The following is a 144,179-nucleotide window of genomic DNA, read 5'->3' as shown; positions in this document are numbered from 1 at the left end:
TCTGAATAAATTGACAGCGAGTCTATTTTGAAGCAGGAGACAGAACTAAGGTGTCACTGTAACCATCTGTCATACATGCTCTGACAAAGAAGAGAAATTTGCAAGGTACATCCACATCCTACTGGTAATGGAAAATCTCTGTATGTTGTATGGAGCCCCTACATACCAGTAGGAGTATGTTGGACCAAACACTGCTCTCTATATGTTTACCAAATCTCTTGGTTTATATCAAGTAGATACTTAAAAGGAGATCTACTGTTTTACTGAAATTCAGTAGAAACTATATTTGCACGTAGCTCTTCAACCTCTAAAATAAAATCAACAGCTCTTGCCAGATACTTCTTGGCTGCATTTCACAATATAGTGTTTTAATTTAGGATTAAAATTAGCAATCAAATATGATTACGAAGTGAATGGTGATTGGGAAGCACTTAATCACCTAACTAAGATAAAACATTAGGATTGGCAAATCAGAAAATGCTTCTGAAAGAAAAAATGGAAGAGGTTGCAAATGTAGTCAAAAGAGAAGCTAAATGGCAGGGAAGTCATTAGCAAAATAATACTTGATAAGCCTGATTGCCTCCTACTTATTTTTGCCCAACCATTTAAAAATTATCCCTTCCCACAGTCCTTTCTACTTTTCTCCCTCTTTCTTCCTTCCCCTGGCTAGTCCTTTTGGCAGAACAAAAACTAGCTGTTTTTCTACTCCTACTCAAAAGAAATCAGTCTTTCACTTACTAATGGATTCCAAACCTGCATTACTGCAGAACCAACTATGGGATACATACAAACAAGTGTGCCACATCTACAAATAACAAAACCACACAAGAATCATAACAAAGTAATCCATTACATCCTACAGGTATATGGACTTGGTTAGCTCTTCTGCTATATTCATACAATACCATAGAGCATTTAGGAGTTTCACCACTTACTGATCTTTGCCCAAGGTTTCATCATTATATTGTCTCTATAACCAATATTTTTAAAAAATGAACAAGTAAAAACGTATGGGGAGTTCATAGTTTCCAAAAGGAGAGCAAAAATATTCTGCCCCTTGGTACCTAATAAATAAACTATAATCAGTTTACTGATTGTAACATTTCACACCATAAATAAGCCAAATACTTACATTGCATCATTCAAACACCAACTTCCTTGATCAGATTTGCAATATTTTATCTCACTACTCTGCATAGAAATAAACATGAGTTTGAAAGTGGTCAAGACTCATAACTGGACAGGCAATTGTAAGGAATGCCAACTTACAAAAATGGTCCTGAACAAAAGACAGGAGTTTGACTAATCTCTGACACAATCATCTTAATTACTCTACATAAGTTTTGTCATGTTTTCATAATGCAACACTCTATCACTGGATTCTTTATTTTCCATCCCTGATAAATCTTTTTGAGCACGGCAAAACGCCCACAATGGATTCAGAGGCTGCTCTGAGCACTTCTTTTCAGTTGCCAGTGCGTCGGCGGAAAGCCCTTCCCTCCCCTGCGGGGGCCCTGCGTGGGCAGCGCGGGGCGGCGGCGCCCCCGGGCCGCGGCCAGCGCGGTGCCGCAGCGCCCCCTGGTGCCCGGCCGGCGCTGCTCCTGCCGGGCAGGGTCTGGCCGGGGCCGTAACGCGGAATTGCGAGGCCCAGCAAGAGCTGTCCTCCTCTACCCTTGCTGGGTGAGCTCCTCGCGGTATAGTTTAGACATCGACGGTATGAGGCTAGACCTGAGCAGAACCATCCATTCTGCAAAGAGGAGTTAAAGCAAAGAACTTCAGGAAAGAATCCTGTATTGTGTATTAGGGATACAAGAGATACTCAACAGTATATTGTGTTTTAAACTAGAAGAAAACCGTTGAGTAAAGTGACCTTAGTTTTTCAAATAAACCAGGAGTTTACCATAATAAGGGCAGCATTTTTATGCTACTACAAGTAATCAGTTCACCATTCACTTTGGAAAATACAGAAGATATATTCCCTAAAAAGGAAGGGAATCATGCCATTGACTAGGATTTGTTCTGAAGACATTCAAGTATGAAAGAAGAAAAAGCACAGCTGAAACAACAAGCATGAGTAATAGAAATTAATACTGTAACACCTAATTTAATCCTTTGAAAATAAAAGCACATAAGCAGTTATCAAAGAAACTTGGTTTACTTCTGGATAGGATCTGTTAAGGCACTGGAAAAATACTGTAGTGAAAGCTCTAGGATTGCTTCATGGCTTCACATTCCCAGTGAATCAGTAACACCCAGCAGAATAGCAGCACATGCAATATTAGCATGTTCTGCTACAGATCAGAAACAGAGCCGAATCAATTAAGCTAACAAATGGGTAAGACAGTGCCATTACACTCAGCGTAAATCAATACCATGCAAGAGGCAAAGAAACTACGAATACTTCACAAAAACAGCTCTAAATGTAACGTAAATGTAAATATAAATATAAGCCTGCCAAACATGTGTCTGTGGCCTTACCTTTTGTTCTCTGAACACGGAATGCCTTCAGGCAAGCTGATGGCAAGTTATCAATCACTTGTGCCTTACTTACTTGCCTCTAGTTCTACTACTTCTCTTTAGATCCTTTAATCTAAAATCTTTCACAGCAATACTTCAAGCAAATCCCAATTTTAGTAGCTTCCTCCTCACTCAAATTCTAGCTCATACCCAGTAAACAATCAAGGAAACACAACTGACTCCTGTTCAACCTCTTTTCTCCCCCAAGAAGTGTAGTCCAGCAGGTAAAAATGTGGTAACCTTTAATCCTAGACCCTTAGTTACACACAAGCTCAGCTGCTTAGCTGCTAACCCACAGGCTGTCACAGCACTCACCTTCGAGTAATTGGAATATTAATTCCAATTAATTAATTAATTAATATTCCAATTCTCCTAATTTCTTAATTTTCTTAATTTCTTTTTCAATTATAGTAAAGAAACAACAGTAGAGCTGCTGTGATTCGAAAGTAGACAAGGAAAAAACTTCCAAGCTTCTAGAAAGATGAAAGAAACTTCTAGGTAAGAAAATAACTAGTTCTCTTTGGACTCATACACTTTAGCTTTAGAGGGTGTAACACAGCAAGGCAGTTCCCAGTTCAGAATCATGAGTTCTTAGTATGGTTCTCCAACAGCAGTGTGCCTACTCTCTAGGTTTCATTGTGGCTATTTTGAACTAGAAGAATTTCAGTTTTGATTTTCCCAGCTACAGATCACATAAGTTAATGAGTCAGAGAGACAAACAGTGAGTTTACATTTCAAATTTGCAATAAGAAAAATTCATATGTAAAGCTTCAATTTCTCCTAGTTGGTTTTATGTGAGACTTAAATTAAATAAACAGGATAAACTAGTAAAGGCATAACCAGTTGGAATTCAAGATTTTTCCTTCCATGTGCTTCCTTTGACAATAACAGTACAGGACAGGAGGCAGCAAATGCTATCACATAAGACTGAAGCCTCAGGATCCACAATGAGAACCATCAACAAAAGGTTACCAACACCGCATACACAAGACTTATTAATAATAAGCTTAAAGACTCTGTTTCTCCAAAAGAGATTATGGTACCTTCAACTTGCAGGAGAGGAAAATCTGTACTGATAACTCCAGGTCAGTTATTTAGCTTTTGTCTACTAACTTCACAAATACTACAGGTTCTTATGAAGACCGGCTTAGAAATTTTAGAATATAAACTTAAAAGGAGTTTAAGAGAGAGTTTGTTGCTCTAAAAGGAGTTTCCTCAAACCATAATTCTTTTGAGTAGGTTCTGTAAGGCTCTATACACCCTTACAGGAGACCAGGTGCCTGGTATATATGAAGCTCATCAGTTAAGCAACACAGGCAGACTGCCTACAGCTGTCATATTGGAGGTTGCATACCCCTGCAGTCCTGACTGTCCTTGCAGGAGGCACAACATAGCTGGACAGTTTCCACTCATTGCTCTCATGCACCACCAAGCATTTCTCAACAAAATCTTTTTTAAAAACAGTCCATAATCTCTTTCTTGCAGACTGTAATGTATCTCACAACTAAATTAATTTGATGTTGAAAACATTAGTCCTTTTTTAATATGTTTGCCTCAAACACAAAGACACTACTATAAAGTAAAAGGTTACTGACCTTTTTACAAAGGACTAAAGAATCTGACATTAAAGTGTCATGTGATTATAACAATCACATGATGAAAAAAGAATGCTCTTTTTTTCTGTTTTATTCCTTCATTTAGAGATAAAAGGAAATGTAGTCTTCTTTATATGTCAGTTTGCATCACATGACTTATTTTTCTAGGCCTACTTTGTATGTAATCTTATATCTTTGATCTTACGTGGTTTCAGATGATACAGACATTCTTGGAGTACACATAGAGCTTATAGTATTGACTCTTCTTTGGTTTTTGTTAATGCCTTATTATATTTAATGCTTGTGAAAGATGACAATGGTTTCATTGGCATTTAGACATCTAGTTCTCAAGCAGTAACACTGGCAAAGCAGAAGTTCCAACAGTGTAGGCTTCTCCACAAAGCTCTGCCAACACCGTTCAATGCCACCTCATCCTATTATTTATTACATTGTGTTCACCTTGCCCAGTGGGGATGGCAGGCAAGTTTGTACGTAGTTTCCTGGATCATTCTTGGAGTTCTTTCAGGCAACAATATTCATGTTACATGTGCCATTTTCCAATACCACTAGTACCACTGACATGAAGCAAAAACTTACCACTACCTTCTCCAGCTACAAATTAATTTATGATTTCAAAACGAATACATCTGATAATCCCAAATCATTATTGCTTATATTTTCCAGTCACTGTATTGATAATTCAGTTTAAGGTATATTCTTTCTCTAGTCCTCCTTGTGGAAAGTGTTTTGCCATGGAAAATTTCCTGAGATACTCCCCAGTAAACAAAAACCACCCCGGTTTACTTTGTCTGTTCTGGTTTTATTGTGATTACTCTTCCCACCCAGCCTCACATTTCTGTGGATCTCCAGGATTCTCTTGCAGAATTTCTGTTCATAAGTACTAAAGGTACTAAAAAAATAAAGATTCCTTTTTGGTGTTTGTTGCTCTAACTAATTTTGGCCTCTTTAGTATGTTTTCGCATTTCACGAAAATTTATGGTTCTTTCTGTTTCCTTTTTTAGGCACAAATTCCTTTGTGCCTATCTTTTTCTAATGTGCCATCTGTTTGTTTTGCTTTTTTTAATAATTTTCTCCTGTGGTTTAATTGTGTTGGCATCCTTCAGAGCTTGATCCTGCCCCACAGCCAGAGGGTAAACAATGGTACAAACTGTCCTACAGCAAACTCCCAAAGAACTTAATGTAAACAGTGGATTATGGACTTGCAGTGCACCCTGGAATTTTATTCTCAATATACTGCAAGTCTTAAGGCTAAGACTAAAACCAGTATTAAGCATTCTAGACAATAACCATATTCCAAAGCACAAGAAGCACAGAGCAATCCAAGAAATTAAAAACTACTCTCATAGTATAGGAAAAGCATCTCTGCACAATCTTTTGGGAACTGTCTATTCCTTTTCCTAATTTACTGTTACTATACTGAATTAAAACTATAGGTCTATAAACACTACTTGGAATCATGCCAGTGTGACCAACAGAAGTAAAATTTTAAATAAGTTCATGCCACATTCAGGCACCAGCCCCCTTATGTACTAAGAGCAGCATAGTGAGAGCTTGACTTAATTTGTCAAAACAAGCCTGAAGGATGTGTCTGATTAATTATAAGGTTTTACAGGAGAAAGTATTTGCACAAAACAGAAATTATTTTCTAAGGTAACTAATACATACTCCAAACAAGAATTAAAACAAAAGCACATTATTCAGGGCACTATTGTAGAGCATGTGGGTGTTAGATACAGAGGCCTTGTGAGGAAATTGCTGCAGTACTAAACACAGAGAGTCTGGTAGAAGACTATCTTGAAAACCTGCTCTATGGTTTATTACACTCTGCTTTAAAACAGCTCAATTCTCCGGTTTCACACAGAATCCTTTGTACAGTCTAAGAAATAAAATAACATTGCTACAAATCACAGGAATTGCATCTTAGGCCTCCCAAAGTTTCTTTGCTGAGTCATGTCATCTGACTAGTCACACAAGAATACATGTCAGTTTGTAGCTTGTCATGGAGATGATTAGAGATTTTTTTGAAGGAGCTGAAGCTAATGTGCCTAAGCTATTGAACAAAAATGTCATATATGCTCTTTATGTGCACTTTGTTCTCCATATTAAATCATATGCATCATAGATCTTTAAGGACAAAATTACTGATGCACAGCACATGTGCTCCTTTAACCACCACAGTTTACCCTAGCAAAGAATTATCAAATATAGGAGTTCTTAAGACTATAGAAAGGAAATTAGCATGCTCTATTTTCTCTGCTATTTAGTTGTCATCTCTCAGGCATTTCTTCCCCATCATGATTTAATCTTGTTGAAAATTTTGGGTCCACATCCTGATGATGCCCTCCAGTAATTGGAGTAAGGTCCTAAAGTTAGGTAGATTTTTTACTCTTGTAGGCCCTATATTTTTTGTTCAGCAATATTTCACAAAATTAAATACTGCCTCCAATTTTTTATCAATGTCTACTACTTCCTATTGGTTTCGGTTTAAGATGTACGTTTCTTTTTGTGGCTTGTTCCACATTTCCAAAGCATATTTCTGCTGGATGCTGCTTGGTTTCAGCTTGATATCTAGCGACTAAGCTTTCAGCACTGGCATTCTCCATCTTTTCATTAGCTGGGCCTCTCCCCCTACTTTGACAAGAACCTCAGTATGCTCTTTATCGGATCACTCTTTACAGGAGATTACCCTCCCTCAGGAGAATAGCCAGGCCTTGCCAACAACACCGATATTGAAAAGCAACCACAAATTAGCAGCTGCGACATCAGACCTGGTTTTTGTTACATATCCCACTGAGAAAGCTTTACTGGCGCTCTTGGGGTAAACAAGGATTGAGTGAACTCGAAGTCTTGGAAGTTGAAGCCTTACTTTCAACGCTTACTTCTGGAATGTTTCCAGTGAAGGGGCCGCCCGGAGGAGGGGCCGCCGTCTCACAGCCCCCGCCCGCCCGAGCGAGCCCTCGGTGCTCCTCCCGCACCTGACCGGCGCTCCAACAGGTCTCTGCAGCCGCGGGTCAGGTCGGGCCGGGCGCGGCCGGACAGGCGCACGCCCGCCTTTCCCGCACGGCGGAGGCGCCGCGGGACCGCTCCGACCCGCCTGAGGGGAGCCCGTGCCGGGCGCGCGGGCCGGGCCGCACCGCCGCCCCCTAGCCCAGCGGCGCCGCGAGGGACGCGGCGCGCCCGCCCCGGGCCCGCCGGCCATGGAGCCGCCGCCGGCCGCGGAGCCACCGCCGGCCGCCGCTCGCCAGGTACCGGGCGGACACTGGGGGCAGGCCAGGTGTGGGACTGTGCGCGGTTCAGCGAGCCCGCCGGCACCCGCCCGACTTCGCTCTGCGGCGGGGATGGGTGTGAGGGGCACCGCGGCCGGTTGCGGCGGCTCAGGACGACCGGCCGCTGGAACGTCCCCGCCCCGCGGTCGAGCGGGTGGCAGCGATGGCCTTTTCGTCTCTGTTCAGTTGCCCCCGAATTCGTAGGAAGAAGAAAGAGTCCTAGGTACCACTCAGGGGGAGAAATGCGGTCTCGAGGACCTCACCTTGTGAGGCAGGGGAAGGGCGGCTGCTTGGCACGGCTGAAATGCGGTGTCGCGTGAGCGTCCCATCACCTCGGGCCGTGCCCCATCACCTCGGGCCGTGCCCCATCACCTCGGGCCGTGCCCCATCATCTCCTGCCCTGCCCCATCATCTCCTGCCCTGCCCGCTGCTGTCGCTGCCGTAGCGGGTGTCCTTGGCTGGCTCGCGGGGGGCCCCAGGAGAGGACCCTGCTAGAGGCAGACGCCTCGCGTTCATGTCTCCCGCGTTGAACAGCTCTTTGGCCGGGCTCCCAGCTGGCATCCCTCCCTGACAGCGGGCCAGGGACACCCTTGGGAGCGCTGCTCTTCGCACAGGAGCCGTTTCACCTGTGTCACAACTTTTTGTTGCCTTTTCTTTTTGCAAATTGAAATATGTCCCTTCCAGCTGGGAAAAGGGACCAGGGCTTAGCAGCGCACATTGTGTTAGTTTCTTGTAACAACTGAAGAGAGGGAACTGGACTGTTCTGTTCAGTGCAATTTCACCTGTACTGCGCTGTTAGCAGAGAGCATTAGAATTTCAGGAGAGTATGACAGTGATGCTTCTGTTGCTGAAATCAGTAGTGAAATAAAAATGTAGCACAAGTCTAGATAAGAAACAGCTGAGGGAGAATGTTGCTTATGAAACCATGTGATATGAAGAAGATATGAAATAGTGGTTAGTTTCTCTGTGATGACAAAAAAGACTTGGGGACACCCAAATGAAAATATTGAATGGTACATTCAGAACAAATTAAATTACCTGCCTCTTTCTAGGATGGTTAATTAAAACGTGGCATTCACTGATACATGATATTATAGATGCTAAAACTTATGCACAGTTTCTAAAAAGAGAAAAATCAAGCAGCTGTCCATTTAGAAGTGCAGTGCACCAAGAACACAACCATTTTGGGAAGTCCAAAATACACAAACTGAGGAAAGCTGGGAGAGGAAAGTTATTTGCTAACTAGCTGTCTTCTAGGGTCATGTGCTTTTCCCTAGGCACCTTTCACAGTCATCACTCAGAAATGGGATACCACGCTCTACTGGGCTTTGATCTGGGACAGTATTATGTTAGTGCTGCTTAAGGATTAAAGGTTCCACATAAATGTGTAGCCTTACTAGAGGCAGGCAGTCTTATGCTTGTCAGTTTATGTGTCTATCTACAGATGACTTAGATTTTTCAGTAATTTAATTTTTTTCCCAGGAATATTAGAGGCAAGCATTCCTGCTATATATGTTAAACAGGCTGCTGCATCCATGAAATAGTGGTGTTACCTTCATGCTTAGTACACAGAACACAGGCAAGCATTTTATTAATTAAATGTTTGTTCCTCTCTTCAATTTCACAACTTCAGGTAAAATATGGTCTTTCTGATGAATAATTCTGAAATGTTCTCTGGCAGCACGGTGGTGATCTAAGGAGAGGATTACTGCATGTTTATTAAAAAGTTCTTTTATGAAGATACAAACATTAATTTTTGAAGCTACTGGCCACATTTTTCTCTGAGCTTTGGTTCTTTCCCACAGAAACTTTCTGGGACCAGCTGCTTTTATAGTGTCATTAACTATTCATAATTAATTAAACCATTGAATGGCACAGAAATATTTAAAATACTGGATAAAATCTTGGATTAGAGTATGTTAAGATGTTGGCATACTCTACTAGTAAGTCTTGAAATTAATTTGATTTCCCTGATTCAGGAACTTCTTTTAGTGACCAATGTATTAGCCAAAATATTTTCAAAAATAATTGTTTCATATTTCTGCCTTTGAAACATGACTAAAAATGTCTTTGTTTAGCAGTCTACCTCTGAGTTTATATATATTTCTCTCCTTCCACTTACTATTTTTCAGAGAATTACAGGAGATTATGGGTCAGACTTATACAGGAATTAGCTGCTTAATGCCCCTTTGATTTCTCACTGAAAAAAATGGGATTTACTTATCAAAATACTTCTACAAATCTGAGTCTCTGACAAATTTAAAAAAATATTTAATAGTCTATGTGAAAAATACTTGTTCTCACCTATTTTTGTCATGTATAATGTTTTCCTTGTCTTCCTGAAATAGGTAGAAACAGATGACCAAATAGCCCTCCTTAGTAAGCCCAGGAATAAAGGAGGAAACAGTGATCTGGCATCAGCTGGATTTAACATTATTAATTCAATCATAGGATCAGGCATTATAGGTAAATCTACTTTTCTTTACTGTTTTGTATTCAGCCTTGTTTATTCATGCATGACTATCCAGCTTGGACAATAACACTGATTTGATTCCTTACTTTCTGCTGCTGTTTTTAAAGATTTTTCTCTGTATTTATTTGCTTACTTTGCAAAAATATTGAGCTCTCAGTTGAGCCCACACCTTAGTGATAAAATACCCCAGAGTTTCTTGGCCATAATGGTCAGACAGGTTGGGCAGGTGCTGACTGAACTTCATACTTAAGCAACACTTTGTCCACTGGAAATTATATTTTGGAGGTTATTAAGCATGCTGGTCCAATTTGGGAGATTACTAGCATTTTTTAAAATCTGAGTTTTTCTTTATTTTGATTCTCACAAATAAATATTTGGAAAGAGTCTTGTAGAATCTGTCCTTTTCTGCTTTGCAGGATTGCCATATTCGATGAAGGAAGCTGGTTTCCCTCTAGGAATACTGCTTTTGTTTGTGGTTGCCTTAATCACAGGTACTCTAAAGGCAATTTCTGTTGTAAAGATAAAATTAGTCATACAATATTTTAGCTTATCTTGAGCTTAATGATACCTTAAACAAGTATATCTATGACAATAAAAATGACTAATTTTTTTCCTTACCTCACAAATCTCTTCAGCAGATTAGTAAAAGCAGAGAATTACACTGTACAGCATATGAAGCTGCTTTTTGACTCCATTTATTTTCACGAAGCCTTAGTTTCCTAATCAAGGTTACATTTGAAAGAATGTTCTTATTTGTGCCCTCATAATCACCTGGTGGAGTCCACTGTTAAGACTGGACTAATTAAGAGACTGAATCCTGAGATGGTTGTATATGACTTTTAAAAATAGATTACAAAATAAAAACCTTTGATTGTACTATGATTTTAAGTATTTTTCTTCTGATGTGAGCCTATAGGTCCTGGGTTTAGTGGATTGAGAGATTTTGTGAGATTTAGATTTCTCATCCCTGCTCTTCCTAGTGCCACTGCTTTTCTTCTTACAGCCTTTTTTTTTTTTTTTTCGGTTAGAGGAATGAAAGAAAGTGAAAAGTAATCAAGCACAAGTTGGCTCTTGTTGTCTTTAACAGTAATTTTATGTTTTAACAGATTATTCCATTATATTACTGATCAAAGGAGGAAATCTGTCCAGTACCAAAACCTATCAAGAGCTGGTCAAAAAAACATATGGTCTTGTAGGTTATCTAATCCTTTCAATTCTCCAGTTTTTATATCCATTTATTGGTAAGATCACATAAAATATAAATGTTCAAGTTTTTTAAGTAACAAGCTTTATCACATTATTAATACCTATATAAAGAATGTACTGTATATGCTTCTTTGCTATTAAAAAAAATTAAATTTATTTTGTGGGTTCTGAAGAATGAGGAGTAATTCAACGAATTGAAGGATCAGAATAATAGAAATGAACTGAAATGTATTACAGAAATTTGTGATCACACGGATGAAAATTAATGACAAAAGTAGCTAGAAAAATAGCAAAGGAGATTCTGCTCTAGATTGAGTAGCACAGCACAAAGTTGATGTATCTGAAAGAAAAGTAAAATAGAAGTTTAGGAGTATACTGAATTAGTATATTTTGAGAGATGCAATGTTACTGTAATTGGAGAAGCCACTGTTTAGGTCTTGCTAGAATATTATGTCCTGTCATTGCTCTTCAAAAACATTAATTCAGCCTCATACCTAACGAAGTACTGGGAAATTAGGCAGTTGAGACCCTTGGAAGAAGAAATCGTAAATTAACAAAAAGATATAATTTGGGCAGGAATTTATTAGACCAGAAGTTTGAAATAAAGTTCTGTTCTGAATCTGTCTCCTGCTGTAGTAACATAATCAAATCAAATCTTAAATAGTCTTGATATTTTCACATGTGGGGCTGCAAGATATGATGACTTGAGATATCAAGAGTCTGGACTTGGTGACCAGAGTCACAGGTCAAAATTCCTATTTGGGTCTGGCTGCAGATACCTGAGAATTTTAAGGGTGGCAAGTTGCTGTTAGTGCAAGCAACAGTGTTACACATTTAATTATACTGCTTTGTAAATCAAGTACTCCCTTGATAATACGGAAAAAGAATTGTAAAGGTCTTAGTCCTTACCATAGAGCTATGGTTATGCTCTTGTATGTGTTTGCATTAATTTATAGACGTAGAGTTTATGACTTAAAATTTCACAACACCGAATATTTATGTATAGTTAAGGTCAATACCTAAATATGTGCTGTCTAAATGCTGAAGACCATGAGAGTGTGTAATTATATTTTGTGTATGTATATACATGTGCACAAATTTACGTGCTCTTAGTGTAGAGTTAGATAAGAATGAAACAGGAGTGTTAGGCCACAGCGCTTACGAATCCGAGGAAGGAATCAAAGTCCGTATCTGATATCTTAATCTATTTTCTCCTCCTTTTTTCTGGTTTAAAGAGTTTGCTAGCTTCTTGCATGAGCTAGAAAGTTCATTGCATTTAATTGCAGAACTGATTGTTAGACTAACACAGGAAAGATACTAAATAGAAGCAAGCATTTGAAAGTAAACTGACAAAGAATTGTTATTTGAAACAAACAGTTTTAGAAAGCCTTTTTTATCCTCTTCTGAAGGAAGTTTGTATGGCCACTCAGCACAATGGTCTTGCTTATCAGGCTGCATTAATGCTTAGGTTGTACCTGTTAAAAAAAATAAAAAAGGGAAGTGTTAAATAATTAATTTTTTAAACCTGAAATTTTCAAGTTGTTGCTGCTAGCAAGAATTCATATTAGAGGGGTAGTGGCATGTAATCCTGAAGTCTGCAAAATTTGTGTATTCACACATATTTGGATGTGACTTGTACTAACAAAAAACTTATTTTCTTTAAGCTATGATCAGTTACAACATAATAACAGGAGACACTTTAACTAAAGTTTTTCAGAGAATTCCTGGAGGTAAGATGCATTTAAAAATTTTATAAGTAGGGGATTATGGATTGGATAGAAGCGTAGCATAAGTATTTTGCAATTACCTGTGATATAGCTTCTAAATTACTCTTAAGCTTAGTTCAAATTAAGAACTTGAAGCATATGTCTATGAGTGGGGTTTTTTGAGTTTGTTTTTTTTTCTTTAATAAGCCTTTCCCAAATAAAAACTATGAATCCTAGTCCTTGGCTATCAGTGGACTCAGTGTCAGTGAAGAGACCAGATGCTTCAGTGAAATACTAAGCAAATAGAAGTGAGTCTTCCGCAGTTGGGTATTTACAAGATTATTGGGTTTTGTAATTTCTTTTTAGATACGTCTTATAATAATAATAATAATTTAAATAGTGAAACTGTACTTCATCTAGTGAATAATTCTGGATAAGTTACAAATATATAATGAATATGTTTTTTAAGTCATGATCCCTTGAAGTTTTCACAGCAGCATCAATGGAGCAATTTATGTATGTGTTTGATATCTACTTTTGCACAAAAGCAGCTAAGTTAAAACATTCTTCACTAGGAGATTAAACAGAAAGAAAACATGTCTGTAATGAAGTGGAAATGTGAATTTGTATGAACTGTTTCATTTCCACAGGAGAGCTGTAATTTTCAGCATGTGAAACCTGAAAGGTGTGGATGTAGTTTTAACTCTCACACTGTGTTGTTCTGTGAATACCTGATTAAATGGATAGTGACAGTGAATATCTAATACTTTATATATAAAATGGCTTCTGAAATAGGGGGAATCCCCAGCATGGCAAATCTTATTAACTGTCTGGTAGAATACCTTCCTGGAAAGAGGTTGTTAAAGCTTTATAATGTCCCAAAGAAAAGAGAGAACAGAACACTGAGTTTTCCATGTCATTTGCCTGTCACTTACCAGCCATAATTTTTCATCAAGTATTCATTCAAGTCAGTGATTTTGGTGGCCTCACTGAAGCTTGGAGATGTTTTATTTTAAGTTGTCATTGGCTTGAAAAAACCCACCAGTTATGCAAACAAGTCCCTCTGATTGCATGGAATATTATGACAGCATTGTTGCCTTCACAAGGTAATCTGTTTTTCAAGTGGAAGCCAGCTGATGGCAGGAAAGGAGGTACCCAAAAGAAACCTCCAAATTAACTTATTTTAGGCCATTTCTTAGAGAACAATGCTATCCTAAACAGCACAGTAATTGATGTCAACCCAGAGTATCAAAAAATTCTCAAGACTAAATGGCAGAAAGAAGTGGTAGAATTTTTTTCTTGCAGTCTCCCAGCATTGACCCAGACATAAAGATGTTAATACCAATCTATATGTAGGAATCCAGACTTTGCAATTTTGATTTAATATATCCCATATGTTATGCATTTGGTTTGAATTTGCTGAATTCTTGTATTTATGCCCATGCTGTGCATGGCTTTCTCAGTATTAGTTGATGCCTAGTTTTCAATGTTACATAGCCTGAGTAAAGGGAATAAAAGCTTGATCACCAACAGTTTGTTACTTCTAACCTTTCAAATGTAGCTAATCTTTTTCTCAGGTTAGTCTCTTAAAGAAATAAATTATTTTCTTTTTTGCTTTAGTTGGGGTGGATAACGTGCTTACCGACCGTCACTTCATAATTCTTCTTACCACCATCATCTTTACCTTACCTATATCTTTATATCGAGACATAGCAAAATTGGGAAAGGTAAATCATAACAGCAGTTGATTTTTGGTTTATTGTTCTGTATGCCATTGAAAATAAGTGCCAGTCATAACTTTGTGTAAATAATTAACAAATGCATTATGCTGCTCAAAGGACCATCTTTCAGCAGCTTACTGACTAAAGTCTTTTTTTTACCTTTACAGGTATCTCTTCTTTCTCTGATTCTAACCATTGTCATACTGGTTGTTGTGATGGTGAGAACAGTAACCTTCAGTCCACAAGTGTGAGTATTCTTACACTTACCCCAAAGTGAACTTCCACTCATATATAATCTGTTTTTTCCTTGTTGCATTTACCTGAGTAGCTGTGGAACATGCCTGCTTTTGAAAAATCTCTATCAACAGCAATACAATGAACAGCTAAATATACTTTATTCCTTTTAGTCTTTTCTTCTATTGTGTATAAGCAAATTTAAAGAAAGTCTCAAACCCCCTAGAGATAAATGAGGAATTATGGATGAGCAGGTGGGTCCTGAATTGGCATGTGACATTGTCAGTCATTTGAATTTTTTAAAATTTTTTCAATTATTGTCAGACTGCCTAAATTTACAATCATTAAAATAGCTAATATCTTTGGCATATTTCTGATAAGATAAATATAATAATTATAATAATTCAATAATAAAAATAAAATACAAATACTGTGAATTATTAAAAAAGCACATAATAAAATCTTTATTTTGTCATTGCGAAAACTATATAATGTGAAAAACTCTTATGTATACTCTGAAGGTAGTATTTAACATTGGACATTGGAGTGTTCTAGACAATTTGGTACACATAAGTATGCGTTGTAACAATATTTTTATAATTATATTGCAAGAAAGTGTTATGAATCTGTTATTTTTCCTTAAAGGCTTAGAAGGGCTGTCTTTTTTCTCATCCTTTAAATATATAGTTATATTAATAAAGATGACAAATTCTATTCCTGACTGTGCCTTTTAATTTATTGGACAAGGTTTATGTGCTACTTCTTATGTTTCCCTAAGTAGATTCTTCCACCAGGCTTGTTTCATCAGTGTTAGGCACAATTGTTCAGTTGTATTACTTCTGTGATACATTGGGTTAATTGCAGGGTATTCAGCTTTAATGGTAGGAAGATGCCTAGAATAGCAGTTTCTTAGGCTGTACCACATGATGTTGTCTATCATCCACAAAATCTCTCTCTCAGGACAGTGTGGAACTTCCCTCCTCACCATATTTCTGGAGCAGCATGTTTTTTCACACTGTGTGTCAAAGGGGTTTTTAAAAGGTTAATCTCAAAACTCCCTGTTAAAAAGGGAAGAAGCTATATATAATACTTACTGATAACCTTGTTACTATGGTAACGTTTCTTCTCCACAGTTGTGATGCACTGAAAAATATGGAATGCATAGCTTTATTTTTTCTTACAATACATGCTGTTTAATTTTAAGTGATGCTTGAAGTTTTACTTCTTAATTCTTTAGAGACTTCCATTTCTGCCCTTATAGTTGTTTTCAAAAATGCATTTAGCAAGTTGATAAACAGTTGGTAATTTTTTTTTCCTCACCAACATTCTGTTAATGTCTATTTTTACTGTCTTTGCTATTTTTATTTTACAGTTAGACTTAGACATATACTTTAATTATTAAAGCTGTCTTCTATTTTGTTGTATAATTGTATGACTTTTTTTTTGGCAATGAAAATAAAGAATAATACTATATTTTAATATGGGTCTCATCATATTACAAATGATGAGACCCATATTAAAATATGGGTCTCATCATTTGTAAATTGAATGAACACATTTACTTTGAATCCTTATTAAAATACAATAGAAGTCAGAGTTCCCAAAGAGATTTTTAAAAATCTTTAATATGAAAGCACAGTCCTTGTATTCGTCATACAGGAAAAGAATTTGTACAGTCCTGGATAAAGGCTCAATGGGGACAAGAATATTTAATCCCTACTACTGTTATATGGCAGAACTGATTATGTGCCTGCCATTTATGACAGGTGATTGCCAAGAACAAACGAGACAATTCCATGGTTCCCCATCCTGAGCTAGCCTTTTCTTACAAATTTTTCCTGTGGATGACTCCATTTCATATTGGTTGCTTCTTGGCCTAACCACAGTGGATATGGACAGCAATCTTTATGCTTTTTCAAGTGCTTGAAAAACACCTCTAAAAAAAAGGTGTAATTTGACCCCCTTTGGGGATCCTTTCTATAGACTAAATAGGCACAGTTCCTTTAGGGTTTCTCTCTTTGTCATTTCCTGTGCTTCTAATCATTCTCAATGGCTGCCTTAAATCTGCAAATTAAAGTGGAATTGTGGTGCCCCACCTGCCTGGGATATTCCCTCTGAGGAGCAGAGTGTTATAAGATCCCTTTCAACTGTATCCCTTCGGGATTGCCATGCCTCTGTTTGTATAACCTAGTTTGATGTTAGCCTCTTTGGAAAATAGCATGATATCATGAATGTGCCTTGAGTTTGCAGTCTAAGCACGAGATACTCTGCAGATCTGTTTGCCAGTGATTTTTCCTTTCTTTGATACTCCTCTCATGAAGTTTGGGATTTTTTTGTTTGTTTGTTCTCTCTGCCTTGTTCTTGTGAAGCTTTTTTATCCGCTGCATAGCTGTAGAATTTTTCATGACAGAATTGAATGCTGTTTTATCAGAAGATTTCTCCATTTACTAATATATTTATGATTTTTCTTCTTTCGTCCCATTATCTAGTATGATTGTGTTAATTACATTTCATGCTTTCCATTAAGGATGCTTTTTGCTTTTTGTTCCATATTCAACTCATTGCTGAATACATTCTAAAGTACTGGACTCAGGTCAGGTTCCACTGGAATCCCATTTGGGTATCTTCCTGCTTTGATAATTACTTTCTGAGCAGTAATCAGTTTTCATTTACCTTTAGATTTTTCAAGGTGAATACTTCTTCCTTTTGAAAGGTACAGGATCATTATGTGGAAATGATAAAACATTTTTTGCTTAACTGCAATCCATGCTCTAGTTGAAAGTTAAATTTTATTTGGACAAAAAAGCAATAAAGTATATCTTCTGCAGTAATCTGAAACTTTCTGCAATGTTTTAGACCATCAAAGAAACAACAAGATTATTACTATTTTAAACAGGAATTAAAAGGGTTTGAATGTTGCTTCTTTTTTTTGTTTGTTTGTTTTCCTCTTTATTTCTTTGGGTGTAGGGCTGATTGTCCAAGGACATTTTAAGGATGTTACTGTCACATTCTGATGAGAAAAACAAAATGTATTTAAGGTGCAGGATTACTTGTTTTAATTTATTTTCACTTATGACAAATATAAAACTGAGGTACTTCTTTTTTTTTCTGTTTTGGGTTTGATAACTACCATCCATATGATTATTGTTAACTGAATGACACAATAAACCTGCAGATAGAATACAGTGTTCTGGATTATTGAGAGTTCACTCTCAGCTTTTTAAAATGTTGGATAAAAATACATTTTTACCTGATCTCTATGGCCATCTTCTTATGGCGGGGTGTTTATATACTGTGATCAGAAAAAATAGGTAAGAGTTAACTCAAACTGTAACGTGAAGTATGTTAATACTGCATGAAGTAACTTCATGCTTCCAGCCTGAAAGTAACATTCCTTGCTTTAAAAAGAAATATTTTATGTGGCTTGTAAAAAGGGATCATTTTAATTTAATTTGGTGTTCCTTAGCAAGAATGTTATGATGTCAGGGTCTCCATAATACATAAATGTCTATGAAAAACTTCAAGAGCATCTGCTACACATGAAGAGGATGTGAGAATTACTCAACTGGCAGCTGATTCCAGGAGTAAAACACCAAGGGCTCAGGAAAAAAACTTGAAAGTAAAAAGCTGATTCCTTCCTTTATATAAAAAAATCCAGTAGTAAGCAAAGGTAAACTTAAATGTGTGATGAAATTTAAAAACAACTAAGCTACTTTATATTTACAGAACTGTGAAGTAATTCATTAAGGAAGAAAGAAGAGTAGACGTAGCTGTATCTAAGTTGGGCTGACATAATAGCTTTGCCTTGTCTCTGTTCTTTCACAAGATGACTTTGATTAATATGAAATCCAAGCCTAATGTGAGCTGTACTCATTTCCTTTCCATTATATTGATTAAATTTATATTCAGCATGTATGAACTTTTCAGTATCTCTAAACTTCTAAAGTTCAAAAATACCTAGAAAGGTATTTTACCTTAGAATAGAATTAAATTTAAATGTTACAGTTAATTTCCTAAATGTTGAAATCATTGAATTAAACCTGAATGAATCTATGAGATGATTCTGGATTATATTGTCAACCACTGGTTTGCACCTAAACTTGGCAGTTTGACACTGATCTTCAATCCAAAACAATGGAAGTCTTTTGCTCATTCCAACATGTATACCCCTGTCAAAAATATGACTGTTCCTATCTAGAAATCACCTTTTTTTTTTTAAGTCAGTGTTGCATAGCCACAAGCTGGTTGAAAGCAGGGATAATTCTTTCTCTTGCCTTCATTAAAGATGTTTTGCTTCTCATGCACTCTTCTACTGCCACATTTCTATATAAGTGACAGAAAAGATTTTTGTATAGCATCACTCTTAAAATGGGGACAATTATGCTGCAAGTGTTTTGCAAGAAGTAAAAGAGAGGCCATCTTAGACTGCCAAACAAATTTGCCCAACTCTTACTCATGATCTGGATGCTTACCCTGTTAGGATGTCTTATCCTTTGCCTGGTTCATTTTTTCTTCTTAATTTCCCTGTTCTTATGTAGATAAACATGAATATTTTCAAACCTTTTTAGAACTCATTAATACGTTTGTTACGGTATGTTTTCAGTTACATATATTGAAAGCTCAGTTCAGTGTTGTTTTCTTACCTTCTAGGTCTTCATCATTGCTAGGCCTCACTACCTTCAGTCTGTCTTGCTTTTGTCTTATTTTCAGCTAAGACTTTTTCCCTGCATGGGAACTCCTTTAGACTGTCTTTTTACTCAATCTTTTACTATTTTTGTTCCAAGAACTACATGTAAATTACATCTCAGGTTTTGCTTTGTGTTTCAGCTTCTACTATATATGATAGACAGTACAGCTGTCAGCAAGTGCATTTTTCAAAATTGTATTTCCTCTCTTACCTTTTGTTGTTTCATCTAACTAATAGCTCTTCAGTGTGAAAAAACCTTCCTGTTCATGCAGGCATAGCCTATGCTTTTATACACTGAGTAAGAAGCAGAGAGCTAGCTGATTTTTTCATTCACGGATTTTCACAGCTAATACTAATCTTGTATAAGCAGCAGTTAAAATCTTCCCCTAATAACTCCTAACAAGAATGTAGGTCAGAATAAAAGTCCCCTCAAAAAAAAAATAAAAATCTTGAACAGTAGCAGCAGGATTGAAAAACCACAGGTTATCCTGTGTTCTTGTGATATTCTTTCAATGTGTGCATGCATCTGCCTGCAGAGATGCATATCCTAAATCAATTTGTGTATGTTTACTTTGACAGATGATGTTTCCATTAGCTGCCCTTTGCCTTGTGAGTGATTTTCTGTGATTGTTCACTATATGGCGCTTCTATAACTAACACCTACTGTTTTCTGGCACAGTTTTCTCTTTCTGAGAAGTCTTTCTATGAAGTCTTATTGTAGATAGACACTTTGATATCACCTGTACCCTTTCCCGGGAGCCTTTCCTATGTCTGTTTGTTCTGCAGACTGAACTTGGGAGTAATTTCTTACTGATGTGATCACAGTTCTAGAACTGTTGACTCTCGGTTCCAGACACTCAGAAATGAAATTTCTGGCTGTGTGCTTTCACTGCATGAGGTCCCCATTTTCATATTCCCACAATATGAAAATGTTTTTCAAAGCACATGCAGCAGTATATGAGTTACTGAAGAAAACAGCACATCTGTACCAGAATACATTGTAGGACATTACAAGCTGCTGGGAGTGTTCAAATCCAGGATCTGAAATTCTTCCTCTATTCTGCTACTAGAATGGAAGAAATTTATCTTCTTAGGCTCTTAAATAAGCAGGATTTTGTTCTTTTGGGTTTTTTCCCCCTAATAATACTCCTAATCTGATTTGTCATTCATTGGTAAAGCAAAACAATATCTTAGTCTTTTGCATATTGCTAGTGCATGAGCTGACACTGTGCAAGGGGAAAACCAGCTCCTGTGATTTTTTAAAATTGGCCACTTTATTGAAAGTGTTTCAATTGAAATTCATATGCTTTCTGAACTCCCCTTTTAAATCTGTATTTGTAGGACCTCATAATATAGATATAACATTGCACAGGATGTACTGTTTTTACAGAAATTAAATGTGTTTCAGGCAAAAGCATTCTTTATTTCTTTGAATTTAAAAATATTTTTGTTTATAAGGTATTAGATAATCTAACTTTATTATTAATAAGAAAGAGCCAAAGAAAACTTCTGCTGTCAAAGGAAAATATAAAACAAATTTTCATTTTGTATGTTTATTATCAAAGCTGACCTCTAGTGGTTACAGAGTGGAGCAGGTGGAGTGTTAGCTTCCTTTATACTCTTTTTATTTTGAAATAGTATTGAAATTTTTCCAGTCAGATGTGAATGTTTTCCTTAAAAACATTACATTCAAAATTATTAATATTAATTTTCAGATGCATCTCTAAGTGTAGTGATTTTAAATCAGTGGCATTGTAATATTAAGGGAACTTTTATAAGGAGCAACAGCAGCTATAGAGAGTCAGAACTCCTATTTCTCAAGACAAATACCAGATGGCTCTGTTTCATCCATAGTACTTTTCATCTACTTGCTGAGTCTGAGAATATTTTAGGAGGGCCATATTCAGCTGCAGTATGTTACAGCAGTTCAAGACAATATACTGTACCTGAGGACAAACAAAGGGAACTTGATTTTATGTTCAGGCTCTATTAATTTCAAAGTTAAGCTTTGCAACCACAGCTTGAGAGCTGAAAAGCTGCTCTAAGTTTGAATTGAATGTGCATTAGGTACTTTAAATCTGGGTTTTATTAATATGAACAAGGAAGGATTGAGTATTTGAACTCAAGAAACAGTAAGATATGAGTTCTGAAAGAGGAAACTACAACATTTTTTTACTTCTTTTTTTTTTTTTTTTTTTTTTTTTTTTTTTTTTTTCCTATTACTTTTATTTTAATCTGTTTAGGGGCTGGAGGTGTAATTTAAACATTTGAAAGCAATGAAACCTGGCATAGCATATGCCACTGCAGCTGTCAAAACCAGTGAGAGGGAGAGATCACCAAAGAGAGGGAGAGATAAAGCTGCCATTGTTACCTTCACAGAACTGGCCTGAGTGCCATACTTCTTCCTAGGGCAGTAGGAAAAGAGCATCTTAAGGCCTCAGGTGGCAGCAGCTTTCCCTCTAAATAAAAGCAGAGCAATCAAGGTTAGCAGTGGCCAACTTTTTAAGAGCAAGCGTGATTGTTTTTCATTGTCTGTGCTTTAATATTATAAATTCAATATTTAACTAGCTTGTGAATTTCATTTGATCTTTCTAGCAAATTGTATTTCTGGTGTCCTTCCCTGTTTTTTTCATTTTGGCTCTTTATTCCAAGATGAAGTTCATGCAGTAAATAGTTTTTAACAAAGTTTGCTGGTGGTCCTCCTCCAAGCATTGCAATTGCCACAGGTCCAAATCTGTGAGTATATCTTAGAGGAGGGGGTGTGGGGAGTATTACATTTTTGCCTGACTGTAAAAGTCTTCGTGTACTCTCTTAGAATTTCTTTTATGTTTTGGGAAGTAGCATAATTTCTTTACTTTGAGGAACAGTTGGAAGAGGTGTAAAGAAAGGCAAACTCCCTCACTTGATTTGTAGCCTAGTAAAATGATATCTCTAGACTGCATCAATTGCATGTTTAAATTCAAAGGTAGAAATTGCCTCTAAATAGTCAAAGGACATTTTCAGTTGAGATAACCGTAGTCTGAATCAGTAACAGCTTTTACCTTCCATCTTGCTGTTTCTTGGTATATGCTGACTTGAAGAGTTTATTTACAAAACTGAAACAGGCTGACATTTTTGGCTGTAAACACTCGTTACAGAAATACTTGAATCAAAACAAGGGAGATGAGAAAGGTATCTCCTTGGTTTTAGGTCATTAATAAACACTGGGGCTATGTCAGAGAGCAGTAACTGATATTTGAAAAGAGGGTAACCTATTTAAATGTCTGTTTTAGACCCAAATCAGAAAATGCATGGATATTTGCAAAACCAAATGCAGTACAAGCCATTGGGGTGATGTCATTTGGTAAGTGGTTTTTTTTTTTTGCTGTTTGAGGTTTTTTTTCAATAATCAATTGTAAGAAACTATTTTATGTTTTGAAACTAGAATTTTTTTTTAATATTCATGTTAAACTGGTGTTGAAAAAAAATAAACTGTGTGAATGATCCATTTGAATGTCATTGTTATTGTGTAAGACAATAACCTCATCCATTGTGCATTTGGCCCTGGAGGCTTGCCACCATAGCAGAGACAGTGTGCGTGTGAGTGCAGATCACCTGTGCAGGTCATCCTAAAGCCCCTGCATCAGTGGGTTTGTCTGACTGATAAACTGAGGGGGCTGGGATCATTCTGCATTCCCTTGGGTACCTCTTACAGGAAAGTCCTCATTCTTAAATCTGTTCCTGCCTGCAGGATCTGCTATATTATTTCCTGTTAGCATTGTGATAATCTGAGGTCTCCCAATGATTGCTGCTGCCTAAAATGGATGCCATATGAGGTCTGAAAGTAGCAAATGGCTCTGTGTATTTAAAAAGAAATGACTTCTCAAATCTGCTGCTGGGTTCTTAAAAGAAGAGCAGGAGGAGGAAATAGCTGTGGAATGGAGATGTGGAGGGTGGGAAATGGCATAGCATTTAAGGATAATGTAATCAGAATCATCTCAGGATGAATATAAAACTTCATCAAATCAACTAAGCAAGCAAAGGTTCAAGCCATTTATCTTTGCCACTCATTGCAAGATTAATGTTTGTATTTAATAATGAGTGAATTCAAACTGTGCTGTGTCTCTATGCATTTATGCATGAATTCATACATTTGCTTTAACTGTCATGTGTGTTTCAGCATTCATCTGCCATCATAACAGCTTTTTAATATATGGGTCTCTGGAAGAACCCACATTAAAGAACTGGTCTCAAGTCACACATATGTCCGTGGCCCTTGCTCTTATCATCAGTGTAGTGTTTGCTGCCAGTGGATATATGACTTTTACAGGATACACAGAAGGTAAACTGCTTGATCCCTCAATTTTTGGTGCTTGCTATAATCCTATGTGTCTGCCATCTGTCTGATGTTTTCTGTAAACATCTTGGTGACTGTAAAAATGCAAAAATCATAGTATATTTGGGCAGAAATAGGGCATTCCTCATAGTTACCCAACAACCAAAACATCAGCTACATGCTAATAGCTGTCAGATTCTTAAGCATATGCCTCACCAGTGGAAGTCCCGTTTGAATACTTCCATCATTAAAATACTTTGAGGACTGCACAGCTATGATTTATCCACATGATCCAGCAGCAGAGAGCAGTAAGATCAAAAATTTCCTACAGGATATCTGGAATATATCTGTGAATATTTTCTTACATTTTTTCTTGTCTCTACTAATACAGCATCTTAGAGATATTTCCTGTCTTTGCCACAGCTGTTCTGGTGTTACTAATCCTACTATCCCCTCTGTGGGTATATGAATACACATAAATATATAACCAATGTTGCATCATGCTATTTAACATAATTGTGTTGAAGTGAAAAAGTCATGTTTATAAGAACAAGGTATTAATTGGTTTCAGTGCATTACTTTCTTCAGGGGAAAATACACATTTCATAAACAAGCATATTTTCTGTTACTTAATAGTGACATTCTGGATTGTAGGAGGAGGCTTCCAAGCTTTTTCCTTTTCTGGTGAACAACAGCATTTAGTTGAGAACAGAGAAATTGTAGGATGGGGACTCCTGGTTTATCTGTCCTTTTTTCCTGCCTCCAGTGCTTATTCCAGCAGAGTAAGTCACTGTCCTAGATGTACTGTTGGTAGACCAAATGCAGGCTGGCTGAGAACTTTCAGGTACAGAAAGCTCTGCCTGCAGCTCCTCCTCAGCTCCTCCTTTATGACTCATGTGTTAGCAGGTTCCATCTCACCTTCTGTCTCCCCTGCCAAAATCTTTGGGCTGTTTAAAGTACACTTTATTGCTTGTTCAGTGCCATTGTGATTCCTAAAGTAGTAAATCATGAGACACTGTCGTAACCACATAAAAGAGGACTGATAGATCATCTGGTCACTGTCTTGCACTATCTCTTGTGCTTCAGAGATCATTATTATAGACTCGTTGTGGTAAAAACCAAGCAAGATGATTTGGATTTTATAGTGATGCTTTTGTTTTCAGATACAAGATGATTTTCTAGGTAATAATCCATATGTTTATAATGGGCCTTTGAGGTCAGAATACTTAAAATTCTTTCCTACAGCTTGTTAGCTGTGATTAGATACTGTCAGGGAAATGCAGTTCTCCACGGGTAACTCTTACCTTTTTTTATGTAATTGCTGTTCTAGGAGTTTTCAATGAAAATTTTATCTTCTACACATAAGCTTTCTTTCTGAATCTGTCATGTACTTAATCAAACACCAGCATCTCATACAAAATCTATGTTATGGGAAAGAGATGACAAAATCTGATATGTATATTTTTAAATATTTTTTGAAGATAAATCCTACTTGAGGTAAAAACACTTCTTAACCAGCAGGATAAGCTGAAAGTTGCTCCCGGACATAACTTGTGACTGCAACTAGTTTCTAGTTACATGTCAGAATAGGGGATCAGAAAATTTCAATAACTCCAGTAACTCCAGTAACCTGCACTTCAAGTTGCAAATACAGGTGAATGATGTGAGGTTCAAACTAATTGTTGTTTTGCTATGCCTCAGGAGATATATTTGAAAACTACTGTAGAGATGACAACCTTGCTACATTTGGAAGGTTTTGTTATGGAGTCACTGTAATTCTGACCTTCCCCCTTGAATGTTTTGTGACCAGAGAGGTAAGAATTTATTACATTTTCCTTTTAACACTGTTGTTATATATTAATAATATTGTCACGTTCTTAATACATATTGTAGCTGAAGTCTATGGTTGATCTGTGATAAATAGCAGCATATTTTATCCTGCTATGTGCAGTGAGTATGCGGGACTAGTTTTACTGTTTAGACACTGGCCATATAATGTTGTTTTACATTTACTATAATATTAGTCAACATTATATTAATAATTACTTAGTAATATCAGGACTGCTTAAAATTTCAATTTTGGCATAAATGACACTGTTGTTATTGTGTTGAGAATAGCCAAAAATACATACTTTTCAATCTTAATAGTTTTTTCTTTTTAGAAGTATCTCCATCTAGGAAATTCATCAATTTAATGAATAATTGTAAGTGGATTTATTCTGTAATAGGCAAATGGGAAAAGAGTAAATTTTGAAATCCTACAGGTATAACTAAGTCAATTTGGGAAGTATTCTGCAATTTTAGTAATGATTGTTATGAGTAATTTTTGGAAGCAGATGAAGATGTTTTCTTGAAGCCAGGTAAGTAAAATTCAACCAGCACATTCTCACCCATTCCTTTAGTTTCCTAAGGTTAGAAGGTTTGGAGTAAGTTGTTTGATAACACAGGGAGAAAAATCAAGGTTTAAAACTGTGATTCTGTTTCAGGTGATTGCCAATGTGTTTTTCCATGGGAACCTCTCAACAGTTTTCCATATTGTTGTGACAGTAGTTATCATTGCTGTGGCGACTGGTGTATCATTAGTGTATGATTGCCTTGGAATAGTTTTAGAGCTGAATGTAAGTGAACCTGTGTACTCTTTTATTTAATAAATCACTTATTAATAAATAAGAACTTTTTCAAATCCACAGCTCTACTGAAAATCTTACGTAATTTGACATAGTCAGTAGTAGTGTTAGAAGAGGGAATTACTGCTTCAAAAACAGATAACTAAGGGTGAAAGGAAGTTCAAGAAGTAAAATTTATATGGTTGGGAGAGGGTTTTAGAACTGTTTTATAGATAAGGCAAGTGGCTATGACCGACAAAATGTGTTAAGCTGCAGCAGAAATCACTGAAATACTCATCAAACTGTATAGTGGTACTGAATTTAGCATTTCTTTCTCTAGTCCCTGCTTCTGATTAAGTTGGCAAATTACTTAGCACTGGGGCAGATTCTAGTGACTACCTTGTGCCACAGGGGCAAAAAACAGAGGGAGGTAGAAAGAAAGAACCTGTAGTAGCTGGTTCCACAGCTACTGCAGTAGTGACCACAGAGATGGTCACTAGAAGTATACAATCAAAAGCAAGCAGAAAAAGCAAGCATTCCATCAATGCAGTGTTTTGGTTTTTTTTTTTCCTAAACAGTTAGTCAGTAGTCAAGCTGATAGCTTTATTCAGTCACAAGCAGAAGTTGATAGCCAGGCATTTGCATGAGTAGCTCCTGTCTTGTGGGTTTTTTTGCTTTTCCTTTTTAAGAGAGAATTTGACAATACAGCTGTAGGTATTAATTGGATGTAATAATTGTGCACAGAAAGATTGTTCACTCTTGATATCTAGTAGTAGGGAAAACTGAATAGACAGAGTATTTACATGTGAAAGAAAGGTGATCTGTCTTTTCAGCTGGCTTTCTGTCCAGCAGAAGAGCTGTCTTTTGGCTCTTCTCCACAGATGGCGTTTGATACTATTTCTCTGATCCTGCTTACTCTTCCCCTGCTTTCTGGTTTTAGAACAAGACACAAGCTATTGTGTTTGCCTGGTGGTAATTCCCCAGAGAAACTATTGGATCATATGGGAGTAAAAGGGCCAAAGAATTTTCTTATACTGAGATGGTGGTTTGTGTTACTTCACAGACTTAAAGCTTAATTTTCATGGAGGAGGTACTCTGTGCTTGTACCTCTTTCTGATGTCTGTACTGATCACTGTTAACAGGTTCTACCATACAAATATTGGAACTTTTGTACAAATGATGTAAAGTTATTACTTAGGCTGGATTACTATCTGGCCATAATTGAATTGAAACATAGTGTTTGTTAACTATGTAACTAAATAAACATTCAAAATTTCTACATAAAATTGCTTCCTTTTGGCATGTAACTCATATGCTAATATGCAATGGCTTTACTGTAAAAAAATTTTTTTTAAGTGCTTTTGGTTTGTTCCTCTCTAAGAGGGCATTTAAAGAGGAACTGAATTTTGAGTGAGAGGAAAGGTTCTACTCTGTCAGAAGGAGCTTTGGTTTCATAGGGAGGTCAACCTAAAGCAGGTTATAAATGTCAAAACTGATCAGAATTCTTTGAACTGCTTCATGATGCTTCCACTTTTCAAAAAATTTTATTCCTTTTAAAGTCAGTGTTATATCTAAACTCCTCCAGGGAATTATCTTAAATATTTTAATTAAATTCAAGTATTGAAGAACTATGTTTGGACTTTTACTCTATCTCTTAAGTTGAGAAACTTTATGTAATAAGATCAAATGCTTCTTGCAATGTTAAAATATTATTCTGTATCAGCAAAGCAAAAGCATTTAAATAAACCTTAATTATTGGAAATAGTTTAACAGATATTTTTGCATAATTTTGGGACCTTTGTTTTGGGAAAAAAAGGTTTTCCATATAGCAACATTGGAAAAGGCCTTTATCCTCTGTTTTTATTGTTGCATCAGTCTAATCACAACTGTTAAATAATTTAGGTTTTTGTTCTTCACATCTAAATATAAACATGCTTATGAGGTTTTTTCTGTTGCTCTTTCCCACACACAGGGAGTTTTGAGTGCTACCCCACTTGTTTTTATCATCCCATCAGCGTGTTATCTAAGGCTGTCCAAGGAGCGGTGGAACCATTCAGATAACCTCATATCCTGCCTGATTCTTGTTCTTGGTGTGCTAGTCATGGCAGTTGGGTTTGTCATGACTGTCTTGCATCCCCAGGAATGTAGCCATGGAAAAGAAATGTTCTACTGCTCCCCTAGTAATGTTTCTTTACACAACAGCACACTTCCACCGTAGGTACTTATTTACATACTTGATTTTATGCTGCCATCCTTTTTCAGGTGAGACTTCAGTTTTAACTGTTGAAACACAAAATCTCAGAGGTGCCTTTCAGTAGACATTACTTGAATAACTTGCAAGCCTACCAAAAAGGTTGCATTTTTTAACCTTAGTCTACAATGCTGTTTAAAAGTGATAAATTAAATGTTTTGGAAAACCTTTCCCATGTTTCATTGATTTAACTTAGTTTTTATTAATTTTATAATTTTTCATGTGTATTTATTAGCACACTATGGTATGGGGGTTTTAAGTCCTGAGAAAAAGTATTTCTGGATCTCTGTGTACTACAATTCTGCCATTAATTCTTATTAATTCTGTCTTTGATTTTGCAGTGACTTTCCTTTAGAGCTGAAAGCTTCCCTTTTACTGGATCTTGAGTCAAAGGAAATTTTGTATTCTGACTGAACTGTAACAGATACAATTTAATTGTAACTGTTACAATATGTGGTCTTGTAATTGAAAGATATTGCACAAATAAATCCACAAGAGTGGATTTCAAAAGATTCAGCTCGGCAGTCTTTGTAAAAATTTCAGGATTGACGAAGAAGGAAATTACATTGCAGCTCAATTCTTACATTTATATTATTATTCATTATTTCTGAAACTGAATTGAAACTAACATTCTAAACTTGATTATCCTTCTAGTCCTTTGTTTCTTTTCAGTATATGACTAATGATTTTGTCATGGTTTGTCAAATTTTGGTGATTGGTTACATTTTCCTAAATTCATCTAACATCAAGGATTTATGTATATATATGTATGTGTATAAATATACATATATACATAAGTATAGATAAAAATAGAATCACATGCCTATAGAATAGGACTAATTTGAGGTTGAGTAATATGAGTATCCTCAGTCATATCAATGCTGTCATTTTTGAAAATGTTACCAAATCAAAATATGTACTTGAGGTAATTTTTGCATTATTGTGATCCTTGTGGTTCTTCATGCCAGCTAGACGTGTAATGCTACTTCATTTTCATGGTGCTTAATGGGGATGGATTTTGTCTTCATCTTGCATGACAAAGCTATGTCATTAAAGACTTCCAGCTGAACAAATGTGTAAGCAATGGTCTCTAGATGATGGTAACACTTGTACGAATAATACACTTTTAAAAAGTAGTGCTTCCAAAATAAATGCTTTAAATATACTGGGGTTTTTTGTTGTTTCTTTGGGATTTTTTTTTTAAGTTGTAAAGCAATTAGAGAGAAGCATGACTATTACTCTGCTTTCATTTCTCTACAAAGTGTCAACTTTGAGGGTGATAGTTTATTTGTTCTCCAGGTACCTGATACTGTTCACCAACAATATTTCTCACCAGTTTAGATTTAGAAATAGCTGATTTTGTCTTAGCTGTGGGTGAATTGTTACTGAATAGATTCACTTTCTTCTATGCCAAATGGAGTCAAACTCAAATAATATTTCTTTGTGATAGCTAAGGAGATCTTTTTGATCAATCATAATTCTTTCATGAGCTTTGTTGTTCTTTTTTTTCTGATTTTTTTTTTTTTTTTTACTTTTAAAGTAGGCTACCTAGTTTCAGGTATTAATTATAAACTGTCTTTGCTATAGAGTGTTAATGGAATAATTTCCATCTCATTCTACTGAGGCTGTGTTGTTATTAAATCATGTTTGCATGTTCTTTATGAAGGATGAGTCTTTATATGCTTTCCTACTTTATAAATTAAAATGTAAAGAATTTTTTTTCACTGTTCGTTTTATTTTTGAAGTGTAAAATATGAAGGAGTAATGGTCAGTTAAATGTTTTCATTGCTGCTAAAGCTTCTCTTGCTCTTAGAAGTTTCTTTTGCCAAAATTAATTGAATTCATGTAATCATATGCTCAATGGTTTTCATCTGTGAATTTCTCAGATGATGATGGGGTTCTCTCAGCCATAAGTATATTGAAAATGGGAGGTTGGTGTCACAGAGGCCAGAATTTAAAGTCAACTGCTATTTGCCTAAATATAAAAATTATAACACCCATGATCCCTTCCTTTCCAATATTATATAGTGAAACTTACCTTTATTGAAATGACAAATAGCAGTCTGGTAAATTCTTTCTTAGAACATAGGAGGTCCAAATACAGAAAGATAAGACATCTTAACAAAAATTGTGATAACCATTGTTTTTTGCAAACACTTAAAACTCCCCAAAATAAAATTGTAAAATCTATTGGGAACCTCTCAGTGGCCTCAGCATGTGCAGGATCTCACCACAATTTTAGTATTTCAAGCAGAGGTATGCTGGGAGTAGCAATATCCCCAGCTCCAAATGTTCTGTGGTGACAGAACTTCACAGAGTGAATGGAGGGAGAAGAATGTTCCACAAGCACTTGCTGGCAGGATTTTCACATCAAAAGCTGGTAGTGTGACTCACTGTTTCTCCAAGTTCCTCTCTCCAGCTGAGAAGGCATTTCGGGACACCAGATGTACAATTACCATTCTCACAGGAGCTACGCAGACAGTTTATGACTTTCTAGGGCAAAGTGCTTCTTACCAATCACAGAATTCTGAGCATTCACAAAATGTTTCCTCCTGAAAGTTTGTCAGATGACCAAATCCAATGTACTACCTGAGACTTCCTAGAGAATTTTCCTTCCTCCTCAAGTTTCTCTCTGGAGCGGGCAGCAAAATGGCTCAGGTTTGCTAAATGGACATATTTCTGTATATTTTTCACACACAAAATCTTTATAATCTCATATAACATATGTACATTACATATATTTTCTGCATCTGCTAGGGGGAGGATATGTAATTACTATATACACTATTTAGTATTTGTGACTGAGTGGAGAACAAAACTTTAAAAGTAGTGTGAGGATTTATTTAGAGTCTGGTGGGAACATGGGGTAAAAGGGAGAAAGTAAGAAAAGCGGCAGAGTAAACAAATGTATTGGGAGTGCAAAACATGAGATTGAACAATTCAACCATAATTCACAGAGGAGTTGTACTTCTAGTAGTTCTGTTATATGAAGATCTAATTTTAAAGTTCTTGAGTTTTCGATTTTTAAACTTTTTTTTTAATTAATCAACTAAATGTTGATTCTAGGTGCTTCATAAGGCAACACCATATGCAAAAGCTATAGTTGCTGTATGGAATTCCAAAATAGCATTCAAGAAAAGTTCAGGAAGGTCTGAATTTTCACATGTGATTTCCTAAAAGAGACAGTGTCCACCAAACACTGGAAATTCCCAGCAAGATTTGTGGACTTAATGTATTAATACAAATACAGAAGTAATGGACCAAAGACCAAAGAAAGTTAGAAACAAGTGAAAATTACTATAAGACACTGTGAGAATAAATGACAGATGTCATTCTATACAACCTGCATTGAGATGAGGTCATGTAAATTATCTTTCAGGGAGCAGCTTATGTCTGCCACAAGCAACACACTTGCTTGACTCTTCAGCAGTGTCCTTTGTCTTGATGGAGGCAGGACAACTGACAGTGGTGATTTGCTGTCTCGCCAAGAGCACCTGCCTGAGATTGCATGGTGGGATGTTGTAACCACCTCTTGGGACTTCTGTTTCTAGAGGCAGAGGCTGTCTTATATTTTTCTTTATATTCATACACTGCTTAGCACAGTGGCTTCTGATTGATGACAGGGACTCCTAGGTGCCAGTAACACAGGCAGTAATTATTATACCGTGGCCATATTTTGCTGTTTCTCTATCATTATATCCTGTTGCAGTCATCAGTGGATAACATAAGTATGTCACTGGATGACAAAGGGTCCCTTTGCTGCTATTTTTGGTTATATCTGGGGGAAAAAAGGTTTAGAAGATATCTTCTCAATGTTTGGTTCATTGCATTTTGTGGCTCTTCAGGAAAGGACATGGGTGTCACATGCCTTAGTAGTAGTCAAAGTAGTTGACTAGGTGCTCGCAGGAATGGGAATCTAGATCATAGAGCTATGTAGCACAGTCAATTTTCTTAACTTCAGCTACAAAAGCAGTGGAAATCCCTGGCAAAATGTACATTTCTTCCTGACAGTCTCTCCCTTCAGCCCTGCATTTCTAATCTATTGCATGAAGTGGTTTACAGGGCACTGCAATAGGAAAAGACCATGAGAGGGAGTAAGCTGGATCAGTATTGTGACTTTGTAGGTAGAGAAGAGAGCGTGAGGAGCTTGGACAGAAGGAATGGTGTAGCTGTGAATCCTGTGGATCTGCAGGTGCTCTGAAGGCCCATGCCATTGTACTTATGGAGAAGTTACTCATTGTGAAACTGAACAAGGGAATACATTTAATTTCATGGATATAAAAAATACAGATAGCATGGCAGAGAAAACTTGTAATTTTAAATAAAGGATGAATATTTTTATCTACTTCCTGTGAATATCCAACCTTGTATTGCCAAAGAATAACAACAGAAAGATAATAATTCTGCTTGCTGTAAACAAATTCAAGCATCTGGGATTGATTTATTCACCTCTCTCTACTCTGAAGTCCACTGCAACCATTGCCTAAAAGGTTAGGGAAATGCAGGAAGATGCAAGGAAACTTGGAACAAATCTTCCATTTTGGCAGCTTCTGCTGGTATTAAACACCAGCTGAAACAGGATATCAATATGAGCATTCAAAATGCAATAGAAAATAGACAGAAATAATAGATAGTAATACTGCTTAATACATAATCTGTAAAAGTAATGAAGTCTGGACTCCTTAGAGCAGAATTTATTCTGTAAGATTTTCTGGGTTCTGTTGCATGCTACCTTATATTATTCATTACTGGTAGTCTGTTCCCACGTTCTTTTATGAAAGTTCACTTCTTCCTTAGATGGATATTCTGTTGTAATTTTTTCCCTTGGAAGACTGAAACTTGTAGGGTGCTTCCAAAAGGGCTTCTATCTTGGAACTAAAGCAGGATGCAACAAGAAAAACATCCTGAAATTTTAGTAGGACATCAAAAGAAGAGTCTCCTGGAACTGAGTAAGGAACTTTGTGGAAAACTTGCAAGTAGTCTCAACTGATGGTTAAGGCGTTCAAAACTAGAGCAAAGAAAACCCCAACATTGCTCCTGTTGTTCTGTAGTTGGATGTAAACTGCGGATTCAGAATGTATTTGTAACTTCAGGCATTTTAAACTTCTCATCATATTCTCTCTATAGCCATTCATTATTACATGAATTTTGCTGTTTCCTCTGGTATGACGCCAATGATTGATGATCCCACTTTGGGAGCTTTTAATAAATATGTAACAGGTAAGTCAATACAGACCTGATGGTTATCCAGGTGTTACCAGCTATTGAGAAATCTGGTTGTTGTTTAAGAAGCAGGCCAGCAGATGGTGCTCGAAAATTAGTTGCATCAGAATTGAGTGGTGCGTTTTCAGTTCCTTTTTTTTTTCATTTGTTTTTGTTTGGGTTTGCTTTTGTTGCTTATAGAATGGCTGTTACACACATTTCTTCATTAAATGAAACTGTAAATAAGGATGGAAGAACAGAATACCCAGCAATTTGTGGAACTCTGTCTCTGAATTCTTACTGTTTTTTTCTTTTGTAGCAATAATTTTGGGTTTAATTTTTATCTTATTGAATTACTTAATTTCAGTTCAAATACTAACAGCTTTATCTGTAAACTATGTCTTTTCTCATAATCAGACTGAGATGTTTTTTCTTGTAGATATAAGCATAAATGTAATAATATTTGGAGGAGTGATGATAGATGCAGATGGTTGTTATTAACTTCTTTTAAAAATTAGAAAAATTTTCTGTTTGAACTGAAGTTTAGCTGCAATGATACACAGTAATCTTAAGAGCCTTGGGAATTTTACACACAGTCCATTAAACATAAAACTTTCTGCAAAGCAGAAAATCCAGTGTTAATTTTGTATTCAGAAAATTAGCGTTGGCCTGTTTTAAAATGCAGTAAATTCAGCATACTCTGCCATCCTGCTGACTCTCAGTCCATGGCTGTGACAACCTGTTGACATGCTATATTGCAGATTCTGTGGATGGTATGCCCAGGTGCTTGGAACTTGGCAGCTTTACAGTCCCTGCTTTCTTGGATATTTCATGTGCAGACACCTTGATAAATTCCCAGTTCAGTTTATGTTTCAGAGCATGAAGATGAACCTAACTTGGGAGCTGTGTAAGCCCCGCCCAAGGCATATAGTTTATTTTTAATTAAATATATTGGCAAGTTAATGAAGATGTTTTGCTTGAATATTAAATGCTTAATATTGGCAGTAACTGCGTTGAGGTAGTTGTAGTGGAGTGGAGAGTGAAATTTGATGAAAAATAAGTGACAAGTGGTGTAGTGGCGGTGGCATTTAAGCAGGAGGGATGAATTAGATGGGTGTTTGGCAGGATGGGCATGTTGTGTACAGTGCTAACTTGCATATCAGTGGAGACAGCTACAGAATTCACAACTAATGTGAAAAGTCTATGACATGTAACAAAGTTTGGGCTTCATAATTTCCAGGAAAATGCAAGTAGTGTGCACTACACTGGATTTTGGGAAGTACAAATTTTATATGGGCATACACACAAAATCAAAACCACCTGTGCATTCTTTGGAAAGCAGAACATGTAGCTTAGAAACAAGAAAAACTTGCAAAACAGCATACAAATAAACTAAGGTACTGGTCTTGTCTCTTGCTGCTAAGCCTATTGTCATACACTTAATCTTAAAAATAATCTTTCTATTAGTGTTTCAACAAATGTGTCAGAGGAGAAAAAGTAAGGATTTATCTGTTCTCTGTTAGGTTGCACATAAGAGGAGGGATTTTCAAGTAATCCCAGCTGTCATAGTTGATCTGCACTCGCCTTGGTTAGTTCTTGGCACACCTGCAGCATCCATGAGAAGCATGTCTCTCTTAGGTTTTCTGATGTCAGCTATGGAGCCTGCTGTATTTCCAGCAGGAAAAAAAGAAAGAAAAGCTGAAATGTACATCAGCATTCAATTCAGAACTGTGTACACATACATACAGTGTGATTTTCATGGAACTTGAATGTGTGATTCAAGACCTTTGATAAACTGAGAATGAATCAGACTACCCAGAAAGTCCAAAGCAATGTTAATGGACCTGACTGGTAAGCTGTAGGTATAGACAGAAGAAGAAAAGTATTTTTGTAACTGCCATGTCACAGTAATCTGGTTTGGAAGTTACATATGCTATGACATGTCTTTGAAGTCAAAGCTAATCAAATGATTTTCTGTTTCTTAGTTCTTACTCTACTGGCAACTGAGGCTCTGGTATGTAGAATACCACTCTGCTTTCTCAAATGCAGGAATTAAGTAATTTATTCATGTTTTTAGTAAACAAACAGGAATTGTAGTTGTGTGTACTGATTTTGTGGACTGGATGAATTACCTGAACTTCCGTAGCAGAGTTAGGGACAAGTACAAGCAAGTAATTTGTCTGTACATCTGGAGTCTTTGAATACACCTAATACTGCACATGAAGTTAGAGCTGCAGCTCATGTGCAGCTGGAGGTCAAGGCTATCCATTAGAGCCAATGTACCCCAAGGCAAGCTGTTTTGGGCATGTTCTTATGAAAGAGGTCAGAAGCCCCTGTGAAAATAACAAAACTTATGGTGACTGAGTTAAGCATAGCCATAAATCTTTCTCTTGTCACACTCATCTTCTTCTGGTTTTGATTGTTAGTGGTTTTGTTGCTTTGTTACTCTTGCTGCATTTGACATTTACTGTGCTCCACATGATGTTCATCAGTCTTCTTGTTCCAGTAAAGATGGTGTTTAAAACCTTGTTTTCTGCTCTGATTTCATAATTGTCTTCAAACAGTTTTATTCACATTCATCTTTTCCTGAGGGATGAGATCATCCTTCTCTTAAACTGAGTGCATATATTTACATTTCTGTTGATCTCATCCACAGTAGACTTGGCCAGTCAGAAAACCAGCATGAATATGCTGAGATGGAGATCATGGGGCTGAGGGTCATGGAGTTCAGGCATGCAATTGTTGCTGACTGCTGTTTTCCTGTAAAGAATAGGAGATTGCTGTGACACAGGCTCTGAAACCTCTGGCAACATGTAGTGGACAAAGACAGCAGTAGGCTCAGAGCAGGCCTATACAAGCCTGTTGGTTTAGCTTCTGTTTTGATAACAGCTTCAACAGGAAGCTCTTTTCACCTGTTGCTTGTGTGCTACCTAACATATGCTGTCCCCCACACTAAATTGGCCTTTCAGGAAAATGCAGTATTGATTATTTCAAAACCTGGCTCTTGCAGTCGGTTATTGAGGCTTTGGAGAGGTTATATCCACAGTATGCATCGGTTGGCCCTTGATGTCCCCTGGACAAAATAGAGCACTGCTTTGGCTTCAGGCATAATTTATGTATGCAAATATTTAGAATTAAGGGAAGGATGCACAACACCTCCTGTGACTGGTAAAGGCTTATAGGTAGCATTGTACAGAAAGTATGGGAAAGAATAGTAGCTGGTACAGTCAAACCACATGAGGGCTTGATCTGGCTCTATGTTCCTGTTTAATTCAGCAGTATAGGCACAGACTGCCTTGGTGACTGGTGAAGTGTGTGATAGATTAAAAACTGCCTGTCAACAGTACCTGGAGATGTACCATTTAAAATTGTCAGAGCAGGCTGGCAAAGACTAGCATAGACCTGTTTATGTAGCTCCCACTTCAACAGGCAGATGCAAATAAAGTCCAGAATTACGGTGGTTTTTGTGTTCTACCTGCAGAGGGCATTCATACCGTTCAGTACATCATTACTGTCCAGCTGATAGTGAAAGGATTGTTTATGGTTATCTCAGTTATGGGTGCATGAATCAGGAGCTTTATGATAATTGCTTTATTGAGCATACCTGTCTTTTGTGAAGACTCTGAGAACCTCTCGATGAGTACATATGAAACAGATCAAAACTGTGGTTGTGAGAAGAGTGGTGAAAGCTGGTCAGAGATTTTCCTAAGCAAAAATACACTTTGCTAGCTGAACTACTTTTCCATTTTAGTTGTTAAATGTTTTAAATTATTATTGTTAATTTCTAGCCCTTTGCATTTTAACAATTTTTAGACATAGTTTGTGCACAGTGCAAAATGCTTAAACTCCTTTTCAATAAAGCTGCTCCACAAAGCTTGTACCGAACTTGCAGAGAGTGGCAAAAGTTACAAATACGAAAATTTTGGAAAAGAAATAATGAAATCAAGCTGGAATGGAGAAAGGTGATATTTTATTTTCTTGGAACCAAGAAGTGCAAGAAGAAAAAGATAAATATATCAGGGCTATTAATCAAATATTTTTCAAAGCATTTGTTTCAGTTTTAAATTTAATATGAAAGTGATTCTTGTTTTTGAAGGGGGGAGCATGCCCCTTTAGCAGGCTCAGGAAGTATCTTCATAAAGTATCTCCCAATCCTGGAAGTGGCAAGGACAAGGAATGTAGACTAGCTGGAAGAACAAGTCTGATAAATGGTAACCCAGGCCCATTGTATCAGACAATGGCAGCTGCTGAATAAACACTGGCAGAGCAGTATTAGTCTGCACAAGAGACAAGCTGAAGCACAGAACACTTGAGAACCTATTCATAATATAGCTGTTGATCCTTGGATGCTTCTGCAAGTGAAGGTGACTGTTAGAAAGTTAGCAGTCTAACAGTTGAGAATAGACTTCCAAGAAACAAAGGAACAAGAGCAGTCTTGGCCTCTTCTTGAGACCAGGCATTCTATTTTTGGGGATGTGCTCTTAGGACAAGCTATCAGACAATATTCTAGGAAGTCTGCATTCATTATGTCAAAGTGAATATGAAGTATGTAATTGAGAATCCAGGGCATTGAGATGAAAATAAGGTGCTTGTCAGGAGGTCATCCTTGGCAGAAAATGCACCTGGATTGCAGTACACAGAATTGCTAGAACTGCAGTTTCCTTTAATGGAATAAGCTAGTGTGTATTCATGAAACTGAGAGTGACTGAATGCTATATTTCAATTTCCACTGCCTGAAAGCTCTCCCCTTGGATGCATATATTTCTGTAGTCTCTTTATACTGTCACAAGCTGCTTGACACAGCTTTCTCCTCTGAACCCTCCTCAGCTCTCTGACAAACCTCATTGACTATTCCTTAGTGGAACTTACATAATAAATATTTGAGTGCGATCACTGCAGATGGTGTGCTAAGACTTGCTGCTCTTAATCGTATTTTTAATACTGAAACCTTTGAAACCTTTCTGCTTATTCACACTTCCAGTAAAAGAGTTTATGAGCCTTATTTGAGAAGTGACTAGGGTTACAGTGAATGCCAGGTGGAAGAAATTCAGGAAAGCTTTTATTGCTGACTGACACGGATAATTTTCTGTAGAACCTATCCATCCTTACAATGGGCTCTATAATACTGGGTTTATGGTGCCTAATGCATGTATTTAGTTATGGGAATACAAAAAATACTCTTAGGACTGCTGGATCAAATGTTGCTAAAGAGATTAAATTGCAACAGTTACCTGACTTTTGTATGCCTTTGGGTAGTGAAAGGGAGGACTGGAGGACCTGTTGGAACTTGCTGTATGTTTTCTAAGTTTGGCAAAGGATTCTACCCATCTTTTCTGTTTAGTGTATTGCAGATTAAACATGGGTACTATTCAGGAAGGATCTGCTGGTGAAGTAGATCTTGAAGCAGAAGAGGAATGAGATTTCTAGCAAGAAAGGGGAAAGGCATTACCACCCCAAGTTTTTACTATGAGTTCCCGTGCTTTTACTGCCTTTTACTGCTTTTACTGGTGGCAACCATAAAAGTTAAATAGATTAGATTATAATTCCACTGTTTCAAATAGGTCATATATTTCATCATGCCTACTATGTAAATTTGTGACTTGACTTCAGAGGCTTTGAGCTGACTTACAATTCAGTTAAATATCTATATTTTTTCACTGAACAAGTTAATAATCTCTGGAAAGTATATTTGGTCTTGATGAGACTTCTCATATAAAAATTAGGAACTTTGCAAAGGCTAAAACATAGATATAATCAAGTCCTGTGGTTCCCTATAATTTCCAGTATGCTTTTTTCATACCTTTCTTTTACCAGCTAATAATTTTCTCCTTCAATAATTTAAATCCTTTCTGTTAATCTGTAACTGAAGTAGACGTAGCAAATGAAATGGTACAGTTCTAATCAGATGGAAGTCTGCTATGGCATTTCGCTATGTGTGGTACTTGCTGCTATCTGGTGCAACCTGGAGAGATCTCTGGAAAGGCCAGATAAACACAAGATAGTAAGCTGGATAAGTATTTTAGCTGGATAAACACAAGAGGTAAGCTGTGTTGCATAGAAGGATTTAAGAAATACTATTTCACTTTCTTCTTTCTAGCATCAGGGTAAAGTTCTTATGGCTTAAGCACATTACAGATTCCTAGTGTTCTCTGTCATATAATAGTCAACTTGGATACCTTTTCTGTGCTGTACTCTTGGTTTTTACTTGGATCACATTTGATTTCACAGTCATCAGTCATCAGGGCGAGCTTCTGGGTTTTAGTCTTTTAGCTACACATAATTGCCACAGCTCTTAAGTGAGGATTCTCTTCACAGCGACTGTGATAATGAATTCTGAATGCTGCCCTCACTATCTCCCCCACATTTTATTTTGCTGAAGATTGTAAAGGGCTTCTTCTCTTATCATAAATCCCAGATTTCTAGGGCTCTTAAACAGAAGTAACTTTCAGTATATACCTCATGATTTAATTCAGAGTTAATAGAGACCCAGTTAGAACTAGAAAAATGGACATCTGTAACAGTACAACTTCAATACATTGCAAAACTGTTGCTCTGAAATTTACCTCCTTCGGCATTGTGATTCAAGTCTTTCTCTGAACTTAGAGTAAACTGTGGCATGTGTTCAAAAATTACATTGAAAAAGCCATCAGTAAGGAGGGGTCTTTGCACTGATCAGTAATTTTTATCAGTGGCCTTCCAGGCACAGATATATTGCACATCTGAACATCCTAGTGCATATTCACTCAGAAGACAGGACAGCAGTTTCCAGCTGTCTGCCTTGTGCAGGTAAACAAGCACAATTTTCTGGTTAGTCTCAAGTCACAAACTACATGAAAAAACCTGCTCTATGTAGTATTAGGATGTAAATTCTTAATAAAATAAAAAGTATGAAATATAGTATTATGTCATATATAAAGCAAAGTACATGTTGTCCACAATAATAAAACTTACTAGGAAGAAGAAAGAAAAAACTAAAATCTTCCTTATGAATTTAAAAAAATGTTAAGGTATTTCCTCCTTCCTCATTATTCTCCAGGTGATCCTTAAGTCCAGTCTTTTACCTGCTTTTGTGTAATTTAAAGGAAATAGGAGATTTCAATATCTGTGGCCTTTGAAAAATCAGATTTTAAACAACCTTGAAAACACTTCTGCATGCACCTTGCAACATCAGGTAAATTTGCACCCTTAGGAATCAGAGGATCTTGATCTTGCCCTTAAATCCAGTAGGCTGGAGTTCACCATGGTATGTGTTTGTTCTGAATTGGTGAGTTGATAGAATAGCACAGAAGAGGTTCTGGGTTTTTTTCAAGAGTAATTTCTATTATGTTTAACTGGAGAAGCACTACATCTTTCTGTGATGTGACTTAGAATAGAACAGATTCACTTTTGTTTGCTTTGCTTTCAACAGAACCCATACTTAGTTTGATTTGCAATTCAGAAGCATCATAATAACTGCATAAATTGTATCCAGGTTAACTATCACTGGTTTAAGTCTTGGAGGAGAAAAAATATGTTATTTTATTGAAAGATATGGGAAAAATATATATTCAGAAATTACAGTTGTCTAGATATTAGAAATGTAGCAGTTTCTGCCATTTCACTTTGGAACACATAATTCACATTCAACACCTTTCAAGTTTGCATAGGAATGATATCTACTTGATCCAGCTGCATTGCCTTGCATCTGCTTTTTTCATATATTGAGACAGTACCAAATCTGGTTTTCTGAAGATTGTTGATCAAAGTCATTGAAGCACAGATCTTGATGACTGCTAGCATTAAGATCTTTCTGTCTTGAAGAAGGATGAAGTTGAGGCAAAATTCAATAGCAATTTTCTTTATGCACTCAGCACTCACTTTTTTTCATCAGTGGCACATGAAGTGGAAAAAAAAAGGTGATTTGAAAAAGTTTAGAAAAGGAACAGGTTATTATTATAGTTGTTATTGCTGCTGTTGTTGTTTCTTATATAAATATTATGATAGTTATACAATCTATCCTAAGAGTCACTCTGAGCTAAAGAGGACAGAGTGACTTGTGGATTAAAGCCTCACCATGTGTCCTGCTCAAGGACATTACTCTTACCTGTGCCATGAATTTGTTCCTATACCTTTGTGTTCCTTAACCATGTAATCTGTCCTTGCCGGACATTTTAACCTGTTGATTCTCTCTCTTATCTCAGTCTTCATATTTTATGCTGAAAAGTCATGTTTTCTTTTAACCTTGATAGGCACAGTCTATGTTTTAAAACTATTTCCTTCCAACCTCACAGAAATCTAGCTTCTGAGCCACTGTTCAGCTTTATATTCCCTTCTGTTTCATTCACTTTAAATGTTTCCAAATTTTTCTGCCCTTGGGCCAAGGATTTTCTAAAGTGCATCTTGAATTACTTAAAACGGGTTATGGAGCAGGGTTCTGTCTGTAAACCCAGGAGACAAGAGTTCACTTTAAACGTGGTTGTGTGACTCAGCTCAAATTTATATAATTTTGATCAGTCTACGATTGCTTATTTCTCGAATGCAGTTTCATAAGTGGTAAAATAAAAAAAAAAAATTACAAACTATTTAGGGTGACTCTTTATTTACCCTTCCTTTCCCCTTCTCCTTATTCTAGATCTGGGCAGCTCAATTCTGTTGCAGTATTTTCTCTTTAACTGTTTGGCCTAAATACACTCTGATGCGTTAATTAGCATATACATGTTTATCTTTGTGAATCTTAGTCTGGAATGAAGCCCATGAACTTGTATTTGCCTATAATGGCCTGACTTTTAAGGTTCAGCCCAGTCAATAAGCATTTCATACCCTGCTAGAGAGAGATAAAACGTCTCCTTGTCTTGGTGCCATCTCTCAGCCACACGGGCCTCAGAGTTGTTAATGAGGCCATTCAGCATCGCCACTTTACACAGCATCTAAAGTCAATACCCAAGTAAGTCATTCAGCAGAGCTTGAATTTACCTTCTAACACCATGAACTGCCTTCACCAGCTCTTTGAATGCTTAAGTGCTTGAAAGGTGTGGTGCATTACAATGTAAAAAATAAGACCGAAGGCAAAATCTTGAAATAATAATTACAGTAGGTTCAAAGAAACAGCGTACTTTAACTTTATTAAAAAATGAGATCCTGCTGTTTTAAAGTCCGACTTCCAAATTATCTAAAGAGCCACAAAACGTGAGAATGGCCTCAGTGTCAGACTGAATGTCTTCTCTAACCTGGTATCTTTTCTCAGGCAATGTCCAAAAATGGGTGTTGAGGGAACACTAGAAAAGGAAGGGAAAACATATATACTCCCACAAATATTCCTATCATCGAGTACTCTGTGGTTCAGGAACTTCCAGAGCAAGAGATGGTGCTTGTATTTTAGAACTCTTGATGAATTTCTTCACTGGTAACTTTCACAGTCTTCTTCAGGAAGAGACAGAGGAGATAAAATGAGTGCTCTTTTCATTTTCTGACCTTTATTTCTGAGAAAAACATTGGCCCCATTCCACAAAGTCAGAAGTAGCTGTAGTATGGTTATAGCAGCTCAGTGGCGTACAGCTCGAGTTAGAATGATAATGGCAATTTCACATCTCCTGGCATGAATGCATGACACTGGAGCTACACATTGGTCATGGAGTGGGACTGACTGATGCATTCAAAATATTTTTGCTGTATTTAGTTGGGTTTTTCTTTCAAAGGAAAAGCTTAAAAATACCTTTAATGAGCTACTTAAAGGTTGAATCTTCAGTTGTTTTAATTGTGCAGTCATACTGCTATGAATAAAACATTGCACAGTCGTCAAAATTTGGCCTAATGCCCGGGTCAGATTGGGTGAGCTAAGGGCATTTCTTTTGCAGGTTCCATATGGGGCCTATCCCAGCTTTAGTTTTATATATATGATATATTTATCTAATATATTTATATTATATTTATATTTACCTTTAATGAAAATATTTGGACAATTTCATGCAAGTTTCATTTCTGATTAGTACACAATAACTGGAGTGAATTGACAGATGTCAATGTACAGTAAAAAGCAATTTAAATTGCTGCCTGTAAACATAATAATTAGCATGTGAGAATTCTAAGTAGCATTATATTCATTTTTATGCCATAGTAAACAGAACAAATCCGAACTAGATTGTTCAGGCTTTTTTTCCATCCTGATTGTGGCAAGATACAAATTAGACTTTCCAAACTATGCCTTACTTAGTGGATAGTAAGCAGTGATTTTAGCACAGCAATTTGGAATGAAGGAAAATGGAAAGAACAGCATCTCTAGTGCCAGGAAGAGTGCACCCGATGGCACAATCCCTCCGTTAAAAACAAATGAGAAAACTATGCTAGACAATGCTTCAAACATTTCTTAAATAAAATTAAACTTAGCTAAAACGTAACTGCTTAAATTAGAAGCATTTAATGATGCTGAATAAATACACTGCATTTTGGTGCATCAATAGCAAATAGGTATGGATACAAGTTATGTTTTTATACACCATCTCACAAAGGCAAGATAGCTTTCTCAGTCTGTGTTGCCAAGGGCATATTGCTATATGAAAGACTGCTTTTCTGCTTAATTACCATTTTTTGTTTACAGGGCAGATATAGTGATATATAAATATATTTATATATACTGGTGGATTCTTACCAGAGAATATACCTTGAGCTATTCTATCCTGTGTACTGCTGTTAAGCATAGCCAAGGAGAGAAATTATTTCACTTCTACATTCTCCAGAAACCTGGCTCTGAAACTGAGCTGTTAGCTTGAGCTGAGCTTCACGCATAAGCTAATGTAAAATTGTCTTTGGCATGCCTGCACAAGCTGTGTTGGCTACACATAGGTGCTCTACAAGGAGACTATGGCAAACTGTAGAAAAGAAGCAGTCAAAGCTGGGCTTTGAAATTATTTATGCAAGCTCTCAAACTCAGAGCAGTAATAATTTTCAGATTAAAACCTCAAAGAATTTCTGTAACTAATGTTTCATCTCCCTGTGATGAATCTCATACTAGACTTAAAGCCACATTCAGTTGTAATACACAGCCTTGAACTCTTGTCCAGTGTGTTTAAAAAAGGTTGGTGAACTCTGTCAGGTACTTTGAAACCTAATATTCATGACTTCTATTCAAATGTTTATTGGGGGGAAAAAAAAAACCAACAGCTTTCTCACAGCTTAGACTACTAATAATTTGTGGGTCTGTGAAGCAGAAAATGTGCCTACAATGTGACTTAAATGTAACTTGGTGCAATGTTGTATTCTTGAAGCTGCCAGCATGTGAAGGTGGGATGAGCTTTTTCCCAACAAATATATTCTTCCAGGTCCTTAGAATTCACTGTGTGCACATATGTGAGGAAAATGATCTTTGATTTGTCTGTGCTGAATCTCAATACTATCTTGTGTTTAAGATAGATGTGATGTGTCCCTTTGGAGCTCGATTTTGGGGCCTGTTCCAGCTGTAGGTCCCTAAAGCACACCTGAATAAGCACACTGCACACAGAGCAACTTCACTTCCTTGGTAGCATTCCAGAGGAGGAGTGTCTCTTCCCTCCCTCCTCCCCATTAATTCAGTTGTCTAATCAAAGTACACCGTTCATATCATCCAAGTGAAGCATTTAACTCCCCCTCCATGCTTCCAAAGCATCTTAATATATGGCATTCGATTCCCCTCTATGTGCCTAGCACCTCAGGGGTTGTCCAGAAAGCATGAGAGCTTTAAAGCTACCCAGGTTAGTTCTGAGCAAGCTGGCTAAGTAGCAAGAGATACAAATTTGTGCAGCATAAGGCTTCTCCTTGGCTAATATATCTAGTTTTCATGACACAGTACAACCATAGCAATACAGATTTTGGATAGCTTACCTATTCCTACATTTTCTCTATCTTTGTAGAAGAAATCCCCAATTCCCTTTGTATCTAAGTGTATTTTTCTGATATAAAAAAGAGATTTTGTTTCTTGTACTGTTATATGATACAACAAGCCATAAGCTAATGAATTACTAATAAATTGAACAGATATTTCTTTCCAGAGGTTATTTTCTTCAGGAATATTTTTTACTGTTTAGGCTTTGCAGACTTTAGTGTTAAGGATTTTGCACCCTATGTGCATTCAAAATATGGAAATTTAGTGCGTGAGAGCAATGTAATGAATTTGTAGTTTCTTCTAAACTCCAGCTAAGATTGACATTTAAATTAAGTCTCATCTTTCATTGCAAGTACTGTGGCTAACATGATTTGAAAGAATTAGACAAAAGTGTTTTAAAAGATAATTAACTTTGCAAGGATACTTCATAGCATATGTGATTCTACACCTTATATCACTCATTATTCAGCATTGTCTGAAGCTTTCTAATATTACTCAATTCCAATGTTAATCCAAATGAATACCTCACTAATTGTTATTTAATGCATCCCCCAAAATATTGCTCAGCAACAAAATAAATTAGAAATTATGACTTGTAAGTAGTAAAACATTTACTTTCATAATCCAAAGGCAAAATAGAAATACTATCAGAGTGAAAACACAGTGGTAGTAATGATAGTACATCACAGTATCATTATGCAGGTCTTAAATATGACCTAAAGGAACAATGTATCCTTAAGAAAGTTAATGCCTGTAATATACATATAAGGAGCAAAAATTATTGGGGCAGTATTATGTGTAGTACTGGCTACTGGGAAAACCTTATACAAAAAGCAGAAATTAGTCCTGAATCTGAAAGTATATGGGGTGGTTTTTTGTAGCCTTATTTCTACTTTTTCTATCAGGCCAAAGCTGGATACGCCCCAGCACCTCAGTGGGTTTCTCTGAGTTCAGAACAGAGCACAGGACTTGAGGTGTGTCCTCAGCAGTGCTGTGTACGAGGGACAGTGCTCCTCAGCTAAGTGCACAGCTTAAATGCACAGCTTCCCAAACCTGTCCCCGTGCCTGAGCAATGCTTTCAGCAGCTATGTGCGTGTGTGTGCACGCTCCCAAAACCTAACCCGCGTTCTGGAATGCAAACACAGAAACAGCAGCTGTTCAGCTGGATGCAATGTAGGCTGATTGACTACTCCGTGGAAAAAGAATGACATATGGGTTTAGTTCTCATTTAAACAAAATGAAGAATCATATAATATGTCCTTGGTTTATTTTTTATAGTATAAGGGTAAAATCCTGATTTTTATCATGTCTCCTATACATGATAAAAATCTCAGCTTTTTTATGTATTTAATTATGCATCAGAAAAGTAATTTTAAAAGCCTATTTGACACCTACTTTGCACAAGAATATTCAAAACAACTATGCTGTATACACAGTATGGTTTTCAACGTACAAAACCACATTAGGAGTGCGTTCAGGTTACATCCTCAAATCACAAAATGTCACTATAACCTGTTATGTATTAGGAAATTTAAAAAGACGTTGTAAGCATACCTTCACAATACCAAAAAATACTGTAAGGCTCCTGTGGTCAATTTAACACTTCAAAAAGCTTTCACCTTATGCAATAATGGGCATTACCTCTTTGAAAATCATACTGTCCCCACTACATTTCTACAGCATCTTTCATTCAAAAATATTTGTATTCACATTACTGGCAACCTCTTGAACAGGGGAGAGAAACCAGAAGTACTGAAGCCATCTGGGACAACTTCTGACTGTTATGAAAAATGCCATGGGATATGGCTGCTTTTATAGAACAGACAGGGCTTGGTTTTTAGTAATTTAACTTGTATAAAAATCCCATAGTTAGTAATATACCTGGAGCTTCATATCTCTACCTAAGACAGAATTTCTCCTTCAAATATCAGTTGCAATTAGCAGTTCTCACTACCTACAAAATTTGAAGGTTATGCTAACAGCAATCAGAACTGGGTATTAATCTGCAAACATTTATACTAAACACACAATAGCGGCCGGTGGCAGCTTGCCACATGGATTAATGCCTCCAGATAAATGATTGTTTTACCTCAAACCATGGACAAAAGATGACATTACTGCAATGGTGTAATTAATGACCTACCACTTCATTAATTGTTACAATGATATCTTCATGGATCAGCTTGAAAAATCTAGGGAACTTGAAAGGTTTTGTTGTGGTTTTTTTTTCCTTTGGCTATTCAGTAGAAGAGACAATGAATAGTGTGTTAACTTGGTATTCTCTGATGCAGCCTTCTGTTTATTGTGTATGAGAGTTATGATTGATTTGTATGAACAATGTCTTGAGCTCAGGACTAAGCTGGAAACTTTATAAAAATAGAAAAAATTTAAAAACAGCATTTGATTCTGTCAACATCTTTTGAAACTCAAAAACAGAACTGATTTTCTATTGATAAAGAAACAAACTGCCATAGGAGAGAATCTGTTATAAACAAAGTGCCATAGGGCAGAATCTGTCTATAAAAAGCTGAGACCCCAAAGAGAAATGGTATCTCCACTACCTGAAAACTCAGCTATTTTAAGTCTAGTTGTTGTAAAGCTGCCACTGCAAAACACGGCCTGCAGGCACTCAAGTTTAGAGCCTACAATGTTTCTAGTGATCAGAATTTCAGATGTGTTTAGTTAACAACTGAGATAAGAGTCAGACATGCAGTAGTGTAAGACTATTATCATAACCTCTCCCCTCTTAAAGTGAGATTGGCATTATTCAGTGAACTGCTTTTTTAGATAATCCCCCAGGCTCTATTGGAAATTGTCACCACTAATAATTTTTTTTAATGTTATTTCCCTAATGTCACTTTTCTGCCTGGCTTTGTGGAGTTTCTGTTATGAGCACATGTGAGCTATTCAATAGATTGCAATCTTTGTGGCATTAATACTTGCCAAAAGAATTAGACTATAGCATATATTGGTTTCCAAATGAGATTGTAAAGGGAGTGGTACAACACCTCCTTATTTATTGGTGGTGACATGACATCAACGCGTATAATTATTCTGAGGAATACACAATCAGCTACAGGGTCTTCAGCTGAAACATCATTATACTGTTAAATCATCTCACACCTTTGCAGCATGGGAGTTTCTTTAGTTTAGAAGGTGCTGTCACATAATGGTTTTGCCCAAGAAGTAGCTGGTTGGAAGCAGAGAATTCTTTTGTACCTAAACTAATGCTACAAACTGAATGCAGAAAGTTGCTGTGCCCTGATTGCAGGAACAGTCAACATATAAAAGAATTTATCAACCTTCATCCTAACCTAGGAAGTAGTCAAAGAATTTGAGGAGTGTGGGAATAGAAAGTGGACCGTCAAAAGAGAAAAGGGTCCAAAACTTACATAAGGCCATCAGCGAAGTTGTTCCTGAGAGTCTTAATGGATCAATTCATTGAACACTGCCTCTCTGAAAACTGGACCACGGAAAATGCATCTGACTCACCAGTGATTAATTTTTTGGTTTAAGAAACATACACAGATTAATGGGTGTGCCTGATAATGGCATGTGGTTATTCAGGGTGTGAATAACCTCTAAGGTCTGTCAAAACTGGTGGCTTCAGGGTTAGCTTCCAGTGAAAAAGCAGAAAAAAGTCTTTATTGAAGAAGCACACAGTAGATGAGAAGGACATATGAATGAGAAGCAAAATGTTATTACAGTATCTCTACCATGCTGTATACAGTATTACACAAGCTATGAAGAATATTAACATCAAATGGTCAATTATATTAATTTTTCCAGATATATAATTTTAGAACTAGTCAGACAAAGGACTTTATACTTGAATGCAACTTTCTAATTTTTTTCCTACGGAGAAAAAAAGAAAGGTATGAATGCTTTGACGCTGGCTAGTTTTCAACTTTTGTTAAACACTGGGCAAAATATTACCTGTATAAAGAGTTGCATGTACTGGCTAACGCCACCTGGTCCCGCAGCACAGCAGGGACGGCGCTCTGTGCAGACACAGGTATGCAGCGCGTTAGGGCCCGATCTGCTCAGTTATTACTGCATAGAAAAGCTGAGGTGCCGTGATGCTCAGCGAGCAAACTTCAGATCAGCCTGAAACCACTCTTGGCCGCGGGAGCTCGTCACCCGTGACACGGCAGGGCTCAGCCGAGTCCCGGGCGCCCTCGGCAGCGGCCGCACGGTGGCCCAGCCCCGATAGCCGGGCAGAGCGGTTTGATTCCCCACCGCGGGGTCCGCCCGCATCCCGGCCCCGGGCTCTCCCCACCTGTGGGGATTTCGCCTCGCGCCCTGGCGGCTGGAATGGGAAAGGGCTGAGCCCGCCGGGACGTTTCGCTCGGGGAGAGGAAAATTCCAGCCGAGAGGAGCGGCCCTGCCCCCGCTGGCCGCTGACAGCCAGCGGCCGAGGCCGAGCGGAGTCCCCACTCCGGCCGCAGCTGGAGGGACAGCCGGGTGTGTGGGGACAGGCGGGTGTGTGGGGGCGGGAGGGAGGGAGGGAGGCGCTGGGACGGGAACAGGGAATCTCTGTCTCCGTGCTTGCCGGAGCGGAGAAGGTTCCGCATTTCAAGTATGTCGCCGCGAAGTTCGGTTTTGCCTCTTTTTTTTTTTTTTTTTTTCCCCTTGCTTCTGTGTTTTTTTACTCCTACGGCCAAGGTGTGTTTCCGCGATCTGTAGGAGCCTGGCGCAGGCCGTGACCGCGGCCGCCGCCCCAGGCAGGCGCCCACTGTCCGCGCCGTAAACAGCGGGAAATGCCCGGGCTCGGGGGCGAGGCGGTGCCCGGGGCTGCGGAGCGGGGCCGCCTTCCTCAGCCCGCCCCGAGCAGGTGAGGCGGGGAGCCGTGGCTGTGCGGGCGGGTCCCCGGCTTGCGCCCGCCCTGCGCTCCCTTGGCCGCCGGTATGGACGGCCGCGCTCGGCCGGCGGCCGCCCCGCCACCCTCCGGGTAAGCACAGCTCACGGCGCGGGCGGGAGCGCGGCCGCCCCCGGCTCCGAAGGGACAGCCGGCGGGAGCGGGGCCGTACCGGGCCGTGCGCGGAGCTGGGTGAGGTGAGGTGAGGTGAGAGCGTGGGGGCAGCTCGGGTCGGGGAGGCCGGGGCTGAGCGTCCGCCTGTGAGGTGCTTTGCTTGGGACGCAGCCAGCGGCGAGAGGCGGCTCCCCAGCGCCGGGGGCGGGCGTGCTCCCCGTGCCCCTGCCCGGGGCTCCTGCGGCGGGGGGAGGCGGAAGCCCCGGGCGGGACCGCGGGCAGATGGAGCGGCGCGACCGTTAAACGGCTGCCTCGACGGCACCGGTGCTGCCGGCAGGGGCTGCGGGACCTGCCCGTCGGGCCGCCGCCGCCCGCCCTGGCCGTGCCCGGCCGAGCAGCGGCTGCAGCGCCAGCCCCGCGCCGCGGGCGATTCCAGCAGGAACGAGCCGCAACCTGCCCGCCGGCGTTGCCGTCCCGGTGCCCCTGCCGGGCTGCAGCGCGGCCAGCGCGGGACCTGCCTGGTGCTCGGCACTGCCGGCATCGGCACCTCCGGCAAATCACTGCAGGTCAGCACTTGCCGATCGGAGCATCCTCAGGTTGCGGAGTCGACTTTCATGAAGCTCGGGGTGAGAGTGGCAGCGGTTTGGGAGGGCTGCGCCCTCCTCGATGCTCTGGGAACTGCCGACGCTGGGAAAAGAAAACAAACAAGCAGCATCTGTTTGGAGTAGTAAAAGGGCTGGTTTGTTTCTTTTTACGTGTTAGGCCCCTCCGTTTTTATTTTGCTTGTAGTAGAAAATCTAACGTTAAAGAAAATATTTTTTAAATCCTAAGTAAAACTATCCCACTTATAGATCGGGAGGAGGAGGATTTTTCCTTAACTAGTCAGGTACGTTTGAAGAAGATTAGTTTACTCAGTGGCTTCACTAGGAGCTGGAGTGAAAAAGAGCACTGGTAAGACTGCTGAAGCTATCCGTAAATAGAATGGACAAAATACATGGTGGGTGTATTTTTTAACATGAACACTTTTGTGTAGCTTCCATGCTATTTGTAAAAATGGATTGCTGGGATTGCTGACCAGGTGGCTACAGGATAAACAGGTGCCTATGATGGCAGTTTACTGTAGCATTTGCAGCAGTAATCGAATCAGTTTGAAGTCATCGCTGTAGTGAATATGGAAGACTCATAAAGGGTGTTTATTCACTTAAGGCCTTGTCACCATTCCACATTTATATGTAGCTGTTGAGAAATTGACTTTATATTGTTAATCAGAGTAGAAGGTATAATTATAGTATAGGTAATTACTGCATTTTGAAAACAATAAGTACTTAAGCAGAGTTGGAAGGACTGAGTGTAGGATATTAGGTTTCTTTTCCAGGTTAGGGAGTGGCAGAAACAGTATGTCTTGAAAGTCTTCAGTTTCACTTGTGAGTAGGAACCTAAAAACAAGCAAAAAGACACAATTAAAACTTTGGCTGTTCTGACAGTTCCTCTAGGGCTGTTGCCTGCTATAAAGCTGTTTGGTATAGTGAATTTTGGGTGCTGCTTGACGTGTAAGTTCCTTTTATGTGACTTCAAGCATCTGCCAGCATCCACCTCTCAGTTTTGAGATACATGTAGCTAACAGTACTGCTCATTGCCCTGCAAAGAGATTTTCAGGCCTTTTATTTGCTGTTCACGTATAATTTAGTACTTAGAAAATCAAATTGCCATGCCTTTCTTGCTACAAAAGTTCTTTATTGACAATCTTAACTACTTCTGGAAGATGGTCTCATTTGCTCATGAAATGCTGGATTTGAGGAAAAACATGTGAATATACCAGAAAAGAAGACAACTCCCAGTTTTACTGAAAATAGTCCACAGATATATTTTTGAACAGTATGCAGTTACTGTTCCTTCTCTGTGATGATAGGAAAATGTATGCAATCTGGGAAGAATTTCAGTTGAAATAGCATTTTTCTTTAAATGTATTACCAAATGATGTAATATACTGCATTACATCTCTTCTTTACTTGTTTAGCCAGGTTTAAAATGTTGTTAATCTGCAGCTGAAAACTTTACCAGCCAATGTGTTCTTAAATCGCTGTTTGAAGTTCTGTGGAGTAATTGCTGGTAACTCTAAACAGCTGAGAAAGTTTGTTTATGCTAACTGCTAAGAAGGCAGTGGTTTGTAAATTTTCAAGCACTGATGTTAGTTAAAGCTTGGAACTCCTATATAACTTGATCACTGGTGGCTCTTTAATACAGAATTTTGTTATCAGATCTATGGGGACAAGCTTTGAGAAGGGATCCTGTCGTATCTCTTTTTTGCATGCAGGATTATGCTTTCCTATTGAAAAATTGTTTATTAAAACTTGATGTGGATGAAAATATTTGTGTGAGTTTGTTGAGAAACACGCCCATGTTATTTTCTCTGTACATTCAGGGTAAATAAGAAAAGATTTTTTAAAAAATGGCCTCTGCTGGATTTTTTTTTTTTTTGTTTATAATATAGTGAATAGAGACTGTGCCCAGCAACTGGCTGGAGTATTTTGGAATATGATGAATAGGAGGTGTGACCAGTAACTGGCTGGCCATGACACACAGTTTCTTCTCCTGGCAGGAGAAACTTGGCTGGACAGTTAGGGAGTTTTATTGCTCATCTGTCTTAGCCTGAGCAGCACTCACAGCATAGAGCTCCCGCCAGGCCAGCTGACAAAGTTGCTCCTGTTCCTCACAAAGCTTAATTTGCTTTATGAAATTATAGGAAAATGTGTGATTTAATACTTAAAAATAAATAAAAGGAGTGGCTGTAGTTGGTATCCTGCCTTCTGAACACAATTTTCCTACTGTTGCTGGACAGCAGTGCCATAACCTGGAGTAAATACTTTTTTTTCATTACAAGTCACTAGTTGACACAGGATTTTACCATGAAGAACTGTATTATGGCTTAATATGCTATTAGAATATTGGAGCAAATGTGAATTTTGGTAAATGTAATATTGATATCCTTTGAAATACTAGCCTTCCTGTTGAGATCCACTTTTAATTCAATTGTAATGTTTCTAAGAATTTTGTGTTATTTCATTTGTTCCCGTAAATCATATTTAAAGCTGTATGCTTACATACCAAATAACAGCTTCTGACCTGCTTTACCCAAGCAAACAAACTCCCTTTTGTTTTTATCATTGTCATTGTGTGTCTAACAAAAACATGCTTAGGAGGAGATGGAGCTGCTCTCCAGGACTGAAGATAGAGCAGATTGTGTGGGGAAAGGGGCAGGGCCAAACAGCTTTGATTATCTTTGTGCCAGAAGCTTCTCTTGTGTGGCTTCAGGTTCCCATTCACTGTTGCTTGGTGTAGTGGATGCAGTCGAAAAATATGAGGAGAACAGGAGAAATGTCTTTTTCACATGATTTCCAGGGCTGTCTCAGGTAGTAAGAGATGTTTTCAGAAAACCCAAGAACTTTACCTTTTCTCTTGCATGTAACTGAGTTTTTATCAAATCATTTCAATCACATTACGGAGACATCAGCTGTGGCACAGGTTTGGCAAATGTCTGGTGTTGAGTTTGGAATACTGGTTTGAGCTCTCTTCCTTCTCTTTCTCTTTCAAGTGTTCGTTTGAGTCAGCTCACAACATAGCCACAGGTTTGGTCAGGTATAAAGTCCTTCCCGTTGTGGAGTGTGGGAAGGGACAGCAAGTGTAGCAATAGCTTCAAACCAAGTATTCTGTGCCTGAGCCACAGCCCCAGAGTGGGCGTGGGTACTTGGGTACCTGTCTGAATTTGCTCAGTTTGGTGAAATTTACGTAAGGGTGGAACTACATTTTTCTCTTGCAATGAACTGTCTGTTTCCATTGCTCTGTGTATTGTATACATGTGTTTATCATCAAGTACAAGACCTTTTGTACTCATGCTACTAAGGGGGTCTGTCTTAGATGTGGGTCTATCAAATGGGTCAATTTTTGATCTGCTTCATTTCTTAGACCTGGGACTTCAAGATAATACTTGGCATGTTCTTCTCACCCCCATGACCCTGATGAAGAACAAGTAAATGAGCAATAACAAAATGGAAAGAATTTTGAGAATTTGGGGCCATAGAACTTGCTGGGTGTTTGAAGCAGGGAGTTAGCTCCTTTGTGGGTGGATGCCTGTCAGGAGCCACTTGGATGCTAATCATTCCAGGGCCAGTTTGCCAGCTGAGTTCCAAATGTACTGTAACACTTCTTGAGGTGATTATGTTGTTGTTCTTTATGTCTCTGCCTTTAGCAAGGCAACCTCAAATAGTGGAATGACACTGATGCCATTAACTGAATGTTGCATTTAAAAGCTGTTTACTCAAACTTTGTCAAGTCTGAAGTCATAGCTGGGTGCATATGGAAGAGTTACTGGTAATGTTCCCTGCTGGAGTGTGTTGCTGTGGGAATGAGATCAAGAAAACATTAGGGGGTGGAATGCGGATACTAGGGAGAAAAAATGTGTAGGAGGGTAGTACACAAATAGAGATTAGCAGAGTTATTTCCAAGCTTTGTCCAAGTGTGTTGGTATCCTGTGAAAAAGAAAAATGAGAGATAGTGAGCTATCAAAAGCATTTGAGGGGAAAAAGTTCTTGAGACTGGAAGGTGGGTTTTGGTGTTACCTTATGGTAGGTTCTTTTGTTTCTGCGGTTGCTGGATTTTTTTTAATCTACTTTAAATGGGACCACAGTGTTTTCCTAAACCTGAAGATCACTATTTGTTTTGACTAGGCCCATCTGTGTTGAGTGGAAGAAGAAAAGAGTTCATTGTAGGGGACGAAAACCTTAGATTCCAGAGGAAACTGAAAGTCTTTACTTTCAGGACTTCTGTCATCTGACAGACAAAATAATAGAGTAGGAATATTTTAAAGTCACAAACAAGTTGTTTCTCCTGTAATCTGGCAACACCTAAAGAGGTCTCCCTTCGTAAAGCGCAGGACCAGTTCTGACTCTCTTGACTGTAGCTTGGAAAAAAATTTCTGAGTATGCTGGATTTTCTAGCCTGACTGCTGTTCTGGGCTGCCACTGTTGTAGATTTATGTGTGCTGGGGAACAGCAGATGCCAGATTATCCAGCCAGCCCTTTGAGCTGTAACAAGGTTAGCATGCTCAACTAAATATTTATTCTTTTTTTCTGGAAATTAACAAGTCAATATAACGAGTTGCTGTGTTAATGTAGTGGGTACAAGGAATGCCAGGTGTTCTCTTTTGTAGCTTCTTGCAAGTTAAACCAGACCTGATTGTGCACTTTCTTTTCTTCTCACCTGGCTCTCACTTGCCCAGAAGCTGCCCTGCTGCTCTAAGTTCACAGAGCTGTCTGCAGTTTGAGGAAGTTGCTCTTCACTGCGAGTATCACTGAGTGCAGCTCTAAAGGAGCTGACGTCAGGGCATTAGAGGATGACAAGAGGTTTGAGATGTTGGCTCCTAGATTCCTGTAGAGTTCTGTGGCTGTGCCCAGCATTAGCACAATGAAGAGGGAACTGACTGTGCAGCTTGCAACAATGGAGGGCTCAAGGGGAAAACCACCCGTGCTGTTCTGAGCTGTAACAACCAATTAAAAACCTGATGCTTCACCTGAATTCTCTCCTGAGGTAAGATCCCACAATTAAAAATGCAGCTCTTTATGAAGTAAATTTAAACACTAACTGGAGTTCCAGTAGATATGTTCTGACTTAAAATCTTCACGTGGTAGACTGATGGATATAACTACATTTTTTCATGGTTTAAGAACTGGAATACCATGGGAATTCTTACAGAATTCAGAGTTCCTGGATTTGTTTTTATTTGCTAGAAGGTTACCTAGTTTAGAAGGGGCATGTGCATTTGTTTGGTTGTGGTAAATGATCAGAGTGTCGTAGGTGGTTAAAGGATGAGTCCCTAATTTATCCATGAAATATCTCCCTTGGGAACTTGTATTAATGTCAACTCTGCTGCATGTCTATGGTTGTTAGGATTACTATTTTCAGTTAAAGAAAATAGAGCATGTGAATATTTTTAGCTGGGCTTAAGCTCTCTTCTGTGAGAAAGCATTGGTTTTGCTGCAAGCTTTAGCTTTACAAAAGTTCTCATTGAAGAAATAGTACAGATTCGAAGCTTTCTTAGCTGTGTTTTAAAAATACTTTCTGCCTGCTTATTTGATTTTCATTTCTCTTCTGGAAACAGAGCTTGGTTTGGAATCTTATTTATTATATTATTTATCTTATATTATTTTTTGATAATAGGCAAACCTCTCCTTCCCCAACAATGCAAACTGTTGCTCTATGTTAAACAAAATTGTTGTGAGGTTGAATTTTCCTTCAACAGAAAGAGACAAAAAATCTCCAACAAGGAAAACAGCATCCTGTCTCAAAAGCAGAGCATTAGAAATATGTTTATTTTTCTTTAAAATCAATCTAATATTCCTGAGTTATTGATGTACTGATTAAACAATGTTATTTTTTGGTTTCATGGGCCTTGGTTTTCTGTTGATTAGTTTTCCCTTTTGGTGTTTTACTTTGCTTTTATGTCAGGCCTTCAGATAGATTTACTTCCAAAGCTTTTCTATACCTGGGGTTTGACAGGTAACTTTTAAACCTTGTGCAGTGGGAAGAGCAGAAGCGTTTTCAGCTCCGCCCTGAATACAGACTTACAATTGACAAAGCTGTCTGGAGGAGCTGCTTCTTCCTTTTTTTTTTTTTTTTTTCATAGAACAGATTACATTTTTTTGTCTCATTCAGTTTGACTGTTTGCTTGTTTTGTTTGGGTTTTTTGTCAGCCTGTGTCCCCCTGTGATGTGCTGGGATCTTTGCTGAGTTAAGTGAGTTAAATAAGAAGGTACAAGGAAATGGGACCATCAGTAGAGTAGTGTTACTTTTGCCCAGAAGCTTTTTATATGTAGGTGTCAAAGTAATTTGAAGGGTATTAGGGAGGAATATGGTATGTCAAGTTTGGTTTGTGATTTTTTTTGTCTTTCACTAGCTTGCCATTTGTTTAAATATCATTGTATTGCTCTTGACTTTTGTAAAACCAAGCTCAGTCCTTCTGTACTGTCAGACTTGACTGACAGAGTAAGTGGGCACAATATTGCAGGTGTAGGATAATCTACTGAGCTGGCTATTGTTCAACTATTCTTGTGACAGTAACGTTGAAAGCTCTTTTTATGTGGGAGGAATAATGCTGTGTCTCTGATCTAAAAAAGAAGAGGAGCCAAAATATCTGTTAGTAACAAAGTTGAAAAAATGTTTACAACTTGTCTGCTGGGTGTAACTCTTTGAGGCAAAGATGAAGTACTTCTTTCCTTATTAGTAGCTACAGACTTCAACACTCTGTCCTTCTCATTAAGAAATAATGTTATGCAGAATTCAAAATGTAACCATGCTGGCTTTGAGAGCTTGGAAATTATTTGCATGGATGGATGAGTTTTTTATTTCTGTAGTTAGTAAGACAAACAAGGTATGTGTTAGTTGATGACAATGGTGTAGTAGGTGGAATTTCTGATAATTTTAAGGCATTTGTGTAAAATCAGAAATTCAACCCATGCCAGCAATTCAGGCTTTGATTTTTAAAATTTTAAATTAAAAAAAAGAGAAAAATTCAGAATATTTAATGCCTCATAAATCAGGTATCATTATATGTTGAAAGTTGTTCCCAGGTTCCCAACTTTCATTTCTGAAGAGTTATTGCTTTTTCCATTTGCCCTCTGAAGTCTCCAGACCTAAGCTTTTCTGTATCCTCTGCTGGTCTCTGATTCATGGTCTCTTACTTCCCCATGCCTGCAATTTTGATTCTCTCCTTCCAACCACATTACAAATCAGCCTCACTAATTCCATCCTTGGCACCCTTCTTGAGCCGTATTTACCTCATTCACTTTTTAAAGTACTCACTGCTTGGAGGAAGTTCTTTTTTGCTTAATCTTAAATAAGTTTTAAAGTCTACAGCTACTACTAAAGAAAGATGTACTTTGTTTTTGCCTGAAGGGGTAAGAACCCAGCAAGTTGAGAGGATCTTTTAGCATTCTGGCTTTTTACATTCTTTTAAGTCTTCACATTTAGAAAAAGCCTGGCCTTGCAGCTTGGTCTTTCCTATGTGTTTTTTTTTTTTAATCTTTTTTTTTGTCTTTGTGTTTTGTTTTGTTTCCCCTCTATCCCATTCTGTCTGTATCTAATTCCTCTTCCCCACCTTCGCTCTGAAACTAGAAATTCTTCTTTTTATAAATAGTCTTTTGTGTTTAAAAATTGTGTTTTCCTAGCTCAATGCATCCTTATTCCCTTGTACTTATATAGGCATTGAGGATATTTTTCACTACACTGTTGAAGGGAGAAGAGTTTCCCAGGCCCTTTTATGTGGCATTTTAAAGTGGAGTTATTGACTATCTTTGCAGTTGCTAATCTCATCTGCTCTCTTATCTGTGGTTTAGTAATGCCTTGGACATTGCAGGACTTGAAGTTGAGGTCTCAAGGCTGGCACTGATAGCTACAGACATGAAAACAGGATTTTTTTTTTTTTCTCTTTATTCAAGCAAGTCAGAGTTTGCCTATGACTTTGTTGGGCCAGTATAAGTAGTTTTATTCATGTACTACATGCTGTCCTTTCTCAGAATTTTATATATATATATATATATATATATATATATATATATATATATATAATTTGACATCTCCATGATAGATTATCAGGAATTTGTTGTGGAAATGCACTGGTGGAAATTGGTCAGATGTCATTACTCCTTCAGCTTCTTCACGCTTCTCTCTTGTTTTCTGGTGGTTGACTGGGGCTTTTTTTTGGAGTAGGGAGATGGATCTGGTTTTCTGCCAAGTGTTATGTGCAGGAATCAGAAGATTTTGGAATCTAGATAATTTTTGTGATTTGTTTTGATGGCTCTTTGGCAGTGCAGGGCACAAAATTCCCCCATCCTGTCCTAGGTATTGTTGAGATACTCTCAATACACCAGGCAATGCTTGTTCACTTTTGTAGAAAAGCAAGGTGAAAATGTAGAAGATGAGGAAAACCAAAGCATTTTATAAGCACTTCTTCAGAGCTGGTTGTCAGTAGTGAGGACTGTAAGAGAGAGTCTGAAGAGGCTTATTTTGGAAAAGTAATAAGGATCTGACATCACTGTCTGAACTGTTGGAATCTCTGTCTGATTTCTAAGCATCTTTCTTTGACTGGTCTTATATTTCTGCTGCCCAAATGTTCTTACAAACTTTCCAGTCTTCCTCCCAAAATACACTGCTGTAACGCATCTTTATCCATAAATCTTAAGTTAATAAAGGAGGAGAGAAATGCAATGAATTGTAAATGTTGGATGAAGCCTTTAAAGTATACAATGATTTATTTTAGAAATAAAATACGGATGTGGTACTATGATAGTTTTAGAAATATTCAAACAAATAAATTGGTTCTCATTTGGGTTTTTTTGTTGTTTTGTTTTGTTTTGGTTTTTTTCTGATGGTGTTCTTTAAGATACTGCTTATGGGTTCCTGTTGTTAGGTTTTCTGCCTGCTTTTACTTGCCCCAAAATTTTCCTGGATTTTGTAGTTATAATATGTAAAGCCTAGCAACTAACAGATTTACAGGATTTTTTTTTATTTTTAAGGCTGCTTGCCAGAACTTAATCCAGAATAAGATTTTATGTTAGAATTGAGACTGTTTGAAAACAATGACACATAACATAAATGTTGAGATTTCATCCTATACCATCCTGCTCCTATAGATGGAGTCTTTGAAATGGCTTGGTAGCCTGACTGAGTGCTCTTGTGAAAGGATCTCTGTAGTGGTGGTCAGCAGTCTGCCCCTCTTGCACAAGAGGCAGCTGTCCTGCATTCTGTCTCCACTAGAGAAGAACAGCTTGACATTTCCTGAATGAAATCTGTGTATTCTCTGACAGGCTGATGCTGCCTCTTCCTGCTCATGGTGGACATGGACAGTAGGAAATGACGTGTCCAGTGAGTTGTTTATTTTGTAAAATTGTTTGTCAGGGCCACTTGGAAGAGCTTTAACAACTTAATGTAGAAACACTCTTGCAGAATTCTACCCTAGTTCATTGAGAAGAGTGCAATTAATTTGCTGGCAACATACTCTCAGTAGGAAAAATGGTTAAGTATTCAAAGAGTCCTTCAGGACTCTTGGAAAACAAAAGCTCCAAGTTTAGAAGTACTTTATAATGTTTTAACTTTCATTTAAAAATAATTTTAAAAGCTTAATGATATCTGGAAACTTATTGGCCTTTCCCACATCCTGTCACATCATATTTCACATCTCAGTCATACACTCAAGTTTCCTTGAGTCAGTTTGTGGTATCATGTGAATAAATGCTCAAAACGGTCGAAAGATCTCCCATCTGTCTGTAAAAGACCATGTGATCCTTTATCAACAACAAAAGGGCATGGCTAAACACGGCATAGCATTGGTTGGAATTGTAAACACTCATTTGACTCAATTTAAAAACCTTTTGGCTTCTGGTGATAGAATGAGGTCCATCAGAAAACGTGAGTCACCTTCTCAAGCTGACGTAGCTGTACCACTACTGTGTACCATTGCGTTTACCAGTGACTTTGATTAACAAATATTTTTACTTAAATTTTTAAGTGTTAGCAAGAAAGAAGTGGCTTGGTCACTTGATCTATGAGAGAGGCCGATTCAAAGATCTGATGCTGTATGTGGAGATTATTTCTTCCTCCTCCCCCCATTTTTTTGTTTCTTTGTTTGGATTTTGAATAATTGACAGAAGTTGCATACCTCTCTCCCTCCCTTGTGGACTCTCCAGGTAGGAGGAAGTTTTTATGTCTTGTTCTCAGCTGAGTAGGTTTGCTGCTGCTGTTGAGCTGGTAGATTCAGTTTGTTGCAACTTCATGTTCTCTTCTTCAGTCACTAGAAGTCTGTGATAAGTTGCTGGTAATCAAATCATGGAAGTCTGGGGTAGTTCATTTTTCTGTTTTAACAAACAAGGCTTTTGTTTCTTTGTTTGTATTCACCTTAGGATATTGTAGTTTGTGATGTTTTTGAAGTGTCAGCTTTGAATTTCTGCATCCAAACAGCCTTTCTGCTTTAAGCTAACAGCATTATGCTAGTGACTTTATATGTGTGTAATAAGAATTTCTAAAATTCTCATCATTGTCATTTTATGTGTGTCAAAAGAACAGTGGGATGGCCATTAGTCACAATTTCAGTCTCTTCTCTGATATGAAGCCAGAGTTCTTTTCATGAATTTCCTCTTTTGGGAGGCATTCAAAACTCAACCCATACTAACTGGGAGAGAGAAAATGTGGTACTTGGGGGAGGTCGATGGGTTTTAGGTTACTGACACTTAGTTTTACTCAGCTGGGTGAGGGTGAACTTCGGAAAAGTTCACAGATTTGCAGCTGAGTGCAAATTAGTGCTCCCTTATGTACGTCTTGTTCTGCTTCTATGATCTGCATAGAGAGTTGCTCATGAACTTTTTATCCAAATTGACTGCTCTGGTTTTCCAATTGTTAAATTCAGTTTTATGACAACGAGTGAAGCACTGATATGCTGCAGTTAATTGTGGGGAAATAATGACAAATTTTGGAGATTTTAGCAAATGAACTATCTGCATCTCATCCCTGACTTATCTCCTACCACTAAGGACAGGAGTAGACACTCTGCTCAAGGTGGTATTCTAATCTGCATTCTTGTAATTTTGTCTTCTGCTGCACAGTGTTGGCAGTAATTTTGCCTGTTCTTTGCCCCTAACACAGGCTGTTTTCTGGCCAGACAAATCCAAGGATCTCTATTGCGCTTAAATCAGGGCCATCAGCTTCTAAATAAGAGGTTTGCCCTATATTGGTACTAGTAATTGCCTCTTTGTTTTCACTGCAATTGTCCTGATATGCAGCCTACCACTTCACTTGCTTGAGCATAAATGGGTAAAAAATGTGGATGTCTTATAGCTAGCAGAAGTGTCCTCATTTTATAAGTTTTTAATGATTTAATATATTCAATAAGCAACAATTTCTTCTAAAACTTTTGAACAAATAAAGTGGTAGAGTTAAGTACTCTTGGTCTTTCTATTTCTAGAGTGTGACAATATGTGAATGGCATGTTCATCAGTTACTGCATGGTTACAGAGTATGAGCATGTAAATAATTCAAAATGCTATTTGGCTAAGAGATGCTATTTTGCTATTGGTAAGAATGTGGAAAATACTGCATTTCTGTCAGGATTCCGACTGTTGTGATAACACAGGATACAGAATTATTAAATAATCTATGCTATGTCTGGTCAAATGTTTTAGATGTGTATTCTTTTAGGCATTTTACAGAGATTTGCTGTCATATTCAGGGAAAATTTCTAAATCCAGGATGAATTTACAGAGTTGGTTTCAGATATCAGGAATTTATGTGTTTTACAGGCTTTAGGAGATCTGGCAGCTCAGATATTTTTGTCCTTTCCTTTGAAATCCATGAAGTAAGAAAACCCTTTTTGTCTGAAATTTCTTGGGTGGATTTTTTACATGACTTTTTGGGTGGGAGAAGTGTGTTACTGTATTTAGTTAACATTTATAAACTTTAGTCACATTGTGTTGAAGTTTGCAGTAAAGCTCTATTTGCTCTGTAGGTCAGGTGGGTACCATGTAAGAATTTTCATAAGGAAAGAGCCAGGAAGATAAAATACTGCTAAGCTGAAGGGTGCTGTTTCTTATAATGACAAAGCACTCAATTATGGGGACTCTGATAAATAAAGCCTGTAGACAAAGTGCCCAGCTGTACTTTAAGATGAAAACAGGATGTTGGTTGTATTGCTGCAGGACTGCTGTATAAATCAAAGGATATGCTGTTATTGCTGTTTAAGGAAGCTGTACTCCCTTAGAGTGGTTCTGTATATAAAAGAATGGTAATTGCTGTGCTTATCAAGGACTGGCAGTTCTCCTTTTCCAATTGTGACCTGGTGAATCCACCTCAAGCTCATGACTTAAAGCCTTGCCAGTTATTTTAATCTCCTATTCAACAGGACAAACAGAATGGGGTTATTTTTACCTCTTTATGATTGCTTAGAGCAAGTAGAAAACCCCTTTGCTATATTTAAGTCAAAGGTGATTTTACTGAGGAGAATGTGAAATATTTCCCCCATGCCTGTTAAACCCTGTTGGTTCAAGCTGTGTCCAGTTAGTCATGGCATCTGGAAATGGCCAGGTGGCTTTTTCCCTGTGCCAGTGTCCTTGCTGGGTTGTTTGGGGTGGTTTTTTTTTTTTTTTCTTTTTTTCTTTTTTTTTTTTTTTTTGCATTCATTTTTTACCATTTTTTACCCATTTGTAGCCTCTTTGAAGTTTTGTTTGATAGCCTAAGCCATTTTTGCTTTGTTCTCATATTCTCTTTTAGAGGACTTCTTTGCGCTGTTTGTATGGTTCTACTGTTTCTTAATGCCAGCTAGAATGGTGTTGCCTTTGTTTTTAAATTCAATAGTTTTTATGCTTCTATGCACTACATGCACTTATACTTTCCCTCCTCAGGAAGAAGGTATGCCAAAATACTTTTCTGCTTTTGATTTCTACCAGTTTATTTTTTGTCTTCAGGGAAATCATAGAGTTATTTGGCTTGGAGGCGACCTTTGAAGACCATCTATTCCAGCCTGTGGTAGATCTGTAGTGCCCTGTAGAATGTCCCAGATTGTTATTTAGGAAATATAAGTAAGTTTTTCTTAGGCAGAAACAGTTTACACTAATTAGTAGGGTGTTGTCATCCTCTTAGCATTTGTACTCCAGTGCAGTTAGCCTCCCTGCAGTGAGAATCCTGAGCATGAATCAGATGCTGCTGATGGAAGCAGAGGAACAGAGGAAGAAAGGGAAAGAAAGGGAAGGGAAGAAAGGGAAAAGGCAGTACTCTAAGGCAAAGTAGATATTCACTCCTTAAAGAATATTGACACAGCATAAACTTAATATTGTTTTAATATCAATTGTGCTTTTTACTGAAACATAAATTCATCTTTAAAATGCATAGTTTTCATGAAGTTTAATGTTCATAATGACTATTCCATTATGTACCATCACTTACCTGCATTTCACTGAAGTTCTGTGAGGGAAGGATATTGCAGGAACTCTGTAGGCAGCTGTGTTTAGGCTCTTGATACCTATGGGTATCTCTTTTTCATAATTCCTCATTCTTTATGGTATCCACTTTTCAGTATTTTTAAAATTAAAAATGTTGATAAAATAACTTGATATTTAAAACTAGGATTTGACTGTATTCTAATAACAAGTCACGGTGTGTTCTTGAAGAAGTAAGGCCTCTCTAATCTACTTCTTTCTGCTTTTTCACAGGGGAAGCAGAAGTCTCAACATCTTGAATATGTCTCATTTCTTTACTAAGTAGTTGTAGAAATAAATCAGGTGTGAAGTCTTTTTTTGAAACACAAGGAATTTCTGTAGTACTGATCAAGTTATATTGGGTGTACTTGGGAGGATACGATATTACATGCAGAGATAAAAAACTTCTGTGAAGGGGAACTTTTTCTGGGGCCAGAAGCTAACTTTTGAAAACATATTTGTCAGTTATCAGATGTCCTAGTGTCTGTAGCACCAGTTCCTTAAATAAGGATAATGTTTTAGGGTTGAACAGTGATTTTGGAAAATGCGCATGATATCTAAAGAGCCATGGTCTCTGGTTATTAAAGATAAACTTTAAATTGTACCTGTTCATATAAATACGTGGTCCTTTAACAAGCCAGAAGCATGGTTATCAGGAGACATGCTGTGGAATTACCCTGGTGTGACCTTGTAACTGATGGATTTGAAAAGCATTAAGCATTATTTGAACTGGTTCAGTACTCTGAAGGCCTCTTAATTGTACTGCTAGTATTCTTTTTAAAACTTGTAATGAAGGGGGATGTATTCTGGACTGCTTGTCTCAGTTACACACTCACACAGGCAGCTCTCACACTGCACTTGTGTTGTATCTTTAAATAATTGTGATTTGTTTGCTTGTTTGATTTATTTTAATTTTGAGCAAGTGCTACGACTTTTCATCCACAAAGCAAAGAGCTGTTGTTTTTGATTAGTTACTTAAACCTTGGCAAGTACGTAAATTCCTCTGCAGGGCACTGGTTTTGAAGAGCTGCTTATGTTCCAGGGGAAAACTTTTGAACAGATTGTTTCAGAACATGTGATTTTTATTTTTTTAAATTTTTTTTCCTGCTTCTGTACTACATTATCTGCACTGACTTACTCCTTTCCTTCAGGAAACACATTTGCATTAAAGATCCGGTCTTCTGTTTATTTAGTTCCTGCTGCTTATTGCTTCCATGGGGTCCTCTTTGACCTTACAATTAACAGAAAAATAACTGATATCCTTGAATTAAATCAAGAAGAAATTAAGTACAAGGAGCTGATTAATTCTGATGGATTCTTTCACTGACCAAACTTCTCTTTTGACATGCTAAGATACTCAGTATTAAAAATAAAGATTTAAAAAAACATAAGGAGAATGTTTTTCATAGAACTTCTGATGCTTCACTTAAGGCTTTAAACTACAGGAGTCAGGGATATCACTGGTTCCTATTGTTAAATGTTGGCTTTGTCATCAGAAAATGTCAGTATTTTCTGGAAGATACTCTAACTTGGCCTGAATCAATTGTTATTGATCTGAGCTGTTTGACTAACTGACTTGTAAGCAGAATAGTTGCATTGCACCATAACATTTCATAGTCCCAGCTGATACACCCTGAGTTCTCTTTTAATTTGGTCAGAGGATGGAAGGACTCCTGCTGCAGTTAGGGCAATACTGAAGTATTGCATATATATTGTATAAGAGATCATTCAGTTTGCTTTTTAGCTTAATGATATGCAGCAAATTCAGTGAATAACAGTGAGGGTTCTCCTTTGCTGGTTTATTTAAATTGTATTATGTATTATAATTTTGGAAATAAGCAAGATTCATGAGAGATTAAGCTGTCACCAAGAATTGAAAGGCTTGACCCCAATGTTGTCTGCTTAATGTCACTTTAAATGTCTAGGCTTCCTAATTTAGTCTGATTTGAACATAACAGTGTCATGTTAGGAGACACAGGATGCCAAGAAAGGAAGCAGATGATTTACATCCCTTGAGCTTCCCTAAGTAGGAGTTTCAGATTTGAATTTGGCAATAAAATGATGAGATCTTAAATGATGAAAGGTGGGGTACCAAGGCCTGCAACTGAATGCCTTGGCAACTAAGCTGGTATGTACTTTTATCAAAATGGAAGGGAGGATTGCATTTAGTCTTTTTATAATTAAAAAAAAAAATTAAATAATATAAACAGGAGTGGACAACATGAAAAGGCAGTTTCATCCCTCCAGTGGAGAAGATAAGAACCTGGCAGTTTTAAGTTTATGATTGGACTTCATGATTTTAAGGGTCTTCTCTGACCTAAATTATTCTATTCTTCTGTTGTTTCCTTCACCCAGTCACTTAGCTTTATCACTTAACATCAATGGTGATAAAGTTATGCAGTCATGTAATTGTAGAAAGATAGAGAGAAATGACAGCTTGGCCTAGCTGTAGAATTTTTCTTGCAATTTTTTCAGAAGTTTTTGTCATTGCTGCTGTTCTTTGCTTTTGACAGTCACCTGATATCCTTATTAGCCACCTTTGACACCAGAATGTTTTTAAAGGCTGTTGGGTCATATTTGCAGTCTGAAAAAAATGTTTCACGCAGTCTGCAATGTTACCATGGCAGATGTATCCCCCTTTCAACCCTGTTTCACGTCGACAAATATGCAGAAAATGGAATCGTGAGAATATAAATGATGGTGAGCTTGAGAAACCATGTGACCTTAGGCACAGGAATAGTGCATTGGTGTCAAGTGTTTGAAGAACATCCATTTTTTAGCCAGGTTAGGGGGTTTTTGTTTAGCAAAGAGATTCAGCTGGGCTGCTGGTCAGTATTTAGAAGATGTGGTCTGGTGATTTGCATCCTGATTAGCAGTGGGACCCAGTGAGATTGTGTGGCCAATGGCTGGTCCTAGGTCGAGAACATGATGAGAGGCTGGTGGACCAGCCTGAGAATCACTCAGTTTCCTCTGTCTTTACCTACTCTAACTCCTGATCTGACAGGTGAATTCTGCTATCTCTTAGCAGCAGGTCATGCCTTGTTTGAGGCTCTTTACATAAATTGACAAAGCAGTATCCTATTTTCTGCTCCCTATCAAAATGTCTGATTCAATACTAGACCAGCTTTGTCCAAAAAATGTCATTTGTGGCTGTCCCAGAACTTTGAACACAGAACCACTTATGTATTATGGCAGTGGCAGTAACATGATGGCATCAATTTTCCATCCATCATCACTCATCAGTCCTATTGAAATTGTTAAAGAAGTGATCAGGACTTTGGAGTAGAAACTGGGACAGGGACAGGATTGTCAAAGTGTGATGGGGCTTCTGCATCGTAAGTTTTGGACTCCTCCTGGGAGGATTATGATGATAAGGGTCAGCTGTTTTAAGTTCTTAATTTGGCAGAATTGTAAGATGGTTTCACTGAGCATTACAGAACTGGCTTTGCATGTGTGGTTAGCTTATGCTGTAAAGCATGCCATACAGATAGATATTTTTATCTCTTCTGGATTTTTTTTTACTCATGTAGTACTTGGTTGTTCATTTAAAAAAAAATTGTGTTCTAAAAACAAATGACACACACACAGCTGTGTAGCCAAGTGACCCAGAGAAAATGAGTTCCCATGATCTGTGTGAATGTGCAAGTGATGGGGACCAGAACTGGTTCTTTGTCCAGTAGTTCAGTTGTTCCTGGCCTCAAGGGAGCCTGGAGCCACGCTCCTCATCCTGTTAACTTTCCATGGGAATGTAAGAATGTGCCTCGCAGTGCTGGCTAGGAATAGTTGTGTGCAGGGTTTTCTTTGGCTTTTAAAAATTTCTTTGATCTAAATTCCTGTGGGTTGTGTAGAAATTTGGACTCAATATTGATTTAGGAAGAGTGTTAAATTGTGTGATACTGCAGTTTTTAAGAACTGGACATAAATGTTTTTCATTGCAATGACAAGAGCTATACAGCCATTAAATAAGGAAATTAAAAAGCAAAAGAAAACATAATTCAAACAAAAGATGGTTACTTCCATATGTCTTCTAAGACACAGCTTCCTCAAAGTTCATACTTTTAAGGATATGGCCTTGATGAACAATGAGCCCATTTCCCAAATTTGTCCACTTTCATTTAGCTATTAATAATGGCATAAGTGTCAATAGAGAGGCACAGAGTAATCTATTGGAAGCATGTTAGATCCAGTGTGTCTGTTTTTTGCTTAAATAGTTACTTTATTTAGAATTGATGAAGTTTGCTTCCATTAGCACATATCTTTGCAGTGCTGTATGTAAACAGTATCATAGTTGATGTTGAACTGATGAACTGGGAAGTTGTTGTATGAAGTGTTGGAAGTACAGTTACTCTGTGTGGACACTAACAATTCAATAGAAGTCCTTGCTCCTCCATTCCAAGCAGAGGAAATAATAACAGACAAATCTTGATAGTAGCAAGAATTTTCCTTTGAGTTTTGTGGTTGGCTGGTGGTTTGTTTTGGTTTTTTGGTGGTTTTTGTTTTTTGGTGGTTTTTGTGGGTTTTTTTGGTGTGGGTGGGTTTTTTTTCTTTTTTTTTTTTGAGAATGTGCCTTGATTACTTTTGTATTAAATACATGATTTTTAAGCAATATTGACACCAGGCACTGATGTTTTGGTACCAAAATTAATTTATTTTTTCCAGGTCATTAACTTTTTAATTTGGTCTTTGTCAGGCAGAAACCCTTTATTAGCAGGCAGAGTGCTTTAGTATGAGTCCACAAAGTAGGCAAATATGTGCTCAAATCAAATTTATATAGCTTTGGCAATCTGTGCTTATCTCATGTTAAAGTCACAGCTATATTGGCGTATTTCTTTGCCCATATATTAATCAAAATGATCTCCATATACAAATAGTTTTAAAAATACAGGGAGCAATCTCCTAGCAGAAGGAATGTCTTGGCAGTTGGAATAATTGCCAGTCCACTTTTGAACTTCTGTCTGACGTGAAAAAATTAAAACTTTCTATTTTCTTAGAATTCTTCTCCTCTGGAATAAGAAAAATCATAGCAGGTGAATTGGTGTTCTAGTTTATGTTATGGTGCAACTGAACAAAACACAGTTTTGTTTCTTTTCGTTTGTTACTAATTGTACTTTCCAACTGAAAACTTAAATTGATCTAGGACTTCAGCAACTCAAATTGTTGAGCATAGTCATATAGCGTCTGTTGTTCAGGATCTACTGAAATATTAGATTTATACCTTGAAGGGACTTTTTGTTTTAGAAAGTAGAAAGTAACTTGTGATCCTGGATGACCTCCAATTCTCCTCTGAAAATTGGTTAGTTCACCAAATGAACAGGAATAGCACTTTTTGCAAATGTCTCTGCTTTAACTCAAATGGCAGAGATTTGAAATTTGGGAGAGAAGAAGCCAACAAAGCAGATTAAATAGACTTCTAAATTTAGCTGTGAAATACTACTGTACTAAGTCATCTAGTTTGGATAAAATGAAGTATGATTTTTTTATGTATTAGGAGGAAAGTGTTATAAAAGCATATGATAGTATTGAATGTTGTGTTAAGATTTTTTCATATACTTTTTTTAAAGTTAATACTGTCCTTTGTCCTTTCTTTCAGAGAGAGATCTGTTTGAGATTTTGCCACCTTAACCTTCATAAAAAGTCATGGTATGAAAAAAATTCCTTGGCTTTTGTATGAAAATGCACATGCTTTGGAATGTTTTTTTTTCTTGAATTGTTTCAGAATGAACTGACAAACCCAAAATAGGTATCAATTCCTAGCCTGTCTTTACAGTAGCATTCTTGTGTTAATACTCTTAAATACTGCTTTATTAATTTATAAAATACCCTGACATTTCTGAAGTAGGTGCCTCTTTTATGATGTGATTTGTATTCTAGGGATACTTGTTTGTGGAAAATACAACGTTTGAAGAAAAAGTACAGAACCACTCCTGTTTCATACAGATGGGATTAGATATGCTCTGATTTGTCTGGAAAAGAATTAACAGCCAAGTAGTTTCAAAATAGAGCCTACATGCAGTGCCACCCTGTGGCTTTCTTCTTCATGGCTTCTATTAAAGCAACCGGTTTCTGTTGCCTCATCCCCAGCGGGAAAGTACGTGTGAACTTAGAAAATGTCTGTGCTCCTGGCTGCAGACCTGGTCTAACCAGGATAGTACAGCACTTTTTAAATTTTTTTTTTATCTTTAGCATTATTTGTCCTTGCTGAAACCTGCTTAGATTAAGAACCAGAAAGAGAATTTCTGAGCAATACCAGTTCATTCACGTCCTGGATCAAATCACTAAGCAATGTCTGGTTTGGCCATTGAAAAGGAAAGACCACACTGGAGCTGGAAAGCAAAAGTGTCACTTCTCAGCAGTAACTTGAAGGACTATGATAATTGCTCTCGTTCAGTTCCGGCAATTTTACATATGCAAATATTTTATTTCCAGGTAGCCTGTTTTCTAGGCAGATGGTTTAACTTTAAAATTAGATTGTCTAGGTAGACACGACACTGTTCATGGAAGTAGTTGATTTTATTTTGTATTCAAGATGTCTGCATTTTTATTGGCTTAAACTGAAGGATGTCAGAGAGACTGTTTTTTTACAGAGTTGCTCAAATCTTGGTGGGATAAGTACTTGAATGTTTAAGACTGGTTTTCAAATACAGGAAGTAGTATAATGTGGAAGATATTTTACAGTAAGCACATACACAGGAAGTATCTTTTCAGCACTGCACCTGCTTGGCATATCTTGGAGAGGAAAAGCTTACCTTCCTCACAGCCAGTTTAGGTCTAGTAACATCTCTGAATGAAAGGCAGGGTTTTACCTGTCTGTATTTTCTTACTATTACTCTGGTAGGGAACAGCAGAACAGCCCTTCTGCCCAGGTGGGAGCAGTAAGATCCCTGCTCAGCAGGGCCTCAGCAGCGTTCCCTGGTCTTATGGCCACTGCCCACCACCTCTCCCCCATACCCCAAAGGCCTGTCTGCCACTCCCTAGTGTTTGGATACGTATTTGAGTCAGTGCCCTTAGTGTTGTAAGAGTTTTTATTGTAGTACTTTGACCAGGCTTTCAGTATTTTCTTGCAGCAGAAGTGTTTGTTGTAAGAAAAGACACTTCCCACGCTCTGCTGCCCGGGGTTCCTGCCTGCCCCAGAGCCGCTCGCACCATGTGCAGGCAGGGCGAGTGACTAAGGGACAAATCAAGTCTGGGCTAGCAAAGCCTCAGCAGGCACTACTGAGACACCTCTGGGCTTCAGCGTCCTCACTGAGGGCTTCGTATTTTCCAGCAATAGAAATGAAAAATGTGAGAGCATGGTAAGTGTACTTACTGTATATACTTACTGTGTCTAGGCTTTTCTGATAAGAAGGTGCTTACATTTACATTTGTCTCCTAATTACAAAAGTTATACTTGGTCTTTTTTGGGAACTGGATGCTTCTTTTTCCAAATTACCATAGTGTGTAAGTTCTAAGTAGAGCTGTATGAACGTGGTATCTGAGTTCTTGCAGAATCTTAAAACCAGCAGTGGAAATATGTGATGCTACAGTCCATACTTGTACTGTTTGTTGGAGAGTTTTGTAGTAAAAGCTGGAAAGTCTTACATAGTGAGAGATAAAAATGCAGTTTTCTTCTTTCAGAGTTGTCAGGATCATTCCATTCTTTGTCAAGCAGGTTTGTGCTTTTTTTATTTATTATTTTTATTATAAATGCAGTGTGTATCTAAGCAAGATGACGAACAGAAAGCTTACAAAGAAACAGTTAAAAACTGTATTTTTGTCAAACAGTTTTGAGTGCTGTAATACCTTGCAGTTAAATACACATTTATGCTAAGTCTAGATTTGCACACAGGAACAACCAAAGGTAGAACTGGTTTGTGCGTAACAGGGACAGAGAAGTTTCTGACTTGTCTTTATTTAGGAAACTTTTTCGGTCTTTTTACTGCACATCAGGCTTCTGAGGTAGTGGTAGTGTGTAAACTTAAGTGTCTGTGATTGAAGTTAGTTATAGCAGAAATCCTTCAGGCTGCTCTGAATTGCAATGGAAGGAACAAGTTAATTGTACTTTAGATTTTGGGTTTTGTTTTTAAAATGACTCAGGTATAAGTCATGGACAATTCTGATTACTCCTTAAAACAGAAGACAGACTATGGAAATGTACACGTAAATGTACGTTCTTTTGTATCACACGTCCTCACTTGAGTCCTTCCTGTATTAGGATTTTGCCTGGCACAATGTTTCCTTCAATACCACAGATCACAAAAGAACTGTAATTGCATCTTAAGAAAATGTATTTCAGAACTTGTATAAATGTATAAAATTCTCATTAGTCTTCAGCATTTTAAATAAAAGCCTGTTATTGTTTCTGGTGGCTTTTCGCTAGGAAAGAAAATTGCTGCTTGCTGTTGAGAAAGTGAAATTCATGACTGTACTGCAAGCCCTGCCATATCCTTTTGAAAGGTACTTTTGTTTATGTCTTTCTTTAAGATAAAATTTAGAAAATAGTCGCAAGAGCTCACCTCTGAAACTTTCTGTCTCTAGGAACCTTTATGAAAAGATACATTTTGGATTGTACACACAGCCAACACGGGGAAAGGAAAACAGCAAAAAACCCAAAGAAAAATATTTTATATATTCTGTTCCTTGAGTTCTGGGATATGCTGTCTCTAGCTTGGACTGTTTGATGTTTTATAGGAAAAAATATTGCCAGAAATAGTAACTTACTGTAGCTGTTTGCCTTTCTGTTGGAGGCTTGCAATGTTTGCAGTAAAACACTGAGTCATAGAAACGTGGTATATTGTATTCCTAAGTTTAAAGCTAGATAATGCAGATAAAGCAGACCAAATGTTCTGTGACTGTACCCATAATAATGTAATGCTTTTCTAGCAGCTCATCAAGACAAGACTCCTAGAAACACTGGTGAACTTGCTATGGTATTAGAGGCCTATTACTGCTACTGAGTGAATATATTCCTTTCTCTCTCTTTCTCTCTTCTTTTTCTTTTTTTTTTTTCTTACATTTGGTACAATTTCAGTCCACACAAACAGAAGTGTTTGAATATTTGTATCAGCTCCTCTTTTAATCTTTTCTGGGTAGGTAGAAAATCAAGGGCATGGTCCAGTTATGTGAAGAGCTTTTTAAGAATTTGGAACTTATTAGTATACAAAATTTTGTTAAGCATTTCTATGCTGTTACACAGAGCATACTGCACAGGCAGAATGGCACTGTGTGGTGAGCTGAACGCCCCATGCAATGAGGGAGCAGATTATCTGGAGTGATACCATGTGGTATGTGCAGGACAACCAGGGGATCTGTCCCAGCCAGCATGGTTTTGGCACAGATAGGTTCTGCTTGACCAGCTTATTGTACTCCTATGACAGGGTCTAGTGGATGTTGCTTGCCTGGGCCTTAGTAAAACTTCTGATACCATTTCCCATGGCATTCCCTTGGAGAATCTGTGGCTTCTCATGGCTGGGATGGGTGTACTCTGTGCTGGGTCAAAACTACATGCAATAGTGACTGAATGCACTTGCACTTCTGAATATTAATCTAGAGTTAGGGTTTGAAGCAGAGAAAACCTAATGAGCCTTTTAAAATATTTTTTGGTACAAAGAACATTTTAATCATACTGACCTGTTACATTTGACCTTCTTTTGAGATATTTTAAACTGTTTTGTAATGGTATCATATAATCTCTGCTTTATCTAGAATAAAGTCTGTATTTTGGAAGGCATATATCCTTAACTTTTTTTTTTTTTTTGGCTTTGTTGATTTGAGCTTTCTTCTACAGAATGATAGAGAGAATCCCCAAACATGATTTGCTGCCCCTTCCAGAAGCTGGTGTGATACACTCCCAGTTCAGTGATACTGATTCCAAAGATAGATGCTTATCTGAATTAAGAAGGTTATGTGTGTGTGTGTGTTAAGTAAGAAAGAACACTGTATTGTTCTTCCTCATTCCTGTCTTGTGGGTAGCAGGGAACCTGAGGCATGTTCCTTCCCACGTGCCACCTTGATAGCCTTGGAGTTTTGCTCCCCAGACAAATTCTTACCCCTCTGGAATGAAGACCCTCTTTTAAGTGAGTTTCAGTTTCTGTGAAACAAAACTCTTATCTGAGTTGTTTGATGTCATTATTCTATACAGATTTTAGTGCTTATCCTTGTAGTACAGTTAACTGTATAATTTTTCCATTGTCTTGTGTTTACTCCACTTTGAAGTACCTGAAACTTGCATGATAAAGTTTATAATTGTAATATAATAATCAATTTTTTTCTTTTTTTCTTTTTGTCGTCTGATAAGCACAGAAACTCAAAATATTAAGAGAACTGTTGCACCAGATGCACTGTTCTGAAGAATAAAGTGAGAGAGTGCTGGATGAAGCAAACTCAAGGTGTCCTTGCTTCACAAACTGCTGTTTAGGATTGAAACAGTGCAGCTATTTTTAACATTTTCTTTTGGAAGGAGATGAGCGAGTGTTACTGAACTTGACCAGTGTTACAGGTTTATAAAAACCACATTATACCGTGTGTAAATATTCAGAACAAGTAACTTGTTGAACTTCTTACTAAAGCTACATCTAATTTTCTCACTGCCATAGAAAGATCTGTCATAGTACAGACTGTTCTGTCAAGGAATGGATATGATTATGGAAACTGGATCTGAAATTTTCTGAATTATAATACAGGATTTTTCCCGAAGAAAATCATTGCAGGAGCTTTATTTTGTCTGTTATGTATTTTATTGGCTTTCTAGGCCTCTGGGAGTGATGTAAGTAAGCCCTGTAACTCTGTTTGGAGCTGTAGTTCTCAGATCTCTAAATACACTGTGGATTTTTTCAGTTGGTTTCTGGGTGTACTTGACTGTTGAAGCCAGGAGTGACATTTAGTGTTCCAGAAATTCTTTGCAGTGTATGACTCCTACTTCTGCTGGTTAAGGAAGATAATAGTGCTTCAATTCTCCTTAATGTCAAAATAGGTTTTGAAGAAATGTGAGGGCTGAAAAATATTAATAACGGCAATAACAACAACAACAACAATAATAATAATAATGTGTTTCTTAGAGAATCCAAATTCTCTTTCCCTGCCATTCTTTGTCATAAGTGAGTTTGCTGGGCTTAAAAGATATTTTTAGCATTACAACTTTTAAATATTTGGATGCTGTCTCTTTTTAGCTATGTAACTTCAGTTACAAGTCAGGTTTTCCACATTATGCTGCTTTCATGATGGTTTGGCAGTGGCTATCCTCTTTTGAAGCTCTAGCACTTCAAAGAGCTGTATGGTTATTTCCATTTTACTTGGTAACAAGGGTGTGACAATGTCTCCATTTAGTTTTTTGGGGATGGCAGTTAAAAAGGAAAAAGATTAGCAACACCACTCAATAATATTTGGGACCTAGCTGTGGCAAGGCAGCGTGTTCCTTGTTGTGCAGCTCCGTGGGTGGGTGTGGGCTGCCCGGAGGTGCGGCTGCTCCGCCCGGCCAAGGCACGGCTGGGCCAGGGCAAGGCTTTGGCTGCAGCCTTGCCTGTGTGACTAGTGGAACTGAAATCCACAGGGCTTGCAGGGCTGATTTCCACCTCTTTCCCTACTATTTTAACCATACTGATGAATAACACAACTTACAGCTGGCAGCAGCTTAACTTGTGGAAGGAACCTGAGCACAAGATTTGGGGTGGTTCTGTTTTATTTTTCCTCTTTCTAGACCAGAGATTTAGGGATATCGCAATATCTGTTAACCATATGTCATATTTCAAGCTTTGGTAGATGATTATAAACTGGGATTAAAAAAAAGTAATTATTTAAGCATTAATCAATGATCTTCTGATAACATTGTAGCAATAGATCCATAGTTGTTGATCCTAGCTTTTCTGTAGAGGGTGTTGGGTGTAATGTGTATTGGCAGAATTCTCTAAGTTCATATCATCAAAATAAAAGCAAGTTGAAACTTCCCAGAGGCAGCTGAATGAAGTCTGTTCATGGCTTTCCTGCCCACATGTTCTGCTAAATTAAATAATACAGTTGTTTCACAAAACAAGGTAGCTTTACTGTGATATTAAATCTGTCTTGAGAGCTTTCCCAGAAATACGAATATAGTAATTATATGATTAGAAAATAAGGAAACTTTTTGGGTTGTGCACTTCCTCAGGCTATTAACCTAACCACTAATTAACCAACAGGAAATTCCAGACCTGAAAGTTTCATTATTGCTATACTGAACTGTGAAAATATAAGTGTGTTAATGAGGATTTCATTATAGCCATCTGTAACTTGTTTTTAAATTGTGTTAAGGCAGGAAAGACATAATATACCATCTGTTACCTAGCTATATCAAATTGATATGAAAAATATTGGGAAATAAAAAAAACAAAAAATCCCCCAGTTTACAACCCTAGTTGTCTCTTATTTCTTATGTTTTATTCAACCATTAATCCCATGTCAGTACTACCTAGCAACATGTAGTAACATGCCATTTACTCCTTAAATGATGTATTTGGTTCACTTAGACATTTCTGTAATGTGTGTACCTGGGGGGAGGAGATGCTGACTTCCCAAAATTATAATTTCTGGGAGATTAATGACCTCTTAATTTTAGTGTCATGTTCTCTCAAGTATGTCTGAATCACCAAAACTCAGCAGTTGAGGATTGTCTTGCAATTTGCAGTTCTTTTTGGTTTTAAATGAACAAAACTTCTGGATAACATCTATTAGTATGCTCTTATTCTCTGACCTAGTGAGCATGAATTGAAGCATTTTGCTTATCAGATGCTGGGGGTTTTGCAGCTTTTACCTTAACCCTTGTGTTCCTCTGTAGAGCTTAATTGTCACAAGCTATCCCAAATCCCTTGATTTCTGATTCTCTTTGACCTTAACAATGAGGGAAGTTGTCATGTGTTACCTTGCACTTAGGAAGAAATATTATGGATTCTTGATTGTCAGATGTTTTTAGGTGTAATGCAAGTGGAGCCATAGGTGAGAAGAAGGTGGTGGTCCCATGGAAAAAGTTACAGAACTTGTTCTTGGAAAGGTGGGACAGAGAGTTGGCGCAGAAGAGAATACTGAAACAATTTTGGAGTAGTGAAGCAGATCCTTTGCACCTGTGACAAAATAATGACTCAGTAAGGTAAAAAAATGTGCTAGTGTTTGCATATTACCTTTTGTGTTAGTTGGATCTATAATGTTAAAATGAGGATAGAGAAGTGAAAAGGTCGGGCAGCAATTTATCAAAGTCATACTGTCAACAGGCAGCTCAAAATACAGGTGTGTCCTTTGGTCCACAGGTGTTTTCTGAGTAGGCACTCTCTTTTTTGTTCTGGGTTTGCACAGCAGCTAGGACAGCTTTGTTGAGGGCTCTTAGCTTATTTGGGACAAACTGAATTTGGTGGCTGAATTTAACAATTAAAATCTGTTTCTCTGCAGACTCATGCAACAAGCACAGTTAGAATAAAATGAGGATCTCTTTGATGTAGCAATGTATATGTAGCAGTGTAAATGTCCTAAGGCTGTGGAAAGAGAAAACAATCTAAGGGCTCTGCTGACCAAATGTATGGGGAGAAGCCTGCTGGTACAGTCGTGCTTGTCCTTCAAAAGGCTTCTTCTGGTCTCTACCCCAAAGCTTTTTAGGAAACTAAGCAAGCATGGTGTAAGACAGTAAACTTTGCATGGTTATATAATTTGCCCCAATAAGAACAGTGAGATGGGAAATGTTCTGCTGTGAAGGTGAGGCCATGCCACCTTGGAGTTTCATAGAGATTTGTGCTGGAGCTCCTAGTTCAATATGTTAATAATCTAGGAAAGCAGCTGAATAGTAAGGTGACACTTTGATGACAGTAAAAAGCTATTACTCATTGTAATAACAGGAGATACGACTCTGAAGACTTGCAGAAAAGTTTTTCAGAAGTAAATAGAAAATAAAAAGAGATTAAATTCACATTGGATAGGCTTACTACAAATCAGTTTGCCATGTGCATTAGCAAAGGAGCAGAGAACAAAAGGGAAACCAGGATTTTGCCAGTGTATAAATCTCTAGTGACAGTAAAGTGCACTGTTCTGGTCTCTGCCATATCCACAGGGATGCAGTAAACAGAACCTTCAGAGAGAATCAAGAGAGATGGTCAAAGGTGAGCTATGGCTTAAGGGACATGAGAGCTGAGGCCCTGTCAATGTGTTCTTGCATTTACCTTTTGTCCATGTGCCAATTTGTCATGTTCTAACTGTTCCCAGTAAGTGAAAGGAGAACATGCAGCAGAATTGTCTAATGATGATGCATGAAATCCTTAAACCAAATGTTAACTAATGGTAAAATAATTAAGTCCCACTTATTGTTGAGTGATGATACAATCTAAAATCAACTTTCCTCGCTGATGTATGACTTGCATAAGAAAAAGAAATTCTTGGTCTGTTTCCAAGTTGTTTGGAAGCCTCTTGTCTATGCTCTCTTCTCCAATTCTTTTTTGATTTAACAAAATTATTTGCCTTTCCCTGGAGACTTGACTGTGTTGGTCCATCACAGATGAGATGTCAGCTCAGTAGGTACAAAGCGACTGAAGAAACAGAGTATTTAATAAAGCAAGAATTTAATCTGGAAGAATGCCATTCTTACCCTGGTAGTCTGTGTTTCCTACTATTCTTGCTGCTTTCAGACTTCAGTTTCTCATGGATATTATTTTAAAAAAATAATCATTACTGTTTCAGGGTTAGATGGAATATCAGATAGTTTTAAAAAACGGTCTTTTGTTTATAGCAATAGAGACAATAGGTTCAAAGAGCTCCAGCTTCACAGATACATCCCTATTGGGCATTTTTAAAACCAGATAATTCTGGGAAGCTTTTGCATACACACATTATAGATACACATCCATTGAGTTCTAACAGTGCATTGGGCTTCTGGAGTTGTAGTTTGGGGATTTTTTTTTTCTCCCTGTCGCAAAGGTACTAAATGTTCTGGGTAATCACATCAGACGAATCTGAAAGTATTAAAGATCTAAGAATGAATAATGGGAAAGTTTTGGTTTCTTTTCCTCACTAGTACATACGAGTCTTAACTTTTTGGTCTTGGAAACAATTCTATGGGTTAAAAAGCATGAAAGATCTGTACTCAGATGTGACCTGTACAGGGACCTCTTTGGGAAGTATTTTGTATTTAGCCCTATACTGTCATTCTGTTTAGCAAAATAGAATTCTTTTGCCTTTTTTAAATATACATATGAGAAATTATAAAATAAATTGCAGTTTATGGTGCATTCACATACATTGTCTTTCATTGCTGGTACTATTCAGTTGATGTTTGTTTAGGAACTGTTTTTACACAGCAATGCCAGGATTTGTAATTTAAGTAGATGCTTCATGAAAAAATGAGAAGCACTTTAAAATTCTAAACCAATCTCTAACAAAAATTTTAAATTCCATTCCTTTATATAGTAGTTTTCTTTTTTTCCTAATTCCTTGTGTAAGCACTCCTCCTTCCTCATCTTTTACTATTCTTGCAATTTTACCTTCCACAAATATTCTGGGAACTTAAAAGACAAAAACAAAAGCCCAAAAAGCATTTAATCTATGCTGAGTGATACTGGGGAAGAAGTAAAAGTAACCTCTGTCAGATGAAGGGAAAATGGCCAGGTACATGCTTGTAGAAATGGGAAACCCTTCTGTCCTTTCAGAGATGTTGGGCACTTGCTTGTGGTCAGTAGTATTAAAGTATTAAATTTTGTTGGTTGCTCCCAAAATGAAAGCCCTATGATTTTTCAGCAGTGATAAATTTACTGCCTAATCTGCAAAAGCCATAAGGAGCATATTGCTAACTACATAGACTGCATGTAAAATAACCACAAGATAACAGCAGAACTAAAAAAAAAAAAAAAAAAAAAAAAAAAAAAAAAAAAAAAAAAAAAATCAGAGGATTTATTACTGTGAATATTAATTGTATATTTCTAGCTGTAGCCCTTAGACACAGATAATAATTAAAGCTTCCAAGTGAGCATCTCAAATGCTGTGTCCTGTGTGGGACATAGCAGCCACAGGAAATGTGTTGGTGATTTAGCCAACACTGATCCCCTGTATGCACCAAACCTTTCCTATAGGCAGTCTTGTCCTCCAAGCCTGCCTGCATCTGCATTGTTGCCCTCTCCAGCTTATCAGTCAAGTGAAAGGATTTTTATTCTTTTATTCTTAACTACTGAAGTTTGGTTGCAGAGTGCATTTGACTCAGAACACGACTGATTCATCTGATTGTTTCATTCAACCTTACACTCATTTGGGCAAAGCTAGCTTACATTTCTGTTTTGTCTGGCATTAATGTGAGGTGGATGCTGGTGATAGGACTTCTCAGGTAGGAAAGGTTAGGTAAGGAACTGTCAGTAATGTTGTTTACTCAGCACACAGGCACTCACACAGGTGTTTTCCTCTCATTGAAACACTACTCTGTGGCCTGATACAGATCTGGAAGCAACATTTACCAATGATAGAAACCTGCAGGATGTTGCCAGAGATGACAGCACTTGCCCTGAGAGTTTGTTGACTGCATTCCTTCCCAGTCCCTGGGCAGACTCAGCTGCAAGCAGCCCTCCCATGGCTGAATACATAAGGGCTGACTTAGGGAAGAGGTAACTGAATCAAGAATTGCTTTTAAGCTTCTTTTAAGCAGCTTCTGGTTTTAATTGACAATGAGGTCAAGCTTCTGTAAATTATTCTACTTTAAACACTTCTGAGTTGTTTTTGGTTTTGTGATAGCATAAATATTGTACTTGGCTTGTGAAAATCTTAAATTTCAATAATTTTGTAGGTGTACTGATGATGAAATTACCTGGATGTAAACAGGTATTTGTCTCTGTTGTCTAAAGGTTCCATTAATCCCTAGAATATGCTTACCTGAGGTGTTTAGTTGGATATTTCACAGGCAGAGAAATGGGGAAGGCTAAAAAGCAGGGATGGAAGGACTAGTCCTAATTCTAAAAATTCCCATTAAACTTGTTTTGTGCAAATAAAAGGGGTGCAGAAAACAGGATTGGATTCTTTTTATGGTATAAAGCCACAGAAGACATAACAAAGCTACTTAATACTCTCTTTTGAATTGGCTGAAGTAGATATGTTGGGATTACAGGCTGTACAAATCTCTAGATGTACTCTGAAGGCTGTTTGGTCAGGTGGTGGGATTATAAATAGGTAGGCTTACTGATGTCAGCAGTAGCAGAAGGGAGCAACAGAGAACTTGCCATGCACACACACACCCCCTCCCTTCTACCTCCATATGCTATTGAAGGAAATTCACCTGGTATTAATGGGGAAGAACCACCTGTGCTATCTTGGAGGTAAGCAGAAAAGTAGTGTCATCAACTTTAGCTCTCATTTTTCCTTCTTGTTTAGAGACTGAGCAGAACAGCTTTAAAGTAATATTTGTGTTGTGTTGTCCTAACACCTGCTGTGAGGAAAAAATATTTACCAATAGTTATATATCTTCAGTAGCATGTAAGTCCTTGCTCTTGGAGGGAATGCAGAATTCAGGTGTAGGGCAGTACATAAATTGCCAGAACTTAAATATAGGCCTGTATGAAGGAAGAAGAATTAATGTCAGTTGTAATTTTTCAGATAAAGTATGTAATAATTCTACAAATGGTTTCTAAAATCCCATCTCTGGCTAAGAGGTGAGGGTGTGTAAAGATGTTTATCCATGTGGGCAGACTGCTGAAATTTCAGTGGTATTTCTGGGTATAGAAGCTGTTGCCTATTTTATTTTAAATTGATATTTGGTACTTAGAAACTCAAATGAGGTTTTTGAAATTATTTTACGTGAGGAATGCTGTTATTTCATGCAGACTATAAGGCTTTTCTGATTTCTTTGATTTGCATCAGATTTTGATCTAAAATTTTGTTGGGGAAAAAAAGCCCCACTACTTGCTTGTAACACCTTGTAAAAGTTGATTCTTTTAGTGTTTAATATGTCAGAGTCCTTGCTGTGTATTCTGTGTGTTCCTTGTATGTTGTATACTGATTTCATTTGCCATGGAAAGCATTAAAATATTTTTTAGTACCTAAATGGACTTAATTCCTAAATAACTGCACAATGCCAAGATGGACTTCACTTACAGCAACAAATAAAGAATTTAAGAAACAGTGTTCAGTTGAACTTCTTGTAGGCACAGTGTGCTGCTGGCACTGTGTCATCTGTTAGCATGTGAAAAACTCAGCAGTGAAGTATATTGGCTGTAAACTGGCTGTGGTAGGGAAAGTTGGAAAGGATGCAGGGGTGAATATAGAAGTGAATTATAGTAGTTAGAGCAAAGCATTCATTAGGAAAGTTTCTTTACATTCCCCAGAGCACACTGATGATGATTTTAGTCATTATTATATAAATAAGATTTTTTCCCTACTTTATATTTAATGCTGAAGGCCTGTACATTTTTACAGAAAGCGCAGAGGCTTTCTAATGGAAGTGGTTACCCAAAATAGCTTTGGTGTTACCATCATGCAGGGAGCCAGGTTTCTTCAAAGAAGTATCTTCTTTCTTCAAAGGAATATCTTCTATTTTCCGTGCCTCTTGCCCATTTGCAAGAATCCAGTAAGGAGTGGATGCAGGGGATTTTGAGTGCGCAGATATAAGCAGAGGAAGGGGATAATGACAGCTCCAGTGTGTAGATGGGGATGAGTTGGGAGACAAAATAGGAGCATTCATTTGGGGCCCTGAGCTGCCAACCAATGAGGGAGGTAAAGTTAAAGTAGGACAAAGGGGAGGGAGCTCCTGCTGTCAGTGGCTGCAAAGGTGGCTGTGGAAACTGCTGGTCGGGTTTATGCTGTGCAGAGAGCAGGGATGGGACTTGTGGCTCTGCTTTGTACCACCCACTGCCCCTCACAGAGTGCCTGAGATGAGGCTGGGGCTCCAGCAGCAGCACTGGCATTTGGGGAGGTGGTAACTGTGACCCTGTTCCTGAAGGTAAAAGGTTTTTCCACTTTGCTTTCTGAGGAAGATGTAGGCAGGAGAGTGAATGTTGAGGAGGCAGCTGTAAAGGATGAGCAGGAGAATCTGGTGGCAGGTGGGTGCTCAAAGCATTTCTTAGTTTTGCAAGCAGTGTTAGCCAAAGAGGCTTGGTGTTTGTTTGGGGAACTGTAGCTATAGTCTTCCTATATTGGGAGAAACCTCTTCATTAGATCAAATTTTTCTGGATACTAACTGCCAAGATGCTTCTCTTTAAATCTAGTGAAGAAAATGCTTGGTTTAGTACAATATCTCAGCCTAAACGTAACTTTTTTTTTCTCCTTCTTTCCTGTAATGAGCAAGGGTGCTTTACTTGCTGGCAGACCTGGTTGTCTGTGTAGGAACTCTCTTTACATTCACCATGTGTCTCATAGCATCTGTGTATAAGATATTTCTATTTAATCTTGCTCAAGATAGGAAACTTTTCCTGTGTCCCATTCCCTTCCAATTCTTAATATCATCTCTGTTCTTCAGTTTAATAAATTCTATTTTTGGGTTCTGTGAATGTACAAAAGATTTTAAGTGTTACCAAACTCCAGGTGGATAAAGGATATAACTGCTAAGAGAAAGTTTTTGATGACTGAAGAACTTTCTAAAAGGGAGAAAGCTTGTTCTATTCAAAGCATTTGCAGGAAAATGAAAATAAATTGCAGTGCTTTCTGAAGTTGCATTGCTCTGCTTTCTCAATTATTCTTCCTGTATCTGATTTTACAGCTGGGAAGTGCAACTGTTGTAGTTGAGCCCAGCCTTCTACAGCAGGTAAAAGGAGAGGGGTTGGATTTTGTCTTCCCTGTTCGTGGAGAGCTTCTTAGCTGCTGTCCTGCAGCACTTCATCTATTACCCACCTACACCCACACCCACGTACCTGTATTTGAGGCATGTGTGTCTGTGAGGGAAAAGGGAAGGGTCTGTACTAGCCTCTTTCCTGGCTGCTGTGAAACTGAGCAGCTCTGCTTTTCTCTTCCTTTCCTTTCCCAACCTCTGAATCTATCCAGTCCCTGCCTTCAGTGTTACTTCAGAAACAGTATTTTGAATAGGAGAAAAAAGCAACAGCAGCAAAGCTCAGTTAATTGACAATTCTTACTTCTACTGATGTTCAGAATAGCATCTGGAAAAACCATGAGCAGAGCTAGGTGCTTCATCTGCAGGCTTTGAAAAGACAGTGGCATTTTACCTGCTTTCGTGACTGGGAGTAACGACCAGAAGCACAGATTCAGGTTTTGTTTTATTTGAAAGCCCTTAATTGAACTTTCTTACTAGTGATGGAAGAAAACCAGCTGTTTGAGCAACCTTTTTAGCAGTTCTTGATAAAGATTTGAGGGTTTATTTTTAGTGGAGGTAGCATATGTTTGCTTGAGTTTTAAGTATTTGTTAGATTTATTAGTGTATCAAAGGTTAAGCTCCCAATTCAGATCAAGCTGCTCTTTGTTTTCTTTTCCTGTTTATTCAGCCAGTTATATATTACTCAATTACTGTTACAGATTTACTGCTTTTTCTTCCCTGCTCTCCTTCTCTGTCAGGCTGTTTTCATAACTGTAAATATAATAAAGGCTAACTGAGCTGTACAAGGTTTTAATAGTTTCAAATGCTGTTCAGATTTTTTGTTCTTTGTTTTGCTAGCAAATCTAGGTTACTTTTTTGCATTTTTTACTTTAAGAAAAGGTTGCAAAAATAGATATAATTATCTGTTCTCTGTGGAGGTGTGTCACACGTGGTCATGCCAGGTTTGTGCTTGTATTTTGTGTTAGCCCTATTTACTTCAGGAGTCTTAAGTTCTCAACTTCTTTAGAAGTAATATCATTGGAACTCATTTTCCATTTTATTTTATTTGCTAGTTTTGGTTTGTTGTTTTTTTTTTTTTTTCCCCACCCCTGGAGTAAAAGTAGTACTTCTCTTGGCACAACAGAATGTTTTGTAAGAAAATTTTGTATCAGAACACATTTCTATAATCCCTCAATAATAACAATAGACTTTATGCTAATTTACAGGAGAAGGTATTTTTTCTTCTTCTTTTATCCTCTCTTGCCTGCTAGGATTCTGAGCTTTTGGCTCTCTTCCTAAGAGCAAAGTGATTCTTATGCCTAGAGGGGAGCTAACTGTGTTTTGTTGGATGGTACAAGACAACACTGTCAGCAGTTTTCTGTTCTCAGGAGTTGGCTCTTTTGTAAGTTTTAAGTGAGCTTGAATAGATCATTGTAATATTAGTTATGATTCAGCCTTGAAGGGCAATGAATTATTATTTTTTTCTAGAAAAGCTTTAAATTTGTTGTTTAATTAATTAAATTATATGTTTATACCAGAGTTAGTGCCCCTTTAATGCAAAGAGGGGCACAATTAACAACATGCCCATAATACAGATTTGTGTTTATGTTGTCTCAGAATTGCCTCTTTTTCCTTGTAGTGACAGAAAACATTTAATGAATTATAGCTCAAATACAGTCGCTTCTCTTTTCAAGACTGTCACTGCCATGGGGACAGATAATCAAAGGGGGCAAGTGTCTGTTCCAAATGGTCTGGAGGGAACTGAAGGATTCATTTGCTGCTTTCTTGCTTTTAGTGTGAACTAGACACCCAGAGATTCCATTAAGCTTTCACCTTACTGTCATGGTTACTGTCCCAGTCCTGTGATTTATTTCTCTCTAGGATAAGACTGGAAAAAAAAATCTTCAGAGCAATGAGGCTAGCTAGGGGGTAAATCCACACATCCCATTGACTAGGGAAACTTTTTCTTTCACAACATGTCCTGATTCCAGGGATGCCTCCTTTTCTCGGTCCACTGTATTTATTGAAAGAGATTGAAAATGTATTTCACTTTTTTCTGCTTTCTTTATATCAGAATAAAAGCATGAGTAAGAGAATAGCTGCAGATGATTTGTTGTTTGCTGGAACCTCACTGAGTGAATCTATAGAGATAATCTTCAAAGATCACTTAATTAGTAATATTATCATCACCCATAGCATTACTACAGCCATGTCAGTTGATATACCAGTTACACTATGAATTACTGTGTTGGCAGAGCTATATACCCAGTGCCTTATTTTATGCCATATTATTTTTCTCTATTATTTTTAAAATACCACTATTATTTACAATATTTGTATCCTTTCAGTCTTGGGAATTAGTATAGAGAAGTGTCCTGTAAAATAACCTGTTACCACAAAATATTTACAAACTTTTAATGTTTGTTCCTCTGCTTGGAAATGGAAATTAAAGCATTTTTCTGAACTTGGGGGTTTTTTTGGTACCTATTGAGCCACATGCTAGACGCAGTATTTGTACAATATGACCTCACGTTCTTCCTGAAATAACTAAATGGATGAGTTGAGAATCTGAAAGATCTTATTTCTCTCTGGAGCAGATACAGCAAATATTTTTCCTTTGTATCATCCTACATGTATCATAAGACTGGCTTGAAGGGATAACCTAAGAATGGACATTGTTTGACTCTCATTGATCCATACCTTGATCTTAACATCTAAGTGGCGCTTTTATAGTAGAAATAAAGAGAGAGATTGTATTTCAAACAGTGATATTGATGTTGAGATGAAAGCCCGGTATCAAGGCAGGTAGTCATGTTATATAGATGCTCTCGGGCTAGCACAGCAAATATTTGGGCTGCTTAACGTTAAGGAAAAATATTAGAATGCTACCACATGTCTAACTTAAAAGCACTTTGTGGCACCCCAAATTTTGTATGGAAACCTGTGTGCCTGGTAATAATTTAGTGAAGATGAATAGAATTTATTTTTAAAGTATTTTTCATCTACACTTATGCCTGAAATATATAGGAGTGATTTTTTGAGTGACCTGCCTTGTCAACTTCAGTCATGTGCTGGACTATGAGGAGCAGATCAGACAGTAATGCTGCAGTTGTCTCCAAGCTCTTTGCTAGCAGGTAATGTTTGACCTTGAAGCCTTGCAGTGGTGATGCTGTGAGACCATTGTCCACAAAAAAGGAACAGAATAAGCTCAGTCTAGAAGACAAATCTGTTCTGTGACTGTTTAAGATGAGTATTTGGCTGGGGATGCTTACAGGTGAAACTAGGAGCCTAAATGTTTTGTTTACCTGTTGGCCAAAACTGATGTATCATTGTTAAAAAACCAAATCAATGTTTTTTTAATATAGGCCCAAAGTCTTGTTCAACTGTTCCTTGTTTGAGAAGATTATGTGTGAGGTTTGTCTGCTTCTGTGACACAGCAGTGAAACAGCATTGTTGTAATAGTCAGGGGAGAATTTGATACTTGCTTAGGATGAGAGGTTGAAGACAAGGAAAGATCTAGAAGAAGCTTTGGTACCGTGGACTTTTTCGTCTCGTGATATGATCTTAGTTGAGTTAAAGCCTTTTCTGACTCTGAGTGAAAATAAAGCAAAGTGCTGCTTGTAATTTTGGCAAATCTAATTTTGTAAAGGTTGATCAAAAAAAACCCCAAACTAGTTGCTTTTTGAATAAACCAGTGTACTTCATAGTGCCCTAAGTCAAATTAACCAACTGAAGTGTATCTTTTGTGCTTAGGTTTCTAATGCACTATGTTTAATGAACTGTTTCAGTACCTGAGAGATAACTGAACTGCAGGTGAGATCCTTATGACCTTTTCTGTCCTAGGTGAATGCTATAGAAAATTTGAGAAAAGGTTTTGATGTTGGAGGTTAGATTCAAAATAATTTTGGTAAGAGTGCTATCAAGCTCTCTTTGTATACTCTCATGTAACAGTGTTCCAAATAGGAAGCGCTGTAAACAGTAATATTCCTAATGCTGTAGATTGCATACTAATCTAGCAGATAGATTTCCTCTCTTTTTTTATTCCCTTTTTTTGGGAAAGAGGCTCTTATTGAAAGGAATTGCTGGTGAAAACTGGACTACCCAGGTCACTGTAAGTTCAAGTATTTCTCATTATTTTATGTGCCTTTTTCTAGTTACTGACAGTTGAAAATATTCTGCTTGTAACTTCCTAACAGGATTTTTTTGAAAATCAAATAAATAGATGTGTTATTTATTTACTGTGTCAGACTTTTATTTCAAAAAGGCTTCTATGCATCCAGATTCCTGACACATCTTTTTTTTCTTTGCAAGCAGGAAAGTTGTTGAGATACAGCAATGACATTTTATTCTGTTGAAGGAGGATCTGAAGCACATAAAATGTTGACCTAATGGTCTTGGATTTGATTTAAAGATGCACTGTTTTTCTTAAAAAATGATAGCCTTCTATTTGCATTTGGCTGAAAGAATTCTTTCATATAGGAATTGTATTGTCACACAGACTGGCAGGAATTGCAGGTGGGACTTCAGAAATGTGACCTCATTTGGTTAAAATTGCTCTTTTAATTCTCTCTGTAGTAACTAATTCATAGCTAAGTAAGATGCAGTTTGATTCATCCTGCAGCTTTCCTGTAATTCTACGGTAGCCATGAAAATAAAAAGCATGTTTTTGGTTCTAACTCCTTCTAATGTTTATTTTGAAAATTACAACAGCTTGGCTGGAAGCTGCCTGAACATGAAAGGTGCTGTAGGACCACTTACTGAGCACCTTTTTTCCTGGCCTCTGAAATGTTGTTTTTATATGATGGGGAATTACTCTCTTTGTTATGTTTATATTTTGTTTTACTAAAAATAACAGGTTTGTTTTCAGGAGAAGAAGCTAGATTGACATCTTTCTGTCTTTTAGCAAAATCATCACAAATCAACAGCTCTCCTAGTTTGCTGAGTACTTGGTATAGGTTAAGAGGCTAGAGAGAACCAGGCTTTATTGGTTCTTTATGATGAAGTATTTGAATTGGTGGTATAGACTTGGAGTTAGTTTTGGTGTTGGGATAAAATGATGTGTGGAGGATGCCTTGGTGAGAAAATCACTTTTCATTGGCTTCTTGAATTGCAGAGTAGGGAGAGGAGGGTTTGTATGTAAAACCTACCTCTGCAAGTGTATTTCCACCATCACCTGCTTATTTAATCATGGCCATCTGAATTGTACTTGCTGTCCAGCCCCAGTTCCCGGGCTGGGAGTGCAGCCCAGCCTGATTGTCAGGCAGCTGCTCCCCTGATGAGGTAGAAACACAGGCTGAAATAACAAAAAAACAATGAGACCAATTGCAAATACTTTGGGGCTGAGAAAGAGAGATGAGAGAAATAGTGAGAACTGAAGAACAGAAACATGGCACCTGGGAACAGAAAATGAAAGCATTGGGATCCCTGTTGTTTAGTAAGAGGTTGTCAAAAACTTGGCATGACTTCTGAGAAAGTACACTTGGGATTTTTCCTCCTTTGTGTGGGATGGGACAGGCAAGCATAACTACCCATAAAGCACATTCAGATTTCCTAGGCATGGGTGGGGTACCTGGCTCTGCAGTGGGGGACATGAGGCTTCAGCAGTGTTGTTAGAGTGCCTGACCCCGTGTGTGTTTGTGTGTTCTTTATAAATAGGTGGAACGTCAACTGTTGCACATGTGTTTTGATGAGAGTATTTGGTCAGTTTTAGTTGGACACTGTATGAATAAACCACATTTATTGCTGTGTGTCATTAAGTACTCTGGTGATAATAGAGTTCCAGTAATAAAATTGCATTTGTCTACTTAATAGAAAATAGAGTCCCCTAGCATTTGAAAAGAAATCTTTCTGTAACACTTCTTCAAAGAGTAAACTCTATGATAAATAGCTTTTAACAGTCATTTGAAGTTAAAGATGTAAGAAAGAGTAAAGAATGGAGGACAAGCAGGACTAGTTCACATTGGGCTTTTTGGTATTATTATCATAGGGTAAGTTTTTATGGTTTTGGGATTTTATTTATTTCTAATAGTTGTGTTGATGCTCTGTACTTACTAATAATTTATATTTGGCAGTTGCACGAAGGCTAAAAATCTTTCAAGAAAACCCCCAAAGAAGCTGGGGAGGAATACAAAGAAGTTTGATTTATACATTTTGCAATGTTCATGTAACCCTGAAACAACTCAGACAAGCTGCTGTAGAGACTCAAGTCAAATTTTCAGCTCATGTTGCACATCATGAATTGCATAGAGAGCCACCAAACTAATTTAAAATCATTGAGAGAGGAGGTATAAATTTTGAATGTGGATCCCCATTCATTGTTTTTGGAGGCCTGTGAGCACTCCTGATTAGCTCCGAGGGGCTGTGAATAGTTAATTATTCAGCACAGAGTTCTGAAGTTCAAAACTCTAAGCACTTTCAGCAACAGATCAGTCATGTGATGCCTCGTTACAGTTGTTTTTTGCAATGCTGCTCTGGACCTTGTTTGCTCTTCTTTGTGAGTGACTTTAAACTCTCTTTTCTCAAGAAAGATCTGTGTTTCTAGTTGTATGCTAGGTTCTGTTTGTTTTAATTGTGTAGGACAATTGTAGGGGTTAATTTATTTCCTTAGGTTTAAAGTAAACAAACTTTGGTACCGCTCCATCTAAATGACAAGCACATTTTTGGAGCCTTTGTGTATTATGTTGAAATGTATTTTAACTTCCTGGTGATGTGGCTCCATTCAAGAATGTGTATAAGAAATTCAAAATCCGTCATTAGGTAAAGTGTCTTGACTGTGTCTTGGTCTTGTTTCTAATGGTAAAATTCTTAATTAATAGTATCTTTTCCTTCTGAATATATTGGTTAATTGTGGAGAGTTTTTTAAATAAAGGGAGATATTGGACTAGATGTTTTAGGACATGAGACTCCTACATTCAGAATTTGCTGTAACATACATATGTTAAGAGATATAGAGGATTTTATGCTGTTTTAGAACTTTTTTAGTGAAGTAAGTGCAACTTATTTAGTGATCAGTCCTTGTATTCAAAACTGAACTGTCTGGTCACTGACATGGGAAATGGTATAGAGAAAATTAAAACAGATCAGCATAGGTGAGGGGATTATGTAAGAGCATATTGTGAGTCAAATGTCAGGAGATATTAAAACACGGTAGAATTGGTTATACTGTTATTTTATTGCTGTATAGAAGTTAAATCATGTAGAACTGGTAGGACTACTTTGAATAATTTTAATAATCAAAAGAAAAATTTGGGGAGGAAAAGTGTCATATTTGCTCCAGTATCTATCCTGTGTCAAGTACAATTGGCTTCATAGTGCATAGTACAACATTTCTGTTTATACTAATCCAGTAAATCTCTTTGGAGAATGTACAAATAGGGTCTTTGCATAACCCAAGGGAGGAAAAAACAACCAACTAATTTATTCTTTCATGGTACATTGAAGAATTCTTTTTGGCTTGATGTTTATTGGGTGATTTCTTTTTTTTTGTGATGAATACCTTAGCCTGTTTTGTCTTCTGTCACCACTGATAGTATATTTAAGATATTCTCTTATCCCTTTGTTGCACATATTTTAGAAAACAATAAAGTGTTGTTTGTTTCTGGTTTGAGACTTCTTAATTTATCAGTTTGAAATCATATGTATAAATGCATACTTGATTTTTAACTTTTTTCTGTTTTTCAGAAGAAAATCTAAGGCACCACCTCCTCCATCTGAAACAAAATCCATTGCTGTTTCTCCATTTGATAACACAGAGCCAACTAACCTCATCATGGAACAGAAAGAGAATGTAATTGATAAAGATATTGAATTATCAGTGGTTCTGCCAGGAGATGTGATCAAGTACACTACAGTGAATGGGAGGTATGTTGCACAGAATGGTATTTTGTTTAATATCATTTTTTGCTCAACTTTACTCCAACCTTCATCCAAGTTATAATCATTTGGTAAAATGCATGACTTGTGTAAGGCTGAACATAAAGTGTGTCCAAAGAAGAGCAGCCAAGTGCAGTGTCAAGCTGACAAGTCTTAGGAGGTTTGGGGTTTCTGAGGGAGCTGGGGCCGTGAGGAGCCTGGAGAAAAGACTCAGGAGGGACCTCATTGCTCTCTGCAGATACCTGAAAGGAGGTAGTAGCCAGGTAGGGCTTGTCTCTTCTCCTAAGTACCAAGTGATAGGATAAGAGGAAATGGCCTAAGGGGAGCTTTAAATTGGATGTTAGGAAAAATTTCTTCATGGAAAGAGGAAGCATTAGAACAGGCAGCATAGGGAAGTGTAAAAAGATGCATAGATGTGGTACCTAAGGACATGGTTTGTTGGTGGACTTGGCAGTGCTGGGTTAATAACTTGATGATCCTAAAGGGTTTTTTCAATCTAAATGATTCTGTGATTCGATTATGATTTTTGGGTAGATATAGAAACATCTTCTTTGTACATTTACCTACCATTTCAGAAGACTGTTTTTTAAGATTCAGAAATTCTGCACGGTGCCTGTTAATAAGTGTAGCCACACCTGTTGTTTTTTCTAGTTACTAAAAATCTCTAAAAAATATCAGTTTGTATGATTCAGTGAATTTTCCCACATATATTCTGCTTTTTAAAGATGAGTTTGTTCATCCTGTTTGGGTACAAAGTAATGTGTTCAGCACTTGCTCAGCACTGCTACCTGTAGACTACTAGCAGTCATCAAAAAACATGTCATCACTTCAGACAAAATCTGTAATGCTTTAAAAAGAATTTATAGCTACAGCTTTGGATTTGTTTTAACAATTATGTTTTCCTTAAGCTGGTTTTAGTTTAAAATGCATATTTCAGACTTTTAATTGGTAGGGTAGATTGTGCATGTAGCTCTCAAGTCACCTTTTGTTCAGAAAGACCTGCACATTTACTGGTGAGCTGAAGTCATGAATCCTGGGACCTAAAATGTTGCTCTACTAAGAAGAGTCCTGTGCAAGGCTGTGTATGGGTCACAGCAATTTGGATGCCAGTTTGTTGCTATCCTAAGCTGAAATAAGACAACCTATTTGTATATTGTTCTTGTGTTAGTGTATAGCCCATGTCTCTCCTACAGAAACCAAGCAGGCTGACTTTATTCATTCAAACCAGGTACTGTAAATGTGTGCTTATACTTACTTCTTCATGAGAGATGAAATCTGGCTTGAGTCTGTTTGCACACTGTCATTTGCTGGAGTTCATGAGGTTGTTGCTTAGACATCAAATACCAGCTTGTTCACCAGAGCTGTAGTGGGTCTTTTTGCACCTCTCCCTGACTCTGTGATTTTCAGAGTAACTTAAATGTGAGATTTTATTTCTCAGAAGGAATTTTCTGAAATAATGGGAGTACTTGATGCTTTATACTGTTTTTTTTTTCAGTACGTTTATAGCAAGGAATATTGCAGTTTGTAAATACGATGCCTTCCTGTGTTTTTAATCTTTCTTAGACGTGAGGCTCCATGTGTACGCTGTCAGGAGCTTCTTGTTCTTTTTGCTTCTTTTGTCCACACTGATGAGTACCATGGGCCCTCTTTCATGCTTTGCTCAGAACAAAGTGCCAGAAAGGAATGTTGCATCTATTTTCACTTGGTCAGATTTCATTGTGTATGATTACTCTGTATTCGAGACAGGCCTTACAGGCTTATCAGGAATTGCACTTGTTTCCCAATCAGTTTTATTATCCCACAGTTACAGGATTTTTCAGTCAAGATACTGTATGTGATTGATTTCATAAGTGACTATCTTGCAAATAAGAACCAGTATTAGCACAGCTAGGCTCATCTCAGAATGAGGGAGATGTGCAGGACCTGCAGTCCACTATGAAGTATATTTCAAACTATCTCTTGTTCTGGCTTTGCTCTGGCTTTAGAGTTATTTTTCATGATCAAATAGGCATGACCCCTCAAGGAATGACACAAACAGAAAAATTGTTACTTTGCTTCTTTTGTCATTCATAATTAGAGGTGAGCAGCTCTGAAGGTCCTGAAGAGAGAACACCTTTTAAATCTCATAGTAGAAAAAGCAAAATGGTGAGTTTTAACAGCTGTGTGCTCAAATTCCATAGTCCACTAGAAGAAACTTTCCTTTTTCAGATTAGGTTGGGTTGGTTTGCTCCCTGCTTTGGTATAGTGGGCAGCAAGGGCTATGTAGCACAAAGCAAGGTGTTAGTGAAATGAAAATCCTGATTATGAAGGAGTTGGAATATGTAAATACATTTATGTTCTGACATTTCCTGAAAATGTAGAGTAATTTGATGAAGTTAAGTTGCAAATAAATATTTTCCTGAAGTTAGGTAAAGGAGGACACGCAGACGATGTACTCTGAGGTAGCTGATGGCCCATCTTAGTGCTTTGCTAACCATTCATTATGGAAGCTGTTAAATGTACTGTGATATATGTATTCTTCCACCTATAATCCTTGAAGGCTTTCGGGAAAAGAGTTTTACAAGTTTTGGAGGACATGGTTACAAGAAAAGCTTGTTGGGTTTTTTTTTATTGCTGAAGGAATAGCTTTCTAAAGCCGTTGTTGAAGATATCTTGCCTCCAGTGGAGTGGTGGGGGGACCTAAAAGTCCATCATCCTCCAGTCAAGCAGGTTGTTTTGGAAGTACCATTGGAAAGCAAATTTGCAGTGAATCACTGTTCTCCTGTAGTAATTTGCATATACCTGTTGTTTGTTCGCAGCTATTTCTCACTTAATCCCTCACTCTCTGTAACAATGGTTAAGGTGAGGAGGTGCCCCTGTCACTGTGGTGCAAAACCATTGGATGGTTTTCTGGGGTCCTTGCTTGCCAGTTCTTGCTCTGGTCATCTTTGATATTCTTACTCCTCTCCAATAACCCAAGTTCAGCTTTTAAAGCCAGTCAGTGTGTAAAAATTCACCAGGAAAATGGTAACAGGTAACTTATTGGATGCACTGGTAAGCAGAAAGGTCACTACAGAAGCAGTGTCTGCAGCTTCCTCTGGCTCCCTCCTCTCTGGCCCTGCCCTGCTCTGCCCCCAGCAAGATGGGGGGCTGACGAGGTTTGCATTTGTAGCCCTTTTCTTCTTACTGTGAGATGCACATACTTGTTTTATTAGGGATTAGAAGTACAAGAAATAAAGTATTCCCTCTTTCTGTCTTATAACTGACACAGGTTGTGCTATATGCAGGAGATGCAATGAAATAAACCTTCTGGTTTAGCAATGTGAAAAGGGAGGAGCAGTTCTTATTCTGCATTTTGCATGACATTCCTCAGGCTCTTATATATCATCTAGATGAAAGCATGGGAGTATATTGCATTTTCCTATGCCTCTTCAGACCATCTGATAACTGCTTTTTCAGACATTGGAGTAAGTTTTGTTTTATTTTATTGTTCCTCCTGCCTTTGTCTCCTGAGGCAGGCGTTCTGCTGCCACTTAAGCAGGCAGAAGCTTTCCTCTAGAAAGGAAATATCTGTCAGCTTTCAAACAGTTATCTTCTGCAAGCCCTGCTGCTAGAAATCAGAAGACAGTTTGCTTATGAGACACTTGTCCTTTAGGATGAAGGGAAACAGGAATGATATTCTAGAGTAAATCAAAGGGGAAGAATTCAGTGTTCACAATAACTTGCAACACTGAGTCATTATTAATTATTTTTACAGAACTGTATCATATTAAAAGTCTGCTTTAACTTACTGCTTAATAAATATATACATGATTTATGTTAACTAGAATTCTGCTTCATCTGATGATTCTTTGTTGAAGCTATTTCCACATTTGGCTGTGCTACCAGAATACCTGCCTCTCTTATGAGATTACATCTAGAATTTAAGATTTCTGATAAAGCCATACCAGCCTAACCCTGTATTAATTTTCTCAGAGTCACTTCAGCATTTTTTCAACATACCATTTGATTGCTTCAGACTTTTATTTTCATAATATCCCTGTGAGACAGAGCAGGTGATGGATTTCCTTGTTCATGGTTGTAACTGAGAGATGCAGAGTGTGTCGCAATGAAATTGTCCTTACCCAACTCAAAAAAAAATTATTGAGGAATGATCTGATAGTGCTATAATTCAGTTCCATAACATGCAAAGTTAGGACATTCTCCTTACTTTTGGTCTATTTAAACATCTGTAACATTTCTCTTTATAGTACAACTTTATTAAATGTATTTCAGTAGCAGCTGGAAATACTCAGCCTATCTTAATGCCCTGTTCTGCATGTTCTTCATTTAAGCACTGAGGGAACACAGACATACAGGTACTGAGTACATCTGACAAATTCTGTTGGCCATTCTTCCTTGTGGGAAGGACATCTTACATCACACAGATCTTCTCAAGAAATGACATTTGCCTACTATATTGTCATTTGGCTTATTTCCCGCTGTTGGTATTAAGCACCTAGATAATTCTGGAATCTCTAATGCACAACCTGCTTAAAATCTGACTTTCTCAAACTTCGTTTCTCCTGCATCTTCCAAGTGGCTAATGCACAGAGTTTCTGAAAAAAAAGTCCCTCGTAACTCAAAATGGATATAAAAATGCCAAGCTTTGTAAAAAAAGCTGTTCTTAATGAATAACAGAGTATTTATCACCACAGTTAGAAGTTCCCACTAAATGTCAAATGTGGTAACTAATCCACATGTCCCAGTTGACCTCAGGAAAAGCTTCACGCAACAAGAAGTTCTCACTCTGTTCAAGTACTTGGCATACTTTTGTGCAAACTCGTTTTTATTTTCTGTTTAGTGACTTTTCTGGGGGGTTGGCTTTTTTTTAAATTGTGTTTTTTAAAGCTCGAAGATATTTAAAGTCGGTGTCTAGCAGTAATCATTTCGTCTTGGAAGGGAAAGGACGACTTGAATTAAATGTTTGTTTAAGCAGCACATCTTGTTATAGCCTGCTTAATTGTCATCTGTTGTGACAGTTCCATTTGTCTTTTACAGGAAGCCCATGATGGACTTGCTGATCTTTCTCTGTGCACAGTATCATTTAAATCCATCAAGTTATACCATAGAGTTGGTATCAGCAGAAAATAGCCAGATTAAATTCAAACCAAACACACCAGTGGGAATGCTTGAAGTTGAAAAGGTGATTTTAAAGGCAAAACAAATGGATAAGAAGAAACCTGCTCCAGTTATACCAGAGGTGAGAACTAAAATTAAGCATATTGAGAAATTAGAATTACTGCTGTATTCAACAAATTGATCTGGTAGTTCATCCTCTTGTTTCAGTGTTTCTTGTTTTCTTTCATCCTCTCACCTTGAAGCTCTGTGAAATGCTTTAGTCTGTTTTTGATAAGTTTCTCTTAGGTAAAATACATCTCAATTTCTTGCAGCAAACATCTTTGCTGCTGAAAGGAGATCTTACAATATTATTTGAAACCCATGCTTCATTGGCCTTTTGAAAAATTCTGCAGATGAAGTGTGGCTGAGGACAGCCTTGAACAAACTGAAAATCAACATCTTGTACCATCTGTCATGCTGTGATATATGTACCCTTCTGATTGTATGTTCATTTTCCTTCAATACATACTGTTCTTTCTTGGCTTTTTTGATAAACCTTGAAGAGGGCGGGAGCTTTAAGAAATACTGAACTAATTTCTGGGTGTTGCCTCAATCCTTTCCTTCCACCTTTGTCATTGTGCTATGTAGAAGAATACTGACTTTTAATTTATCTAAAGCACTTACAGAGGGCCAGGAGAACTCTTCTGCTGCCCTTCTGCTTTCCTCCTACACCCGTGCTGACGGGCACATCACCTGCTTCTGCAGCTGCCCAGTGTAACCCTCCAGGCAGGTACCCTGCTGCACAGGCAAATGGCACTGCTGAGGGAGAAAGCTGTCTGCTTCACGTGTCCTGTTCTTGCATGGGAGGGAATAGAAAAATAGTTTATGTAATGTTTCTCAACCCGCAGCACTGCGCAGGTTGGCTGTAAGTGGAATTCCGGTGATTATTGTGGGGCTGTTGTAAAAACTCCATTTCTTTCAGAATTTGTGCTGGTATTTATTGGAATTTTCTTCTCTTTAGCAAACAGTAAGGGTAGTGATAAACTACAAGAAGACACAGAAAACAGTAGTAAGAGTTAGTCCACATTCACCCCTTCAAGAGCTCATATCAATTATCTGCAGCAAATGTGAGTTTGATCCTTCACATACTCTACTACTGAAGAGTTACCAGTCTCAAGAACCCCTTGATATGACAAAATCTCTTAATGACCTCGGACTAAGAGAGCTGTATGCCATGGATGTCAGTCAAGGTAAGATAACTTTTGTAAATTGCTGTCATGTAAAAGATAATTACTTAATAATTGTATACATGTTGTTGGGTTCTTTACTTATGAAAATGATTTCTGGGAATTTAATATATATTTCATTGGTCTTCCACAAAATTGAAACTGACTCATGTGTACCTGGAATTTTGTTTTCATAAGTGCTGTATAAAAGTTTTATTTTCTAACCAAGTGTTCACTACCAGCAGAGTTAGCTGAGTACAAATCCTCACTTAAATTAAAGCCTTCTTTTCCTTCCCTCACACCTTCCCCAAAAAACTCCAACAACACCTTGCTTCCCTTAGCTCCTACGTGACATAATGATGACCTGAAAAGAACAAATGTTAGAGAAAATTAAATTTTCTTTAAAATAATTAAAAATCTTAAAAGCATTAGAGTATTCGGATGGTCTTTATGTCTATTTCTGAGTGCTGCTTGCTAATTTTATGGATTGTGAAGGAATAATTGTCTTTTTCATTCTGGTCCAGCAGGTACTAAATTTCTGATATTTTGTACAAATATTCCTAGGCCAGATTTTAACTTCATCTGAACAGGTGACAGGCTTACTATACTGTAATTAAAAATTTTGTACAGTGTGGTTTGTTCCATTTCAGACATTTCTCACAGGAAATTTTATCTCAGTGTGGAAAGCAGTAATATTGATTTACACACTCCTGGTCATTGACCACTGGTTTATTTGCTTGATTTTATTTCTGCTTAAAACTTGTGGGGCTTGTTGGGGTTTTGTTTGTCTTTGCCCCTCTTTCTACCTAAATTTGGTAACCATACTCTTTGGTGCTTACAGTTTCAAGAGTTTTCTTGGTTTACTTGCTAAAGGTCAGAATGATAAATTTGGACAGTATTTCATTTTTCCATAGAGAAAACAAAAATGAAATATCTTTCTCTTCCACACTGGAAACCAACATATTTTATTTTGCCTAAATATGTTACTTTGAGTGTGCTCCCAAGTGCATTATTTGTTTTTTGTCTGGTTATTTACTGCTTTCATCTACAGACTGGAAAAGCTGCTCTTTGCATGATATGATGTGTATTTTACTTGAAGCAGGAGCTAAAAATCCTTAGGTGGGCTCATACCAGGGCATGTATGCTTTCCACACAGCAGTGCCCTGCTAGGAAAGTTAGACATTCTTTAGTTCTCTTAAGATGAAGTAGTTCAGCATTTCAATTTTGCAGGCAGGTTCAAAGCTCTGAATTTTCCATTATCTTTATGAAAGTAAATGGTGAGGTGTATCTTTTACTTAATAGAATTTAAGGTCAAATATTGTTAATATTACATTTTAATTTTACATTGCTCTTTGTTTTCCAAGTTTGGACTGCCTAACCATCCCAACCAGAGCAAACTATTCTACATACTGATTTTTCTCTTTGCCTCAGAAGTATAAATGAAGCCTCCCTGCTTATGTACATAGTTGCAGTCTGTGTTGCATGTCTTCAAGCTCAAGTTTTGGAATGATTCAAGTATTAGGCAGTAAAGATGCACATCCTTTTGCTTCTGCAAAGTACCCAGTTAATTTTTCACTAATGTTGAAGATCCAGCTTGGCTTTCTGTGTTTGTATGTTGTTACTACATCCTTGATTCAGATTCACATTTTCTGTCTTTCTTTTTGTCTTTCTGTAGCCACATCACCAGTTGATTTAAATTTACCATCTTTTCAAGGTATGATTTATTGAAATAGGCAGTGAAACTTTGCACTTACAGGACATTAGCACCTGCCCCTATTACAACATCTGCTTAACTGTGACATGAGTAATATCTCTGTCCTATCTCAAATGCATATTGCAAATGATAGTGCAGAATTGGATATACACAGCTATATAGAAAGTATTTTTCTACGGTTTTTACCCTAGATCAATTTATTCAATTTAGGATCATGGCTATATTGATATTTTTACCAGACTTGCTGATTTCTGTTGCTCATTACATGAGATTTCTTTCAAAAAGTTCATTTTAGTAAAATTTTAAAAAGTCAGTCATAAGATTTACAAATCCTCTGTATGAATAAAGCAATTTAAGGAGGATAAATTTCTCAAGATAACAAGAATTGATTTGACTGTTGTTACTATAACTGCCACGCAGATACAGTAACGCAACTCCAACACTGATTGAGTGTTTGGGTGATCTTTCTCCATAGTTACACGATGTGCAGGCTGGGGCCTGGTTTGTCCCACTTCACACTTTGCCATAAATTTAAGGCAGTAGGAATGGAGAGCTGAGAAGTCTGATGCTCTTTTCCCCTTTTGCTCCCTTTGTGATATGAACCATAGCATATGACAAGGTGTGGGGGCTGGATTATGTGCTGGTATTAAGAGCTGCTGAAACTCATCTGCCCTGAGTTCTGGGAAGGAGAGGAAGAACGTGGATACTTGGCAAACTGTTCATTTTGCCACCCCTAGAAAAGTATTAATATAGGTAATTTATGATCATAAATCACCTATATTAATCCTGCAATGATACACCTATTTGTGTATCATTGCAGGAGGTTTGTAGTAAGAATGTGGGAGAAATAATCTCTGCATGAACTAGAACTATTGTTTTCTATTTTAGGGTCCTACCAATCTGAACACATAGATGTTCTGAAGGAGAAAGAAAACAAAGGATTTTTCAGCTTTTTTCAACGAAGCAAGAAGAAAAGAGAGCAAGTAAGGTGTAGCTTTGCATGAGGAAAACTTCTAGAAACACATTCAGATTGCGCAATCAATACTGTTGATTATTTTCCAGAAAATATGTGCAACTTGGGTTTCTTTTTATTTCCCACACCTCAAGGCTGCCAGTGCCCCAGCAACTCCACTGATGAGCAAGCCAAGGCCAGCGTTCATCACGAGATGCAGCACAGTCAGCAAGCAGTACGACTCCAGCACTCTGCCGGCGGAAATGCCGAAGAAGCGGAGAGCTCCCCTGCCGCCCCTGCCCAGCTCCCAGAGCGCTCCCCAGGAGCTCGCACCAGCCCAGGGCAGGCCTGCCTGTGACATTGGGAAATCCAACAGCTTCCACAGGCATCAGCAGGTCAGTTACATTGCTTCGCTTCTCTTTAAAAGTACCGACATAATAACCCTGACAACCCTGCCGTTAATATATGATGAGGCTTGAAATAAATGGAAAATAAAAAATGAAGGAATTGCTTTAAAAATTTTAGCAAGAAAATAACTATAGAAATTGAACCATGCGTTCCTTTTAAACATTGTAACCAAAGGTAGCTGCTGTGTTTTTAAAAGGCAACACCAACTTCTTGTATAAATTGGTCTTGTAAGCACCTTTTTGTTCTTTTAGATGAATACTTATTATATTTAAATATAAGAAGGTGGTCTCACTTTATTATAACTAGTAATTTGGGTTAATTATTCCTGTTAATTTTTAATATTTCAGTTACGTGAGATAATGACTAGTTTGTTCTTTACACTATATTGTAGAAAAAAGTGGACCTGGGGAGCAGTCCAAATATTGTTCCCAGCAAGTTAAAGTAAGATTTTTATTTTAAAAATTGAGCTGTGTTTTGTTTAAGCAACAAGACCTGGGCTACATATTTGAGTAACCTATATATATATGTCCCATGACATGCAGAAATTGTGCCTATAGAATTTGTGAGAATTGATGCATTAACTGCTATCCTGGTATTGCACATATTGTCGGTTGTGAATTCCAATAAAAGATCAAGGTTAAAATTTTTGTTATCTGTATTTTTAAATTTATTTCCTGCTTTGCTTTTCATACAGTATCTAAAGGTGCTCTTTGGATATGAGGTTATTGGCATGCTAGAAAAATTAAATGCAGAACTAAATGAAGTCCAAGTCTGAGGGATTAATTTTGGGTTAGACTTGGCAACAAGAAATTTCAGACTGTGATTACCTTTATACAATGATTTAGTCTTTCACTGATGCACAGAACCACAAGAGAGCACTGTTTAACAGAAATTCTGCTTTTGTGTATTGTGTCCTGCTGAAAAGCTTTATCATTTGAAGAAGATAAAGGTTTCTTTCTGAATTTCTCTTTGGGGAGAATGAGAAAATAATGATTGATTTTTTTTTTTTTTTTTTTTTTAACTTCACCATGTTTCTCTTTTAATTGAGTTCAATTTCTTAAAAAATAGCTTTTTAATGTTAACATGCTTTAAATGAATAATATCCTATTGTGTCTAAAAGTAATGTACGACTGCTTGGCTGTCACTCAAACAATTGCTTAGATTTATTATTTTGTGCTGACATTTCTTAGTAATCTGAAGTGATCTGACTGATGTTGAATAGCTTACCAAGAGAGGACATCCAGATCAAGTTATATTTTTGTGTATATTTTCTATTTTGTACTACTTTGTGCAACTCACTTGAAACTTAGAGGCCTTTGGCATGCTTTTTTTAAGGTGACTTCTCACTCATTTGGATTTGATTGCACAGTGATTTATCAGATAATGTAGCACTTGGGACTTCAATGTGGACAAATATTTGCTCCTTCCTTTGAATTTATTAAATCAAATAAATCATTTTGTGTTGTGGTATCTACCTTCCTATCAGCTAATGAATGAATTTGGCTTAGTACATATTGCTCAACTTGATCAGGAAACTCCTGATAAGGCTCCTGTGGGAGACTTCCTTGGAGAATAAATTTGCTGCTTGGAAGAGTACTGAGACATTTTCAGAGACAGCCTTCCTGCAGTACGAGAGTAGCCCATTCTCCTAAGTGGGAATAGGAGTAGACATAAAAACAAATACTTATATGTTTTGACACAGTCTTATTTAAATTTGCTACTGAAAGAACTCAAGTTCAAAAATAAAAGATGGCAGAATAATTCCCAGAAAGAAATACATAGATACTTCTTAGACATGCAGAGGTTCTCTTAGGAATGCAAAAGCAAGCCTGGTGCTACAAGTGGCAGAAGATGTCATGAGCAAAAAATTTGTAAATTAGTGGCAAGCAGAAATCCGAGGATAAAGGATGAAGTCATCTGCCTTTTATTTTAGCAAGGCGTTCATCACAGTCTACCTCAAATTTTTTTCTTGAAAAAGTGAGCTACAACTCAGACAGATGAAACACAAGAGAGGACAAAAAGTGGCTGCAGTTCAAACAGAGGGGGTAATGGCTCCAATGAAGTTCCTAAGAAATTGGTGGTATGGCCAGTAGTGTTAAATATCTTTATAAACAATCTACATCATTGTAGGAACTGAATCTACCTTCAACAACCGTGAAGTTGGCACCAAAATGGGCAGAGAGGCAGGTACTCCAGCCACCACTCAGGGAAGCAGTGACAGGCTGAATGAGATTTTCAAGAAGATCTATATGAAATTCTCTATCTGGAGTGAAGTACAGCTTCAGTAGAACCAGTAAAACACCAGTACAGGTTGGGGTCTGGTCATGTCATCCACCTTGAATCCACTGTACTCAGTAATTTTATGCTACAGCTGCACTACTGTGTCCAGATTTGTTCCCTGTAGTTCAAGACAGAGACTGAAAACAGGCCACCATGACGTTTAAAGGTTTGGAGGAAATAAATGTTTTAATGGACAGAAGGCTTGGATAGCATCTAATCACATTCTTGTGATATCTGGATGGTACTAGAGGGAAATCTGAAGTATATTCATCACAAGGGTGCATGTGGCAAGATGAGAACCAGTGGGCATTAGCTTCTCCAGAGGACGTTCCATTCAGACTGAAGAACAAAACTCATCACTGTGAGAGCTGACTGTTGGAATAGGTCACTCCTAAGAAGTGGCAGAAGTTTCTTTGCTGGAAATGTTTAAGAGATTCCTTGACAGGCTGTAGTAATAACCAATAAAAAAGTGTAAGAACTTGTTTTCAACAGAAGGTTGGACCAAATGATCTCAAAAGGTCTCACTTAATCCAGGTCAGCTCTCAGTAATTGCGGCCAGTACAATGGTCACACTAAACCACCGGTATTTCATTGTGAACAGTGTAAGAGTTTGGTCTGTCATAGTCTCTGCTGTTGAAAATATGTGTCTTGCTGGTAGGACTTAGTCTCTCTCAGGTTGCTCACCAGGCTGGTTGGTGTGTTCACTGGGTTATTTAGCATGTCCGGGAATTTCACTACAACTTCAGTGTCCAATGAAGTTAATTTAATTTACAAAAGTGAAGATACACTTTTTTATTTTGAAGGGTTACATTTTATCTCTTTTTGCCTTACAAAAAGCATTTCACTGCAAATCATACTGCTTTTAACAGAGCCTAAGTTCCATAGCCTGCCCTTCAGTTTACTTGGCAGACTGGATAAGTACTTTATTTCTTCTGTGGTCCAGGATGACCATCTGCATGGTCCCGGTTAGGGACAGATCTCTTTTGTAACATCCACAAGGAAGACACAGTGAACTGTCAGTCAGACAGGATGAACTGTCTGCCTAGGTTTGAGAGAAATGTGTCAAAGTAGTAACATCAGACAACAGTGAAATGAGCCAACTTAAAGGGAACAGAGTTCTCACTGTTGTCTTTCTTCAAATTCTCAACATATTGTAGTCCAGTTTCTCACAGTATGAAAAAGGGTTTTAATGTTTACCTCCTACAGCTTCTCCAGTAATTTTCCACTAAAGAAACTGCTTTCTCTTTGTGTGAGTAGTTAATATTCTGATAAGTGGTTTGGAATTTTTTCTGCCTCCATTTCAAGGTGATTAGAATTAGTTTTTAGGGACTTGGTCCTATTTTTAGGGGAGAAAATAGTACAGTGGATGACAGGGTACCTTTCACAAGGTATTACATAGCATGATCTGCTTATTTTTCTGCATGAGATTTGGAAGATGCCTAGTAAGCTTAAATGGTTAATGTTTATCCAGCAAATTTCTATTTCAATCAAGTGGGAAATAAGCATGTTGGTCTCTAATATTGACATCTCTCACTTGTTTGTCAGTTCTAGTTCTGGGCAAGATGACTTTTGTCAGAAGTATGTTTAGAACTAGCAAGTTTAAATACACTTGCAAGTAGAGAGGACTCTCAAGGGTTTTTGCAAAGTGTTGTTGTATAATTTAGTCTGTGTATCTTCACAGTTTTCATAATAGTGGTTACAATTTTTTAGCAATAACACTTCTTTAAAAGAAAAGTATTTTCTTATGCCCAAAATGCCACAGCTGATTTTCTTCCTACTGCTTTATTTATAAAAGCTTGACTGATACATCTGCATTTTATCCCATTGATGTTTCTCTCCTTACCCTGTCTACAGTTATTATTAGGAGCATGTGTAACCTATGCTTGGTTAGGAACAAGTGAAGATTTTTAGTTAAAACTTTTACAGTTTAAAATAGAACTTCTCAACTCTAGAAATACAAATTGCTGTTACTTACACAACCCTAGCTCCTACAGAAATCTAAATCTCCAGGCTACCTCTTAAAAAAAGAAAGGGAAGAAGAAGATGGGAGAATGGGGGAAGGGTGAGAAGCAACTAAACTATAAAGTATTTCTGAAAAGATTCTTTTAGCCATTGTCGCAGGACAGCTTAGTTAGGGTTTCTGTGAGGGGTGAGTTCCATGCTGAAGAAACTACACCAGAGACTTGTCTGCCTGCAGCTTGGTGGTCAGCTCTTTAAAGGAGAAGGTGGGCAATGGGGCATTGAGCACTATGGGCAGCAGGAAAGTTTTGGGTAGTACCAGGGTAGAGAGTGCTCAGGACTACCTGGAGTTTGCATGAAGATAATGTGATATTTTTCTTAAATGTTTCAGAATTGGTGACGAATATTGAATGCATCCACTTTTCAGTATATCAGATGGATAACTTTACTCCTTTACTGTATTTGCTTCTCTACCAGCAAGATAAATCCTAGGAGAAAATAGTCATATTGGTTTTTTGGACAGAATATCACCAGCTGAGTTTCTTCAAATATATTCTCTGTGTCTTTTCTTTCCAATAGATCAGGGGTATATTACTTCCTTTGTAGTACTTAGGTTAAGTTTAAGTATTTTGGGGAGCTTAAGCCGTGTAATAGAAATTGAGTGCATGAGTTATTGTCGGAGCAAATCCATGCTTTTTGCTGTTAGACCTTGGACATATGCCTGCATATAAAAAGGGAAGAAAGAAATATTAGAAATATGAGTAGCTATGTGCTTGCTATCCCTATATATTTCTCTGTTATCTATATAACAGAGAAATATATCCTATATTTCTCTGTTAAACATAGGTGTGTATGGAGCAAAAGAGGTAGGATGTGGTGATATGAAAATCTCTGTCTAGTGACCCTTGGTATGAGGTAGGCTTTCCAGCACACTGAAATGCCCCATACCACTGTATTCATTCCCAAATGCTTTTTGGTTTTTTGCTTCCGTTGCAGCTTCAAAATTACTGTGCCTTGATTACCTTTATTTGCTGTTTTTGAAATAAAAAGAAGGACAAGGCCCTATGTCTGCCACTGCTTGCAGAAAGTACTGGCATCCACTAGTGTTAGCTTTGGATGGGATTTGGTGCCAACTTTGAGACTAAAAAGTTTTCATATCCACCCTTGCTTGATGCAGGATGAAGAGGGTGTATGGTGTTAAAAGTAGAACTCCTGCATATGTTATAGAAGTTACAACAGAGTTCACTGGTGTTTCTGCATAAACACTGTTAATTACTTTAGTGATCCTAACAAGAATTTTAATTTAAATGTAACTGATAAAGCACTGGTTATCATTGGCAGTTGGTATGACACATGAACACCCAGATGTATATTCCAAAGCTTTGTCAGATACGTCTTAATAACATAATTTTAATTTTTTTCCATCTGTTTAAAGTACTGTTTTCACATTACAGCCTTTGTTAGGATTTGAAAGCTCTTAATATTCATATGTTGAATAATTCCTGAGAAAATCTGTTCAACACTTGAACCTTAACTGGAACATTTAGTACTTTCTTGAAATCTCTCTTTGCAAATTGTTTGTTTCTTTGGATGCAAAGGGCAGTAGAAAGGCTTATAAAAATCTTCTAGTAGCATTTGTGCTCTAATGCTGAGAACATTTCCCCCTCCCCACAGACACACTTGTTGTGTGCAGAAGGGAACTCTGGTGACATCTGCTCAGGCGAGCGCGCGCACAGAGCTCAGAGCCAGCCGAGTCGCTGGGCGAGCCTGCCCGCAGCACGGGAGGTGCAGACCTTGGAACAGGGAAGTGTGGCTTTGTGCAGAGCACAGGGGCTGCAGCCTGAGCACAGCTGCCAGAGGGCAGACAAACACAACTGCCCAACTCTAAGGAGGAAATACTTCAGCAACAAAAAAATCCTCATTTGGGGAAATAATATTGTATTTTATATCCCCTCCTGAGTAAATTCAAAGGCCAAATGCTATTAATTATTTTTACTTTTTAAGAACTATTTTTTGGAAGTGTGAATAAGAAGTTATAAAAGTGTAAAGTGTTTTTTGTTGTGTGACATTTTAATCTGTTGTTTCTAAAAAATACCTGGAAACTGACTTGTTTAAAAGCTACTCAAGCATGCAAGTATTTTTAATTAGGAGTGCTGTGTTCTTATCCTCTGGTGTTCTTAAAAGAATATTTCACCTTGTGCTTTGTGTTTTCTCCCTCAAACCCTGACTCTTGCTTTGCTGTAAAAGGTTTGAGTTACTTGCTTTGGCATTAGAGGGGAGGGTAGAGTTGTGTGTACATTTTGGGCAGTGGTGCTCCTTATAGTGCAGTATCTGTAGCTCTGTTGTACCTGGTATCAGGGTGGGACAATGCAGGTGACTGAGGGTGCCCAGGGTGGCTCAGAGGATAGTTTTTCATTCAAAGCCCTGTTCATCCATTCAGGAATTGTACTGCAATCTCATGGGAGCTGCCAAACACTGCCTGACAGATGATACCTTGTGACAGTATCTTTTCTCTTGTATTTTTCTTTATAGATTTGATTGTATACGACCAAATGCTGTAGCTTTTGGTCGTTAATATCCCACTTACTGTGGAATCTTTGGATATTTGTTCAGTGGTAGCTTTCTAAATGATAAGCATCTTTTTCCATGGAAATTGACACGGTCAACAATTCTATTGTCTGATGTTTTTGAAAGGATTGTCAGTGAAACAAGAATATGTGGGCGTCTTTATGCCTTCTCTGTTCCTTGATATTGTGCTTTGTGAAGCAGGCTGGTTAACTGAAGCACAGAGAAGTTCTCTGGAGATGACCCCACACCCAACTGCTGTGTGGATCCTAGACAGAAATGAATGTCGCTGCAGGATTTTATTTTATTGTTGAGTAGACGAGTGATAGGAATCAGAATTACAACAGAAACAGGCAGCTGAGACCAGTTCCAAAATGCATTCCTTTATTTCTGGGATCCTGAACATTTTCTGTCCAATAGATGTGGATATCATTTTCTTCAGCATAAAGCAAATTATAGTTAAGAATGGCAGGCAAATTTATAACCACTGTCTTTCTGAGACAGAGAATGTGTTTCTAAAAACAGCTTAAAATGCAACTAGACTGCTATATCATAAAAATATGAGGTCTTCAGCAGGTATCCTTTGTCCATTTTTATATTGTTTTGATTACTTGTGAATTAAGATTTTTTTTTACTTTTGCTACAATAATGGGGACATCACTATGCTGTACCATCAGTAGGTACTATAATTTTTTTGGAACTTACTAAATTTAACTTTGTTAAATATTCTAAGACAGTTATACTTGATAAGTTTTGAAATAAGGCATTCTAAAAATATTTATGAAAGTTCAGGTATATCAAGGAGGGAAAGAAATTCATATTAATTATGCATACAGGCCAGTTAGGACTGCTGTTGAAAGAATGGAGAAGGAAACACTGTGTTATGTCGTTGTGGTAGGATGTAGTTGAAACTTCTTTCCCCAATGATTTTAGCTACTTTTAGAAAAGATTTATTTTGGGTTTGTAGAATAGCCTTTGGGCATAAAAAATTCAAATTATCTTTTAGACTCTATGTAACAACTGATTTTCTTTTATTGCTCTACGTTGCACGTCTGTGAATATATTCAATTACTCGAGAAAATCTTTTTTTTTAAAACCAACTCCTTGGAGGAATTAGGATGAAAAACACAATACATTTGGTAATGCGTTCTCTCTTTCCCAAATGAATATTATAAATACTTTTGGAGAATAATTACTGGAGCTGTTTCACTGTTTTCCACTGACTGCTAATAATCTTGCTGCCCTGTCTCCCTCGGCAGGGCGCTGCGGGGTTGGTGCGGAAGGGTTCCCTGCCGCTCAGTGACACCGCTGCCGTGAACTCCTCGCTGCGCAGGACGAAGCGCAAGGCGCCCTTGCCACCCTCCAGAGCACCAGAAGATCAAAGTGAAAGCAGTAATGAGCCTGGTAATCTTTTTATGCTGTTTAATTGGAAGGCAACAGAAAGCATAGCTGGCTAAGCATTAAGGTAATGCCACCTTATGAGATCAGAACCTCAAGTGAGCAACCACCAAAGTGCCGACGCAAAGAAGGCATTTATTTGTGTTACCTCACCAGCCAGGGAAGCCTGGAAGCAGCGCCCAGGCAGAGCTGCCCAGGTGGGAACCCAGGTGGGAACACGGGCACCGCAGAGCTCGGCCCGTGCCAAGCAATTGCCAAACCTGCTCCCTTCCTCTGTGTCAGGGATTCACACAGGTGTATTTACCACGGTGCTTTGATCTTACCCACAGCTGGCAGGAATCTCCAGCAGGTCTCATAAGTCTAATCACAGGCCTCTGTTATCTGAACACAGGTGTTCTACTTGTCAAACACACAAGATTAAAAAGCAATTAATATCATATATGTGGGGGTTTGCATCCCTACTGCAAGTCACTTGAGTGTGTTTACAATCCTCCTCATCAATCTTCAGATATTTTCCCATAAGTGTGAGGAAGAGGGGTATTTAGAGCATGCAGATCAGAGAAAAACCCCAGACAATACCAAATTAATTATAGTTAGGTTAAGTAGAGAATTGGGTTTATGTTACTCAGGTGGACTGCTTGGGGTAGGGAGAAAAAATTGGCTACTCTGGATCAGAGAGAGTATAACAGCAAATGGACTGACTAGAAGAATTGTAGAGAATGTCCACTTGTTTTTTACATTTCTTCTGTTTGATCAGAAGTTCAGTTTTCTGGTTCAAAAATACCTAAGAGTTGAGAATAAAATATCTGGAAAATGTGACAATGAAAACTAATTGTTTCAGAGGAGTTTCTTGAAGAAATCACTTTGTGTGTATGACCACAATCTAACATTTTATTTAGAACTTTTGTTGGTGCTGAAACTGAGAGGTGGTAAAGGTTGTTGCTTCACTTTTTGCAGTAACAGAGTCAACAGAATCAGCCTCCACTGAAGTGGAAGGAAGAGCCACTGAAATGCAGCCTGAAACAGGTTGGTTGTTTCTACAAAAGTACTGATAAAATTTACTTCATAGCAAGTTACAAAAATTCATAGCAATAAATTACTGTACTATAGATGTGTCATAAAAATAGAACTAAATTTAATGCTTCAGATCAATTAAGTTTTCCTTTGAAGTAGAAATGTGGCTTTTTAAAATAAGAATGTTTTACCTTTGTGGTCTACAGACACAAATACAATATATTTGGTATTGCTATCTGTGCTTTACATTTAATAAACCAAATGCTCCTGATTTCTCTCCTTCCTTAAAAGTTACAGAAAAGAACTATCCAGAAATTCTGTGATTTTTTTTTTTTTTTGTACCTTGTAACAAGCTTTTCAAAAGCTTTAGCCCAGTGTTGTTTTTAGAACTCTGCCTTGTGCTGCCCTTGACCTGAATAACATAGGGGCAGGAGCAAATCTGTGCCTGGCTTTTGGTTGGCGTCTGAACAGCCTTTGAAAACATAAGTTGTAAATCTAAACTGAATGCATAAATAGCTGTTTATACATTAAATTATTTGTTGGGTGTTATGGCAAAAAATGTGATTTATGAAAGTATAGCTGTTTAAAATACAATTATTTAGCTGCTGAACATAATGCTTTTTTAAATTTATGCAGTTTGTACTGTGAAATACTGTTGTTTGTAAGCACCAGACTGTGGGGTTCAGTTACAGTATACAACATCTAGAAGTCTTCTAAAATTTGCAGAAGCTTTTAGAATAATCAGTGCCAGTGCAGTCTGAAAAAATAACTCTTCAATGAATTTAATAAGAATGAAGTATATAAGTGCTAAGCCTTTGGAGTGCCACTGTCATTATATGAGGCTAAGCACTCAGCTACTGTGCTAGTTGACAGGAATTTTTAAGTAGCTTTCCAGCTGTTTTATTCTGGATGCCAGTCAAATTGTTTTGAATGGTAAAACAAAAATGTACCACAAGAGCTGAAAGTCATCTGCTAGGATGCTAGGTCTCTGGCAAAGGGGGAGCAATCAGTAAACTTGTGCTTGGTTTGTGTTTAGGGTGATTTCACATAAATTATTGAAAAAGACATTTAGTAGAAACAATATGTAATGTACTAAATGGGAGTGTGAACCTGTACTGTGGAGTCTTGGGTTGAAGATCTCACAAAGTTGTAACCTTTCCTTGTCTTAGCTGTTGCAGCAGGTGAAAGAGAATAATCAATTCTGAGTGAGTGGTTTGTTTGTTAGCACTGAATTTTGTGTGTTGAAAACTGTCCCTCCAAATGCAATGGGTCTAAGAGGAGCAAGTTTATCATACTGTGATTTTAAATCGAGTTTTTTGTTTTCTTGTACTTGTTTCTATCTTAAGATTGTTGATCTGTGCTAGAATTTTTGCCTTTCCCATCACAGTAATGAACAAGTGCTGTGTAGATAAACAACCCTGAACTTCAAAGAAATGGCTTGTTTATTTTTCCATAGGTTTAGAAATTTCTGCTTCAGGCATTTGAGTTCTGTAATTAAATATTTTAATTTAAGCTGTAATGGAAAGAAATTGAAAAAGGTAATCATCCTTACTGGGCTTAGGGCAGTCTATGTTGAGCCCTTGGATTTACCTTTGCAGGTAGTGACAATCTTCAGTCTCTAGTTTTCCTCATGTCTTCATGCAGTGTCCTTTGCTGAAGACTTAATGTAGTGCAGTTTTTTTTTAATGTACATAAAAGTCACATAGCAGAGCTTCATTGCCTCTTTTTTTCTCATGGGATACTGCTGCTCTCTGGTGGCATCTCTGAAACTGTCATGAGGTCTGTGTATAAAGGGTCCTTTTAGCAAAGCCCCTCATGCTGGGAGGAACAATATTAACCTGCAGCAAAATCAGATGCAGTGCACCTGTCCTGTTCCTAGTCTGAAAATTATCCCTGTCTGGGTATTGTTTTAAATGGATTAAATAGTTCAGTATCACTTAAATTGTAAAGTTGGACATAATTTTAACTTTAGCAAAACCCAGGAGTTCTTCCATTTGGATTAATCCTGTTTTGATTGTCAGGCATCTGGGAAGCATTGTGAGTTTTTGTTCAGCTGTGACCACTGAACCACTGCAATGTTCAATTTGGTGTCTGTTAGCCATGCACTACTTAGACACATATACATTATATGTAAATGTATATGGAATAGGCACCATTTCTCTTGTGAAATGACAGTTTTCCCATGGTGTAAAAACAGTGTGCACCTTGACAAAAGTAGTTTAAAGACACACGTCTACTAGAATGAGCATTGACAGAGAAGTAATGTGAACATTTGGGACTATAAAAACCAATTCTCTTTATCAATTATGATTTTTGTTCACCTTCCCAATGTTTAATTAATGTTTAGTCTTTATTTTTCTAGGGAAGACAGTAAAACAGTATTCAAAATGAATTTTGAAATCAGAATTTTTAGAAAAATTTCCATCAAACAAATCCCTTGATATAACCCTATTGATTACAGTATTTCTTAAGCACCTTGTTAGGGGCTGTAGAGTCAAGAGCAGATTTGCATGCTGGTAGTCAGGCTTTCCAGCTCTGGTGCTTATGAAGAGCTCTGTGCTGCAAAGCTCACAGAGTAGCACCAGCCTGTTCTCTGCTGGGCATGGGGTATTGTTACAGCTCAAAGGAGACTTGCAGTGGGTATCTCAGTCATCAGGGTGGTGTGTGTGTGTGTGTGTATACGTGTGTGTACTTATCTATAGATCTGCCTTCACAGTGACACACTGTAACTCTAGCTAAATTGGTTTAGGGCTACGTAAAACCCAGTGACTAATGTTCCAAGAGAATAAACCATATGCTGGTAGAAATGCAATTTATATTACATATGGAACCACAGATAAGGTGTATAAGCTGTAAGGCAACAGTATGTGGCCAGTATTGCTGTAACTTCTTCCTAGCAATATGTTGCACGTAAAAGCTATAGAGTGAGGGTTTGGAAACAAATCAGACTCTGAAGTGCTTTCCCTAGGGATTTACCTGCATGACGTAAGTGAAGGATGGCTTTTAAATGTTGTTTGTGTTCGAATGTATTCAGGTTTTATTCTCCTGCAGCAGTGATGGCCCAGGCCTGGAACCAGACCCAGTAACAGATGAAAATCCACTAGCAAGCAGGGCTGATCTTATGCTGACAGATGAGGTAGAGCATTTCTTAAGAAATGTGAGGGCTGGTTTTTTTTGGTATTATCCATTTGTAGGTCAGGTTAGTTGACCCCAATGCTTGGAAGTGTTTCCAGTACAGCAAAGAACAGACTTTCACATAGCAGGAATGTCAGGAATGTCTCCTACCAACCCAAGCTAAGTTTCTATCCCAGGAGTATAGCTACAACTCAGCCTTTGTTACACTCCTCTCCAGAGGAAAAGCAGCAGAGTAAATGCCAGCAGTGCCTGGGCACAAAGCCATAGCAGCTCCAGAATGCTTCCATTTCTCTTGTCAGAAGTCCTGGCTCTTCTTTGTTGTCTATTTCAGGTTTCCATAGAGCATTTAGTCTGAAAATCTCAGTCTTTGTTCCTGTCATTGGTGATGGCTCAGGCCCATGGCATAATAGGTGTCACCAGTGAAGGAGGCAATGTTCTAGAGAGCCCCTTATGGGCTGTGGGATAATCTTAGCCAGTCCAATGTTTGCTCACATTCTGTTACGCTTTGTTTCTTCATTTTGACAGATATCCGTTTAACTTGTCACACATGAAATGATACTGCCATCACCAAAATGATGCCCCAAAGTAAGAGGCTGCTGGGTATGAGTGTTCCCTAGGGGGAAAAGGGCTTGATGGACAATGAAAGGAAGAGAAGGCCCTTATGACTAGTAAACCTGTAGGAGTCCCTGTAATACCAACGTGACATATTTGTATGTACCTGTGCTGAAACCACGTGGAAGGAGCTCACCTGCACCACTTTGCAGTCTTGCCTTTCTTTCCTTGGGGATCTAAATTGCCTCTGCATTCAGCACTATGGCATGTGTTTATCACATTGCTTAATGTGTAACTACAAATCACTATTACAAGATTGCAATATAAAAACAAGAATTAAACAGTGAAATATTTGGCTTTTGTAGTTTCTCTGTAAATCTGAATGAGTATCTTTGGTATTACTGAACTCTAAATAATGACCCTATTGTAAACATCAAAGTTTCTGTTCTGTACTGAGCCTTTGTCCAATACATACATTCTCTTATTACACTGTACTTCTCTAGAGGTACCAGAGGCATTGTAGGATACCATGTAGGATACCTGCTAAGAAAGGTCAGTCTAACATTTTTGTCAGTCTTTTTTTTTTTTTTTTGGTACTCTGGGGTCTGCGACTTTCCAGTATTCCTTTTTGTTATCTTTGTTGACTTTGGTTTACGCTTGGAAATTTACTGATGCTGCTTAGACTGAAACCTAATTGTCCAAGTGCAAGGCTTGTCTCTAACAGGTGTCAGTGCACCCAGAGCTGATGGGAGTACCCTGGTCAGGTGTATTTATTAGTTCAAGTACTCTGATTTATCTGTGTCGTAATCCAGCAACTCAACCTTTTAGCTGAACTGTTCTCTGGCTGCAAATGTCAGTATTTTAATGGATTAGCACTTTTCTATGAACTTTATTTTTGTACTGTAACATGAAGCACTGGACAGGACACAAATTTTTCATAGTGATGGTGAAACTTGTTCAAACCATGGGCAAAATTGGTATTTCAGTTGCTCTTTACTTCTTGAACATTTCTACTCTGATATAGAGGAACTATGTGTTTTAAAACTCACTGGAGGGCTAATGGAAGTACAAGAAGTCTGGGTAAAAGCAACTGTCTACCTCCATGAAATTTGGGGTTATGAGATAAATGAAAATATATGTAACAATCTTAATTCACTACTTGGGTTAAATATGGAAAATGTTTTATAGTAGGTACAGATACAGAACCAGATGGACAGTAGCATGGTGATCAGTATATTCTTGTGTCAATACAGAAAATTGAAAAGATCCAGAAGATTCTGTGAAGATTGAATAGATCTCTTGAATTTTAAATTATTTTTTTAAATTTACCGGAATTGTGAAGAAAAAAAAAAAAAATCTGTTTTCCTTCTTCAAACTATTTAGACTGCCCTGAATAGTCCCTTTTAATCTACAACCTCCATTGAGAGCTGTGGGTTGGTTTGAGTTTTGTTGGTTTGAAGGTATTTTTACTTTATTTTTCTTTCTTTTGTGACTGTAGATGTAAGGAGCTCAGAATATAACCTGGAGGAGATTGATGAAAAGGAGGAAATAGGTGTGCAACAGGGACAGGACAGTGGAAGTACCAACACCTCTCCTGGGACAGGAGAGGTTACTGCAGCCTTCATCTCTGCTGAGGTATCCCTGGGAAATGACAAAAATGATCCTGCTTCATCAGCTCCTGCTCCTGGCAGTGTTCCCACAGACAACTCGCAAAGCTTCAGGGAAGAAAAACAAGAAAATATGAGCACAGATGGCAAGTAAGTACGTTTTGTGACAAAGAAAGGAGCATTGGGGGGACAATGGGGGTGGCAAATAAAATGCAGAGTGCTGTTTCATTGTGAAGCACAGAATAGAGAATTGTGAGAGAGGAATGAGCTTTAATATGCTTTGCTTTCATTGTAGCACTCTTCTGTGCCCAGTAATTCATGCAGCTTTTCAACAAAAATGACAATGAAGTGTTCTGCAGTTCTGTTTAATCTTCCCTTTCCTTACTACTCAAACAGCTGGAGCCCAGAAAAGCTGAACCCAGTTCTAAAATGCCCAGTGTATTTACTAGAGGAGAATGCTGAAAAAAAATTTGGATTGATTAGTTAAATGAAAATGTACAAATTCATTCTTGCAGATGGGGAAAAATGGATACATCAGCCATTTCTGTTCTTTTGGGCATGATTCTTATTGCTTGCATATTTGTTTTGGCTCTAATTTTTATTTTTTCTTTTCCTTACATGTGGTCTTGACCTGTCTCAATCCATTTGCTCTCAGGAAAACAAGTTAATTCAGCTTTTTAAAGAATAAACACATTAGTTTCCTTAACTGCTCTTTTTCCCTTCTGGTGATGCTGTACCTTTGCCCTTCAGCATGTTTGTTAAACTACCTGACTCAGCAGGTTTCCAACATGAGTTAGTGCCTGCTTGAAATAAATGTTGATTGTCCAGAGAAGTCCCATTGTGTTAATGTAATTCACTATTTCTCTGTTCCCTGGGGCAACTAAGCTGGCTACTGTTCCCAAATTAAATTGAAAGAACTATTTCGATTATTGTACTGAAGCCAAAACGTGTGACTGCCCTGGTAGCCAAGAACTTTCAAGGTAGTAAAGAGAGGTTTAACTTGTATTTGAAGGGAGATTTTTGTCAGTCCAAGGCCAAATGTGGCTTTGCAAAAATCTGTGGTACTCTGTCCTGGTGAACATTGTCCCAGTTGCTTGGGTGTCTCTCCTCTTTATGGGTCTAATAAATTGTCTTGAATTTGCCATTTTTCAGGCCTGTTTTATTGGGCCAGTTTCCTAATTGTCCAGGGGATTTTTCTTTCCCTTCTACCCTATGAGTTGGTAGCAACCTTTCATGTCTTTCATGCCTGGTGATGATCAGGTAGAAGGTACTGCACTCTGGCTTTAGAAATATTCCAGTCAAAACCATTAATTTCTGTAATGGTACTCCATGGTGTTTTGTGGCTTTTGAATTTGGTGGGTTTTGATTTGAGTTTTGTTTGTTTTGGGTTTTTTTGTTTGTTTGTTTGTTTGTTTGGGTTTTTTTTGATTCCTATTAAAAATCTAGTTCAGCCTGTTAATAGTTTTAGCTCAGTTACCCAGCTCTGTTAAAAGGAATGGAACTAAGCAAGAGAACAGAGTGCAGGACTGAGCTTTATTGTTCTTCTAGCAATAATTTTGAGAGCATATGCTCCTGTTCAGCAGTTTATGGGACACTTACAGTGTGTTTGGGACTATACAGACAGCGCGAGCATGGATGGTTATTGAGAAATGTATAATTTTAAATGATTCAAAGCAGTTGTGTCAGCTCAAGGCACTGGTTCTGACAACTAATGCATTTGATGTGGCAAATAATTTGGAATCTTCATAATGCCAGTAGTTCTAACTACGTATTATAAAAATACCTTGAATAAAGTTTGAAGTTTTAATAACATTATATCAAGAAATTTTAAAGTATTTTTGCCTTTTTCATTTAACTTTTGAAGCCAAGGACTTAATATGTCCCCCCCCCCCACCCCCAGAAATATGACATTTTTATTCTGAATTTTTCAGTTCTCTTGTCCCCCAAAAATGAGGAAAATAGATATTGTATGTTTTCCAAGATGTTTAGAATGCAAGTAACATGTTGTATACGTGTTTCTTTGCTGTTCTCAAGGTATTTCTTTAAAGGGACTACTTTGAGAAGCCTGTGTTGCTCAGTTCATGTGTTCATACTCAGTCAGTGTCTCATGCAGCATAGTGGGGACAAAGTCAGGGACACATTTTAGATTGGGAATGTCAGAACACTATATGAGTGAAGAACCATTGTGGCTTCACTGGAATGGAGTTGCTATTGGGAAGTGGGTTGTTCAAACTGCACATATAAACAAAAGAAGGGGGAGAAGACAAGGGAAGACTGATCATCTGCTTACACAGAAGCAAGTGGAGCTGCATGTCATTTTGGTAAAATATCATGGCAGCATTTCCTCTTTTTTTTTTTTTTTTTTTCTTTTTCTTCTTTTAATCGATTCTGTTGAGTATTCCAGTGTTTGGCAGAGCAGTTCTGTTTTGTCCATCTGTGTTTGGAGAATATTGCCAGTTCTCTTGCATCATTCCTTGTGTTTACTGAAATGAATGATACCAGCATATTTAATGTACTGTTGTTCTTTGCAGAGGACTACAGACTAAGATAAGCAGTGAGGATGCTGGATTTCAAACAGACAGGAAGCTTAAAATTTTAGATCAAAATAAAACTGTTGGTGAGTAGTTTCTACTTGTTGTTAATACTTGAAGCCTGAACTTTCCTATTCCTTTGAAGAAATGGCTGTATAATCAACTCTTGGATTGTTATAATCAGATTATTTTCTTTACTCTTGCTCTAGCTCTAGTGTATTTTCTTTGAGATGAGGTGGCAAGAATTGGCTGCAGTTTGGGGTTTTTTTGGGGTTTGTTTTTAATATATTTTTGTTTTAGCAGTAGTCAAAGCTGCGTCGTGCTGTTATAGGATGGTGTGGGTGGGATAGTGCTGAGGAAGGGAAAAGGCTGGACACAAAGGCAATCCTGCCCTGGGGTGACATGGCTGCCACATCCCACTGGGGAAGAAGAAGCCATCAGTTGTTCTTTGCTTATGAAATTAGGGTGAGTTTTCTGCATGAAAATGCAAATATTTTTAAGCACAAATAAAAGAAAGTGACACACTGATCTGAAACAAAATGACGACATCCTATGCATCTAATGGGTCATAAATTTCTCTGTGGATTTAGTGGCCTGACTGATTTATTTTGCTCTTTTTGTGACACTGATTTTTCAGATTTATATATTAGACCTTCTACAGTCTTTTATACTCAGTGCACCTCTGTTAATAAATCATAACAACACAAGTCCTATTTATATGTGATATAAATTTTAACTACCATTTTATAGCATATATGAAATGAGGCTTTTTTCCCCCCTACAAAATACCACTCCATATGACTATTCCTGAAAAATTTAATTTTTACCGATATTGTGTTTAAAACAATTTGACTGAAATATTCACGTGTTTGGGAGATGATCGCATGTTTATTCCAGGGTAGAAAATTGAATTATCAGACCAACTAAAGGATAGGAAAAATAGGTTTGGCAAATTGCTGGTGTCCATTGCTCGTGTTTTTTGACTGTTCACTTGTACAAATACATAAGGTGTAGTTGACAAGATTTGTAACATTTGTGGCTTCTGTTCTTAAGTTTTAATGTGTGGAAATAAAAACCGCCTCTAACTGGATATTGAATAGTCCTTGATCTCTTGAGTCACTGATGCCCATAAAACGAACTGGAATTCATTAGCACTTTTATAATTGTTGTGGAATAGTTTTTTCTATTAAGTCAATGCATGGCATCTGTAACCTGTTTATTAAGGAAGAATGCTTGAGTTAGAATATAATTATTTGACAATATTAGTCAAATACAAATATATCTTTAAAAGGGTTATGGGAAATTTAGCATCAGTGAGAAGCTAGTAATTGTTACTGAGTACACTGGATGCAGAGCTTCATGATGTAATAAAGAAGCTTGAATCTTTTTGGCATTTGTAATAATTTTGGAATCTTTCTTTAACTTAAAGATCACAGTGATGCACAACTCCTTCCAACAACAGAAGAAGGGAAAGAATTTCAGACAGCCGAAATTCAAACAGTAGATTTTCGAGAGAATAACAAGCTTGAAGTTGACAGACTATCAAACTGCCAGGCATGTAAAAATGACATCTCTGTAAGTCATAGGAATTATCCTCAACTGATTTCAGAAAAGCAAGATGGCAAAACAAATGCAACTGGCTTGGACACAGTAAAAACTCAGGATGTGGGAATCCAGACTTTGGATAGCAATTTGGGAAGGACTGTGCAGAAGGAAATTACTGATCCTCAGGGTGTTGAATCATCCACATTTAGTGAACTGGTTCCTCAGCACCGCAGAGATAAGAGCAACTCCCTTGCCCAAGTGATGCATGGAATGCATCGAGAGAGTGAAGATACTTCAATGGAACAAGATCTTGAGACACAAGAAGTTACTCATAAAAAAGTAATACCAATAAAAGACCAGAGTCACATCTATGTAAATGGCAGTGATTTTGCTTCACCAGAAATCACTGCTGAAACTACAGATGATTATCCTGTAAAAGGTCAGCCTTTTTATAGACAGGACACCAAACCTAAACCCAAACCTGCTAATGAAATTACAAGGGATTACATACCAAAAATTGGGATGACCACTTATAAGATAGTGCCTCCAAAATTCTTAGAAATGATGAAGAGCTGGGAATCAGAAGTTCTGTCAGATCATAAGGATCAAGAGGTATCTACTTTGGAAGACCCCAAAGAATTCATAGTGCAAACTGAAATTCCTCATCTGTCAAAAAGTGTGGGTCCTTTACAGGTGGGGTCACAAAATGAATCTGCAGCAGCAAATGGTCTGCTGCAGAGAGTGAACAGCACTTCTGAACATACTGTGACCTCTGGAGCTGAGATTACTACTGAGAGCAACCAGATGGAAAGAGAGTCTTTCAGGCAGCCTGTCCCACTGATGCTAAACTTGGATAATACAAATGCTTCTTCTGAGACTGAGGACAAGTCAAATACATTAAGTCCATTAAGTCCTACAATGAAGCCTAGTTCTTTTTATCTGCAGATGCAGCGAAGAGCATCAGGTCACTATGTGACATCTGCGGTTGCCAGAAGCACAGTTTGTGCTCCTAATTCAATTCAAAATGAAGTTAAGAATACAGAGATGGGTAAAAAAATCTCATCACCTGATTTGACTTCTTTGGCTTTACAAAAAACAAGTATTCCCTCTCCTCCTGCAGATCAAGAAAAAGTTGATGATGGAAAAATCATTGAATCTTCCACTTCTCCTGTTAAAAGCAATAAGCCTTTAAATGTTCCCTCCTGTCCTCCAGCACCACTGAATCTAAGAACTCTCAGAAATTTTGCAGTTCCAAAGCCATACTCCAGCTCAAGACCATCCCCTTTTGCTCTTGCTGTCTCATCTGCCGTCAAAAGGTCTCAATCATTCAATAAGACGCGTACGATCACTAGCCAGGCACCGAGAGAGGAATTTCCAGTGGAACTCTCCTCTGTCCCTTTGGCAGCTGGATTCTCTTCAGCTACCTCCATGCCTGAAGTGAAAGGTCCTTCCTTACAGACCATAACAGCGGGCTCACAAAGTAGTCTAATGGATAAGGTAAACTTTATTTCTAATACTAATTGACTGTGGATCCAGTGCAACCGATGTAAAGGCTTGTTTCTGAACCGCTTCCTGGCCAGAAAGTAATGCATTTGTGCAAGGAAAACACCCTGTCCACCTGGTGTCCACCAGCAGCACAGTATTATAATAAAGTGCAGGAATACACAGGGAATGTTAAAAATGAAAGCAACATCTTTCAGATGATTGGAAATAATTATTTCCTGCCATAATTAGCATTCCCTACTTTAAAGAACTGTAAATTAAATAGTCACATATCCTGTGTAATACTTATGTTTGGAGTGCTTACAATTTGTGCTTTATAGTTCTTTGTGTTGGTTTCTTAAATTTAATTCTGAGTGGTATGATCCATTTGGCTTCAAGTGGTCATGCCACAAGCACACTTGAATGGAGTTAGCATAATTACTTGAGAGAGAAGCTATGTGCTATGCTGGAAATGTGGCTGATGTCAGAAATCTTCAACCAAGCAAACACTAGAAATGGCAGCAGTTTGCTATGCAACCTTGTGCCAGGTTGTTTCAGATTTCCATTTATAACTAATTCAGATGAAAACTTTTTGGCTTCTTTTCCTTCCACTTCCTCCCTTTATAGAAAGGCAGCCATGTGCATAGTGAGCAGAAGAGTCAGGCGCAGTCAGGTGCTTCCCCTGACCACCCACGCCCTGTCACCAAGAGACAAACCGCGATGACGCTCCCGCGTGCTGACCCCGAACAGATCCACCAGAGCCTGCTGGCTGCAATCCGCTCTGGAGAAGCTGCTGCCAAATTGAAAAGGGTGAGTTTTCATCATTGCATCCAAAACAAAGAACTCATGGTACTTCCTTCAAAATTACCATACTAATGCCTGATTCTAAAAGCAGTTAGTTTTGGCACAAACTGCTGCCAAGAGGTCTCCTAACAATGGGAAGGGAGGTGGGGAAGAGGGTCAGTTTTGCATAATAATGGGGAATGCACCCACAGAGCTTCAAATGCCTGTATTTTCATACAGTACAAGTGTAATCAAAACCTTCCTGAAATGAAATAGAAATCTTAAGGTTATCCTTAAGTATCTTGTCCATAAAATCTGACTTGTTTGTGTTTACATGGTTTGAAATGGTGTGGCTTTAGAAACCTCCTGAGCAGCTTTCTTCTAGACCATGGCTGCAACCTTTTGCAGGCAGACAACACACAATTCTGAAGAAAATTTTCCCATTTATTACACTTTATCAGGTCCTTAATATGTTAGGCATCATAACTAAGATATTTCTCAATGTTTTGTCAACAGTCCTGGAAGACCATCTTCCCCTTCCCCACCTGGTTTAAAACTTTCTCTCCTAAAATTAACCTTGTTATCTCTCATTGGATAAAACAGTCTACATTTCTAAAATCTTTACTGTTTTAATTTTGCAACCAGAAAAATCATAGTCTCACAAAGTTTTCTTGACTTCACATTAGTATTTTGCATTCTGTTTTGAGGAATAATTTTTCATTGCAGAAGGTCAATGAAATTCAGTAGGTTTTTTTTTCTTCCCTTTTCCACATGAAAGAATGTAGTCCTGTGTGGTAGGTGGATAGAAGGGACATTTTTGTTTGTTTTATGGAAGTCTTTGATTCCCTAGGGTCAAAATCTCACAGTGAATGGTCAGATAGTGGAATGTTCTGTTTCATAGGTTTTTGTTTCAGTGTAGTAGTGCAACAGCCTCTCTGAGGCTTGTAAATCTCCCATCCTTTCTACAGTAAATAGGAAGACTGAGTTTCCTGGAAAAGTTGCAAGCATGCTCAAGTAGGGTTTGAACTCTAGTCAGTAAAAATGGTATATAATACACTGTAGAATTGCTTCTAACTGCATGTCAGTAACCATATTAAAAACAGGATAAGATTAAGGAAACGCTGTATTGTTCAAAATCTGTTAGAGGTAAAATCTGTTCTACCAGAAATACTGTTTGGATTGCATTTGCATATATTTTTAGGATTTTTTTTTTCTTCTACTGCATAATTACATTCTGAATAATATGCCACTTCGTTTATTTATTCATTCTTTTTAATAGAAATGTTCTTAGAGTAGCATTGACCCATATAGTCTTTATCAGTCTAGGTACAATAATGGCATGGGGAAGGGGAGAGAGATAATGACTGAAATTGGTTTTCCCCTCTTTTTCTCTTCTGTGGGTGGGAGATGTGCTTTGTCAGTAAATTACATGTTGAGACTGGGGTGATGAAAGGACTGTACTTTTAAATAAGAAATTATAATAATGAAGAAGCTGTAACCATAAAGAAGATCAGTCTGCAGCACAGAAATCTGAACTAGGCTTAAAAAAACCCCTGGAACACAAACAAAATGCAGTGAAGAACTCACTGAAGTTTTGCCAAGCATAAAATTGTACATGCTGTTCTTTCACTCCCAGAGTGCATATGCTGTGGTACAGGTATGTCTGACAGCAGAAAGAGATTTTTTTGGCCTACAGCAAATTTAATAAAAACATGGTCTCATTTTATGTTTGACACGGAGAACTGGCAGTAGTGGGACAGAGAAATGAAGCATTTTGTATCAATAAGTTATTTGCACCCCAAAGAGTTTTTGAGAATTGAGAGGATTTCTAGAATGCATACACCTCATAGCTTCCAGTATCATGCTGAAGTCAGGAAAAGGAGTAATAATCTGATCCATTTGAACAATGAGAGATGTCTGTCAGGTACTTGCTTTTCTTTTTACCTCTTACCATAATCTCTCTTCTTGCAGCTCTGAGAGCAATTTAAAAAATAAAATCCTGGCATGACTTGCCAGGTTCTTAAATTTATTTTCACCCTCTGTTTTACTTAATATGTTGTGAGTATGCAGTGCTGAGATCTGTGGCCTTTTGTGTTGCTGGTCTTTCCTGTTCAAAAGGGCCCTCAGTAATTACTAATCTAAAATGGGTCAAGTGAGGTTCCTTTCTAACGATTTTTCTCTTGAGAATGTTTTCATTGTGTTTAGTAAACTGTGTGCTGTGGTATGTGGCTCTCATGGTTCTGGAGCATCTACAGCTCCCATTAACTCCAGTTGGAGCTGTGCACTTGGGTTATGCAGTTCCACTAAAAATCAGGCTTTGGCTGCCTCTGCTAAAAGTTATGGTTTGCTTCTGGTAAAAGAAACATTGCCATGGTATGAAGTGTTAGAAGGTTTAGTAAGAAATCAGGTGTCTTCACTATTTAATAAAAATGTTTGGTTTAGTGATGTTTTCAAAGTACTTCTTTACAACCAGGCATGGAGAAGGACTAAAAATTATGTGTCTTTTGAATAATTATACATGAAATTTTTAGTCAGAAAAAATATGTTTCTAAGTCATGTTCTGTTTCCTATTCTGTGGAATATATGCTTCGTTAAGAAACCATATAGGAGGTCTTCCATTGCAATGAGAAAACCACTAAATTAAATAACATTGTGTAACACATTAGAGAGAGAAAAATCTGGAAATTTAGGTTAACATTTCTCTAATATTTTTTTTCCTTCTTTTTTTTTCCCCCACGCTGCCTCCAGGTTGGTCCTCCATCAAACACCATAGCTGTCAATGGACGAGCCAGGCTTAATCCTTTGTGTTCCACAGAAGCTAAGGCTAATCCCTAGATATTATACCAAATATTTTGCACTTTACTACTGCTTCATAGGCCACCTTAATACTAACTACAAATTTTTGACAGTGTAAATGCAAGTATATGTTAATATATTTTTGTCAATGGTAATAACAATTTCAAGCTGGGTCTTTTGATGCCTTGAAAAGATTATTAGAATATGTAAATTATAGTAATATTTTGCCTTTTTATCTTTATAAAGCTGACTATGCTGCTAAAAATTTTTAAGACAAGGTGTAGGTGAGTTTTGCTTATGACAGAATGAGAATTGAAGATTCTTGATTTTAGCCTTCAAGACTGAACAATGTGTAGCACTATGCTGAAATTACAGATTGGAAGCGACTTAAAAGGTTTAGATCAAATAATTAATATTCCACTGTGTATTACTTCAACAGATTGTATGAACTTAAATATACCACATGCTGCCTCCATATTACTTTATTAAATTAAAATTGTAATTAGTAGAAATCTTAATTCAATGCAATACTTTGTTTCTGTCTAAAAAAAAAAATAGATGTTTTTGTTCCTTTAGCAGAGAGTAATTGGGATATGTATTTGGATTATTTTTTTTACTTTCCTGTAATTGTTTTTCCTGGTAGCACACACACAAAAAAATCAGGACATAAATTATTGGAAACTTTTGTAATACTCAAAACCTTTTCTTAACAGTAGCATGACATGATGTTTCTCAACTACTCTTTAAATATCTGTATATAGTATTTACCTAGCACTCAGATAAGCAATAATTTTTGTGAACTAATTATATCTTTAAGTAACCATCAACATATAGTCACTTACTAATAAAAAACAAATTCCAGTTTTGATACTTAATGAAATAGAATATTTTTTTCACTAGAAGTATAACTAAAAAAGGAACTGCTTTGGACTTATTAATATATTTCAATCTTAAAACAGCACCAAAACACATAAATCATGCTTATGTCGGGTATCATATTTATAGATGAAGCATTAAATACAAAAATAGGAATATCTATTAAAAGAAAATGTTTGACGTTGTATTTTATCTATTTTGAGTTTCTTGTCAAGATTATACATTTTGTGGGAGGGGTGGAAATATGACCACAATCATGATGAAATAGCTGCATAATGGATGCATGCAGCAAGTCCTGGGGTATTTGCCATATTAAAATATTTTTGTGCTTGATTTAAAATTAAGCAATTGTATTTAGTTTCTATTCCCTAACTATACATACATATATATATATTGTATTTTAGAAACATTATGTAACTCAGTTTCAGAAACTGATCTATATGTGCATTTTCAAATTGTTTGCTCCCAGGTTTTTGTGCAATAATCTCACAGAGGTCTAATTCCTTTCCCAGTACAGAGTCAATTACCAATTACAAGTTATGGTGTTAACTTAATGCTGAAACCCTTTAAGGAATGTTTGAGTAAATAGAAATTCATAAAGAGATCTGAAGAACATTTTTTCATGGCTGTTCTCTCCTGTTTTCTCTCCTGTATCTTATTCCCTTGTCAATGTGTGTTACCACTTCCACGTCCTCCTCGTTCTTGCCTCCAATCAAGAGTTCATTCTGGGTGTGGGGGAAGCTCACAGGGTAGTTCAAAAGACCTGTTTCAGGGTCTCACTGCAAAAGAAAGTTTCAACCTTCACTTGAAAATAGTGAGATAAAAGATATAGGGGCTTTTCTAGTTTCTAACTGGGGCTTACATTCTAGATTTCACAGTGTTTTGAGGGACAGACTTGAACATTGTAACTTGCTCCTGGATTCTAGTCTGTGCTCGTTGTGATATTTGAAGTCTGTGTTTTAGGCATTCCTATACACCATGCTGATTGAAACTGCCAGAGAAGGGGTTGCATTGTGCAAAGAGTCTTTTCCTTGTACTTTGGGGGTGTGGGAGTTACAGGGTTTTTTTCAAATGTAGATATTCTCTGCCAAGGTGACCAAAGTTATTTAATAAAATAATTTTAATCTCTATCTGTGCTAATACAAATATATATGATGTTTCTCTTTTTCAAACAAATCAACATAGTCCAATTTCTTATTTTGGAAAAAGTTCAAATAACCATACTTTGTTATTTTCTTTAGTTTTGACAACAAACTGTACTACTGAATGTTTCTTAGTCACATATATTAAAAATAAACTGCCTTTTCATGTGAACTCCTGAAGGCAAATGTCATCTTATGTAATAGAGATTAAAACCACCTTGCTTGAATTTTAGGGTTTCTTCTTTGTGTAACTGAACTTGCTTGATAACTAGCTGAAATGTCTACACATGCTATAGTACTGTGAAACTCTTCAATGAGACTTGTGATTAGCTGGCAATTTTGTTTAGCTAAACTTTCTCTTTCCCTCTTCTTCCAACATGTATATGTAAGACATTTTTAAATCTTGCTCTTGTATTTCTACAGATGCTTTTTTTTTCTTACACTCTTTTATTAAAGTCTACTAGAGAAACTCTTGTTGATGAACTTGACGTGTTTATTCATTATTCAACCATAAAATTTTTTCTGCTCAAGTTGCAAGTAAGTGTTTCTAGTAACTGCAAGCCCAAGCTAGACAGCATTTATTTTTTGTTGTGGATACCTTACGTGCAGGGTAAACGGACTATTTTTTGAGCTCAAGAATACTTACAGTTTGGACAACATGTATCACAGATGTTTTCCAACAGGAGGCAGCTAGTTACACCATACCTCTTATAATCTCCTTGCTTTTGCATGGTAGTCAAAATATTTGGGAATGAAAGGATAGTAAATGAAATGTCAGTGTAATTGTCCAGACAAAACAGCAGGCCCCAGTGAAGGTGCATTATAACCTACTGGTACCAGTTCTTTGAAGAAGCAGCAGGTATCCACACAGCACTGTGCACAGTTCAGACTCCTGGGCTTTCAAGTTATGGAGGGCTAGCAAAGCAAGGAGTTAGGTAGCAAAAATGATACTGTTAGCTATTATAGAAGATGTATTTTTAAGTTTATTCTACAGAAGAATAAACTAAGACTACCGATGGAGAAGGGAGCAGTTTTGCTGGGACAGCATCACCAGACAACTTTTGGAAATATTCTTGTGGCTAAAGGTTGTATGGCCAAGGTAAGAGCTCTCATACTTTGCAGCTGCAAGATGGTGGACCACTCAGCATCTCCATTTTTGAGATGTACATTAAGTAATCAGTGCCTGAGTTTTTCCAGCTACTTGTAACATACGACATGACACTCTCCAAGGAAGACATGGAAATTATGTGGATGTGGTCAAGAAGCATGGTATCACACGTGACAGCACCTAATACTTTTATCTTTGTTTATTTCAGGTAGCTGTTACCAGCCAAAGCAAACATTTTCAGTTGGAGCTACTTAGAATCCTGTTTTAAGTTGTCAAAAGGTTTGCAATACTTCTGTTAAATAGAAACAAGGAAAAAGTGCTATTGAGCAGTAGGGGGTACATCCTTGAATGCTTGGCCAGACTGCATCATAGGAGGTGTTGGACAACTACAGCAAGATAAAAGACTAAATGTAAATGACAAAGCAAGTGGGTTGGGAGCCAAACAAATAGAGTTCCTTGCAGAAGAGATCATGTCTTAGTTTTTCTGTCTTGGTTAATTGACTGTGAGGCTGAAGTCAAAATCATGTGTTTGGGCTGGAACTGCCACAGTCATGGGCCCAAAACTGTTTGTGGATGCTGTGAAGGGTCTGAGGGTCTGGAGCTGTGGTGTTCTGTTAGTGCTGTTGATGGCATAGCTGAAATATCACTTGTAGACAGATTGCTTATGAAGTCTGATTTGGTGATAAAACAAAGCTGTAGCAATATCAATGGAAATATTTCACAGCTTCTAATTGAAAAGCTTCCGTCTATTCCTTCTAAATAATCCTTCTATGGGGGATTATTTTATACAACCCAATTGAAAATCACAGCTAGGATGGATTTTTTTTTCTTTAAAATTTCTGATTGGGTAGCTTTGTAAGAGGGGAGGTGTGCTTGCTGACATGAATGACATGAAATTTCCAAGTATGGTAAACTATGCTTGTTAAAAACTTAAATACTTAATTTTGTTTTTTCTTCCTTGAAAGAGCTATTTGGTATGGGAACTAAACGGAAACTCTTCTTCAAGAGTCTATTGCAATATATTTTACATAAAGTTGCCTTACTTTTTGTCATCTGTTCCTACTTATTAACACAAGAAATTTACATTTTTGCTGGGTTTATGTCTTCAAGCAGCATATTTGGAAGACATGTACAGTTTTCTCATTTTTAACTGTTTGAAACCTCACATTCACAAACAGCTAATGTTTAAGTGAAAGAGGAGGTGAACACTTCTCTTTTCACATCCCTCCATCACCATGAAAAGATCACCACAACTGTTAATGGACTAAATAATTCTTAAATTATTTCAGACAGTTAAGAGAAAAAAAATAATGGGAGGGGGAAGGAGAAGGGATGAGGTAGAGATAAAAGGAATTTTGCTTTTTTTCATCTGGATGCTTTTCTTGAGCAGCATGTTCCACATTTGCTAATATACTGATGGAAGAAAATCTCTTAGCATTGGGAAAAGGAAAAATAAATGTATCTAAAAAGAAAATGAATAATTTTAGGAAATTTCAACTTAGTAGTGTTATTAGTATTATTTCAGAGTGATTGTGCATGTATGGACCTGGAAATAATTAGGGCTGTGTCATTCCCAGCTGAAATAGATCTCTAGTCCCAAAAAGAATCCCAAAGAGTTTAATTGGAATGTAAGTTGTCCACATAAGGAATGTAATTCCTCTGTGAACTTCCCAAACTTTGAGAACAGTCTTGTGCCCATAACATAGCAGTGCCATTATAAACAAACACCAGAGATGTTTGCTTGTTAGCAGTTTGGGATTGTACAATGAGTGTATTTTTAGTGGCTGCTTTGTTGATAGCAGCTGTTCTGGGTGAAGAACAACAGTCTTCTGTTTCAACAAATCTGCTTGGTGATTTCTGAAGCATTAGTTTCCATGAGTATCTAGGCATTCCCAAAGAATGCTTATAACAGGGGTTTGAGGGGTAATGTGGAAAGCTTATTCTTAAGTTTACCCTGAGTCATTTCAATACTCTCAGAACAACTGGTACACTTTTAAATGAGAGTTGGGTCACTGTTAATACAAATAACAAACATGAAATGAAAGCCGTCCTTGTTAAGACAGTACTAGAATGAATTCTTCAGAAATTCCTGGTCTTCCAGACTGATGGAATAAATTTTCTTTAGCCTCTTCATCTATTTTACCACTTGTTCTCAGTACTAAGCAGGGCAGATTTTGCTTTGCCTGTTACGTTTGATGTCATCCCAGCCAGAGCAACAAGAACACGCTAAAATACCAGCATCCAAGGAAATCTTCACAAGTGACTGAATAGTTTAAGGAATGCAATTATGAAAGACTAGGTTTGTGTATATGGTGATGAACATCCAAGGGAGTAAAGGAATTGAAGCATACAATCAGCCCAGGGCAGAGGGTGAGTTAAGTCCACAGAACCCCTAACTGCTGTTAAAAAAAAACAACCTGGCCAACAGTGGCTGTTTGCAAGTGCTAGTGTACTCAGTGTGCTAGTGCTGGTGTACATTAACCACTAGAGTACTTAGTAATGGTTACAATATTTCTAGTTAAAAAATGTTTAATAAACTACAGCTGAACTCAGAATTTTGTACTTTTCCCTCAGCTATATGTGTCTGCCTGTTTAATGTATTTTTCCTTTTTTCCCCTCTATGTGATCCTGAGCAAGAAAGACTGCAATCTAACAGGCTATAGTCACACTTAATATGAAGTGGTAAAGCAAGAAAAAATGAATTTATTTCACATTTGCTTAAGGTTTTATATAGCTCTGATTTATCAATAATACAATAAAAAGAATATTTTAAGTAGTTAAGCTGATTGCAGTTTCCTAAATTAAATACTTGAACTAAATGAGGAGATGGAATGCAGGAGCTGAAATTGGTCACCTTTGGTTAAACAGCATGATTGGTCTGATCAGCAGACAGTATTCCATTGCTCCAATTGCTAAAAGCTAATTAAACCCTTGCATTCTGCTAACTGAAGTGTATTTGGCCACCTGCAGTTTCAAAGTGCATGTACCAAAAAGGAAATCCCTATGCTTAGGAACGCCAAGCTGCTGCAATTCTAAACTTCAGCACCTAAGTGAAACAAGGACATGAAGCAAAGGTTGAAGAAGTGGATTGCAGAAAACTTCCTTTTTAAAAGGCAGAGGAGTGGGAGCAAGCTGGCACCCAGGCAGCTGCACAGGTAGGTGCCTCATGGTCAAGGATTAGCGTGCTGTCAGCCCTTCTCAAGAGCAGCATTAGTGCCTGAATGGCCAGAAGGCAGTGAGCTGCTGGTGGCCCCAGCTCTTTAAGCATGTTTTGAGTATCTCTTACACATTTGTGTAACCTCTGCCTGAGCTCTACTGTGAGCTGTGTTAGGAGCTTTAACAGAAGCTACCATGAGACACAGGCACAAGATCTATGTATCAAGTTTACCTAGGCTTGGCTCCTGAGGAAAAGGAACCACGAGAGAGGGAGGTCTGGGGGACATGGGCTGCAAGGCTCTACCTGTAACTAGTGACTTTTTTTTTCCACTTTATTCAAACTCTGCTGTTGTGTTCTTTAAAAGAAAATTTCTGAAGTAGAAGAAAGATATTTTAGACTGTCAGGTGTGCTTGGAAGTTCAGTAGACATAAAAGACATAGCCTTTCCTGCCAACTAAGGATAAAAGGCTGAAAAGGTGTAAGGAAGAGTCTGCTAGACCATATTGTCAGGAAAAAGGAAGTAGGAGTGTCTTGTGTAACTATTAAAAACTTTAAAAACATAATTTGGAGGAGATGTGAAACGTGAGTTGCCTGATCATCAGTGGTAAGCAGAAATCAAACAAATCTCCAAGTGAAAAATAAAGATGTTAAAAGCAGCAGAATTTCAGATTCAATTCTGACTCTTTAAATTGCTTATCTAACAGTGGAAGGCAATTTGGGTGAGAGAACAAAACAAGACCTTTGGAAACCATGTGAAGAGAGATTAAAGGAATGGGGTTGCTTTTGTTAAAAAAAAAAAAAGGGAAAACTGGTTAGGATGACATAACTGTGTTTCAACACAAAAGACAAAAGTTGCTACATGAATGCAAGTGATTAATCATTGTACCTTCAAGCAATAGGCTGCTCTAGCTTTAGAGCATAAAGGAAGAATAGTTGTGCTGGGTCAAACTGAAGGTTTATTTAGCTGGCTATCTGGCTTTTGACAATGATCAGAAGTATATTCTTAGGGAGAAACATAAGATTATAAAATACACAAAGTAATACTTACCCCCAAGTATGCTAAACCTTCAACAATTTTTAGCTCTGAGAATGCCAAAGTGAAGATGATTTCTATGTATTTAATAGTCTTAAATAGTCTTGTTCGAGAGCTTGGCAACTTATTCTTTTAACTCCCATACATTTTGAACAGTGACACATTCCTGTGTGATATGGAGTTCTTCTGCTTAATGATACACTGTCTGAAAAACAGTTTTTTGTTTGTTGTGAACTTCTACTTGCTAGCCTAATTTAATCCCCTCCAATGCTTTTCATGAAAGAGATGTTAACTCATCAGTCCCCATTCATGGTCTCTGTGCCACTCATATCCTTACATAACAGCAGGAGTTGTGCCATAGGCATTTGCCATTTTATTAATTATATATCAGCAAGGTTTGCCAAAACAAATTTCCAGGTCTGAGCATGCCTATGCTTTATTTCTCTCAATATCTTCAGAAGAGGATTTTTTTCCTTAGACACATTGGGTTTTTTTAATCTATCTCCTTTTGCTATAGCAAGTCACCTACAGGATATACCTATTCTGCACAAGATCAAAGTTTAAGAAAAGTTTGTGTGTCATGCTTCTAAAGCACTAAACATCGAGCTGAATAGAATCTTGTGAATCCTATTTATTCAGAGATCTGATCACTACATTCACAGGCGATTTTTCAGTTCTCTGGTTAGTGAACAAAAGAGCTTAAAACCTTAAGGATATGATATATACCTAGTCATTAATTTCAACTTAAAAGACTGTACTTGCATGTTACAAATACAAGCATCTGTCCAGAAATCTGGAACAGGGCAAATGTATTGCCTTTAGTTCAAACACTCCTGCCCTTATTGCAGGCTATGAAACTATTTTTTCCTGAACTGTTTCTGCTGATTCATTGTTACCTTACTCTGAATTGCAATGTTTAAGTGAAACACTGCTTTAACTGCCTTTAAATGAACTACCTTTGTGGCAGTGTTTTTAGATGGGTCTTTTGATGCCTTTTTAATGGTGCATTAAAACTTAATGAATGCTGAGTAACACTAGAATCCCCATGGAAGCACATATGGTATCTACATTAATACTGAATGAATGCATAATGATCAGTAGAATTTCAGTGATTTCCACATGAATCAACAGTGATGAGCCACTTAGTGTTACACTCAATTACATCATGTTTAATTTATGTCGCATTGTTTGGACATTATGTTTAAAACGTCTTTAGTAAATCATTGAAACTCTAATTGAGCCTCCATTTCAGGGACAAATTGCAGTGTAAACATAAAATTCATTTTTTTTAACACAACAATTAATTTATGTTGAAGCCCACTTGCAAAGGGTCAGCAATTTGATATATTCTCACTGTTACTCCCTGAAAAATGGAATCTTAGTATGAAAACGAATTGCAGTAGCTGTTAAATTGTTTCTGTTCCCTTATGCAGCCACCGGACACTGGAAATGCATTAATTCCCTGAACTCTGGAAGCCATGGCAATACTTCACCTGCCCTGACTGCTGCCAAGCAGTTCCCATACCTGACTAACACCACACCACCTCTCGTGTTTGGGAGGCCCTCCTGGCACATCCATGACTCCCTTGCAGCAAGGTGTACCAAGAGCATTTGACCAAGCCATCATCTGCCAGAGCTAGACAAAGAGATGGTGAGGGAACCCACACCAAAAGCAGACACTGTCTTTCAGCTGTTCTCCCACCTCGTGCAGGACCAGGAAGCAAACGTGGTGTTGGTTGCCTGTGCAGAGGAATAGAGTTTTGCCTCACCTCCAAAGCATCACACAGGTATGAGGACCTACTGCCTCCCTCCTCTTCCACGTGGCAGCACACTGAACGTGGGCTGTTGGCTGGCCCTGGGGTGAAGGCTGGAAGAAGCTGCCAGAGGCAGCCCTCCACTGAAGTCTTCCACAGTAACCACTACAGCAACAGTATTTAAACAGGGTCCAGACTTACCAAAGGATGCCGTGCTGGACTCTGCTTTTCCATACTGACTCCTCATGGAAACTACAGATACACATATATCTGATCATAGCAAAAAATAATACAAATAAAGGTGCTTTGTAAGAGAAAATAGAAATAAATCATGCATACTTCAAACCTCCCTAGGAACAGTAAACTTCTTGGCTTCCACTTTTCCTGGTACTTTTTAGCAGATAACACACTGACACACTGTTTCTGGGGGTGTCTGCTTGAGCTGGTTTTGGACAGGTTCCATAGCAGGTCTGTGAAGATTCATTCATAGAATAAAGCTGAGTTTGCCTTTTATTCAATCAGCTCAGTTACTCAAAGAGCCATCTAAATTGGTCTGAGGCAGAGAAGATACTGCCTTCCACCACTCCAGAAGGGATCTTGCACACTGTTGTCAATCCTTCTCACTGGTAGTTCAGGCCAGCAAGGTCTTATCAAGGGTCATTTTGACTTCAATATTCATCCTCAAATCCCTGTTCCAAATGCAGTGAGCTGGAGAGGTCTAGGCAAGTTTTAGTTCTGTGAGGTTGTCCAACAGCTGTCTTAGCAAAGAGGATTGGAGGGAAAGAGGACTGTGTTAGGAGACAAGATCCTACCAGCTATTTACAAACAAATCCATTAACTTTTTTTTTAGCTTTGGCAGTTTTTTCTGTGATGGCTTCTAGCACTGGGCACCACATCCAGTTACTTGAGTTTATAGAGGATTTAGCAGCTATGTGTTCACAAAGCTATAACTTGAATTTGCTATTCTTTTTAATCTACTCTAAGATTATCTGATCACTGGCAGGGCATCTGACAAGCAGCTGACCAGCAACTTTGTTAGAACATCCACAGAACTTTATCATGATAATGATGATAACAATACCTGCTCTCATTTCTCTGGATTGCTGAAAAATGCAAATTCAGACCTTTAATGATTGCAGCTCAGGCTTTCATTTCTGACAACAAAGTGAGAGAAAAAAAGTCTTTCCATCCTAAGAAACTGTAAAAGAGGCTATCAGAGGTGGGTGGTTTTTTTGTTGCTGTGTTTTTTATTTTTTAAAATTATAATTCACTTCATTATTGTTAAAAAAATTTAATAAATGAAGTATAAGACAGAAAAGATTCTTATAGAGTGTCTTTTTATTTTGCTTTAAAAAGTTCATTTCTGGCTTATGTTGGTCTCATGATTCAGGAATTCTATGCCATATTAATTTAATTCAATTTTAATCTGAATTGAATAAAATATATGCTAGCTTGCTGGCTATGATGATGAAATCCATGTACTGTTTAAAGAGAAAGTGTTTGAAATATACCCAATAATCTGAAATTCACTTCTCTTCAATGTATGCCTAATAGATTTTAATAGATAATGATGTAATTATTTTTAATTTTTTATGTTGCTGTATATTTTTAGAACCTGCCAAGTAAGAATATTTCTTAGAATGAGATGCAGCGAGGTTATAATATTACTATAGCCTTTGGAATAACACCAATATAAGGAACAGTAGAAAAAACCAATTGAATGTATGCCTTGAGCTACATGATGACTGTTCAAACAGACTTCACAGAAAATTAGATTTCCTTGACTTGTGTTGTGGTTACAGTGATATAATTCATGTTTCATAACTCTGAAGAAATAATGAAGACATTATAACCAGAAATGTGTCAATTTGAATAAATTTATTATGAATTGCTTTGGTTTAAAAGCTCCCAATATGTTATAATAGAAGCCTACGTTCTTGCTTGAGAGCCAGCCAAACTGGGGTTTTAATATTTTAACAAATCACTTAACGGTAGATTTTTCTCTCCAAATAAACAAAAGGAGAAATGTTCTGAAGGGACTGTGGTAATAAAAGATATTAAAATATACCTTTCTTACTCCCCATGGAAATTCAAACAGCTTTTGCCTGAATCCAAGTTGCAATTAGGCAAAATTCAGCCCATGCAAGAATTAACTCCCTTCACCTGCAATTACCTTTGGATCAAATGCAATATTCAATGGGCTACCTCCAGCTACTCTGCAAAGTACCTTCTCCAAATAAAACCATGCAGGCTGGGAATGTTAATTGGAATTTGGTTAAGGGACTTGCACAAAGTCCAGGATATCAGTCAGTAAGTTTCATGTACCACCCTCAGCAATACATCTTGGCTTTAACATGATTAATAGGTGGTATTGGCTCTGTGGCCAGGGCTTGACAAAATGCTAGAATGGGCTTGAGGCCTTGAAGAGCTGTCACAGGAAGAAGAATCCTCAAACTCACTTTGTCAATTCCAGTTCTGTAAGAGACTTTCAATGGTTTGAACTTTTACCAGTAGGCTTTTTGCCAGATTAGTTACTGTCTGTCCTCCCACAGCCCATAATGAGAACAGAGAAACCATAAAGCTACTACAGATTCTTTGTCGTGTGCTGTGGCTAATTTGACAGAACTGTGCCTGTGTGCTCAGTCCATCTGTGGGGTGGATATGTCATCTTGAGTGATCCAGTAGCACAGAAATCCAGCCATAAGAAAGTACACCAAGCTCAGTGTGGATGTATAGAGACCCAGACCTTACAGAAAGGGGATGCATTAGTCCAGCAGTTCTTCCTGATGGATAGGATGAAAGCTCAAGTGGACTAAAGTCTGAAAACTTCACTGTCACTGTCTTATAAAGTAAGTTCAAGTAGTGTAAAAAAAGAAGAAAAAACACTCTGCTTTCTTATGTTATAATCCTGAGACAAGTATAATGGGTTGGGATAAATTTATGAACGTGGAGGAGAACACTGAAGCTTGAATTTGAAAGGACTGAGTGGCAATAATAATTTTCTTAATTTTAGATATGATCTCAGTTTGTACTCCTTCTTTCCAAATACTTCAGATACACCAAATGTTAAATATCTTTGAAGTCAGGTGCAAATTATTTATGAACTTGTTCATTAGCCAGCATTTTTCTCACTCTCCCCTTGCCTCCCCACCCCAAGGGAAATTCTGTAAGACTTTTTAACTGTTAAACAGAATTTATAAGGTCACTATGTGTAACATAATTGTCCAGAATTATCTTCTGTGTTGTTTTTCATATATTGTGAGAGTATCTCCTTCATAAATACATGAAAGCAAAATAGGTAGTTGCTTCCATTTTGTGTTATGAAATTGTTCTACTTGTCATGGTAAAATTATGACTATTAGAAAAAAAATTAAATTCTAGTAGGTACTTAACAACTCCAGAGCACAGCCTCAATAAGCATGAAATCAAAGGAAAAGGTACTTTTTTCTCTAGCTCAAAGGAAAAATGCCTTTTGGACCAGATTTAAAGCTGATTTATTGTTTGAAGTGGTGAAGTATTAATGCATTTTACCTTTTTTTATTTTTAGAAACAAGAATCCTTCATTATACAAAGAAGGACAGCCTGATTGTTAGAGTACTAATTTTGGACTCAGAGTTTGCATTTCTTACTGAGCCACAAATTCCATTAGATTTTGAGAAAATCACTTAGCAAATTAATTGCGCTGTCTAATTTTCAACAGCAAACAGAGATGTTTAAGTAAGAAGACAGTTCTCCTAAGGTTTTCTATGTATCCAGAGGGGAAAAAAAAGTTTTTCTGGGATGGCTGTCAGTGGTAAACGCCCTGTGTTTTTTAGTTGGCATCTGGAGTCTTCTCTTCCTCTCTTTTGTGATGGCCAATCTAACACGGTGTAGTTGTCTCAAGTCAGGTACTCTGAATACCCTCTCAGGGTTAATTTTTAAACCTGTTCAGGCACATAAAGATGCAAACACTTACTCATCCGTATGAAGGGAATAAATACATTAAAATGTTAGGTGCACTGATGTTGTGATAATTAGGTCTGTAATAAGTGCTGAGATTGGCATTGTTAGATAGGGTTCCTGAATTACAGAGATTTGCATTAATAACCTTTTAATATAATAACTTCAAGTAGTCAGCACAATGCTTTTAAAATATGAATGGTAGGTTGGTTTTTCAAACGTTTGTTGAATATCTCATTTCCCGAATATAGATTTCTTGGAATAACTCTTGAGACAGAGAAATGACCTTCTCTGTGTGATTAATTCATTCCAAAGAGTGCTAAATTTCCTACCAGGTGATGTATTGAAATGGTGGCAGGTATGTTATCACACAGTGGCACTACCCCCAGAGTTCCAGCTGGACTGATGAGCATTTGTTTGGTTTCTGTCATTTGGCAGAAACATGATGACTCCATCATCAGGGTTCAGCAGAGCTTTCCGTTTCAGAGCCCATTTTCAAGGCATTCTAAATTGCACATGCACAGGTAGATTGATTTGGAAATTGCTTTTCTCAACCAGGGCTGGTGCAAATTTGGGGGTGCAAATCTGGGCTAGGTTATTCCAGTGATTTTGGAAGAGAAAAATTCCTCCTTCCCTCACATGTATGCCAATATGCATATGAACACATTTCAAATTTCTTACTGTTCCCAGAATTAGAGAAAATCTCCTTAGATCTGATGAAAGCTTTCAAAATCCAGTTTCACACTGCAGTATGTCTGATGTTCCTAGACTTTGTTTCTTAAAGCCACGGCTAGTTTTTTTGCAAGCTGCATACTACAGAAGCAGAAAATAAATAATATGAGTGAAGTTTAGGCACCTAAATACAAGTGACTGGTGATATATTTAATACCCAGTGATATCTGAAACATCCCCACAGGACAGACCTGTGTGCCATAGGCTCAACAGGAAATTTGTGCCATCTTAGAGCATGGTAGAGTAGGGATCTAAATTGGTATGAAATGCCTGCATTTAGGCAAAAAAAAATCTCTTAACATCAATTACTTCAAAAACAGAATTCATTTTGTCTTTCAGTTGCACACATCAGCCCTGTACTCTAATAAGAAAAGTGGAGTGCTGCACACCTTGAGTCTGACCAGGTAAATTGTTTCTTTAAGACCAAAAGAAGTTTACATTTGCCTTCCTTTTTGCACGTATCTGGAGACTCTTACTGTGCTTTGTCTGGTTCTACTGTTTCAGTGTCCTTGGCAGCAGCTCAGAAATGGCTGAGACTGAGTGGTGTGGCTGTTTATGAAAAGTCATTTTAGCTCTACATTTCTTGTTTTTATCTTTTTTGTGGTTGGTTTGGGTTTGTTTGGGGGGTTGGGGATTTTTGTTGTTTTAGTTTTGGTTAGGGTTTGTTTTTTTTTTTTAATGCTTGTATTTTGTTTCCCACTCTACAAAATGACTAGTGTTAAAGGATCTCAAATCTGATTTCCCAACAACTCACATTACGGAAACTAAACTTCTATGTGCTGGATAAACACATGGAATACTAGATAGCACAGTTGCCTGCAACCTTTCCTTCCATAATAATTACATGTTTTTGTGCAGTACTCTGAAGGCATGTGAGGTCAGAAATTACATTTTTTGTGTAAGGTGGAGTTCCAGAAATAGAGCTGTAAAAAGTATCAGCAGCACTCTGCTGTTGTGAAACATTGGCTGTTTAATTTATCTAAATGGTTAATAATTTATGTGATGTTTAAAGTCATCCACTTGTCAATTCCCTTCCAGAAGATTACATCTAGTGCAGTGGCTGCTGTGGTACAGGGGGGAGTTCTGGCCAAATGAACCACATAATGCCCTGCTGCAGTTATTTCTGGAAGGGAGCGCACCGCCTCCAACTACCATTAGATGCAGATGTAGCCACTGTAACCCCCACGTATGCAACACTCACCCTGTGCTATTACAGTTCTCTCTAGGAAGGAACTTTAGGCCTCAGTTCAAGGTTGGCCAGTGCAGATTGCATCACCTAATGCATTGTTTATTACAGACGTTCTGTGTGACTGATTTCATGCAGCCCTAGTGCGAGGGAGCAGAAGCCAGCATGTCACATGTCTGACCTGCAGCTCACAAGTCCTTCATGCCACTCAGTCAACCCTGCCCTGAACCTCATTATCTGCTCTTAGCTGCAACAACATTTCAGAAATCACAAGCTCTTGATTTCATTTGATTTGTTAGATTTGAAGGGTATCATTCTTACTCTAAAAAAACCTGCACAGGATTTCATTCCAATCTTGTGTTACAGTTCAAGGCAAAATTCCACCAGAGGGATGTTCTGACAGAGCTATCACAGGGAATCACAGAACTTGCTATTGAAATAGCAAACACTGTTGTCAAAGCTGGCAATAAAATCCATCTCTCTACTCAAGTTTGTTACAAAAGTATGCTAAAGTATTCATGCTTTTCAATTGATAAAAAAAAAGTCCAAAACCAAACAACAACAGAAAACAAGTGAAAATGTGCTTCTTGATAGTGCAGAAAAAGGGAATGTAGTCAGGGGAAACACTGGATTTTTACTGTGCTGTGGTTTGTGTAGCTGTACACTGAGTTTCAGATTAGACTGAAAAACAGCTTGGAGAAATGACTGAGACTTGTGGTACTGATTTAATCCCTTGGAACCTTTTCCTTACCTGCAATAAAAGATACACATTTTAACAGTAACTGTAAACTTAACATTCAATTCAAGCTGTAATAATAGGGAAGACTCCTCACAAAACATTCAACAGCAGATACTTTTCAAAGACTTATGCACTACTGCCAGGAAGTTGGCTAGTGGTATCTCCACTTGTGGTCACTGGATAAATTTGGCTCTCATGAAGTACTTGAGCCCATTTTCAAAGTTATAAATGGGCTTTTGAAAAGCTCAAGAAGGAACTAGAATGCACAGCTCATTGTATGAGGTTCATTTGTTCAACACATTTGAAGTCCATTGAGATAATAAATGCACATAAATTGGCACATGCCTTTTTTACTGAACAAATTACTTTTTTCTTAGGGTGATCCTCTGTATTCTTAGGGTGATCCTCAGCATTACTGCTGATGCAATTTATTTTGGGGGGCCTTTGGAGAAAATGTATGGGGAGACAAGACATGCCTGGTTGTAGCCTTGCACTGGAAAAAGGAGCTATTTCTGTGGCTTCAATCTAGTACTTGAATAGAAATAATTCCTTTCTCTACTACTGCAGCTACAACAAATGATGGTGTAAAGGTAGGCTATTAGCTCTCTTAGGGCAGTGAAGCTTTTTGTGGTAAAACTATTATACATATATTGTGAGTATTTTGATAAAAGCAAGGGAGGATGTGTGGAAGGGTGACAAAAAAAAAACCCCAACAAAAATCCTCTACAGTATTCGAAGATAATCAGAGGTAGTTTGGATTTTTTGAACCTCCACTTTGTCAGTAATAATTGAGTTTACTCTAATTAAAGGCATAATTTTGTCACATTAATCAAGTGTTGTGATTCTAAATAGCATACAGGCTTTTGAGAACTGGAGAGCTTGATTTTCTAGAAGTGGGGTGCATACTGAATAGCTTGAATCTGTTCCAATTTTTCTCAATATATATTTTAATTTTACTTGATAAACACCTGGATGTGGTTATGACTAAGAAAGGTAAAAATGAAAAGATAGGGAATAAGCCTACTGAGTTGAGTATTGAAGAATACACAGAAATTTAGTTTAGTCTTCTCTCCCCACTTTGCTCTCAGAACCAGTCTTAAAGGTGCAAAATTTATTATCCAACATAAACAGAACAGACAACTGGGGACACAAGCATCATAAAGCCAATCCAAGACATTGGGAAATGGTAAATCTTACAAGAACAACTGTGCTGCACAAGCATAGCAATTATCAAAAAACCACTCTAGACAGCTTAAGTGTGTTTATGATGAAAAGGAAACCAAGTCACACAGCTCAACAAATGTTTTGGTGTTGGGTCTTAGCAGAAATCTGCACAGTCTTTTAATATCAACTCTATTAACTGTTCAGAGATTACTGGGTTTGTACTTGTTCAAAGAAGGAGTTAAAAAAGGTTACACTTGAACAGATTCTAGGTCAAATGCTCTCAGATATCTTTAGCCAAGCTCAGGAAACCATTTTTATTCTTACAGTTGTTTGCAAAGAGAGACAGTAAGGCAGGAGAACCTTCAGTTTCACATTCTCATGCATGCAACAATTTCAGTGCCTACACTGGAACAACCACATAGGTCCTTCTGTGCCTCAGTATTCCACTGACTGCATTTCCCTCATGCAATGCTATTCCCAGAGAAAGCACTGACAGCAGCAAGCATCAGGACAGGCTATGAGATATTTAAAAAAACAATTTAAGGAAATTTGTTTCTTACAATATGCAAATGAAATTATAATAGCATGACATTTTTATTGATTTTTTCTAGAAGTGGCATTGCTGCTGTCATAACTAATTAGACTACCACCAAAGTTATTTTGAAAAATAAAGTAGTTATTTGCTGTTATTCATTCCAATTGTGGTTTTTATTTGCCTGGCATTTTAAAACAATTACATGACTAAGCCAAAGACACAAAAACACACCATGTATGTCAGGTTGCAGTTCTGCAATACATTGCACAGAATAGGTGAAAAGTCAAAATATGTATTTTTTTTTTGTGGCTGAACTTTTTAAATGCTGATGAATATCTGCATCCGATTGCCACTTGCAGGTTTTTATCTCTTTACAATCTCAGATTTCTACCTAGAGCACCTGTATCATTTGTCCTGCCTTCTATTCTTCTGAAGACAATGAGGTTTAACATGTCACAGTTATGCCTGTGAATCAACTAGACAAAAACCCCAGTGGCCTGGTCTCTGCAGTTTTATAAAAGGATAGCTGCTTACAAGAAACGAGCAAATCCAGTCAATTATCTGACACTATAAAATTCCTGATATATTTGCCAGACTTTGTATATAAGAACTGTTAATCAACTCAGACTTCAACTTCTGCTCTAAGTGTAACAGAATGAGCAGTTCAGAGGACAAGGAATCCTTCATTTCATTGAAAGTGAATGTCCTGCAAATCATCTGTGACTCAGCCAAAATGAAAACTGCAAGTATTGCTTCTATGACACAAAAATCTTTTTCCAGAATTGAAATCTTGGTTTGCATGCAATGATTTTTTTTCAGCGTCTTCCGGAAAACAGCAAAGGATTTCCCTCAAAACATTCTATATTTTTACCAGTCTCACATCTCAGTTACTGCCCCTGCCCATGCCAAGGACAATCAGAGGGTTTCTATATGGTGCTGTCTTCACCAGGGGCTTTCAGTTTTTGACTATCCAATTGACTGACCTAAACAGTATTACCCACTCTGCTTGGTGCCATCAAACTGTTCTTCATACAGCAAGGGGAATTTTATATTTTGAAATCGGAGGAACACTGATAAGGACAGCTGTAGAATTGCCACAGAGGGATTTGTGTACATAAAGCCGAGCAGGATCAGGCTGCTGTGGAGCAGCCCTGGGCACGAGGGAAAACCTTTTCTCAATCCGCTGTGCCCCAGGCTGTGGCTGGATGTGGGTGCGGGGCCCAGCCTCCTCACGAGCCGCTTTTCTGGCACAAGGTGACGGGTCAATTCCCCGGCCTCGGTCATTCCCTATTTCTCCAAGGCATGTCCATAAATTCCCGATGCACAGAGGGATGTGTCAGTTTAGTTACTGATTTGCCAGGAGCCGAGTCGCGTGTCAGGCCGGTCCGGCGGTGCGCGGCTGGAGCCCGCTGCCCGGCGCGGGGCAGGAGGTCACGGGCCATGCCGGGGGCCGTGCCGCCCGCGGTGCCCCCTGAGGCCCAAGGCGCAGAGCTTCAGGGCGAGCGGCGCCCGGGGCCGGGCCCGCTCGGCGGGGCCCCACCGCCCCCGGCCCCGCCGGGTCACGCCGCGGCCTCGGGTCCCGGGCCCGCGCACCTGCCGGGCCC

At 37.7% G+C, this 144,179-nt stretch overlaps 2 protein-coding genes across 13 annotated transcripts; both read left to right on the top strand.

Annotated features, from left to right (window-relative positions):
• Nucleotides 1-7,341: 7,341 nt before the first annotated feature.
• SLC38A11 (solute carrier family 38 member 11) lies at nucleotides 7,342-30,163 on the top strand. Its single transcript, XM_050977061.1, has 12 exons — nucleotides 7,342-7,378; nucleotides 9,748-9,865; nucleotides 10,289-10,363; nucleotides 10,979-11,113; nucleotides 12,743-12,808; nucleotides 14,405-14,511; nucleotides 14,673-14,752; nucleotides 22,699-22,769; nucleotides 23,586-23,747; nucleotides 25,443-25,555; nucleotides 26,228-26,359; nucleotides 28,320-30,163. Exons 3-12 carry the CDS (start codon nucleotides 10,303-10,305, stop codon nucleotides 28,563-28,565), a joined length of 1,173 nt encoding a protein of 390 aa, XP_050833018.1. The 5' UTR covers nucleotides 7,342-7,378; nucleotides 9,748-9,865; nucleotides 10,289-10,302; the 3' UTR covers nucleotides 28,566-30,163.
• A 20,211-nt stretch (nucleotides 30,164-50,374) lies between these two features.
• Nucleotides 50,375-127,712, top strand: COBLL1 (cordon-bleu WH2 repeat protein like 1). 12 transcript variants are annotated; one of them, XM_050976708.1, is made up of 15 exons: nucleotides 71,773-71,909; nucleotides 72,974-73,050; nucleotides 91,997-92,173; nucleotides 97,205-97,406; nucleotides 98,286-98,514; nucleotides 100,166-100,204; nucleotides 101,093-101,187; nucleotides 101,312-101,551; nucleotides 109,628-109,772; nucleotides 110,724-110,792; nucleotides 115,966-116,224; nucleotides 118,606-118,691; nucleotides 120,035-121,647; nucleotides 122,260-122,442; nucleotides 125,164-127,712. In XM_050976708.1, the coding sequence occupies exons 1-15, from the start codon at nucleotides 71,907-71,909 to the stop codon at nucleotides 125,248-125,250; spliced, it is 3,504 nt and encodes a 1,167-aa protein (XP_050832665.1). In that variant the 5' UTR covers nucleotides 71,773-71,906; the 3' UTR covers nucleotides 125,251-127,712. The 12 variants fall into 12 exon arrangements, with proteins under 12 accessions (XP_050832666.1, XP_050832668.1, XP_018767024.1 ...); XM_018911477.3 differs by having other exon boundaries at nucleotides 91,994-92,173; XM_030241780.2 differs by lacking the exon at nucleotides 71,773-71,909 and adding an exon at nucleotides 72,246-72,265 and having other exon boundaries at nucleotides 91,994-92,173.
• Nucleotides 127,713-144,179: the final 16,467 nt, after the last annotated feature.

The sequence above is a fragment of the Serinus canaria genome, chromosome 7 (assembly GCF_022539315.1).
Source record: "Serinus canaria isolate serCan28SL12 chromosome 7, serCan2020, whole genome shotgun sequence".
NCBI classification, from domain to species: Eukaryota; Metazoa; Chordata; class Aves; order Passeriformes; family Fringillidae; genus Serinus; species Serinus canaria.
Note: the sequence above shows the minus strand (reverse complement) of the source record. Positions and strands in the feature narration are given on the sequence as shown.

Excerpts from the sequence above, each read along its gene's own strand:
- COBLL1 (XM_030241775.2), top strand. The coding sequence starts at position 81,757 with ATGTCAGCAGTAGCAGAAGGGAGCAACAGAGAACTTGCCATGCACACA. Across the intron at positions 101,188-101,311 it reads GCAAGAAGAAAAGAGAGCAA|GCTGCCAGTGCCCCAGCAAC; the intron begins GTAAGGTGTAGC and ends CCACACCTCAAG. Across the intron at positions 118,692-120,034 it reads AGATCAAAATAAAACTGTTG|ATCACAGTGATGCACAACTC; the intron begins GTGAGTAGTTTC and ends TTTAACTTAAAG.
- SLC38A11 (XM_050977061.1), top strand. The coding sequence starts at position 10,303 with ATGAAGGAAGCTGGTTTCCCTCTAGGAATACTGCTTTTGTTTGTGGTT. Across the intron at positions 12,809-14,404 it reads TTTTCAGAGAATTCCTGGAG|TTGGGGTGGATAACGTGCTT; the intron begins GTAAGATGCATT and ends TTTTTGCTTTAG. Across the intron at positions 22,770-23,585 it reads CATTGGGGTGATGTCATTTG|CATTCATCTGCCATCATAAC; the intron begins GTAAGTGGTTTT and ends TGTGTGTTTCAG.